This window comes from Bufo bufo, chromosome 8 (assembly GCF_905171765.1).
Source record: "Bufo bufo chromosome 8, aBufBuf1.1, whole genome shotgun sequence".
NCBI classification, from domain to species: Eukaryota; Metazoa; Chordata; class Amphibia; order Anura; family Bufonidae; genus Bufo; species Bufo bufo.
In genome coordinates, this window is record NC_053396.1 from 52,773,335 (window position 1) to 52,877,983 (window position 104,649).

General features: G+C 44.8%; 1 protein-coding gene across 3 annotated transcripts; it reads left to right on the forward strand.

The window, feature by feature from the left end:
- Positions 1-3,304: 3,304 nt before the first annotated feature.
- On the forward strand, positions 3,305-96,042 carry HDAC8 (histone deacetylase 8). Of its 3 annotated transcripts, XM_040405597.1 has the most exons (11): positions 3,305-3,457; positions 6,481-6,533; positions 25,485-25,615; positions 49,916-50,057; positions 50,254-50,366; positions 54,813-54,890; positions 56,445-56,553; positions 64,170-64,342; positions 76,796-76,890; positions 89,873-89,978; positions 95,845-96,042. In XM_040405597.1, the coding sequence occupies exons 1-11, from the start codon at positions 3,371-3,373 to the stop codon at positions 95,865-95,867; spliced, it is 1,110 nt and encodes a 369-aa protein (XP_040261531.1). In that variant the 5' UTR covers positions 3,305-3,370; the 3' UTR covers positions 95,868-96,042. The 3 variants fall into 3 exon arrangements, 2 of the variants coding, with proteins under 2 accessions (XP_040261531.1, XP_040261532.1); XR_005773928.1 differs by lacking the exons at positions 54,813-54,890; positions 56,445-56,553; positions 64,170-64,342; ... (1 more) ...; positions 89,873-89,978; positions 95,845-96,042 and having other exon boundaries at positions 49,916-50,170; positions 50,254-50,360; XM_040405598.1 differs by lacking the exons at positions 54,813-54,890; positions 56,445-56,553; positions 64,170-64,342; ... (1 more) ...; positions 89,873-89,978; positions 95,845-96,042 and having other exon boundaries at positions 49,916-50,079; positions 50,254-50,341.
- The last annotated feature ends 8,607 nt before the right edge of the window (positions 96,043-104,649 follow it).

A 104,649-nucleotide genomic window follows, 5' to 3' on the forward strand; every position in this document is an offset into this window, starting at 1 on the left:
ATATGAGACTTTGTATGAAAAAAAAAAAAAATCATCATTTTCCACTAACTTGTGACAAAAAAAAAAAATTCTAGGAACTCACTATGCCCCTCACAAAATACCTTGGGGTGTCTTCTTTCCAAAATGGGGTCACTTGTGGGGTAGTTATACTGCCCTGGCATTCTAGGGGCCCAAATGTGTGGTAAGGAGTTTGAAATCAAATTCTGTAAAAAATGACGAGTGAAATCCGAAAGGTGCTCTTTGGAATATGGGCCCCTTTGCCCACCTAGGCTGCAAAAAAGTGTCACACATCTGGTATCTCCGTATTCAGTAGAAGTTGGGGAATGTGTTTTGGGGTGTCATTTTACATATACCCATGCTGGGTGAGAGAAATATCTTGGCAAAAGACAACTTTTCCCATTTTTTTATACAAAGTTGGCATTTGACCAAGATATTTATCTCACCCAGCATGGGTATATGTAAAAAGACACCCCAAAACACATTCCCCAACTTCTACTGAATACGGAGATACCAGATGTGTGACACTTTTTTGCAGCCTAGGTGGGCAAAGGGGCCCATATTCCAAAGAGCACCTTTCGGATTTCACTCGTCATTTTTTACAGAATTTGATTTCAAACTCCTTACCACACATTTGGGCCCCTAGAATGCCAGGGCAGTATAACTACCCCACAAGTGACCCCATTTTGGAAAGAAGAGACCCCAAGGTATTCGCTGATGGGCATAGTGAGTTCATAGAACTTTTTATTTTTTGTCACAAGTTAGTGGAATATGAGACTTTGTAAGAAAAAAAAAAAAAAAATCATCATTTTCCGCTAACTTGTGACAAAAAATAAAAAGTTCTATGAACTCACTATGCCCATCAGCGAATACCTTAGGGTGTGTACTTTCCGAAATGGGGTCATTTGTGGGGTATTTGTACTGTCTGGGCATTGTAGAACCTCAGGAAACATGACAGGTGCTCAGAAAGTCAGAGCTGCTTCAAAAAGCGGAAATTCACATTTTTGTACCATAGTTTGTAAACGCTATAACTTTTACCCAAACCATTTTTTTTTTACCCAAACATTTTTTTTTATCAAAGACATGTAGAACAATAAATTTAGAGCAAAATTTATATATGGATGTAGTTTTTTTTGCTAAATTTTACAACTGAAAGTGAAAAATGTCATTATTTTGCAAAAAAATCGTTAAATTTCGATTAATAACAAAAAAAGTAAAAATGTCAGCAGCAATGAAATACCACCAAATGAAAGCTCTATTAGTGAGAAGAAAAGGAGGTAAAATTCATTTGGGTGGTAAGTTGCATGACCGAGCAATAAACGGTGAAAGTAGTGTAGGTCAGAAGTGTAAAAAGTGGCCTGGTCTTTCAGGGTGTTTAAGCTATGGGGGCTGAAGTGGTTAAAGGGTTTCTGTCACCCCACAAAACTCATTATTTTTTTTTTGGATAGTTACATTCCTTATAGCACGATATAGGAGAATATAATCTTATCACTTACTTTCATGCGGCCGTTTCTTTAGAAAACGAAGTTTTATAATATGTAAATCAGGTCTCTACCAGCAAGTAGGGCGTCTACTTGCTGGTAGCCGCAGCAGAAATCCGCCCCCTCGCCGTGTTGATTGACAGGGCCAGCCGTGATCTCCTCCTCCGGCTGGCCCTGTCAGTATTTCAAAAATTCGCGCGCCTCTGTTCATTCGGCGCAGGCGCTCTAAGATGAGGAGGCTCGTCTCCTCAGAACTCCCTCAGTGCGCCTGCGCCGATGGCATCACTGAAAGAGAAGACGTCATCGGCGCAGGCGCACTGAGGGAGTTCTGAGGAGACGAGCCTCCTCATCTGAGCGCCTGCGCCGAATGACCAGAGGCTCGCGATTTTTGAAATACTGACAGGGCCGGCCGGAGGAGGAGATCCCGGCTGGCCCTGTCAATCAACACGGCGAGGGGGCGGTTTTCTGCTGCGGCTACCAGCAAGTAGACGCCCTACTTGCTGGTAGAGCCCTGATTTACATATTATAAAACTTCGTTTTCTAAAGAAACGGCCGCATGAAAGTAAGTAAGACTATTATATTCTCCTATATCGCGCTATAAGGAATATAACTATCCAAAAAAAAAATAATGACTTTTGTGGGGTGACAGAAGCCCTTTAAGGGGTTAATATTCTGATAATGCAGTTTACAGAAACACCCCATATGTGGTTGTAAATTCCTCTATGGGTACACTGCAGAGCTCAAGTGCCACATGAATGGGGGCATATTTTGCTGGAAGGGTCTTTGGGCGCCATGTTGCATTTGAAGAGACCCTGAGGTACCCCTACAGTGAAAACTCCCAAAAAGTGACAACATTTTTGAAACTACACCGCCCAAGGAGGCACTTCGGCCAAACTGGTATTTCATAAAATTTACAACACTTGGCTGTGAAGATGAAAAATATATATTTTTGTTACAAGAAAATGGTGCACCATTTTGGGGTACATTTGGCTTTCGGAAAAAAAATTGAAATTCTGTCAGTGTTTATAGTTAATGGGTGGTTGGGAAGTGGTTAAAGGAGTTATCCGACCCCTGAAATGTCCCCCCATATGCCTGGGCCCTCGCACACAATGAACGTACCTCTCTCCCCGGCACCAGCGTCGCTTCTGAAGCTCGCACGGCCACCACTGCATTTCTCTGTCGCGCTGATGAAATCATCCGGCCAATAGCAGGCCGTGACGAGGACGAGCCTACCTATCATCGCAAGTGACGTTAGGGAGGCTCGTCCCCGTCACTGCCTGCTATTGGTTGCCCCTCCTGACGCCGGATGTTTTCATCCGCGAGACGGGGAGATGCAGCGGCGGCCGTGCGGGCTTCAGAAGCGACATGGGTGCCAGAGAGCGAGTGAAGTACATTATGTGTGAGGGACCTGGGCATATAGGGGGCATTTCAGGGGTCGGATAACCCCTTTAATATTAAAAAACAAAAATAATTGTTTTATTTTTAAAGATGGCACAAAGCTCAAATTATGATCAAACCATTGGTCAAATAACAGCTGGTGTTAAGCCACGCCCCAAACCACACCCCCAGTAAACGTGGGGGGTATTTTTTGTTGGGAAAGGTGAATAATCAGAGGAGGCCATAGGCACTCCACTGCTGAACAAGCTAGAACGTATGGGCCGCAGGGAGAAACTCTGCCACGTCTGTGCAAGGTAGTCTGAGCCGTGAGGGGGTCCTACCTAACCTCACGTACCAGGTCACGTGACGGCGGCGTTGTTTACACACAATCCTCGTACCATACTGTGCTAAACAGGGAGAGCGGAACCTTTGTGTTCTGCAATGTTGTGCAGGGAAGGGCTAGGTAAACGGACATCGCGGGAGCGGTTGCAAAGAACACTAGGGGGCTGGACGGCATGGAGGAAGCACTGCTGCCGGTCTATATCTACAGCCCTGAATACGTTCAGCTGTGCGACAATGTCAACAGCAAAGTGCCGCGCCGGGTGAGCAGTACTCCGTGGCCCCAGGCAGGGGATGAAGAATGGGGGCCACTGATTGCGATAGGAATCTAGCAGAAGAAGAGTGGTCGCCAGCAGTCAGTGCTGCCCCGCGCTCCCTCTGTATACAGGAGTGCTGCCCCGCGCTCCCTCTGTATGCAGGAGTGCTGCCCCGCGCTCCCTCTGTATGCAGGAGTGCTGCCCCGCGCTCCCTCTGTATGCAGGAGTGCTGCCCCGCGCTCCCTCTGTATGCAGGAGTGCTGCCCCGCGCTCCCTCTGTATGCAGGAGTGCTGCCCCGCGCTCCCTCTGTATGCAGGAGTGCTGCCCCGCGCTCCCTCTGTATGCAGGAGTGCTGCCCCGCGCTCCCTCTGTATGCAGGAGTGCTGCCCCGCGCTCCCTCTGTATGCAGGAGTGCTGCCCCGCGCTCCCTCTGTATGCAGGAGTGCTGCCCCGCGCTCCCTCTGTATGCAGGAGTGCTGCCCCGCGCTCCCTCTGTATGCAGGAGTGCCGCCCCGCGCTCCCTCTGTATGCAGGAGTGCCGCCCCGCGCTCCCTCTGTATGCAGGAGTGCCGCCCCGCGCTCCCTCTGTATGCAGGAGTGCCGCCCCGCGCTCCCTCTGTATGCAGGAGTGCCGCCCCGCGCTCCCTCTGTATGCAGGAGTGCCGCCCCGCGCTCCCTCTGTATGCAGGAGTGCCGCCCCGCGCTCCCTCTGTATGCAGGAGTGCCGCCCCGCGCTCCCTCTGTATGCAGGAGTGCCGCCCCGCGCTCCCTCTGTATGCAGGAGTGCCGCCCCGCGCTCCCTCTGTATGCAGGAGTGCCGCCCCGCGCTCCCTCTGTATGCAGGAGTGCCGCCCCGCGCTCCCTCTGTATGCAGGAGTGCCGCCCCGCGCTCCCTCTGTATGCAGGAGTGCCGCCCCGCGCTCCCTCTGTATGCAGGAGTGCCGCCCCGCGCTCCCTCCCTAATTTAGATAGTAAATTACTGCTAGATCAGTTGGGATTTAACTGCTAGGACCTCCACTATTTGCTATAACTGAGAACCACAAGGCCTTGGCTTGGAGGTCAACTCAAAATATTTGGCACTGATGGAAAAAATGAGTGGTCCGACCCGCAACTCAGTTGTATGAAGCGAAGGACCGCACGTGTCATCTCCTGTCTCTCTTCCTGCTCGCCTCTGCTATATCAACAGCGAGCAGGAAAAGAGACAACGCGTGCTTTCCCTTCATACAGCTGATTGGCTGGGGTGCCAGATGCCACCAATCTGATATTGATGACCTATCCTGAGGATAAGTCATCAATATTAAAAGCCTGGAAAACCCCTTTAAGAAAATTGCTTTGCGGTTGGTCCACATGGTCCATAGACACAGTGGTCAGGAGTAGTGTTGAGCCAACTTTGTGTTTCAAGTTCAGCGTACAAGGTTCGGGTTATCTAAGAATTCGGTAATGGATTCCGCTACCACGGACCATAACTTATATGGTCCGTGATTACAGAATCCATAATAGAATTTTTAGATAACGCGAACCTTGTACGCCGAACTTGGAACACAAAGTTGGCTCATCCCTAGTAATGAGGAGACACTATTGTTTTCTATAGGAGAGTTTTCTAGGCGTGCATGTAAAACGGTATCCACATACCATGGATCTGTGATGTACGGGCACGTACCATGTGCAACAGTATCCACATATCAGGGATCTGTGATGTACGGGCACGTACCATGTACAACGGTATCCACATATGGATCTGTGAAGTACGGACACGTACCATGTACAACGGTATCCACATACCATGGATCTGTGATGTACGGGCACGTACCATGTACAACGGTATCCACATACCATGGATCTGTGATGTACGGACACGTACCATGTACAACGGTATCCACATACCATGGATCTGTGATGTACGGACACGTACCATGTACAACGGTATCCACATACCATGGATCTGTGATGTACGGGCATGTACCATGTACAACGGTATCCACATACCATGGATCTGTGATGTACGGACATGTACCATGTACAACGGTATCCACATACCATAGATCTGTGATGTACGGGCACGTACCATGTACAACGGTATCCACATACCATGGATCTGTGATGTACGGGCACGTACCATGTACAACGGTATCCACATACCATGGATCTGTGATGTACGGGCACGTACCATGTACAACGGTATCCACATACCATGGATCTGTGATGTACGGGCATGTACCATGTACAACGGTATCCACATACCATGGATCTGTGATGTACGGACATGTACCATGTACAACGGTATCCACATACCATGGATCTGTGATGTACGGGCACGTACCATGTACAACGGTATCCACATACCATGGATCTGTGATGTACGGGCACGTACCATGTACAACGGTATCCACATACCATGGATCTGTGATGTACGGGCACGTACCATGTACAACGGTATCCACATACCATGGATCTGTGATGTACGGACACGTACCATGTACAACGGTATCCACATACCATGGATCTGTGATGTACGGGCACGTACCATGTACAACGGTATCCACATACCATAGATCTGTGATGTACGGGCACGTACCATGTACAACGGTATCCACATACCATGGATCTGTGATGTACGGGCACGTACCATGTACAACGGTATCCACATACCATGGATCTGTGATGTACGGACACGTACCATGTACAACGGTATCCACATACCATGGATCTGTGGGGGCATGACAAGTCCTCTTTAAAGGGGTTCTCCAGGAATACTGAGCTTTTAGCATTTGTGCCGGATCAGATGCGAATGTACCCTAAGTTTGAATCTTTATTTACGGAGGCAGACTGCATGCACTTGGTAAAAACTCAGAGAACCCCTTTAAGACTGGCGTTTTGTTCTTAGGTATTCCAGGCGCACCTCTTTGATATGTTTTTTCTGGCAGGAAAGCCATACATTTTAATGCATTTAGGCTAGACGTCTTCATTGATCCGTACAGTACATGATGGATGTGACTTGCTGTAATAATTAGTGTCTGGTCATTTTTAGGCCAGCATGGTGCACTCCTTGATAGAAGCCTATGGACTGCTCAGGGAAATGAGGTGAGATGTGTGTCATGTCAGTGTGACTTCTGTATGTACAGTAAAGGTGACCATACATGTCCGTATTTAACCACCTCTATACCAGTGTACAACTGTATATGTCAGCGGTAGGGTCTTTAGAAATGTCGCCCCCCAGTCCATTTACACAGAAGATACCCAGTGCTGATGTCTGTGATTGGTGATAACGTTGATTGCAGACATTTAACCCCTCAGATACCATGGTCAAATGTGACCACCATGGTATCTGACAGGCAAAATACTCAGAAGCACGCTCTTCCTGGGTAGGGATGCCTTCCACCTGCTGAGTTGGGGAAAGGCATTCCTGAGCAGTAATAGGCCAGAGCCTTATACAGTGCTCCTAGGCCTATTAGGGTCCATTCACACGTCCGTAATTTGGGTCCGCATTCATTCCGCAATTTGCGGACCTATTCACTTTCAATGGGGCTGGAACGGACGCAAATCCACATTTCCTGGATCCGCATTTTCGGGATCGGGATCCGTTTTTTCGGGATCCGCAATTTCGTTCTTGGAAAAAATAGAACATGTCCTATTCTTGTCCGCAATTGCGGACCAGAAAAGGCATTTTCTATTAGTGTCTGTGATGTGCGGATCCGCAAATTGCGGATCGCACATTGCAGGTATCCGTGTTTTGCGGATCCGCAAAACACTTACGGACGTGTGAATGGACCCTAACTGGTATATTTCAATGCAGGCCTGCACGTGGCAGCACTGCATTGGAACATACTGATTTTTGTATTCCGTAATGGATAAAATTCCATTAAAGGGCTTCTGTCAGCCCACTAAACCGTTTTTTTTTTTTGTTTTTGTTTACTAATAATCCCCACACTGCGAGCTCTGCATACATAAGTTAAATAATCATTTTGGTTCAGTAGAATTTGATAAAAAGCTATTTTTAAAATATGCAAATTACCTTGCTACCAGCAAGTAGGACGGCTACTTGCTGGTAGCAGCCGCATCCTCCGATCCTAATGACGCCCGCTCCGCATTGTGATTGACAGGGCCAGGGAACGGAATCGTTCTCTGCTGGCCCTGCCTGTTAGCATTTAAAATCTGGCGCCTGCGCCGCGGCCGTACGTATCTTCAATCTGCGCAGGCGCACAGAGCCGCTCGCTCCTCAATGCGCCTGCTCCGGGTGTAGATGTGACGTCATCGGCGCAGGCGCATTGAGGATGGAGCGGCCGAGCGAGTGGCCGCCTCACAGTGCGCCTGCGCAGATTGAAGATAGGTGCGGCGCAGGCGCCAGATTTTGAATGCTAACAGGCAGGGCCAGCAGAGAACGATTCCGTTCCCTGGCCCTGTCAATCACAATGCGGAGGGGGCGTCATTAGGATCGGAGGATGCGGCTGCTACCAGCAAGTAGCCGCCCTACTTGCTGGTAGCAAGGTAATTTACATATTTTAAAAATAGCTTTTTATCAAATTCTACTGAACCAAAATGATTATTTAACTTAGGGCTCTTTCACACTTGCGTAATTGTCTTCCGGCATAGAGTTCCGTCGTCGGGGCTCTATGCCGGAAGAATACTGATCAGGATTATCCTAATGCATTCTGAATGGAGAGTAATCCGTTCAGGATGCATCAGGATGTCTTCAGTTCCGGTACGGAACGTTTTTTGGCCGGAGAAAATACCGCAGCATGCTGCGCTTTTTGCTCCGGCCAAAAATCCTGAAGACTTGCCGCAAGGCCGGATCCGGGATCAATGCCCATTGAAAGGCATTGATCCGGATCCGGCCTTAAGCTAAACGTCGTTTCGGCGCATTGCCGGACCCGACGTTTAGCTTTTTCTGAATAGTTACCATGGCTGCCGGGACGCTAAAGTCCTGACAGCCATGGTAAGTGTAGCGGGGAGCGGGGGAGCAGTGTACTTACCGTCCGTGCGGCTCCCCGGGCGCTCCAGAGTGACGTCAGGGCGCCCCAAGCGCATGGATCACGTGATCACATGGATCACGTCATCCATGCGCATGGGGCGCTCTGACGTCATTCTGGAGCGCCCCCGGGAGCCGCACGGACTGTAAGTATACCGCTCCCCCGCTCCCCGCTCCTACTATGGCAACCAGGACTTTAATAGCGTCCTGGGTGCCATAGTAACACTGAAAGCATTTGGAAGACGGTTCCGTCTTCAAATGCTTTCAGTACACTTGCGTTGTTACGGATCCGGCAGGCACCTCCGGCAACGGAAGTGCATGCCGGATCCCAACAACGCAAGTGTGAAAGAGGCCTTATGTATGCAGAGCTCGCAGTGTGGGGATTATTAGTAAACAAAAACAAAACAAAAAAACAGTTTAGTGGGCTGACAGAAGCCCTTTAATGAGTACAAATGGCAATCTGATGATTGCATGTTGGGGTCCTCTTGGGGGCTTAAAAAAAAGTTAAAAAAATTCTAATTACCCACTTTCCCTAAAATTAAAATAAAAGTAAACATAAAAAATCATAGGCATCGAAGGCTGAAAATGTCCGTACTATTAAAATATGAAAATATTTATCCCATATGGTGAATGGTGTAATGGAAAAAAATGACAATGGATGACTTGCTGTTTTTTGTTGCTTCACCTCCCCAAACAATGTAATAAAAAGTGATTAAAAGTCATATGTAAAATGGTATCAACAGGGGCGGATTGTCCCATAGACCTTACAGGGAAATTTCCCGGGGGGCCGATACCTAGGGCCACTCGATGCCGCCAGCTGGGTACATAATGATCTGATTCTCTCCTATGCACCTGGCCAGCAGCTGTAGGTACCCTCCTGAACATCTTCAGGGCAGCAGAACAGTACAATACTGTGGCAGTATTTTGTGCTGCATTGTGGTATTTGGTTCAGCTGGGGCGGTATATTGCCCTGCACTATGATATTGCTGGTTCCCAATCCACCCCTGGGTATCCATAAATACTACAGATTGTCCCACAAAAAATGAGACCTCATCACCAGAATAGGGTAATGAAAAGAAAAAGTTAATTTTTTTCCAGTTTTTTTTTTTTTTTGTATTAAAACACAAGAAAAACGATATAAATGACGTATTGTTATAATTGTACTGATCCAGAGAATGAAGGATGTGGATTTTGCTGCATTGTGAATGCTGTAAAAATAATACCCATAATTTTCCCATTTCCACCACATTTGGAATGTTTTTTTCCAGCTTCCCACTGCATCATGTACAAAATTAAATGGCGCCATTATAAAGTACAACTTGTCCAGCAAGACACAAGAAGCCCTCCTGTGGCTATGTACACGTAAAAATAAAAAAGTTATGACTCAGGAAAGACAGGGAGTGAAAAAAGTAAATGCAAAAATGGAAAATTGCCCGGTAATCAAGCGATGAAGCCAATTGACCAGTAATATTTTGTAAGAACACAAGTCCTGTGACGAGGTCCAGCACAGAGCTGCCGTAGATTTCAGTCATTATTCACTCCAGCTTCTGGCAGAGATAATAAATATACCGCCTCGTCCTCTTTTGGAAACTGGCAAGGGTGGGGTTAAAATTAGGGGACATTTGCAACTTTTTATTGCTAGAAAACTGGTCTAAGGGAACGGTAAACTCCCCCCTAAGATACTTGGACCTGTTTTGATCCCTTCAGGAAATGGAATCCATCACTGTGTTGCCAGATGGTTATTATAGCTGTATTTCTCATTGGTGCCATTTTGATTCTCTTATTCAATTTTTTTAGACATGTGCGATGGACAAGATGTCCCTTTTTGTATTTTATTATTTTTTTCTCCATCATGTTTACTGTGCAGGATAAATAATTTTTTTATAATAGTGAGGCGGACCAGCAATACGGCTTCGGAACGGATAACCTTTTCTGATATGCATATTGGAGAAATATTGCTGCACAGCCACTTGCCGGAGGGCGGCTATGATTGATAGCTGCCCTCTAGCATTAATGGCCAGAAACCGAGACAATTTTGATACCGTCCATTTAACCTTTTCTGCACCAGTGCAGCTTGCGTTGCTGACGAAGGGAAGGGACTCACTGCCAGCACCAGCATTATGATTGTTGTCCAGCACAAGCTCCTGTTGGGTTGTACTTTAGGTATGCTTTAACACACCTGTCCATTTTATGTGCACAGACTGTAGTGGATTGTTATAAATATAGATTTTTTTTTTTACTATTAACCCCTTCCTGCAAATGGACAGCAGGCACCTTGCTGAGATGGGTGCAGGCACAGATCTGTCCTTTCACACCTTAGATGCTGTGGTCAGAGCAACAGCGGCATCTAAGGATTTTTCAGAGGGAGGGAGCTCTCCCTCCTCCATCCAGCCTCCACAACATGATCACAAGGTGCTATCGCAGCTAAAGGCCTTCAAAGTCCTCCCAGCCTGCCATGTACTGAAGCCTGTCTAATGAGTCCAACTGTCAGTGTAAAACTAAGTACAATACACTGCAAAAGACTCTTGCAGTCTCTCTCCCTCCCTCCCCCCTCCTCCTGCTGTAAGATCTCGCGCATACAGGGGTTGAGCGAAGTGCCGGCGCATGCGCACTTCGCTGTAAGAAGCCAAATGGAGAAGTCAGCACGGGCGCATCAGGCAGAGCCTGAGATCTTACAGCAGAAGGAGGGGGGAGGGAGGGAGAGCGAGAGGCGGCACAGAGGATTAGGAGGCGGCGCAGAAGTCTGGAAAGGCGGCGCTGGGCACGAACGCCGGCGGGTGCGGCCGGCACCTTGCATCCATTAACATCCCCCTGGGCACCTTATTTGTTTGACTGACAGGTTAGTAATAGCTGTTTTTTAGCTAAATAAGCCCACAGATGACATTTATAAGCCCACATTAGGAATCGTGAAGACGCCCTGAACATCAGCATATGTTTAGCTGACAGGGGTGAAACCTGGTGACAGAATCCCTTTAACTCCCAAAAAAAGGTATAAAAATTGTATTTCAAAATAGTACCAATAAAAACTACAGCTTGTCCTGCAAAAAATTAGCCTTCACTAAGCTCAGTTAACAAAATAATGAAAAAAAGTTAAGGCTCTTAAAAACTATCTCAGCATATTCTGTTAGAAAATCCAAATGCCGCTCCTCACTTCTGAACACTGCGGTATGCCTATACAGCAGTTTACAACCACATATGGGATGTTGCCGTTTTCATGAGCCAAAGCATAGCAAATTCTGGAGTGCTTTTTCTATTAACACCAAAAAAAGCCATGCAATATGTAAATAGTTTAATTTTTTTTCTTTATTAAATCCAATACAATAAAAATAAATATCATAAAGTGATTGCATCAAAGCGGTTAAAAAAGGATCCTATGTAGCAGCACGTAGTAGGTTACACCCACTAATAGTGGTCCGCAAATACCAGAAATATAGCAACAAGTTCAGATACCTGGGGCCCATAGACCACTGTGCAAAAAAGCAAAGATGAGGCAAAATCACATCAATGACTAAGGTCAGTGTGAAAAACTTTGAAGAGGGAGCCAGAAAAAGTTCCCGACAATCCTAAAAATCCATCAGACTCACTCTATAATGCCTTATGCACAGGGGTATGGGAACCCATGTAGATGTATGTACAGCAGTGTGCCACCATATCAAACAGGAATGCAAATACTGAATACTGTATAACAAACTGCAAGTGGAACAAGTATAACATTAGAAACATGGTACAGACCGAAGACTCCCCAGCGGCTTCTTCCAGGGGGCGTGCTTTTTCTACTGTTACCTCTTGGTAAAAATGAAAAATTTGGGGCTAAAACAACATTTTACTGAAAAAAAATACATTTTTGATTTGCAAAGCTAAGTGTTTCACTTGGAGATGTAGTTTCCAAAATGGGGTCAGTTTTTTTTTTTTTTTTTCTAGGGGTACCTTGTGGTCTCTTCAGGTAATAATCTCTCTCTCTCTCTCTCTGTGTATGTGTGTGTGTGTGTGTGTGTATATATATATAGCCATCTTTTCATTTTATATACACTGCTCAAAAAAATAAAGGGAACACAAAAATAACACATCCTAGATCAGAATTAATTAAATATTCTTCTGAAATACTTTGTTCTTTACATAGTTGAATGTGCTGACAACAAAATCACACAAAAATGGAAATCAAATTTTTCAACCCATGGAGGTCTGGATTTGGAGTCACACTCAAAATTAAAGTGGAAAAACACACTACAGGCTGATCCAACTTTGATCTAATGTCCTTAAAACAAGTCAAAATGAGGCTCAGTAGTGTGTGTGGCCTCCACGTGCCTGTATGACCTCCCTACAACGCCTGTGCATGCTCCTGATGAGGTGGCGGACGGTCTCCTGAGGGATCTCCTCCCAGAACTGGACTAAAGCATCTGCCAACTCCTGGACAGTCTGTGGTGCAACGTGACGTTGGTGGATAGAGCGAGACATGATGTCCCAGATGTGCTCAATTGGATTCAGGTCTGGGGAACGGGCGGGCCAGTCCATAGCATCAATGCCTTCATCTTTCAGGAACTGCTGATACACTCCAGCCACATGAGGTCTAGCATTGTCTTGCATTAGGAGGAACCCAGGGCCAACCGCACCAGCATATGGTCTCACAAGGGGTCTGAGGATCTCATCTCGGTACCTAATGGCAGTCAGGCTACCTCTGGCGAGCACATGGAGGGCTGTGCGGCCCTCCAAAGAAATTCCACCCCACACCATTACTGACCCAATGCCAAACCGGTCATGCTGGAGGATGTTGCAGGCAGCAGAACGTTCTCCACGGCGTCTCCAGACTCTGTCACGTCTGTCACATGTGCTCAGTGTGAACCTGCTTTCATCTGTGAAGAGCACAGGGCGCCAGTGGCGAATTTGCCAATCTTGGTGTTCTCTGGCAAATGCCAAACGTCCTGCACGGTGTTGGGCTGTAAGCACAACCCCCACCTGTGGACGTCGGGCCCTCATATCACCCTCATGGAGTCTGTTTCTGACCATTTGAGCAGACACATGCACATTTGTGGCCTGCTGGAGGTCATTTTGCAGGGCTCTGGCAGTGCTCCTCCTGTTCCTCCTTGCACAAAGGCGGAGGTAGCGGTCCTGCTGCTGTGTTGTTGCCCTCCTACGGCCTCCTCCACGTCTCCTGATGTACTGGCCTGTCTCCTGGTAGCGCCTCCATGCTCTGGACACTACGCTGACAGACACAGCAAACCTTCTTGCCACAGCTCACATTGATGTGCCATCCTGGATAAGCTGCACTACCTGAGCCACTTGTGTGGGTTGTGGACTACGTCTCATGCTACCACTAGAGTGAAAGCACCGCCAGCATTCAAAAGTGACAAACATCAGCCAGAAAGCATAGGAACTGAGAAGGGGTCTGTGGTCACCACCTGCAGAACCACTCCTTTATTGGGGGTGTCTTGCTAATTGCCTATCATTTCCACCTGTTGTCTATCCCATTTGCACAACAGCATGTGAAATTGATTGTCACTCAGTGTTGCTTCCTAAGTGGACAGTTTGATTTCACAGAAGTGTGATTGACTTGGAGTTACATTGTGTTGTTTAAGTGTTCCCTTTATTTTTTTGAGCAGTAAAAATATATATACATTAGGGCTGCACGATATATCGCAAAAATAATCAAATCTCGATAATCGGCAAATGCGATTATTAATGCTGCGATTATATATGAAGGGGCCCCTATTGATAAAATGGCACTGCAGCGAGCGAGGCGGCCAGCCGGCCGGCGAGTGACTGACGTCACTTAGTCACGCTCCTGCTTCCTGAATTAAGTGAGAGGAGCGTAACAGTGACGTCGGTCACGTGCCGGCCGGCTCGCTCGCTGCCGCTCTCTGCAGTGTGACTGCATTCATAGTGAAAGTACAGAGGCTGGCCATTTTATGAATAGGAGAGTTATGTGCGCAGTTTAGGACACATGAGGGGACACATAGGGCCATGAGGGGGACCAGCATAAGATGCTATATGTGTATTTTATGCTGGCCCCCCTCATGGCCCTATGTGTCATAGCACACATCCCCTATAACAGTGCCATCCACAGGTCCCCCATAAGTGTCCCCTGCAGATCCCCCATAACAGTGTCCTCCACAGATCCCCCATAACAGTGTCCTCCACAGATCCCCCATAACAGTGTCCTCCACAGATCCCCCATAACAGTGTCCTCCACAGATCCCCCATAACAGTGTCCTCCACAGATCCCCCATAACAGCGTCCTCCACAGATCCCCCATAACAGCGTCCTCCACAGATCCCCCATAACAGTGTCCTCCACAGATCCCCCACATAAGTGTCCTCCACAGATCCCCCACATAACAGCGTCCTCCACAGATCCCCCACATAACAGCGTCCTCCACAGATCCCCCACATAACAGCGTCCTCCACAGATCCCCCACATAACAGCGTCCTCCACAGATCCCCCACATAACAGCGCCATCCACAGATCCCCCACATAACAGCGTCCTCCACAGATCCCCCACATAACAGCGTCCTCCACAGATCCCCCACATAACAGTGTCCTCCACAGATCAGGTAAAGGTCCTGCCAGTCTCAGAAATTATTGTATACAAACCCTTTTAAAGAGTTAATTTTTTTAAGGGGGTTTCAAACCAATATTCTTCTATATGTGACACAGAATGGGTTAAAATAAACTCTCCCCACTGCACTCCTTAAAAGGCCACTTGAGAGGCGCCACTGCAATCAGTGACCACATTAGCAGGCATCTACACAGAGCGCTCTCCTTACATCCCTATCTACACAGAGCGCTCTCCTTACATCCTCATCTACACAGAGCGCTCTCCTTACATCCTTATCTACACAGAGCGCTCTCCTTACATCCTCAACTACACAGAGCGCTCTCCTTACATCCTCAACTACACAGAGCGCTCTCCTTACATCCTTATCTACACAGAGCGCTCTCCTTACATCCTCAACTACACAGAGCGCTCTCCTTACATCCTTATCTACACAGAGCGCTCTCCTTACATCCTCAACTACACAGAGCGCTCTCCTTACATCCTTATCTACACAGAGCGCTCTCCTTACATCCTTATCTACACAGAGCGCTCTCCTTACATCCTTATCTACACAGAGCGCTCTCCTTACATCCTTATCTACACAGAGCGCTCTCCTTACATCCTCATCTACACAGAGCGCTCTCCTTACATCCCTATCTACACAGAGCGCTCTCCTTACATCCCTATCTACACAGAGCGCTCTCCTTACATCCCTATCTACACAGAGCGCTCTCCTTACATCCTTATCTACACAGAGCGCTCTCCTTACATCCTTATCTACACAGAGCGCTCTCCTTACATCCTTATCTACACAGAGCGCTCTCCTTACATCCTTATCTACACAGAGCGCTCTCCTTACATCCTTATCTACACAGAGCGCTCTCCTTACATCCTTATCTACACAGAGCGCTCTCCTTACATCCTTATCTACACAGAGCGCTCTCCTTACATCCTTATCTACACAGAGCGCTCTCCTTACATCCTTATCTACACAGAGCGCTCTCCTTACATCCTTATCTACACAGAGCGCTCTCCTTACATCCTTATCTACACAGAGCGCTCTCCTTACATCCTTATCTACACAGAGCGCTCTCCTTACATCCTTATCTACACAGAGCGCTCTCCTTACATCCTTATCTACACAGAGCGCTCTCCTTACATCCTCATCTACACAGAGCGCTCTCCTTACATCCTCATCTACACAGAGCGCTCTCCTTACATCCTCATCTACACAGACCTCTTTCCATGAATCACCCTCTATACAGACCCCTCTCTATCCAACCCCCCTCTACAGAGACCACTGTTGTCCATCCCTCTCTACACAGACCGCTCTCTGTGCATCCCCCCTCTACACAGACCGCTCTCTGTGCATCCCCCCTCTACACAGACCGCTCTCTGTGCATCCCCCCTCTACACAGACCGCTCTCTGTGCATCCCCCCTCTACACAGACCGCTCTCTGTGCATCCCCCCTCTACAAAGACCACTCTCTATGCATCCCCCTCTCTACACTGACCGCTCTCTATACATCCCCCCCCCTCTACACTGACCGCTCTCTATACATCCCCCCTCTACACAGACCGCTCTCCGTGCATCCCCCTTCTACACAGACCGCTCTCCATACATCCCCATCTCTTCACAGACCGTTCTCCGTGCACCACCCCTCACAATCTGCTTCCTGGGATATTTTAACCCTGGGCCAGTTTTCATTTTCCTGCCCGGGCCAGTTTTCATTTTCCTGCCCGGGCCAGTTTTCATTTTCCTGCCCGGGCCAGTTTTCATTTTCCTGCCCAGGCCATTTTTTTGGAAATCTGACATGTCATTTTATGTGGTAATAACTTTAAAACGCTTTTACTTATACAGGCCAATCTGAGCTTGTTTTTTGTCACATATTGTACTTAATGACAGTAGTAAAAATGAGTCAAAATATTTATTTTTTATTTATAAAAGAATACCAAATTTACCCAAAATTTTGAAAAATTTGTTACCGTATTTTTAGCTTTATAACACGCACTTTTCCCCCCTCAAAAGTGGGGGGACAATGCAGTGCGTCTTATAAAGCGAATGGTGTGCTGACACTGATACATCGCCGGCCGCTATGCTGCACAGCGTGGCCTGCGATGTATCAGCGGGGAGGGAGGAGGGGCTGGAGGACGGCAGTTGCACTTGCGGCGGGGCCCGGTGCAGTCACTACTCTTACACTGGGCCCTGCTCACAGCAGTCTTCATATCTAAACTGTAGTCATGTACTCCTTAACCTCTTGGTTATTTTTGTTAAAGAAGCGCAATCCTCTGTAGTAGTACTCACTCAATCAAACTACCATAGCAGGCCGGCAGCATAATGTCACTCACTCCGTCTCACGCCTGCTCCGCCTGCTTCATTAATAAAGGGGGAGGAGCAGAGGCGTGACGGAGTGAGTGACGTTACGCGGCCGGCTGGCCTGCCTGCTACGGTAGTGTGAGTGAGTACTACTACAGAGGATTGTGCTTTAGTGAAACTGCATGCAGCTGAGATGCAGCTTTTGGTGTATCATGCTGTAGGGACTGCACAGTGTCCTGCTCAGACTGCCCAAAGAGCCCGCTATCTACCTTGCCCAGCTGCAATTTTTTGACTGCAGTGACAGTCACAGAAATTAAATGCACATGGCGGGAGCAGAATGAGGAGCTCCTGATCCTCATACGGTATAATGTGCAGGTGGCAAGAGGATAAGGATTACATGACTACAGTTTAGATATGCAGACTGCTGTGAGCGAGGCACTGCTGTGAGTGTGGAGGGTCACTATTTACACAGGGACACTGTTATGGGGGGGAATCTGTGGATGACACATGTATAGCATAAGATGCTATATATGTGTCATCCACAGATGCCCCCATAACAGTGCGTCATCCACAGATGCCCCCATAACAGTGCGTCATCCACAGATGCCCCCATAACAGTGTCATCCACAGACCACCATTAGTTTAAAACCCACCAAAAGCACACCTTTTGGTTCAAAATATTTTTTTTCTAATTTTCCTCCTCAAAAACCTAGGTGCGTCTTATAAAGCGAAAAATACGGTATTACTCTACATTCCCCATATGTCTACTTCATGTTTGGATCATTTTGAAAATGACGTTAGAAGGCTTAGAAGTTTAGAAGCAAATCTTACAATTTTTAAGAACATTTCCAAAACCAAATTTTTTCAGGACCAGCTCAGTTATGAAGTCACTTTCTGGGGCTTACATATTAGAAACCACCCATAAATCACCCCATTTTAGAAACTACACCCCTCAAGCTATTCAAAATTGAGTTTACAAACTTTGTTAACCCTTTAGGTGCCCCACGAGAATTAAATGAAAATGGGAATGAAATTTCAAAATTTCACTTTTTTTAGCAGATTTTAAATTTTAATCTTTAATTTTTACTGCAACACATCAAGGGTTAACAGCCAAACAAAACTCAAAATCTATTACCTTGAATCTGGAGTTTACAGAAACACCCCATGTGTGCTCAAAAACTGATGTATGGGCGCACAGCAGGCTTCAGAGTGGAAGGAGCACCATATGGCTTTAGGAGAGCGGATTTAGCTGGAATGGTAATTGGGAGCTATGTCGCATATGAAGACACCCTGAGGTAGCCCTACAGTGGAAACCCCCAAAAAGTGACCCCATTCCGTAAACTATACCCCTCAAGAAATATTTCAAGGTGTGTAGTGAGCACTTTGACCCATCAGGCGTTTCACAGAATTAGGAAACGCTTGGCTGTGAAAATGAAAAACAATTTTTTTTCCCCCGCAAAAAGTTTTTACACCCACATTTTTCATTTTCACAAGGGGTAACAGGACAAAATGCACCCCACATTTTGTTACCCATTGCCCCCCGAATACGCCAACACCACATATGTGCTCAAAAAATGATGTATGGGCGCACAGCAGGGCTCTAGGGTCAAACAGCTAAATATGGAATTTGCTGACCTGAATTGGCAGACATTGATTTTAGGTGCCATGTCGCATCTAAAAGATTCCTGAGGTCCCCAGAAATTAAATACCTCAACAAGTGACCCCATTTTGGAAAGAGCACCCCCGTTTGAACATTTTTTAAGGGGTGGAAAGGGCACTTTTGACCTAACTGTTGTCTCACAGAAAAAAATATGTAGTGGTTGTTAAAAAGTGGACTAAATCAGAGATATAAAGTGGAAATATTACAGGGAGCATAAAGGATGAAATTAAATTAATACTCCATGGATGTGTGGTATATTTTAAAACACTCCTTAATGCACAGGCCAGGCTTTTAAGGGAAGGTTTCGCAGTGGTAAATAATGTTCTTTCTAATACCCCTTTTTGAACACACTCTTCATCAGTTATGGTCAGTTCGCAGTGTTCGCCAGCGAACACATGTGGGCTGCCATCTTGACTCACCTGTCCGGCGATGCACAGGTAAGCCCTTACCTGTGCCTGTGACGGGAGCCGGTCTGAAATCAAATGCGGTCACTGGGAGCGGCTGTTCTCGGAACTGCCTGCTCCCGGTGACTGCATTTGATTTCAGACCGGGTCCCGGCACAGGTAAGGGCTTACCTGTGCATCGCCGGATGGGTGAGTCAAGATGGCAGCCCGCATGTGTTCGCTGGCGAACACTGCGAACTGACCATCACTGCTCTTCATCTTTTTTGGGTCCTTCCCTTTCTTGCTGTCTGGGGGACTTCAGCTGGGAAATGTTTTCCTGGTACAACACGGCCACTGTGACTTACAGAAGTACTGGGGCCCTCTTCTTCTTGGTTTGGAAGAATTAGGGCCTTGATCACTCTTGAAAGTGAAGAAATATTCCTGTGTATCCACTAGACTTAAATAGCATGTACGCATTGTACATTGCCGACTGTACAATGTGTACAGCCAGCTTTTTGTACCACACTTTTGTTTTTCGTGTGGCACTGTAGTTATCCACATAGAGGGGGTAACCCTTATCCTGCAGTGGGTGCAGTAAGTCCCACACTAGTTTCCTACTAACTCATAGGACAGGGGGGCATTCTGGGGGTTAAATCTGGGAGTCTTTTCCTTCATAAACCCCAAACCGGAGTTACTCTCACAGAGTTTATACATTTTTATGCTATACCTTGCTCACTTGCTGGGCAGGTACTGGCGGACTCTTACCCTCCCCTTGAAATGTACCAGGGACTCATCTATACAGATATTTTGTTCTGGGGTGTACACTTCAGCAAACTCGGTGCTGAAGTAGGGTTGGGCGATATCAAAAATATTCCCACGATAACGATATTAAGAAATTTATCGCGATAACGATATATATCACGATAAATACCCATTTAGCAGAAAAAAACACTTGGGGCCAAAAGGAGACGTTTTAATGTATGGAGCAGCCACAAGGAGACGTTACACTGTATGGGGCAGCCACAAGGAGACGTTACACTGTATGGGGCAGCCACAAGGAGACATTATACTGTATGGGGCAGCCACAAGGAGACATTATACTGTATGGGGCAGCCACAAGGAGACGTTATACTGTATGGGGCGGTGGGTCACAAGGAGACGTTATACTGTATGGGGCGGTGGGCCACAAGGAGACTTTATACTGTATGGGGCGGTGGGCCACAAGGAGACGTTATACTGTATGGGGCGGTGGGCCACAAGGAGACGTTATACTGTATGGGGCGGTGTGTGGTAGTGTAGGGACGCCTCTTACGATCCATCTAACTGGGGTAAAATCCTATTAGGATAATTTGTGGAGAAAGTCTTCTTTGGGAGATTTTAAAGAAGAGGACAGGGCTCCACATGGGCTTGAAGTGACAACTGGTATTGGGGGGGTCATTCTGTGGTGATGTCACTCTCCACCCCCAAAATAGCAGTACATGAGGAAGCTGACTTCAAATATGAAGTTCTCCTACCCCTATAAATCACCCCAATGGACAGTGACTGCAGTCATTACCTGAAGGAGTAGTGACATAGCCAGCAGTCCGTAGTGGGCTGTCGGTCACAAAGGGCGACGCAGCTGAAAACCCCATCAATGTAAACCATCAGTCTACCGGAGCCCAGTACACACGATATATATAGATATACACGTCATATATGTACACAGTGACATCTCTATTTATATGCGTATCACATCACAGGTGGACACTGGAGTGAAGACACATGCGTTGGTGACACATATTAAAGAGGACCTTTCATGGGTCCAAAGAATATGAACTTAGTAGCAGCCTACATAGAGCGGCGCCCAGGGATCTAAGTGCACCTACTATTATTCCTGGGCGCCGCTCCATTCGTCCGCTGTGGCCCCCAGTATTTTCTCAACATTCAGTGCAAGTAGGAGGAGACACCAGTGTCTCTCCTTCTCCCAGGGAGGTTTTTTTTCTCCCTGGCTCTGAGCTCTGCACTGTGATTGGACAGCGCTGCTGTCAGGGAGAAGGAGAGACACTGGCGTCTCCTCCTACTTGCACTGAATGTTGAGAAAATACTGGGGGCCACAGCGGACGAACGGAGCAGCGCCCAGGAATATAGTAAGTGCACTTAGATCCCTGGGCGCCGCTCTATGCAGCCTGCTACTAAGTTCATATTCTTTGGACACATGAAAGGTTCTCTTTAATGTTTGTACAAAGTCTTGGTAAAGTTGCCATCACAGGTTTATATAAAGTGAAGAAAAAAAAAAAAAAAAAGCCTGCTCGTTTCTGCAGCCAGGTTTAGCCCTCCGCGTGCTAGTAGTAATGCAGGAGGCAGAGGCCAGTGACCGGGGAACATAAGCAGGTGGAAACGGTCATTTTAGAAGTAGGTCAGTACACATGCGACCACTCCTATGACGTCATTAAATATCGCCATATCGCCGTGTTTTAATACCGCGGTATATCGTGGATACCGGTATATCTCTAAACCTTATGCTGAAGTGGTCAAGGACGTGCCTAATTTTAAAAAGCCGATCAAATGTTGGGTCATTTTGAGGCTGACACTGTGCATTATCGTTGTAATGCAAAAACTTCAGAATCGAATCTATTCTGGGCCATGGAATTACTGAATATTGGAGTGGTACAAGACATCCACACTCCAATACTGTCTAACTTTTTTTTATTTTTTTAACAAGCCCCATATGCATCAGAAGCCCCCAAAAGATTTTCATTTCTGCTGCTGTAACTGTGGTCCACCAAGGGGTCTTGCTAATAGCGATGTGGGGTTCTGGGTAATAAACTGCTGGGCATATAAATTTGTTTGGGTCACAATAAAATGTACTAAATCTTCACTGAAAAAGATTTTGAAAAAATCTATTTCTGTGAAGCCCATGCAGTAAATTTGGATTCCAGAGTTTCCCACAAACTCTGGAATTTGGGGCTGATAATAATCATGGGGTGGGGTCCTCCAAATGGGGTCACTCTGGGGGGCTGCCTCCGCTGCTACCCTGGGGGGCCTTCTAGAGGGTCCCTCATCAGCAAAGAAAAGTGGCATCCTCTTCTCCCTCGCTGGAAGTCTCCGTATCGGAGGCAAGCATGGCGTATGCCTCTTCAGCTCGTCATAGTCGTTGGGATGTAGCTGCAAGTAGCTGCAATCTGACAAGTAGCTGCAATCTGCGGTAGTTAACCCCTCAGGTGCGGCACCTGAGGGGTTAACTGCTGCGGATCGCAGCTACCGCTCATAGAGGTCGGGAGCCGGCTATGTGATTCTGCAGCCAGCTCCCGTCTCCTGTATATGAAATAATGAGAGAGTTGTCTTCATTGATGGCACAGTGCACCCCCACCACAGTATTAATCATTGGTGGCGCAGTGGCCACAGCCCCTCATGTCCTCCCTCCTCTCATTGGTGGCAGCGCCAGCAGCAGTAGCACAGGGGGGAGGGAGACACTGCTTCCTTCTCCCCTGTGCTGCTGAGGGAACATGGAGAGCGCTGACAGCAGCGCGATCCGTGTTCCCGATTCGTTATCGGAATATCGGCAAAATAGATCCTGATACCGATAACATTTAAAATCCTGAATATCGGCAGATAATATCGGTAAAACCGATAATCGGTCGATCCCTAGTGTGTAGTGTTTTCACATGTGAAGGGGCTTGTAATAATATAGAAATTAAATTTAGAAGAAAAGTTGTAAAACAAATAAATCAAAAAATTTTTTGCACAAAAGTCTTCTGCACAAAAAGTGCAGATATTACTGAGCACACTACTGATTGGTGCTCTGCAGCACGCACGCACAAAGATCGTGCGTGAAAAAATTGTAGTATAAAAATTCACTACAGTGCTCTGCAAAATGCACGCACACAGATGGTGCGTTTGTGCAAAAACCTAAACTGACACAGATAGATTATATTTATATATATATATATATATATATAATCTAACTACTACTAACTGCAGTTCTTTTTTTCATACCCAAAATTTTTTAAAAAACAACAACAAAACCTCAAAAATGTGCAGATGCTACTGAGCACACTACTGATCAGGGACGGAGGGTGGTTTAGGGATCAAGAACAGCTGCAAATAAAAATAAATAAATCTGAGCAGCTATTCCAGATGTTCTTCTTCTTTTCTTCTTTCTTCTTTTCAGCAGGAAAGTGGCTAAAATTGCAGTGGTGTGCACCACAAGTCCCAGCAAGTCACAAGCAGCACAGAACCTCTCTGCATGCAGTCACTAGTTCGAATGGCTGCATGCAGGGAAATTCAGCCTCTTCCTGTGCAGCTATAGCACTGCCATAGCAGCGCTGGCATGGGACCCAAAACACTGGTGTCCCCTGCCTGACCTAGGAGGAGACAGGTGCTCTATTAGGGTGAATAGGACCTCACACTCTCCCTGCTGCCCTGTGCATAGTGCACACAGCAGCAGGGAGCTGACTATGGCAGCCAGGGCTTCAGTAGTGTCCTGGCTGCCATGGTACCTGATCGGAGCCCCGCGACTTCACTGCTGGGACTGTGATCAGAACTACCACTGCCACCAATGAGGAGGAGGTGAGGGGACCCTGTGGCCACTGCTTATAATAGTTATAATACTGGGGGGGTTGGGGGCGCGCCACCAATGATTATACTTTACAATTCTGCGGTTGGGGGGCAGCACTGCGCCACCAATGAATATAATTAACACATTAATTTGTGTAGGCAGCGGGTGCCGGCAGCGGTATCACATACCCGGCACCCGCCCTCTATGACATGTTGCTGCGATCCCCGGCAATTAACCCCTCAGGATTGCAGCGCCATGTCATAGAGGGCAGGTGCTGGGTATGTGATACCGCTGCCTACACTTAAATTAATGTGATAATTATATTCATTGGTGGCGCAGTGGACACAGTCCCTCCCCTCCTCTGCAGTGCTATTGTTACCTCTCCGATTTACACGCCACCAGACAGCCACAGATTTCTCCTTCCCCCATTGGTCTACATTAGGAGTAAGCCCCTCCCAGGCCAGTCACGTGGCCTCTCCACTCTCTCTCCTACTATTTCCTGTGTCCGGAGGATGTTCTTCCCCCGCAGCAGAGGCAGACCAAATAGACCTCAGGCCTGTAGCTTAGGCCAGGGATTGGCAAACTGCGGCTCTCCAGCTGTTGTAAAACTACAAATCCCATCATGCTCTGCTGTAGGCTAATAGCTGTAGGCAGACTGGGCATACTGGGAGTTGTAGTTTTGCAACAGCTGGAGAGCCGCAGTTTTCCCATCCCTGGCTTAGGTGATCGGCGGCGGGGCAAGGAATTATTGGCTCCCATGCTCTGCCGTAATATTCAGCTACATTGCGGCAGCCCTGACTCAAATGGCAACAAGGCTAAATCGTTTTGTCGCCATCTGAAAATTTTAAGGTGCATTGGCGACCATTTTGGTCGCCATCTGGAGTGCTGAAATTTTTGATGGAACAGGTTCAGTGGAATGATGATGAAGTGTGGGGGGAGGCTGAATAGAAAAGAGTTAGATTAGGGGATGTGAAAGGCCAACCCAAAAAGATGTGTTTTTAGGGAGCAGCTAAAACTGTGGATATTGTGAATTGCTTGGTGTAGGGGCAATCCAGAGAACTGGTGCCGCTTGGGAAAAGAGAGACTGGAGTGAGAGGTTTGGATTACGGTGAATGTTAGTTGTAAGTCATTGGCTGAACAGAGAGCACAGGTAGGGTGGTAGACGGAGATGAGGGAGGAGATGTAGGGGGTGCAGCACTGTGGAGGGCTTTGTGGGTGAGAATGAGCAGTTTAAATTGAATCCTGTATTGTATGTGCAACCAGTGCAATGACCGCTACAGGGCGGAGGCTTTCATAGCACCATACATGTATGGCGCATTGCGCAAGCATTATTTCACTGTGACGTATGTGTATGGCACATGTCCTCAAGGGGTTAAGGACCAGGCCAATTTTGGACTTTATGGAGTATTCCAGGATTTTTTTGTATTGGTTCTAGGTAGCGGGATCCAATACCAGGCACTCTGCTAATCAGCTATTTGAGTGGAGCTCAGTTGCTCTGTCCATTGTGTAGTGGAAGGAGCAGGTCCAATAGCGCCATCAATGCTTTTTGCTGTACACCCCTCGTGGTGTCTTCGGTCCGTGTGATTTGTTTTGTGATTTATTAAAAAAATTTTAATCATCTGACTTCTTTTCATAAGGGTTGTCAAGCCTAAAGTTGCTACCATGGAAGAGATGGCAGCATTTCACACTGACGCTTACTTACAGCACCTCCGAAAGGTGAGCGAAGAAGGGGACAATGATGACCCTGAAACTGTGGAGTATGGACTAGGTGAGTAGGAAGCTTTGTCTCAATATTGTTTACAGGGGCGACACATACGAATGCTGTGTGCATATTAATAGTAGTGAGTTTGTACACTTGTAAGGGCCAGTTCACATGACTGATTTTGAAAAATACACTTAAAGCGCGGAATCCACATGTCTTTTTTCAGAGCGAAAGCTATTTTTTTCTTTTTTTTTTTTAAATGCACTTCTTATACATTTTTCTTTTAACCTGTAGGTTCAATACAAAGGTGAATTTTTAGCTTGAAGTTTTTGAAGCATATCTGCCTGGAAAATGCACGGGCTTACATGGAGCTGTTTTTTTTCTGCTTCCCATTCATTTCAATGGAAGCCCTGATTCTGCCCCAAGATAGAGCATGCTGCTTCATTTTTCGACGTGTAAAAAAAAGTGCTGCTTCCCATTGAAATCAGTGGGTTGCTGTTTTGAGCCATTTTTGGAGCTGATTTTGAGGCAGAAACATTCCAACATAAAAAAAACCTAAAAACTGTGAATTGGCCCTACCAGTGTGGTATATGAGCAGAGGAAGCAGATTTTACACATCATCAGTCTCTGCAGATATCCACAAAGCACTGACACAGGTCTTCCCTTGGCTTCCAATTGCCTCTGCTGTCCCAGCCACTCTCCTGTATTTTGTCCTTAACCCCTTTCCACCCGCCTCACATAAACTTAAAAATGGTCCTACCTAAATTGAGAACTGAGTGGGCCAAAGTGGTGGCTGGAGGACTTAGGTCCGGCCACCACCAAGCACTCTCCCCACAGAAGTGAATGGAAGCACACCACGCATGACGGGCCACTGCTCCCATTCACTTCTATGGGCCCGTGCTCTATTTTCGGCAGCCCCATAGAATTGAATTGAGGGTGGCTGTACATGTGCAGCGCGCCCTCCTAGTGATATGCCACCATTGTCGCAGATAAGACAACCCCTTTAACACCTCTAGGAGGTAAAAGACCTGTGCTCCGGCCCCGCAACCCCCCGCCCCCATCCCCCCATGCAATGTGCGACAGCCTTTGTACAGCCTTTGTTCCCAGTGAGAGCCTGCCTGAGGGCTCCATAGGGACATATTGTAATTGTCATAAACTCTAATACTAATGCATTGGATCCTGAGAAAAGCAATCTAATGAATGCTTGCTATAGTTCCCTAAGAGAACTATTAAAACGTGTAAAAAGTAAAAAAAATATTTAAAAATTCAATTCGCCCCCCTTTCCCAAAAATAAAAATACATAAATAATTTAAAAAATTAACATAATTGGCATGGCCATGTGCAAAAAGGCCAGTACTATTAAAATATAAAATGGTGAAACGGGAAAAAAAAAATGTCTAAATGGCAGTTTTTTGGTCACTTCACTGCCCTCAGAAAATTTAATAAAAAGTGATCAAAAATGTGATCAAAAAACAGATCGTCCCACAAATAATGAGCCCTCGCACAGCTCTGTACACATAAAAATAATAGTTATTGGAGTCAGAATATGGCAGTGCAAAGAAAAAATTAGTTTTTTCAAAGTTTTAATTTTTTTTCAGTATTAAAACGCAATAAAACTATACATATGTGGTTTTCTGGTGATGATGACTGAACAGGAAATCATGACTTATTATTAGGCCTAGCGGCCAGTGTGAAAGTTGCAGGGATTATATACATATTTAAAATATAGGTAGTGACATGGAAAAAAAAAAAGAAAAAAAATCTAAGAATTTTAAGTAAATACAGGTAAAACTCGAAAAATTTGAATATCGTGCAAAGTTCATTAATTTCAGTAATGCAACTTAAAAGGTGACTAACATATGAGATAGACTCATTACATCCAAAGTGAGATAATTCAAGCCTTTATTTGTTATAATTTGGATGATTATGGCTTACAGCATATGAAACCCCAAAGTCACAATTTTGAGGTCCCCTTTGCTCAGGGGGTATGGATTAATTAGCTGACTAGACTGTGACACTTTGAGCCTAGAATATTGGACCTTTTCACAAAATTCTAATTTTAAGCTGCATTAATGCAATTCCTTTTAAGTTGCATTACAGAAAAAAAAGGACTTTTGCACGATATTCGAATTTTTCGAGTTTCACCTGTACGTTTAACATGAAAACATGATTTAAACAATAGGTTGTTTTCAGATGACACATTCCCTTTATCTCAGGTCTCGCTCTTCTCAGCTCTCTTAGGCCCCTTTTACACCAGCAAGTTTTCCACGCGGGTGCGATGCGTGACGTGAATGCATAGCACCCGCACTGAATCCTGACCCATTCATTTCAGTGGGTCTGTGTACACATCAGTTCTGCGTTGCGTGACAAATGCAGCATGTTCTATATTCTGAGTTTTTCACGCGGCCCTGGCCCTATAGAAGTGAATGGGGCTTCAGTGAAAAACGCATTGTATCCGCATGCAAATGCGGATGCAATGTGTTTTTCATTCATGGTTGCTAGGAGATGATGTTTGTAGACCTTTCGTTTTTTATCACACGCAGGAAAAACGCATCAAAACGCATTGCACTCGCGCGGAAAAAACTGAACATAATTGCAGACAAAACTGATTGAACTTGCTTGCAAAATGGTGCGACTTTGATTTTGGGTCCAGACTCTCCTCTCGTAAGCCCTCCAGAACACATCCTCAAAGCCCTACTCTGGATCAGCACCGAGCTCTGCCCCTTTCTTTCTAGCACTTTCTACAGTGTTTGATACTGGGGAATTATCAATGTTCAGTATATTCAGGGATAAAACCCAATGCATTTGTGTTAGATTTTCAATCCAATCCGCCAGCCCCAGTGCTAAAGGCATTCAGAACTATCATACATCCAGGAGAATACAGCACCACATACCTATTACATCCAGTGACTTATTCTTCGATTATACAGATTCAGTGGCGGATTGGCTATATACCCAGTTGGTAAGTGCCGCTCATTCCCTACTAATGGCCACCAGCCGGGTACATAACTGTCTGATGCTCTAAGCATTATTTAATGCTAGGAGCATCAGGCACTTATGCACTTGGCCAACTGCCACAGGTGTCCTCCTGAACACAACTGTACCGCTGTCCTCAAGATGGTGATACAGTTGAATACTGTGGTGAAGGCTGCAGTATTTTGTGTTGCACTGTGGTATTTGGTTCTGCTGGGGCGGTATTTAGTGCTGCACTACAGTATTGCTTGCTCCATCTAGTTCTGTTGTCCCTGCCTACTTGTGTTGCTCCGACTTCTGTCATTCTGGACCTGCCTACAACATGGGGCCACTTTTATTTCCACTTTAAGCTCCCCTGTATACATTCTCTTTCCTCATCTTCCCCTTTAACCTAGACAACATGTGAGAACTTCTTTTAGTCTTGTCTCCGCAGAGTTTGCCACAAAGACATCTTGGCTTTCTCACTTTTCTATCATCGTCCCTCTCCTGCTGCTATCCCCAGTACTGTGCCAACTGTGCTCCCCAATGCCCCCAAATACGTAGTAACATAGTTTAGAAGGCTGAAAAAAGACATCTGTCCATCCAGTTCGGCCTGTTATCCTGCAAGTTGATCCAGAGGAAGGCAAAAAAAAATAAGTGAGGTAGTAGCCAATTTTCCCCACTTTAAGGGAAAAAAATTCCTTCCCGACTCCAATCAGGCAATCAGAATAACTCCCTGGATCAACGACCCCTCTCTAGTAGCTATAGCCTGTAATATTATTACACTCCAGAAATACATCCAGGCCCCTCTTGAATTCCTTTATTGTACTCACCATCACCACCTCCTCAGGCAGAGAGTTCCATAGTCTCACTGCTCTTACCGTAAAGAATCCTCTTCTATGTTTGTGTACAAACCTTCTTTCCTCCAGATGCAGAGGATGTCCCCTCGTCACAGTCACAGTCCTGGGGATAAATAGATGATGGGAGAGATCTCTGTACTGACCCCTGATATATTTATACATAGTAATTAGTTCTCCCCTCAGTCGTCTTTTTTCTAAAGTGAATAACCCTAATTTTGATAATCTTTATGGGTACTGTAGTCCATCCATTCCAGTTATTACTTTAGTTGCCCTCCTCTGGACCCTCTCCAGCTCTGCTATGTCTGCCTTGTTCACAGGAGCCCAGAACTGTACACAGTACTCCATGTGTGGTCTGACTAATGATTTGTAAAGTGGCAGGACTATGTTCTCATCACGGGCATTTATGCCCTTTTTGATGGCACCCATTATCTTATATTGGCCTTGGCCGCAACTGCCGGACACTGATTTGTACAGCTTTGTTTGTGATTCACCAAAATTCCTAGGTCCTTTTCCATGTCAGTGTTACCCAGTGTTTTACCATTTAGTATGTACGGGTGAATTGCATTATTCCTACCCATGTGCATAACCTTACATTTGTCAGTGTTAAAGGGGTTATCCGAGTTATTTTTTTGTTCTTTCTATGTTTCTAACTAGGCAAATGTAACAACTTTCCAATTAATTTACTTTATCTCCAGTGGCTGGTTTCTCAGATTTCACTGAGGGTCACATGACCTGTGATGTCAGCTTCTCTCCCTGCTTTGATAAAGGTCGTTTACAAGCCTGTAAATGAGACGTCATTGTGCTGGCCACGCCCCCCTTCACTGCCGTCTACTCTCTGCTAGGATTCTTAACCCCTTCAGCTGCACATACTGGCTAGCTCTGCAGGCAGTGAGGAGACAATTCTGGGCACATGATCTGACATACTAGAGAGCATTGCACAAGAAGGTAGGGGGAAGATCCTGTGTGTATTAGCAGTGTCATTATACAGCTGGGACTTGTAGTCCTACACATACAACATGCTGCAGAGTCTCCCAGCACTCAGGGCAGCTCTTGTATTCACTCCCTTAGCAGTGTCTTTATACAGCTGGGACTTGTAGTTCTACACATACAACATGCTTCTGAGTCTCCCAGCAGGCAGACATGTCACTCAGGGCAGCACTTGTATCCACTTCCTTAGAAGTGTCATTATACAGCTGGGACTTGTAGTTCTACACATACAACATGCTGCAGAGTCTCCCAGCAGGCAGACATGTCACTCAGGGCAGCTCTTGTATCCACTCCCTTAGCAGAGCAGGGGAAGGGGCAGAGATTGTTTTTATTGCAGGTAAACAAAGGGCCAGAAGAGAACCAGGGAAATTAGGAAAAATAATTTTTTTTTTTTGCATAAAACTTGCTTAGCTCAGTTATATATCAGATTTTCAGTGCTATATTATTTTTTTTCATAACTCGGACAACCCCTTTAAATCTCATCTGCCACTTATCTGCCCAAGCCTCCAATCTATCCAGTAGAGTTGTTGCGATACCAAATTTTTGATTCGGTTTCGATACCATGAAAAAGTATTGCGATACTCGATACCATTCGATACCACGCGAAAAAAATAAACAAAAAAAGCCACGTGCATTCCTCATTTTTAAAAATGGCGAATCGCGCAGTTTTTATTTTATTTTTTCTGTTCCGGCATTCACCACCTAGATTTTTTTTTTATATTTTAATAGTTTGGACTTTTCTGACGTGGCGATGTAATATGTTTATTTATATATTTTATATGTGAAATTGGGAAAAGGGGGGTGATTTATACTTCATATTTTAGTGTTTTTTTTTTTTTCACTTTTTATTTAATAACTATTTCCCCCCTTAGGGGCTAGAACCTGGGATCTTTCATCCCTTTTCCTATTCACCCTGATAGATCTCTATCAGGGTGAATAGGACTCCACACTGTCCCTGCTGCTCTGTGCTTTGTGCACACAGCATCAGGGATGTTACCATGGCAACCAGGGCTTCCTGGCTGCCATGGTAACCGATCGGAGCCCCAGGCTTACACAGCTGGGGCTCCGATCAGAAGCTGCCACTGCACCACCAATGAGGGGGAGTGGAGAGGTCCCTGTGGCCACTGCCACCAATGATTTTAATACTGGAGGGTTGAGAGGGGCCGGCGCACTGTGCCACCAATGATTTTAATGGGATGGGGGGATTGAGGGGGGGGGGGGGCACACTGCACCACCAATGATTTTACCCCTTTATACAGGAGGCGGGTACTAGCAGATCAGCGGCAGTTAACTGCCGCTGATCGCAGCTCCCTGTCAGGGGCAGGGTGCCGGCAATGCGATACCGGGCAATGGCTCAATCTTCAAGCGGATCCGTCCCTCATTGACTTTACATTGAAAGTCTGAACGGATCCGCTCAGGCTACTTTCGCAGTCGCACTTAGAAATTTTTCTAAGTTATTAATGCAGACGGATCCGTACTGAACGGAGCCTCCGTCTGCATTAATATGATCGGATCCGTTCAAACGCAAGTGTGAAAGTAGCCTTAGATGGTACTTTGGGGGTCACTTACTCTTAATGTGAGGCACATGGGGTCCATTCCAAAGACTCCAAAAGCATGCGCCCAGCCTGACATTAAAAATAAGTGACCCCCCATCATGTTTAAAACATGGGTAGTGGCAAGATTGGGGTTAATGAGTCACATTAACCCCAAATCTTGCTGGCTGTCTTCCTTATAGATATGGTTTTTGCCTGCCTTTATTTTGAGGCAGGCTAATCATCACTCTTGCACTGGGTCTGGCTGTGGGCTAGGCTAGGTACCTGCTATGCTGGGCTGGCTGCTTTTCAGTCTCACTGACTCTGGGGCTCGGGCTGACGCTCACTCGTCTCAGTCAGACGGCGCAGCACACGAGACAAACGTGAGTAACTCAGTTAGGAGTCAGGACGGAGGAGGAGGCTGCTCTGCTGCCGCTGGTGCCGTTCGCTGAGCTCAGCGCTCACTCGTCTCAGTTAGACGGCGCAGCACACAAGACAAGTGTGAGTGACTCAGGACGGAGGAGGAGGCTGCTCCGCTGCCGCCGGTGTCATTCGCTGAACTCAGCGCTCACTAGTCTCAGAGTCAGACGGCACAGCAGTTTATTACCTCCCCCGTCCCTCCTCCTCCTTTAATTAAACGCACAGTCATTGGTGGCAGTGATGCAGGCATCTTCAGAGCCCGCTTACTCCATTGGGCTCAGCGGCGGCAGCGTCATAGGAGGGAGGGAATCCCTCCCTCCTTCTCCCTCCCTCTCTCTCTCCCGCCTTCTCTCTCCCGCCTTCTCCACTGTCTTTCTGGCGGAGCGCCATGTTGTGCCATAGGAGATAATGGGCTGCGCAGCCCAGTATCGAAAAAGTGCAAATCACAGTACCGAATCGATACTTGTAAAAAAGTATCGATTGGGTATCGATTTTTCGATACCCGCAACAACCCTACTATCCAGATCCCTCTGTAGTAGTATACTGTCCTCTTCAGTGTTAATTACTTTACACAGTTTAGTGTCATCTGCGAAAATTGATATTTTACTATGCAAGCCTTCTACAAGATCATTAATAAATATATTGAAGAGAATAGGGCCCAATACTGACCCCTGAGGTACCCCACTAGTGACCGTGACCCAATCTGAGTGTGTACCGTTAATAACCACCCTCTGTTTTCTATCCCTCAGCCAGTTACTTACCCACATACAGATGTTTTCTCCCAGTCCAAGCATTCTTATTTTATATACTAACCTTTTATGTGGTACAGTGTCAAATGCTTTGGAGAAGTCCAGATATACGACATCCATTGATTCGCTGCGGTCAAGTCTAGAACTTACCTCCTCATAGAAACTGATTAAATTAGTTTGACATGACCGATCCCTCATGAAGCCATGCTGATATGATGTTATTTGCTTATTTTTATTGAGGTACTCCAAGATAGCATCTCTTAGAAAACCTTCAAACAGTTTTCCCATGACAGATGTTAAAACTTACCGGCCTATAGTTTCCGGGCTCTGTTTTTGGACCCTTTTTGAATATTGGCACCACATTTGCTATGCGCCAATCCTGTGGGACACTCCCTGTCAGTATAGAGTCCGCAAATATCAGAAATAAGGGTCTGGCTATGACATTACTTAATTCTCTTAGGATACGGGGGGTGTATGCCATCTGGTCCTGGCGATTTTTCTTTTACTCTTTTTAAGTCACTGTTGTACTTCTTCTTGGGTCAGACAGGACACTTTTAATGGGGAATTTATTTTTACATTTTGCATTTCATCTGACAGTTTATTTTCTTCAGTGAATACAGTGGAGAAAAAAATATTTACTTGCTTTGCTGTCTCATCGCTCTCTGCAACTCCCCCCTCATTACTCTGTAAAGGGGCGACATCTTCAGATTTAGGATCCATTTACACGTCCTTATGTGTTTTGCAGATCCGCAAAACATGGACACCGGCAATGTGCGTTCCGCATTTTGCGGACCGCACATCGCCGGCACTCTCATAGAAAATGCCTTTTCTTGTTCGCAATTGCGGACAAGAATAAGACGTGTTCTATTTTTTTGCGGAACGGAAGTGTGGATCTACGGATGCAGACAGCACATTCCAGCCCCATTGAAAATGAATGAGTCTGAACCTGTTCGGCAAAATTGCGGAACGGATGCGGTCCCATTTTGCGGACGTGTAAATGGACCCTTATACTTTTTACCATTTATATAATTGAAGAACATTTTAGGGTTAGTTTACCTTCTTTGGCAATTAAAGGGCTTCTTTCACCCCACTAAACCTTTTTTTTTTTGCTTACTTATAATCCCCACACTGCGATTTATGCCTACATAATCTAATTCATCATTTTGGTCGTGTAGATTTTGTTTAAAACATGCTTTTAAAATATGCAAATTACCTTGCTACCAGCAAGTAGGGCGGCTACTTGCTGGTAGCAGCCGCATCCTCCGATCCTAAAGACGCCTTCTCCCATTGTCATTGACAGGGCCAGGGAACGGAATCGTTCTCTGCTGGCCCTGCCTGTTTGCATTCAAAATCTGGCGCCAGCGCCGCGGCCATACCTGTCTTCAATCGGCGCAGGCGCACTGAGGATGGAGCGGCCGAGCGAGGCGCCAGATTTTGAATGCAAACAGGCAGGGCCAGCGGAGAACGATTCCGTTTCCTGGCCCTGTCAATCACAATGGGAGGGGGCGTCTTTAGGATCGGAGGATGCGGCTGCTACCAGCAAGTAGCCGCCCTACTTGCTGGTAGCAAGGTAATTGGCATATTTTAAAAGCATGTTTTAAACAAAATCTACACGACCAAAATGATTAATTAGATTATGTAGGCATAAATCGCAGTGTGGGGATTATAAGTAAGCAAAAAAAAAAAGGTTTAGTGGGGTGACAGAAGCCCTTTAATCTCTCGGTCTCTAGTTTGGCTGCTTTTATTTGTTTTTTACATGTTCTATTTTTTTTCTTATAGTTTTTCAGTGCTTCCTCGCGGCCCTCCTGTTTTAGTGATTTGATGCTTTCTTTTTGTTGTGTATTGCTTTCTTTACATTTATATTTATCCACATTGGTTTTTTTCTTGTTCCGTAACCTTTTATTCCCATAAGATATGTACCTCTCACAATTAGATTTTAGGATGGTTTTAAAAATATCCCATTTTATGGCTGTATTTTTTATTTTTGAGGACTTTGTCCCAGTTAGTTAGGCCAATGGCTAATTTTAGCTTTTTTAAAGTTTCATATCTTTGTTCCTCCCTGAAGAAACACACTTTTAAAATGACAATTGGAAGGTTATTACCGTATTTATCACTTTATAAGACGCACCCGATGATGAGACGCACCCCAGATTTTAGAGTAGAAAAATAAGAAAAAAATATTTTTCATCAGACCTCATATCAGCCCACTCAGAGCCTTATAAGACCTCAGATTAGCCCATCAGTACCCCCAATCAGACCTGAGATTAGCCCTTCAGTACCCCCAGACCTGAGATTAGCCCTTCAGTACCCCCAGACCTGAGATTAGCCCATCAGTACCCCCAGACCTCAGAATAGCCCATCAGTACCCCCAGACCTCAGAATAGCCCATCAGTACCCCCAGACCTCAGAATAGCCCATCAGTGCCCCCAGACCTCAGAATAGCCCATCAGTGCCCCCAGACCTGAGATTAGCCCATCAGTGCCCCCAGACCTGAGATTAGCCCATCAGTGCCCCCAGACCTGAGATTAGCCCATCAGTGCCCCCAGACCTGAGATTAGCCCATCAGTGCCCCCAGACCTGAGATTAGCCCATCAGTGCCCCCAGACCTGAGATTAGCCCATCAGTGCCCCCAGACCTGAGATTAGCCCATCAGTGCCCCCAGACCTGAGATTAGCCCATCAGTGCCCCCAGACCTGAGATTAGCCCATCAGTGCCCCCAGACCTGAGATTAGCCCATCAGTGCCCCCAGACCTGAGATTAGCCCATCAGTGCCCCCAGACCTGAGATTAGCCCATCAGTGCCCCCAGACCTGAGATTAGCCCATCAGTGCCCCCAGACCTGAGATTAGCCCATCAGTGCCCCCAGACCTGAGATTAGCCCATCAGTGCCCCCAGACCTGAGATTAGCCCATCAGTGCCCCCAGACCTGAGATTAGCCCATCAGTGCCCCCAGACCTGAGATTAGCCCATCAGTGCCCCCAGACCTGAGATTAGCCCATCAGTGCCCCCAGACCTGAGATTAGCCCATCAGTGCCCCCAGACCTGAGATTAGCCCATCAGTGCCCCCAGACCTGAGATTAGCCCATCAGTGCCCCCAGACCTGAGATTAGCCCATCAGTGCCCCCAGACCTGAGATTAGCCCATCAGTGCCCCCAGACCTGAGATTAGCCCATCAGTGCCCCCAGACCTGAGATTAGCCCATCAGTGCCCCCAGACCTGAGATTAGCCCATCAGTGCCCCCAGACCTGAGATTAGCCCATCAGTGCCCCCAGACCTGAGATTAGCCCATCAGTGCCCCCAGACCTGAGATTAGCCCATCAGTGCCCCCAGACCTGAGATTAGCCCATCAGTGCCCCCAGACCTGAGATTAGCCCATCAGTGCCCCCAGACCTGAGATTAGCCCATCAGTGCCCCCAGACCTGAGATTAGCCCATCAGTGCCCCCAGACCTGAGATTAGCCCATCAGTGCCCCCAGACCTGAGATTAGCCCATCAGTGCCCCCAGACCTGAGATTAGCCCATCAGTGCCCCCAGACCTGAGATTAGCCCATCAGTGCCCCCAGACCTGAGATTAGCCCATCAGTGCCCCCAGACCTGAGATTAGCCCATCAGTGCCCCCAGACCTGAGATTAGCCCATCAGTGCCCCCAGACCTGAGATTAGCCCATCAGTGCCCCCAGACCTGAGATTAGCCCATCAGTGCCCCCAGACCTGAGATTAGCCCATCAGTGCCCCCAGACCTGAGATTAGCCCATCAGTGCCCCCAGACCTGAGATTAGCCCATCAGTGCCCCCAGACCTGAGATTAGCCCATCAGTGCCCCCAGACCTGAGATTAGCCCATCAGTGCCCCCAGACCTGAGATTAGCCCATCAGTGCCCCCAGACCTGAGATTAGCCCATCAGTGCCCCCAGACCTGAGATTAGCCCATCAGTGCCCCCAGACCTGAGATTAGCCCATCAGTGCCCCCAGACCTGAGATTAGCCCATCAGTGCCCCCAGACCTGAGATTAGCCCATCAGTGCCCCCAGACCTGAGATTAGCCCATCAGTGCCCCCAGACCTGAGATTAGCCCATCAGTGCCCCCAGACCTGAGATTAGCCCATCAGTGCCCCCAGACCTGAGATTAGCCCATCAGTGCCCCCAGACCTGAGATTAGCCCATCAGTGCCCCCAGACCTGAGATTAGCCCATCAGTGCCCCCAGACCTGAGATTAGCCCATCAGTGCCCCCAGACCTGAGATTAGCCCATCAGTGCCCCCAGACCTGAGATTAGCCCATCAGTGCCCCCAGACCTGAGATTAGCCCATCAGTGCCCCCAGACCTGAGATTAGCCCATCAGTGCCCCCAGACCTGAGATTAGCCCATCAGTGCCCCCAGACCTGAGATTAGCCCATCAGTGCCCCCAGACCTGAGATTAGCCCATCAGTGCCCCCAGACCTGAGATTAGCCCATCAGTGCCCCCAGACCTGAGATTAGCCCATCAGTGCCCCCAGACCTGAGATTAGCCCATCAGTGCCCCCAGACCTGAGATTAGCCCATCAGTGCCCCCAGACCTGAGATTAGCCCATCAGTGCCCCCAGACCTGAGATTAGCCCATCAGTGCCCCCAGACCTGAGATTAGCCCATCAGTGCCCCCAGACCTGAGATTAGCCCATCAGTGCCCCCAGACCTGAGATTAGCCCATCAGTGCCCCCAGACCTGAGATTAGCCCATCAGTGCCCCCAGACCTGAGATTAGCCCATCAGTGCCCCCAGACCTGAGATTAGCCCATCAGTGCCCCCAGACCTGAGATTAGCCCATCAGTGCCCCCAGACCTGAGATTAGCCCATCAGTGCCCCCAGACCTGAGATTAGCCCATCAGTGCCCCCAGACCTGAGATTAGCCCATCAGTGCCCCCAGACCTGAGATTAGCCCATCAGTGCCCCCAGACCTGAGATTAGCCCATCAGTGCCCCCAGACCTGAGATTAGCCCATCAGTGCCCCCAGACCTGAGATTAGCCCATCAGTGCCCCCAGACCTGAGATTAGCCCATCAGTGCCCCCAGACCTGAGATTAGCCCATCAGTGCCCCCAGACCTGAGATTAGCCCATCAGTGCCCCCAGACCTGAGATTAGCCCATCAGTGCCCCCAGACCTGAGATTAGCCCATCAGTGCCCCCAGACCTGAGATTAGCCCATCAGTGCCCCCAGACCTGAGATTAGCCCATCAGTGCCCCCAGACCTGAGATTAGCCCATCAGTGCCCCCAGACCTGAGATTAGCCCATCAGTGCCCCCAGACCTGAGATTAGCCCATCAGTGCCCCCAGACCTGAGATTAGCCCATCAGTGCCCCCAGACCTGAGATTAGCCCATCAGTGCCCCCAGACCTCAGAATAGCCCATCAGACCTCAGATCAGACTAAAATAAAAAATCATCTTACCTGTCCTGCTCTGCGGCTCCTCTTCAGCTGTTGCGCTCCCATCTTCCCGGCCTGCGCTGCACTGTCGCATGACTGCGTGCAGCGTCAGGTCATAGTGTGCGCACTACGTCCTGACGCTGTACGGGGTCAGGACAGTGCAGCGCAGGCCAGAAAGATGGGAGAGCGACAGCAGACCTGGGAGGGTAAATATTACCTGCGCTTGCGGCGCTTCGCTCCCCGCTCCCTATACATACTAGTGAGCGCTTCCATAATGGAAGCGCTCACTAGTATTCGTTTTATAAGACGCACAGACATTTCCCCCCCACTTTTGGGGGGGGGGGGGGGAGTGCGTCTTATAAAGCGAAAGTTACGGTACTTTATGCAGGGCTCCAGATGGCAACCAAAATGGTCGCAAATGCGACCTAGAATTGCTAAATGTCGACAAGACTTTGTAGTCTTGTCGCCATTTGCGCCTAGACCTCTGCCGCTTTTTACATTACTGATATGGCACGCTCTGCTGTCAGCGCATGCCATGTTCTTCTCAACAGCACAGGGGAGAAGGAGGCAGTTCCTCCCCCCTGTACTGCTGCTGCCACCAATGGGCTGATAGCAAGGAGGAGGAGGGGAGGGCCTATGGCCACTGCGCCACCAATGAATATCGTTTATGCTGAGGACCTTTCATTACAATAAAAAATCTAAACTAAGTATGCTGACATGGAGAGCGGCGCCCAGGGATCTCCCTGCACTTACTATTATCCCTGGGCGCTGCTGCGTTCTCACGGTATAGGCGCCGGTATCTTCAGATTTTCGGCTCATCTGGGAGAAGCCTGCTCTTGTTCTCCTGGGCGTCTTCTTCACCCATTCTGTAGCGCTGGCCAATGGCAGCGCTCAGCTTATAGCCTGAGACACCCAGGAGAACAAGAGCAGGCTCCTCCCAGTTGAGCCGAAAATCAGAAGATACCGTGAGAACGGAGCGGCGCCCAGGGATAATAGTAAGTGCAGGGAGATCCCTGGGCGCCGCACTCCATGTCTGTATACTTAGTTTAGATTTTTTATTGTAATGAAAGGTCCTCTTTAATACAAACGCAGGCTGCAGTTGCCAGACATTTCCCATACCCGGCACCCAGCCTCTATGACTGCGCGCTGCTATCCGCCGATATTAATCCCCCAGGTGCAGCATCTGAGGGGTTAATAGCGGCGGATCGCAGCGTGCAGTCATAGAGGCTGGGTGCCGGGTATGGGATATGTCCGGCACCCGCAGCCTGCGTTTGTATTAAGCATAATCGATATTCATTGGTAGTGCACTGAACAATCCGAAATTGATTTATACTGTAAAAAAACATTTCCCGAACTCTGGTTCAGTTCCTAAGTGGTTTACAGTATAAATGAATTTCTGAAGTTATTACTCAGTCTCGCGAGACTTCACGAAGTAATAACTTCGGCTCAACAGAGCCAATACATTCTAATACTGTACGGAGCGCTCGCTCTGTACAGTATTGAAACAAAGTTTTATGCGATTTGCTCATCCCTAGTCTGCATGTATTAGTGCAGCTCCCAAATAGCTTCAAACCAGGCTGCTTTTTTTCCTCTGGATTCAAAGGACTGAGCTGCACTCAAGACTGGCTATTTAAAGGGAACCTGTCACCGGGATTTTGTGTATAGAGCTGAGGACATGGGTTGCTAGATGGCCGATAGCACATCCGCAATATCCACTCCCCATAGCTCTGTGTGCATCAAATGTTTTTTTTAACACAATAAAAGCACACAGAGCTATGGGGACTGGGTATTGCGGATGTGCTAGCGGCCATCTAGCAACCCATGTCCTCAGCTCTATACATAAAATCCCGGTGATAGGTTCCCTTTAACTTCTCCTAATTAGAAAGCCACATCCTAATTACTCACATGTGCAACACCCTGGAGAGGGAAGAGAAAAAAAAAAGGAATGACAGTATACTCTCAGCTGCTATGCAATAAACCTGGCATCCAAAGCAAGTCAGTGTATAACTAGACTACACTGCTCTGACAATAAAGTCAGGCACAGCCACTCAGCAATGCACACAAATAATTTAGCTCTCACAGATACTCCCTCATGTAATCTAAAGTCACACACTTAATACAAACACACACTTGAAATCAAACACGCGAAAGCTCACAAACTCACGTTGTTTGTCTGCTTGTATAAATGCAGCTTCCAAACAGCTTCAAACCAGACTGCTTTTTTTCCTCTGGATTCAGACTGTACTTAAAAAAAAAATAAAAAAAAATAATGGCATACACATAGTCCCCAAAATGTTCCCAAAAGTCCCATCAATAGTATTAATTTTCTGCAAGAGTGCCCTCATTAGTTATAGTCCCCCTACAGTGGTAATGCTCCTCAGGAGTGTCGCTGTTAGAAGTAGTGCCCTCCATAATGTGCCCAATAATAGTAATGCCCCCACAGAAGTCCCAGAAGTAATAATGCCCCATAGTGCCTCCAGTAGTAATTAGGTCCCCTAATAATAATAGAAAAGGCTGCAGTGTATACTACAGGCACATTTACACCCTGATGCAATAATTGGACTGTTACAGGTGTATAATAACCACACCACTTCATCTCACAAGCATTTGTGGATGTAAACCTTGTCTGATCACATACAAACGCAAAAACACAAATGCAATAGCACTCTGCAACCTGCATTCCCTGGACTTTGTGTGGCTATCATGGCCCATAAACAGGTAGGAACTAGTGTTAGGGACCACTCATAGAGGCGACCTTGACGTGGTGAGTGGCTTATTACGCTTTGGCCAAAATGTACACCAATGCCTCATTCAACCTCCAGCATAGAGGCAGGGCAGAGTGCTGGTTGCAGAGTACTATTGCATTTGTGTTTTTGCGTTTGTATGTGTATTTCGCCATAGCGATGTGTACCTGCATACAGGGTTGTGCTGACTGAATCCCCCACATTTTTTCCTTGTCTGATCACAACTTGCGTACACAGACATTCAAATAAGAATAATTCTTGTATGAAAATGTCGGGGATGGTGCTTAAGGAATGTATAGTGGTTGTCTATCGAGGGAAGCTTGTTAGATAAGGCTCAGTGTGTGAGATAAATAAAAGAAGGAATACTTGCCCTCACTGATCCTTTGCCGCCTGTGTTCCTTACTGGCTCCCCACTGGTTTTGTCTTCCTGGTCTGGTTTCAGCCAGTCAGTTGGTGGCAGATAACTAGAATAAGCGTGGATCTGTTCAGTGTGCCTCGCAGAGAGGAGAAATTGAGTTCTATTCAATCAGCAGAGGTCACAAATCTGCTAACTGTCCTCCGTCAGTACCCCAGCGATATCCTGTTAATGTCTATTCAACAGTCTTTCTTTTCAGCTCATCATCACAGTTTAGATTACAATGTCAGATAATACAAGATCACGCCATTCACAACAGGTGCTATCACAGCTCCCCCCCCCATGATCTCTGCACAAATCACTTTAATATTTGGTTTAACCCCTTCCAGACCTCCGCCATACATGTATAGCAGAAGTCCGGTATTAAAAGATGGCGCCTTCTCGCGAGCCATAACAGCTGGGTTTCTGCTGCTTTGAACAGCAGAGGCCTGGGGCTAATGACATTTAACCCCTCAGATACTGTGGTCAAATACACTATGGCATCTGAGAGCGCTAAGACTGGAAGCCTCTCACTTCCTTCCCCTGGCTGAGATCGGGAATGATGATCCCTACTTGTAATAGACCTGAGCCATTACAAAGTTTCGAGGCCAGTTACCAATATATTCCAATGCTGGCCTGCAGGTGGCAGCACTGCATTAAATATACCGTACTGAGTCCTGTATTCTGTAAAGGATAGATATTCATTACAGAATACAAGTGGTAATCTAATATTTGCTTGTTATAGTCATCTACTGTTACTTAAAAAAACTTAAAATAAAATAAAAAACTAATTTTCAAGTTATTCCCTTGAATAAAAAATAAATAAACAACATAATAGTACACACTTGTACTATTAAAATGTAAAGATATTTATCCCATACGGTGAACAGCATAAGGGGAAAAAATTGAAATGTCTGATTTGGCTTTTTTTTACGGAAAGTGGGTGGAACTTTGTGGGAAGTTGGTGGGACCTAAGGTGCTCAATTTTGGGCCAAAATGTTGGCGCAATTCAGCCATAAGCCAGCCAATATCAAATCCAACCAGTAATTGAAATGGTCAGTGAAGTGTGTCTATCCCTGCACCAGATTTATCCACCAACCAGAACCACTGTGATAAGTCTGGTGCAGGTCTTCACCGTCTAAGCTGCCTACACCATCTTTACGATTAGGAAATCTGGGCCTGAATTTATTGTTGTCAATAGATCATTTTCAGGTGACACATTACCTTTAAAGGGGTTCTCCGGGAAAGATAAAAATGAAAATACTGAAAAAACATCTTATTATAAATAAACCCCTGAATGTGTTTATTTAGAATGGCTCATTTCTTTCTTTAGGTGAAGGAAGTAAAATGGCTGCTGTCAGATCCCCTGCCCTGGAATCCATCCTTCTAATGACACTGCAGGACGCCCTGTGTGAGAGTCCTATGTAAACTCCAGTCTTCAGCACCCAATGATGTGCAGATGACAGCTGAGTTCACCTCACCTTATGCTCATGAGCTGAAGTGTAGGAATGAGGACCAGACACGTTCTGCAAGGAAACACTTCAGCTTGTGTGTTTGAGGTGAGGGGACTTCAGACAAGTGCTTATCTCAGTTATGTATCTGCATAGTTCATAGTTCTTCTGTATCTCAGGCAACCGCATTACCCCTCGGTGGTGTAATGGTAAAGTGTCTTGGTATACAAACCTGATGTTGCCACATTTCTACCTTACACAAGTATAGTAACGGTGCTGGAACTAGCCGCTGTCTGACATGGCTTCACAATCGTTATGGCAGGGTCTTCATCCTGAACTAGGTGCTAGATATGGCATGTCTACAGTAGTCTTAAGGTGTGCTCATGTGAGCTGCATTGTCACCTTCAGTTGACTGAGTAATGGCAGCATTCCTTATGTCATCTTTTTGCTCAGACATCAATGCCTTACTGTTACATTCACCAGACCAGTACTTTACCCCTTTCATGGTATAGGCACTGCTACCATGCCATCCTTGTATATGCCATTACAAAGTGAGGGCTAGAGTTTTCCTGTGATTGCTACTCTTCTTTTTCTTGCTCAGCAGTACACTATTACTACCGTACCTTTGCCATATTACTACCTTCTACGACAGAGTGATTATGTTGTTGCGGACTATACTCATTTGCTTCATCCTGTTTGATCCTTTTCCACTGCATTTCAACAATGCCATTCAAGCTTCCGCCTGCTCCCCTTTCCCTCCTTAGAAGGTCCATGCACTGTCAGTGTCTTTGGCTGGGTCTACTTACCCTTCACCACACATCATGGACAATCTATCTGACTGATACCACCCTGGAGGCTACCTCGGGTGCCTTTTTATATAGAGACTCTTCTTGCAACTTCCACACCCCATCTACTCAGGGTGAGACTTTGTCAACAAGTGAGAAAGACCAAGTTCACACTTAAGTTATTTGGTCAGTTATTTCCATCAATTGTGAGCCAAAACTAGAAGTGAAGCCTACTGAGAGTTAAATGGGTTTTTTATTAAAGTTTTTCGGATAAGTACATTTATAAATCCAGCATGTGTACATTTAAGTAAACAAGTACATACCCAATTTTGGAGCATTAATAAGCAATCTTTGAACATACAAGAATGAAGAACCCTAGGGAAGCCATGCTCATGCCATAGAGGACATCACCCAGCTAGTTCTCTTAGAGCAGTTCTTTGCCACACCCCTCCGATAGTACGGGATTGGGTGCGAGATAAGCGGCCACAGACGGTACAGCAAGCAGCGACTTTGGCCGATGAATATCTGGACTCTCGGAGATCCATTGGAGGCCAGCGCTATCCACTACCGCGTCCCAGTGTACCGACCTCGAGCCCAACTCCAGTATCTCAGTGGGCTGCCTCTAGACCCTTAGCCCGATCAAAACCTTCTACCGGGCCTAAGTGCTATACATGTAATCAGACTGGTCATCTGCAGCGTTATTGCCCTAACCGATCCCAGAGGTACCAAGAGACCAGTTATCCAGGTCGGCTACTTATTGCCTCCAGAACGAGGCCAACCCTCTAGATGTTCAGGAAGAGATTGGTGAGCTGTTCGAGGCTGATCCCGTCCAGGCCGCAGCTGAAGATAATCGGCAGCACCATCGTCAGGCGGTATGGGTAATGGGCAGCCGGCCCAGGGACATCGTAATTCCAGGGCTACGATTACCCTTATTCAGCCTCACATGGTTCCTCAGTCGGCCCGAACCAGCCAGACTGTGGCAGTCAGGGTAGCAAGGGGCAAGGTGCTGCGTTTATCCACTGCCAGAGTTCACCTGGATTGGGGCTCAGGGAAGTGACAAGTGCGAGTAGGGATACTCCGTGAGTTACCCGCGAAAGTACTTTTGGGGAACGACTTGGGGCATTTGACTTCTTCATTTGCACCAGAGACCGCCATGGCCGTGACCACCCGACAACAAAGCCCTCCCTACAAGGCAACTCCACTCCTATGGGGACCCAGGTAAGACCAAATCCTCCCACGTTACCCCGACTTGACAACCCCATGTCCTGGGATTCTCCTACCGATGTTAGGCAAGAAACCCGGAGAGACCCTACTTTAGCGTGCTATCGGGACAGGGCGGGCAAGGATCCAGGGGGGTTAGGGGAAGACAGAATAGAGTGGGAGGGAGGGCTTCTTTATCGTTACACTGAAGGGGTGGGCATCGGGAAGCGCGAGGGCCCCCACAAACAGCTAGTCGTACCCCAGAAGTACAGACAGGAGCTATTGAGGCTGGCTCACGATATCCCCTTGGCCGGACATTTAGGGATGGCTAAGACCCGGAGTTGGTTGTCTCGTGCTTTCTTCTGGCCTAGGTTACATGCAGAGGTACGAGAATACTGCCGGACCTGTGAGACATGCCAGAGGGTAGGAAAGATGGGGGATCATCCAAAAGCCTCTCTGCACCCCATGCCGATAATTAGGGAAGCCTTTAGCCGGATAGCAGTAGACATTATTGGCCCACTGGCCCGCCCCAGTGCCACTGGGAAGAAGTATATTCTTACAGTGGTGGATTACGCCACCCGCTTCCCAGAAGCTATTCCCCTATCCAATATCCAGGCTGACACGGTAGCTGATGCCTTACTGCGGGTGTTTACTAGGGTAGGATTTCTGCAGGAGATATTGTCTGATCAAGGAAATCAGTTCAACGCAGAGCTGACCCAGCAGCTCTGGCGCCTCTGTGGTATTAAAACCCTCCAGAGTGCACCCTACCACCCCCAAACGAACGGGCTGTGCGAGAGATTTAACGGGACCCTAAAACAGCTACTTCGGGCCTTCGTGGAGAGTAGGAAGGATTGGGAAAAATATCTTCCCCACCTACTGTTAGCCTACAGGGAGGTACCTCAAGAGTCCACAGGGTTTTCACCATTTGAGCTGTTGTATGGGCGAAGGGTTAGGGGACCCTTAGACTTAGTGAGGGTCCAGTGGGAAGGGGGAGAGGGTCCGGAAGGCCTCCCCATCCTTAGTTACGCCTTGGAACTCAGGGATCGACTGCGGGAACTTACCGAGCTAGTCCATGAGAATATGCAATCAGCCCAGAGTCAGCAGAAGGTTTGGTATGATCGATCTGCTCGGAATCACACTTTTTGTGTCGGACAGAAGGTCCTAGTACTCAAACCCTTGAAGCTAAATAAATTACAGGCCTCCTGGCAAGGCCCCTATCAGGTGGTAAAACAGCTGTGCAACACCACCTACGTGGTCGCCAGCTGTGCAGACACAAGAATTAAGAGGACATTCCACATCAATATGATGAAGGCCTATCACGAGAGGGCATATGCGCTCCTGCCACCGGGGACTCTGAATACCTGCCGATGCTGGAGCTTCCTGCAATCAGTAACCGTTCTGGGGGGGTGGAAGATGTTCAGTTAGGAGATGGGTTAGGACCCCAGGAACAAGAACAGGTCAGGGAATTACTCCAGGACCGGAAAGAGATGTTCTCAACACTCCCTGGATACACTCACTTGGCAGTGCACAAGGTGGAGACCCTCGGGCAGAAGCCCCTGAGACAATCAGCCTATAGGATTCCCGGAGCTGTGCAAGGGATGAGAGCAGAGATTAGGGAGATGCTTGAGTTAGGGGTGATCGAACCATCAGCAAGCCTCTGGGCTTCCCCTGTAGTATTAGTCCCAAAACGGGATGGCACGACCGGATTTTGTGTGGACTATAGGGGACTAAATGACTGTACTGTGACAGGCGCCTACCCCATGCCCCGAGTGGACGAATTGTTGGACAAAATAGCTCAGGGACATTATCTGACGACTATTGACCTGTGTAAGGGCTACTGGCAGATTCCCCTGGAGGCGGATGCCATTCCAAAGTCGGCCTTCATCACCCCGTTTGGCCTTTACCAGTTCTGGGTAATGCCATTCAGGATGAAAAATGCTCCGGCTACCTTCCAACGAATGATAGATCAACTCCTCGGTGGTCTGCAGGATTTTGCATGCGCATATCTTGATGACATCGCAATCTATAGCCAGACATGGGAGGAGCATCTCAGACACCTGGGCATAGTGCTAGACAGAATCAGAGTTGCAGGCCTGACCCTGAAGCCAGACAAGTGTAATATCGGGATGTCTGAGGTACAATATTTGGGACATAGAGTGGGATGTGGGAAGCAGAGGCAGGAGCCTGCAAAAATCGAGGCCACCCTAAACTGGCTGGTTCCCAGAACCAAGGCCCAGGTAGTTGCATTTTTAGGGACAGCCGGGTACTACAGAAAGTTTGTACGCCACTATAGTGACATAGCCAAACCACTGACGGACCTGACCAAAAATAATCTCCCTAGACAGGTCCTGTGGTCCCCGGAGTGCGAAACAGCATTTCAACAGTTGAAAATCACCCTAACACAAGCTCCCATACTCGCGGCACCCGATCCTAACAAACGCTTTGTCGTACATACAGACGCCTCCAAGTTCGGACTGGGAGTTGTACTAAGTCAAGTTGGCGACGACTGGAAGGAGCACCCGGTGGCGTATCTCAGCCGCAACTTGTTACCTCGTGAAGTTGGATATGCTGCCATGGAAAAAGAATGTTTGGCTTTAGTCTGGGCTTTAAAGAAATTGCAGCCCTACGTGTATGGACGCTCTTTTACCGTCATGACGGACCACAATCCCTTGATATGGCTAAACTGGGTGGCGGGAGAGAATGCCCGATTACTAAGGTGGAGCCTGGCTTTGCAACCCTACAATTTCACCATACAATATCGGCCAGGGCCTCAAAACGGGAATGCGGATGGATTATCCCGGCAAACGGACCTGGAATCTTAAGACTACTTTTCCAACATCCTCGAGTTGACCCGGTGAGGGTCCCACTGTGGCTGTTGGTCTGTTTCCCGGGAGGGGGGTAATGTCATGGTTTGAATCTCTCTGTGACAATGTCCACACCCATCTGCCTCCCAGCCAAGCTCTTGAACTAATCCCTGCTTACCTCATTTGCATAGCCAATCAGAAGGGGTTTTACAATTTACCAATTGAAAGAGATGTTCCAACTGTCAATATAAATATGTGATGCATTCAATAAAGAATTGGTCAGTTTGAACTCACATACAGCCTGACTGGTGTTAGTTCTGTGAGAATTAAAAACGACACGAGCGGTTGTTTGAGGCCGAATCATCAACGGCGGAACCAGCAGATATTGTGGTCACATCAGGGAGGGCCGTGAGAGCAGAATAGAGCGAGCAGGGGCTCGTTACAGTCTTCATTTATCATGCTCCTGTGGCTTAATTGGCAACACTCCTATCTGCCTATCTGAGGTGGTTCCCTTGGTATCTATCCCATACATCTTCAGTGGGCACTCTGTTTTTCTGTGGGTTTTCTCCATTCTAGTGTTTATCTTTTTCCTTATTTTCCTCCAGTGTGACCTACATTCAGTCCTGAGCTTCTAGAATTTCCTGAGTGGTTTTGCTCAGTAGAGCAGGGCTAATCCTTGACTTGCTTTGACTAGGGCGCCATGATGCTTCCGATTGACAGGTTTGTCAAGTCACATAAGATCCTATATTTCAGATCCTGTAGAAATCCTTGAAGGATGTTACTACCTGTTAACCCCTTCACGCATTATGACGTACCTGTACGTTACGTCATAATGTGTGAAGGGATGTATGGAGCGGGCCCGCTCCATACACGGCGGGTGCTGACTGTATTATACAGCCGGTACCCGTCCGCACTGACGGGAAGCGGCGATTGCACCACCTCTGTCATTTAACCCCTCAGGTGCTGCGATCAATGCTGATCGCGGCACCTGTGAGTGAAGGCAGAGGGATGCGGCTCCCTCTGCCTTCCGATCGGAGCTCCCGCAGTGAAATCGCAGGGCTCCGATCGGATGCCATGGCGTCCTGGATGCTGCTGAAGCGCTCCAGGCCTGCCATTGGATTCTCCATACTGAGCTATGCCCGAGGACAGTGTGAGCATCCAATTCACTCTAATAGAGATTTATTAGGAAGAATAGGAGAGGGGCTAAAAAGATCCCATGTATTATGCCCCTATGGGAGCTAATGGTTAAATAAAAGTAAAAAAAAGTTCTTAAAAAATGTAAAGACACCAGTATATTAAAAGTTTAAATCACCCCCTTTTTCCACTTTTACATATAAAAATATATAAACAATAAAAAAATAAACATATTAGGTAACCCCACATCCAAAAATGTCTGAACTATTAAAATATTTTTTAAAATTCCTGTATGGTGAACAATGAAAACCACGCGATTCACAATTTTTTTTTGTCATTTTGTCCCCCCAAAAAAAATAAGTGATCATAAATACGTACATGCCACAAAAATTGTACCAATAAAAAATACAGTTCGTTACGCAATAAACAAGCCCTCATACAGCTCTGTAGACTGAAATATAAAAAAGTTATGGCTGTCAGAATGGCAATGCAAAGAAAATTTTGATTTTTTTTTTCTCAAAGGCTTTTATTTTTTTTAAAGTAGTAAAAAAAAAAAAAACGATGCAAGCTTGGTATCGCTGCATTCATATTCCGCTGCAGAATAAGGATGTCAGGTCATTTTTAGCACATAGTGAACGCTGTGATGTCAAAACCCCAAAAACCTTGGCAGGATTCTTTTTTTCTTTTTTTCCTGTTTTCCAGTACGAGATATGGTAAATTAAATAGTAGTAATAAAAATGCATCTTGGCCTGCAAAACAAAGGCCTCATATAGCTATGTGAACAGAAAAATAAAAAAAAGGTATGGTTATTGGAACGTGAGGAGGAAAGATCCAAAATGCAAAAATGAAAATGGACCTTGACCTTAAGGGGTTAAAGTTTTACTAACCATTAAAGGTGTAGTGGGAGGGCTGTTTACGTAAACTTGAAGCTACCATGTTATCATTTTTTTATGTAATGTTTCAGGCTACGATTGTCCCATCACTGAAGGTATCTACGACTATGCTGCTGCCATAGGAGGAGCAACACTCACTGCTGCTGAACACTTAATGGAAGACAAAGCCCACATTGCCATTAACTGGCCAGGTGGTTGGCATCATGCTAAGAAGTAGGCATTGTGGGAGCCCTTGGTAAATTCAATTTGAATAAGTCAAATGTGTTTTGTCACATCATTAAACTTTTCACATCGGGAACATTGATGTCATATTTTCTCTATTTGGGGTAAGGGGGCAGTTTTTTGCTTTTTCTAATTATACTGTGGCAACCAAACAAGATTTCATATGTGTGTTTTTCTTACTTCTTAGAGATGAAGCCTCTGGATTTTGTTACCTTAATGATGCTGTTTTAGGCATTTTGAAACTGCGGCAAAAATATGACCGAGTACTCTATATTGATCTTGATTTACATCATGGAGACGGTAAGAAGTATTACAGTTCTTTCAGTGGGTCTAAACTAATCATTTTGTATTTTCACATTCATATAGCATTAAAGGGGTTTTCCAACATTTTTTCTTTACTGATGATCCTTCCTCTGGATAGGTCATCAGCATCTGATCAGTGGGGGTCCGACACCGAGGATGATTAGCTGTTTGAAAAGGCAGCGGCGCTCTCTGTAGTGCTGTGGCCTTCTCCAGCTTTCTCTGGGCTATCTGACGTCCCGTTCATTGGTCACATGGCCTAGACGCAGCTCAGCTCCAAGTGAATGGAGCTGAGCTGCTGTACCAAGCACAGCCACTGTTCAATGTAGGGCACTGTGCCTAGTAAGATGAGAGAAGGGTGCGGTGCTAGTGCCGGGTGTCGGACCCCAACTGATCAGATACACATGACCTATCCAGGGAATAGGTCATCAGTAAAAAAAAACAAAATTGCCGGAAAACCCCTTAAAGACTTTGGATGAGAATGCTCATCCTAAATTGCCGGTACTTGGCACTCCAGGATGAGCATTCTTGTCCTGCGGTCCTTCACCTGTCCCACACACTCTGTCTTCATTAGCAGCATGGGCCCAGCTGTTACTGACATTCAGACCCCTGCTGCATCCACCAGCATCGGTGACAACATCGATACTGGTGGTTTAACCCCTAATGTGCTGTGGTCAGAGCTGACCATACGGGAGGTTTGCGCTCCCTCTCCTTATCCATCAGGTTCTTGCCCTGCGATGACGGGCACCCGATGGTTGCCTTGGCAGCCCCAAGCCCGCAGCTACGGGCCCAGCACAGATATATTGTACTGCATTGAAACAGGGATGAGACCCTGAAATGTTGAAGTCCCATAGTGGGACAAAAATTAAACAAAGTAAAAAAAAATTCCCCTTTCCCAAAAAAAAATAGGAAAAAAACCAGACATTATGTATCGCCACGTCTGTAACAACTGGCTATAAAAAAAATAGCACATGATCCACCCCGTCGGATGAACACAGTAGAAAAATAAAAATTAAAAACTGTGCCAAAAAAGCCATTTTTAGTCACCTTACATCACAAGAAGTGTAATACTAAGTGATCAAAAAAGTCATATGTATTCCAAAATAGTACCAATCTGTCACCTCAAACGGCAAATTTTTAGTAAATGGAGACACAAAAAACATGATTTTGTTTTTTCAAAAAAATGCTTTTATTGTGTAAAACCAAAATATATAAAAAAAATTGTGGGACATTTTGGGGTACATTTGGCTTTTTTATAGTTTTTTTTTTATCCAATTTTTTGGGAAGTAAGGTGGGCAAAAATTGCGATTCAGTATTTATTATGGGGTTCACCATGTGATATATATTATGTAATAACTTAATTCTGCAGATTGATAAGATTGACAACACCAAAAGTATATATATTTTTTTTAATGTTAAACTACTTTTATATAAAAAAAAAGAACTTTTTATAAAAAAAATTGTTATACTTTGCATCGCCATGTATTCCGTAACATTTTTATTTTTCTGCCGAAATAGGTCTCTGAGGACTTGCCTTTTGCAGGACAGACTGTAGATTTTATTGGTACCATTTTGGTGTAAATGATCGCTATGTTTTTTGGGAGACGAGGAAATTTTTTTTTATTTTTTCATGGTGTATACCATGTGATATTTTAGAGCAGGTCATTAATGACGCGGCATTAACAAATATTTATATTTTAATATTTTTTTTAGTATTGCACAATAAAAGTATTCTTGGAAAAAATATTATGTTTTTGTATCTCCATTTTCTGAGATGTATTATATATTTTTTTTCTGGAAATGATCTTTGTGAGGGCTCTTTTTGTGTAGGATGGGGTGACTTTTTCATTGTCTTCATTTTGGGGTACATAGTAGTTTTTGATTGCTTGCTATTACGCTTTTTGTGAGGCAAGGTGACCAAAAAAATTGCTTTTTTGGCACCTTTTATATTTTTTTACAGCGTTCATCTTACTGTGTAGATTATGTAAAATTTTTATAGAGCTGATTTTTATGGATGCAACAAATACCAAATGTTTTTTTTTTTTTTTAATCTATTTTTTACAATACTAAATGGCTTGCTGAGGGGAACAGGGCTTTTTTACACTTGAAACTTTTATTGTTTTTATTTTTTATAAAAAACTATTTATTTATTTTTATTTATTTTTTTATACACTTTGTGCCGCCCCATAAGATCATACGAGACCTTTTGGGGGACATTTAACACTACATTTTATTTTATTTTTTTAACTGATTATTTCTTCTGAAGCATGAGCTGGTCACAGTAGCCCCAGTTACAGGGGAATACTGCCCCTGTATACTGTAGAGCTGAATGAGGTCTAATGAAGATCCCGCAGACTTCTGTGCCACAAGAAGTTGCTTAGCGCTTGTTCAGTGCTGTGTATACAGCGATCTGGAAGGCAGGAACACTGAGGAACCATCCCTGCCTTGTCTATAAGGCTAGTTTCACACGAGCGTGATGGATTAGGTCCGGATGCGTTCAGGGTGCGTTCAGTGAAACTCGCACTATTTTGCAAGCAAGTTCAGTCAGTTTTGTCTGCGGTTGCGTTTAGTTGTTCAGTTTTTTCCGCACGGGTGCAATGCGTTTTGATGCGTTTTTCACGCGCGTGATAAAAAACAGAATGTTTACAAACAACATCTCTTAGCAACCATCAGTGAAAAACGCTTGCTTGCTTGCGGATGCAATGCGTTTTTCACGCAGCCCCATTCACTTCTACGGGGCCAGGGCTGCGTGAAAAACGCAGAATATAGAACATGCTGCGATTTTCACGCAACGCAGAACTGATGCATGAAAAACAACGCTCATGTACACAGACCCATTGAAATGAATGGGTCAGGATTCAGTGCGGGTGCTATGCGTTCACGTCACGCATTGCACCCGCGCGGAAAACTCACTCGTGTGAAAGGGGCCTAAGGAGTTCTGCTGTCACTGACAGTGGCCCACCGCTCAGCAGATACATGATTAGCGCGCAGCTGCGATCTCTGAACGGATGTTCTAAAACGTCCAGGATGTTTATAGTCTATGGGTGGTCGGGAACTGGTTAAATAATGATCATACATTTATTATACCCATATCCTATGATATACCGGTACATAACCAAATATAAACCATGTTGTATACATATCATATATTTTAGCATCAGCAAGTCATGACATATGGCATATTTCTTGGGCACTTACAGGGGTTTTCCACCACAAGCCTTTTTCTTATAATGTCCTCTTGTTTGTGTAGGAGACATGACTGAGTGATTGTGTTTGGCTGTTGCTATATCCCATTATATTCGCATGACAGAGATGACAAAATACAGTTCTGGAGGACACGCATCCAGCCTAGTTTGTGTACTGCAGGTCAGGACAGGTCCTCCAGAGCAAGAGATGCTCAGACATTCTCCTCAGTAGGGGTAGATCCTTAACCCCCAAAATATAAAATTGCAATTATTGCTACTTTTCTTTAGATTTTTCATCCATTCCTCATTTTGACTTAATTGCTTGTGGGTTGAGCAGGGAGCCAGTTGTCAGTGCCCACCGGACTTCCCATAGAGAAGGCAGAGACTTGTTTATTCACCTCCCTAACTTTCTAATCACTGCATACATGGCAAGTAGTCATGATACTCCTGCCATGGTGGTCGCCTGTAACTGCAGGAGTTGCTGGGTCTTAAAGTGGTATTCCAGCCCCATAAAAACTATTAACTATTTCCAGTCCCATGGTCTGGAAATAGTAAAAAAAATAAGAAAAAGAGCTTATACACACTGATCGCCCACTGCTGCTACTTCAACAGTGCCCATATTCCTGCTGTGCTCTACTTCCAGCTGACATCTTGCCCATATTCCTGCGGTGCTGAGAGGGGAGCAGTGAGGTGAATATCAGCTAGTTTTTTTTCCAGTGCTGCAGTGAGCCCATGGAGACTGCACTAGCCAAGTTACAGGGGAAATCAGCAATCAAAAATAGAATAATATAATGCCCTCCTTTAGAGGGAATTTTTCAGTTCTGAAACACCCCCCTTCCTAATTATAGTAAGCAGTGTATAGTGTAAGTTTTGCCGAGTCTAGATATGTAATTTTTATCTTCATAACTCATTTGCATTCTGACACTGTGCTCCAACAAACCAGAATTAAAATGCACTGTGAGAGGACTATTGTACTCACATAATGGAGAGTAGTCCTCTCAATGTATTTTACTGCTGGTTTGTGGGCGCACAGCGTCAGAATGCAAGTGATTTTGAAGATAAAAAGGACATAACCGGACTCGGCGTCACTTCCAATATACACCTCTTACTTCAGTTTGGGGTCTGACAGATTCCCTTTAATGCCCCTCTGCTCTCCCCACCAGTTGAGGTGTGTTGTCAAATCATACTATCATTTCTCGTAACAGAGGGTGTATTATTAGTATTGATGTTAAAGAGCTGATGATATTTTGTTTTGTTTCAGGAGTAGAAGATGCATTTAGTTTTACGTCTAAGGTTATGACTGTTTCTTTGCACAAATTTTCTCCTGGCTTTTTTCCAGGTATGTAGTTTAAAAATGAAATCCCAATTTTTCTTTTCTATAGTTTATTTATTGTCTTCCTATCTTCCTTACTGTTAATGCAATTTTCCACTGCGCATGTGCTTGCACGTACACTTTTGTATTTATACTTTTATGAATTTTATATGTATTTACTTGTATTCTGTGACTCATTGCTACTCATTGCTACATTGCAAGCACTGGCTATTTCCAATAGATTCCAATAGAAATAGCCAACTGCAGGCGCTCTGCTTTTTCAGAACTCCCATAGAAAGTAATGGAGTGCACTCTGCGCGGTGCACTCTCCTTAACTTTCTGGGGCCCGTTTTGGAGATAGGTGTAGGTCCCACCTCTGAGACCCACACCTATCTGACTTTGATGGCATATCGCTGGTAAACCAGGTGACATGACCCCTTTTTTTTTTTTTTTTTATCCTGCTCAATAGATATCACTGTTATATCACTTTTCCCAAATATCACAGTTTATAAAAACTGCCTTTTTCAAACTGTATTAGCCGACCCTTACACCCTGTGGAAAATCAGTTTTGATTTTGAGTTGTTGGTTACAACCTGTATTGGAGCCTTATAATGTAGGACATAGGAACCCTCATTGGTATGAACAAAGGGCATGGTTAGTGTCACATGATCTGCTGATGTCAGGACACATCTCACTGCCCTAAGGCATGAAGGGACAGCAGTCACGTGACAAACCAGGAAGTAGGATTCAAGCATGGCAGATAAGAGAAAACTGCAATTAAGGTAAATAAAAAAAAAACAAGGAGGAACGGGAGCTAGAGCACTTGATGAACGTAAACTTTAGAGTGAAAAGTAGTTTAAATATTTGCTTAAAGGGGATGTCCGTGTTCAGAGCTGAACCCGGACATACCCATAATTTCACCCAGGCAGGCCCCCCCCCCCCAACATGCGCATCGGAGCAGTTCATGCTCCGATGCTCTCCCTTGCCCTGCGCAAGATCGCACAGGGCAAGGGCTCTTTTATTTACTATAACACACTGCCAGGTGTCGGCTTCCGTCACTGGGCTCACTGCTGGGCGGAAATCTCAGCCTGGCAGCCCGAAGAAGATCCTGATTAGTCACCGGAGCTCCACAAAACGCCCTGCTGAATTGCATGAACTGCTCCGATGCTCTTGTCAGGGGGGCTGCCGGGGGAAAATTCTGGGTATGTCCAGGTTTTTCTCTGAACCCGGACAACCCCTTTAATTTGTCCTCAGCAGCCTCTCTGTTTTACTGTACATAGCAGCTTCAGATTGCCATTCAGTGATAACTGTCAGACTTTGAACAATCTGCTTAGCTCATTTATTGCCAAGTCACAGTACAACCGTGATTTGGTCATAACTTAGGTTAGAGTATCGTCCACAGCCAGTTATGTTTACCTGTGTGCAGACAGGTCCACCCCAGTGTCACGATAAGAAATGGAAGAATATATAGACCGGTTTTGTTGTTAAACTGAAAGCTGCCCAGGGGTAGGGTTGTAAAGTGTGCCAACCAGTGCATTATTTCTCTCTGAAAAATCTATAACTCAGTTTATTGTTTTCTAGGGACAGGTGATGTAAATGACATTGGCCTAGGGAAGGGACGCTACTACAGTGTAAATGTTCCCTTAGAGGATGGAATCACAGATGACAAATATTACCAGATCTGTGAAGGGTAAGAAATCTCACTTGACTGGGATTGCTTTGTGATTAAGTTTTGCATAACACAGAACATTTTCTATATTACACACAGGAGGGGGCACACAGTATGCAGGATTTGCTCCTCCTCTACTGTACTTATGTATTGACCATACGTTACAAACTAGTAATTCAAGTGTATATAAACTTTTACTTTCACTTTATTAAATCCTAAAGTACATGTGATAAAACATATTTGTAATATACCCTAGTCCAGCAAGTAGATATACAGTCTAGATCAGGGTTAATAGACATAAATCCAACTCCAGCAATTAGTATAACCCTTGAAATTAATAAACTTTAATTAAATATCAGTTAAAATAAATGGATTATTAGACACACGGAACAAAAATCACTGAGAATAAACTCAGATAGTTCCACAGCAGGCAGCTATAAAGATATCCTGAAGGGTGGGGAGAACTGTCCCTATAGTCTCGCCCTAGTCTAGTGCTCAGCCCAGGGATGACCCCTGATGGTGGGGACTCCCTGTCCTCGAACCTGGACTAATAAGATCCTACAACAGCCCTAACACAGTGGTAGGGGTTGAATGGGTGCCTGTAAGTGGAGGATAAGAAGTGAAGAAAGAAATACTATACATATACTCTCCCCTATTAAAATAGGGTAAGTTGATGGACTATGTATACAGCCCTAGTACTGTGTTTATGACAGTCAACAAGGTACACAGTGCATCAAGGTATATGTAGTAAATTACACCCTATAAGTAGACATGAAAAAAATACCCCAACGCGTTTCCCCCACTATGTGGGATCATCAGGGGGTTAGTAAACTCAATTGATATCATAGATATCGGATACCAATATTGATGTAGTGATATCCGCAATTTGGGTGCGGACCACCAATAATGATATATTAGTGTCCCTTATACATCAATATCGATGATGAGGGGGCCATTTGATAATGGTAGTAGGAGATCAATCTCATTTGGACACAATGCAGACCATAGCATAAAGAAGTTGATCTCCCATGCGGTTACAATTCCATAGAGGCATCTGTGGAGGAGAAAGAAATATGGTATAGAACACAGCAAGCTCCAAAGCTTCACCTCCACCAGTGACCACCATTATTAGGAACAGAACTCACAGTCTCTACAAACATCAGAGAAGTCCAATGAATAGTTAGATGGCATCAACACACTTAGATGTCCTAAGTCATAAAAAATATAAACTCAGTATCACCAGATATAGTCAGAATAATGAAGACACCTAGGATGAGTCTGTGTTCCATCGGCCGGAAATGACCCATTTCATAGACCGGAAGTGACGGCAATTGGTAGGCGACGCGGACGCGTTGTAGTGTATTGTTTGTGGGCGGGAACTCTGACTATTAGGAGTGCATTTAAAAAGGGGGACATGGGGCTCATACGGTAGCGGGCCTCAGGAGGAGCTGGGATGCTCTACCTTAGAGATGGACGACTGATCGTAAGTAGGGACACACATCCCCCAGGAGTCTTCATTATTCTGACTATATCTGGTGATACTGAGTTTATATTTTTTATGACTTAGGACATCTAAGTGTGTTGATGCCATCTAACTATTCATTGGACTTCTCTGATGTTTGTAGAGACTGTGAGTTCTGTTCCTAATAATGGTGGTCACTGGTGGAGGTGAAGCTTTGGAGCTTGCTGTGTTCTATACCATATTTCTTTCTCCTCCACAGATGCCTCTATGGAATTGTAACCGCATGGGAGATCAACTTCTTTATGCTATGGTCTGCATTGTGTCCAAATGAGATTGATCTCCTACTACCATTATCAAATGGCCCCCTCATCATCGATATTGATGTATAAGGGACACTAATATATCATTATTGGTGGTCCGCACCCAAATTGCGGATATCACTACATCAATATTGGTATCCGATATCTATGATATCAATTGAGTTTACTAACCCCCTGATGATCCCACATAGTGGGGGAAACGTGTTGGAGTATTTTTTTCACGTCTACTTATAGGGTGTAATTTACTACATATACCTTGATGCACTGTGTACCTTGTTGACTGTCATAAACACAGTACTAGGGCTGTATACATAGTCCATCAACTTACCCTATTTTAATAGGGGAGAGTATATGTATAGTATTTCTTTCTTCACTTCTTATCCTCCACTTACAGGCACCCATTCAACCCCTACCACTGTGTTAGGGCTGTTGTAGGATCTTATTAGTCCAGGTTCGAGGACAGGGAGTCCCCACCATCAGGGGTCATCCCTGGGCTGAGCACTAGACTAGGGCGAGACTATAGGGACAGTTCTCCCCACCCTTCAGGATATCTTTATAGCTGCCTGCTGTGGAACTATCTGAGTTTATTCTCAGTGATTTTTGTTCCGTGTGTCTAATAATCCATTTATTTTAACTGATATTTAATTAAAGTTTATTAATTTCAAGGGTTATACTAATTGCTGGAGTTGGATATTTGTAATATACTTTAACTACTGTATAAGACGCACATGTTTTGACAACAGAAAATGTAAAAAAAAAAATCTCTACTACATGCACACTCAGGTCTGCCAAATGCTGAAGGAGACACAGCAATTCTACATGCACCCAACAAACAGCTCAGCCACGTGCACCCAACAAACACAGCTCAGCCACGTGCACCCAACAAACACAGCTCAGCCACGTGCACCCAACAAACACAGCTCAGCCACGTGCACCCAACAAACACAGCTCAGCCACGTGCACCCAACAAACACAGCTCAGCCACGTGCACCCAACAAACACAGCTCAGCCACGTGCACCCAACAAACACAGCTCAGCCACGTGCACCCAACAAACACAGCTCAGCCACGTGCACTCAACAAACACAGCTCAGCCACGTGCACCCAACAAACACAGCTCAGCCACGTGCACCCAACAAACACAGCTCAGCCACGTGCACCCAACAAACACAGCTCAGCCACGTGCACCCAACAAACACAGCTCAGCCACGTGCACCCAACAAACACAGCTCAGCCACGTGCACCCAACAAACACAGCTCAGCCACGTGCACCCAACAAACACAGCTCAGCCACGTGCACCCAACAAACACAGCTCAGCCACGTGCACCCAACAAACACAGCTCAGCCACGTGCACCCAACAAACACAGCTCAGCCACGTGCACCCAACAAACACAGCTCAGCCACGTGCACCCAACAAACACAGCTCAGCCACGTGCACCCAACAAACACAGCTCTGCTTCATGCACTCACACACGCAGACACAGCTCTGCAACACACGCAAGACAACACATAGACATAGGGTACATCTTTAATAAAAAAAACACATTTTCTGGCACTTTCTGTCAGACACACACCTCTCTCATTGATCCAGCAGAGCACTGTATGTGCGCTCTGCCAGATCATTTAAGAAAGCAGTCAGGGGGTCTGGCACTGCTGGATCACCCATACTGCGGATTATAAAAAGCCGATTTTTTTTCTTGCTAAAAATTGCATCTTAGGCTGGTTTTCACCCTGGCGTTGCGGATTGGGGCCGGATGCGTTCAGAATGCATTCAGTGAAACTCTGACTATTTTGCAAGCAAGTTTAGTCAGTTTTGTCTGCGGTTGCGTTTAGTTGTTCAGTTTTTTCCACGCAGGTGCAACGCGTTTTGATGCGTTTTTCACGAGCGTGATAAAAAACGGAAGGTTTACAAACAACATCTCTTAGCAACCATCAGTGAAAAACGCATCGCACCCGCACTTGCTTGCGGATGCAATGCGTTTTTCACGCAGCCCCATTCACTTTTATGGGACCAGGGATGCGTGAAAAACACAGAATATAGAACATGCTGCGATTTTCACGCAACGCAGAAGTGATGCGTGAAAAACAACACTCATGTACACAGACCCATTGAAATGAATGGGTCAGGATTCAGTGCGGGTGCTATGCGTTCACGTCACGCATTGCACCCGCACAGAAAACTCGCTCGTGTGAAAGGGGCCTTATAGTCCGAAAAATCTGTCCTTTTTTTTTTTTTACCTCTGGTAGCAAAATAAGCACCTCACGTTTCCTATTGCACTTTAGGCCGCTTTCACACGAGCGTGATGGATTGGCTCCAGGTGCGTTCAGGGTGCATTCAGTGAAACTCAAACCAAACCAAGCAAGTTTTGTCTGCGATTGCATTAAGTTTTTTTTCCACGCGGGTTCCATGTGTTTTGATGCGTTTTTCATGCGCATCATAAAAAACGGAAGGTTTACAAACAACATCTCTTAGCAACCTTCAATGAAAAACGCTTTGCATCCGCACTTGCTTGCGTTTTTCACTGAAGCCCCATTCACTTCTATGGGGCCAGGGCTGCGTGAAAAAGGCGGAATATAGAACATGCTGCGTTTTTCACGCAACACAGAACTGATGCGTGAAAAAAAAACGCTCATGTACACAGACCCATTGAAATGAATGGGTCAGGATTCAGTGAGGGTGCTATGCGTTCACATCACGCATTGCACCTGCGCGGAAAACTCGCTCATGTGAAAGGGGCCTTAGAATATGTATTGTTGTACACCTGTATGTATTGGAGTACGGATTCCCTTGCAGCTGCACTGAGCTCTGTACAGGCCAGAGCTTCGCTGATCCTGCCTGTGCCAGCGGTGCTCTCCTAAATCCTGGCATATATGGTGTATGTCAGGCTTCAGCAGAGCAGGCACACACAGAGGAACCTGCATTGCGCTTGCTCCGCTTCCCTTTGCTTACAGCCTTAACTGATGTGGTATACAGGCTATTAGTAGAGGGGAGCGGAGCATGTACTGGGCAGGAGCTCACATACGACTTCACTCCTCTGCCTGTGTCCGCACTGCTAAAGCCTGGCATAGCCCATCCATGCCAGGCTTTAGGAAACAAGCGTTTGTACAGGCAGGAGCAGTCGTGTGGCTGCAGGGATATCCATTCTCAGTATACAGTGGTGTATGGGAGTGCGGACTCTAAGGCCTCTTTCACACGAGCGAGTTTTTGCGCAGGTGCAGTGCGTGATGTGAACGCATAGCACCCGCACTGACTCCTGACCCATTCATTTCAATGGGTCTGTGTACATGAGCGTTTTTTTTTTTCACGCATCAGTTCTGTGTTGCGTCAAAAACGCAGCATGTTCTATATTCTGCATTTTTCACGCAGCCCTGGCCCTATAGAAGTGAATGGGGCTTCAGTGAAAAAACGCATTGCATCCACAAGCAATTGCGGATGCAATGCGTTTTTCACTGATGGTTGCTAGGAGATGTAAATCTTCAGCTTTTTTATCACGCACGTGAAAAACACATCAAAACGCATTGCACTCAGGTGGAAAAAACTGAACGCAATCGCAGACAAAACTGACTGAACTTGCTTGCAAAATGGTTCAGGTTTCACTGAATGCACCCTGAACGCATCCGGACCTAATCCGTCACGCTCGTGTGAAAGAGGCCTAAAGAGCAATAGTCACTCGAAGTTCAGATGCCTATTTCGCTAGGAAAAAATTTTTAAAAAGTATTTTACAAATATCCTTTTTAACACTTGTACTTTAGGTTTTAATAAGGTACACTTTAAATATTGGCTGACTAGACACTGTCACTAAACTATTGCATTGTTCTATATTATACACTGAAGTGGTATACTGTGCACAATATTTTTTTCCTGCTAATCCTTAAAGTTGTTTTCGGTTTGGATCAACATCCTATAACCCGAGGAGGAGCAGCGCCGTACATGATCAGCGGCACGCATCTGTGAAAACACAGATGTCGGCATATTAACCCCTTGTATGCCGCAGTCAAAGCTGACTGCAGCATGCAGAGGGTTTGGGAAGGGTATTGGTGCCCTCCACATCTCAATCGGGTCCCGACGCTGCAGTGACAGGGACCCGATGGCAGAGAAGTCAGCCCGATACCTTCCATAGGCATTGGGGCTTGCCTTCTACGGAAGCCTGTGAGATCCAGCCCCTTAGGCAGGGTCTCACAGGCAGACTGACGGCATAAAAGCTGACATGCAATGTATTGCCTGCAGGATGTATTGTAATGCATTGCAGAGGGGATCAGACCTTGGGGATCAGAAGTTGAAGTCCAAGAGTGGGACAAAAAAAAAAGGGGGTTTTCATAATAAAAAATAAAGTTTCAAGTAAAAACACCCAAAATTTCCCAAAATAACACATAAAATTGTAAGAAAAAGAAAAACGTACATATTGGCGTGTCTGTAACGACTGGCTCTATAAAAATATCAAATGATCCACCCCCTTACCTGAACGCTGTAGAAAAAAATAAAAATAAACTGTGCTAAAACAACCATTTTTTTTTGTCACATTACATCACAAAAAGTACACCACCAAGCGTTCAAAAAGGTATATGCCCCCCAAAATAGTACCAATCAAACCGTCACCTCATCCCGCAAAAAATGAGCCCCGTACATAAAACAATCGGGGGGAAAAAACTATGGCTCTCAGAATATGGAGACAATAAAACATGATTTTTTTTTTTGTTTCAAAAATGCTTTTATTGTGTTAAAAGTGTAAAAAAAAAAAAAAACATATTAGGTATCACCGTGTCCGTAATAACCAGGTCTGTTAAAATATCACATGACCTAACCCCTCAGATGAACTGCGTAAAAAAAAAAAAGCTATAAACTAGATGGACGTTGTTAGAGATGGTGGCACGGAAAGGAGAAGTGCATCATGGGTTTGGTTTTGCTTTTCTACGCTACTACTGTTTTTGCGGATCCACAATTTGCAAAACACTTACGGACGTGTGAATGGACCCTAATTCTGCTGCCTATTCTCACAACAGATTGCCAGGTATAATATGCTGCTGCAGTTAAAGGGGGCACATTACACATACAGGCCTTAAGGGGTTTTTCACCCCCAACCCCAATTTTAATTAGGCCCCGGACAGTGTTATGCATGAAAACTCCACTCATCTGTTTCCTGCTGCTGCATTTCAGTGCCGAGGCCTTGGTCCCCACTTCTAGTCTCTAGTGTGTAAACATGTGCAGTGGTGCAGCCATTCTCTGGCCTCATAGGTGACATTTCTGCAAGCGCCACATGACTCGGCTGCGGCGGTGCACGTGACACTTTCTGGAAGTTTATATGTCGGGGATTAGAGCCTCACTGCTGGAGTTTAGGGAGTAGCTGAGTGTATTTTTTACTTTATGTGCAGTACTGCCTGGGGCCTAATTAAAATTGGGTTTGGGTCTGGAAAACCCCTTTAATGAATCATTGTATTTTATCAAGTCCAGTTCATTTTACTGATGAGAGCATTGACTTACTATCATAGAACTTGTTTATCACTAATAACTGCTGTCTCTTTAAAGGGGTTGTGCAGTGTCATGATACTGATGACCTGTCCTCAGGATAGGTCATCGATATCAGATCTGTTTGGGTCAGACTTCCGGCAGCCACTCTGGTCAGCTGCTTGAAATATCGATTGTAGCTAGAATGGCAGAAGAAGCTGGAGTTACAGAGGGCCACCACTACAAAGTAGGCAGCGTGCAGGTAAACATCACAGGCTCTGATCAGCAGGGGTGCTGGGAGTCGGACCCCCATCAGTACATCAATGAGCTATCATAAGGATATACACTGTACAACCTTAATAAGCAATCAGTTAGTCAGGTTTCTTGTATGAAATATCCTTTGTCTTCCAGTGTGCTGAAGGAAGTATTTACAACATTTAACCCAGAAGCAGTTGTCCTGCAGTTGGGGGCGGATACGATTGCAGGAGACCCTATGTGCTCATTTAACATGACACCTGAGGGCATTGGGAAATGCTTAAAGTACATCTTACAGTGGCAGCTGCCAATTCTGATCCTAGGAGGAGGTAAAGTCTGTATATTCTTATGTTGCTATTGTTGTAAACCTTTATTACCAGCATGGCATTCACATTTCCTCCTATTCCCCTTTTGGGTGTCAAGCCTCATGCACACGTCCATGGAACACGGTCCGTGTGATACCGGCCTGGATTTCTTCTGAGTGCAGGAACGCACGGCGTCATTGGTTGCAATGACGCCGTGCGCTCCTGCACTCAGAAGAAATCCAGGCCGGTATTACATGGACGTGTGCATGAGGCTTAAGGCTTGTTTCACATTTGCGTTTCTCGATCATTAGCCTTCCGGATCTAGAATTGCCGGATGCTATCAGAATGCTGTCCTGCCCCGTTAACTATAAGTCGGAAACAAGCCTTAGGCTATTTTCACACTTGCGGCAGCATGGTCCGGCAAGCTGTGCTGTTGGGGGAACAGCCTGCCGGATCCGTGCTAACGCTAGCCCACCGTGCCACCAGAAGTCTGCTCTGGCCCCATTCACTGCTGGACCCTGCTTCTGCAAGTGTGAAAGTAGCCTTAGCCATTTGTAATAAAATAGATCTGTCTGTAATAGGCTATTATTTTACTACACATCAGCAGTTCACATTGTTGGAGGTCTGGGACATGAAATATCTGGCAATTGTTTATAGCAGAGAGAGAAGACTTTACAGTCTTCTTGAAATTCACATCGTAATCACAAGGAAATTTGTTTTGTGGTTCACAAGTTTCTAGCAGCAATATACAGGATCACATACGTAATAGAGCATGCATAATGAAAACAAAATACATACCTACCATAATATACTAAATAATTACCCCCAAACCCCCCACCATTTAACACATGATCCTACAATCCAATACCAAGCCTAAAAATTGTACACGTAAACAGCAATAACCAGATATTCTTTATCACTAATCCCATTAAAGTGTCAGCGGGCTAGCCGTAATAGCTGAAACAAAAGCCCTAGGGAACAAACTGTTGAGACGATTGTTGTGTAAATTATCGTTAAATCGCGCAAAACTGCACTATTATCGAGCAGTGTAAAACCAATGAACGATAGAGCGACAATCGTTCGATTTCTCGTTGGTTCGATAGTTTGTGTGGGCACAAAACTCATTGTTTGACATTTGATTTCATACATGTAAACAGGAATTTCCATTTTCACTGCACGCATGATTATAGACCATTAGTTTGTCCACAACACAATGCAACAGTCTGCTTTACAAACAGTGCGATATGTGATCGAAATAATCAGTTCGTTTAAAAGGTTATTATTGAACCGTTCACTACACCAAGAAACAACTAGTTTGTCGCTCAATCGCACTGATCATCGCCTCGTGTAAAACTACCTTTAAGGGTCCTGTATCTTTTGCTGGTCAAAGAGATCATGCCCCGGGAGCGAGTTGGATCTCGACTTATATTGCCTGCCCCTTTTGTGAAGGTGATCAGCATACACCATATCCAAACTTGGGAGCTCGACCACCCACAATCTTCTGTGCAGTCTTGACTATCCTACCTACACTCACCTAAAGAATTATTAGGAACACCATACTAATACGGTGTTGGACCCCCTTTTGCCTTCAGAACTGCCTTAATTCTACATGGCATTGATTCAACAAGGTGCTGATAGCATTCTTTAGAAATGTTGGCCCATATTGATAGGATAGCATCTTGCAGTTGATGGAGATTTGAGGGATGCACATCCAGGGCACGAAGCTCCCGTTCCACCACATCCCAAAGATGCTCTATTGGGTTGAGATCTGGTGACTGTGGGGGCCATTTTAGTACAGTGAACTCATTGTCATGTTCAAGAAACCAATTTGAAATGATTTGAGCTTTGTGACATGGTGCATTATCCTGCTGGAAGTAGCCATCAGAGGATGGATACATGTTCTCATTCTGTTTACGCCAAATTCGGACTCTACCATTTGAATGTCTCAACAGAAATCGAGACTCATCACACCAGGCAACATTTTTCCAGTCTTCAACAGTCCAATTTTGGTGAGCTCGTGCAAATTGTAGCCTCTTTTTCTTATTTGTAGTGGAGATGAGTGGTACCCGGTGGGGTCTTCTGCTGTTGTAGCCCATCCGCCTCAAGGTTGTGCGTGTTGTGGCTTCACAAATGCTTTGCTGCATACCTCGGTTGTAACGAGTGGTTATTTCAGTCAACGTTGCTCTTCTATCAGCTTGAATCAGTCGGCCCATTCTCCTCTGACCTCTAGCATCCACAAGGCATTTTTGCCCACAGGACTGCCGCATACTGGATGTTTTTCCTTTTTCACACCATTCTTTGTAAACCCTAGAAATGGTTGTGCGTGAAAATCCCAGTAACTGAGCAGATTGTGAAATACTCAGACCGGCCAGTCTGGCACCAACAACCATGCCACGCTCAAAATTGCTTAAATCACCTTTCTTTCCCATTCTGACATTCAGTTTGGAGTTCAGGAGATTGTCTTGACCAGGACCACCCCCCTAAATGCATAGAAGCAACTGCCATGTGATTGGTTGACTAGATAATTGCATTAATGAGAAATAGAACAGGTGTTCCTAATAATTCTTTAGGTGAGTGTATATCTCTTCTATTTTCCATAGTACCGTACGAAACCGTAATACAATTAGATAGGATATTCTCTATCACACATTAAAACATGATTTTCTCAGAAACAGCCTTTGTTGGGCCTTCCCTACCAGATATGATGTATTAACACTCAATGTCAGGTCTTTGTTAGATATAAAGCCTCAAAAACCTCAAGTCAGTCACTCTTTGTACTTCCTCTCCATTTATATAGAGAGGAGAAGGAGCCTTCCTCCTTAAATCAACTCTCTCAACACTACCTAACTACTGTAGATTCTGGACTTCCTCCCTGTAACAACTCTCATCATTCCCTGATATCTATCCTATAACTGTAGTGTTGTCGGCAAATTTCACTATGGTGTTAGATGAGTAAGTAGATACACGGTCGTAAATGAACAATGTAAAGAGAGCCGGACTGAGGACACATGCTTGTGGAGCACCTGCATTTAGTATTAAAGTAGCCGACTCACACCCTCCCCTCTTTCCTTTCTTTGGTCTATTTGTGAGGAAATTCCAAATCCCAAAACATAGACTAGCAGAGTTTCCCAGGCTTCTCAATGAACTTCTTGGTTAATATAGCATAGAAAGCAGAACTAAAATCAATAACATCCTTGCATGCATATTTGGTTTTTCCACATGAGACAGGACAGAATGGAATGCTATTGAAATTGCATCTTCTGTTGATCTATTGCGCTCTTATAGGCAATCTGGTAACTAACCAATTCACCTGGAATACTGGCCTTCGTATGGGACAGGACAAGTCTCAAAGCATTTCATAGGCCACTGGTCTATAATCATTCAAGCACCCAATAACCTGCTTTGTGGGCACAGGGATGGTTAAACATTCAGGGACTACCGTATTTCCAACTGAAGTGAAAGATTTAATATACTAGAAAAACTCCCGCCAATTGATCAGCGCAAGATTTAAAAATGCGCTCCTGGACTCTGTCTGGCACTGCTGCCTACATGCTCCATAAGCAGCAGGTGCCATATGTTTAATACATGTTATTCTGTATTTTTTTTTATGTTTTCAATTTGCATCATAAATCACTTTTCCATTACGCCTCGTGACAGCACCTGTGAGAGATCCTCCCCCTTCCAGACAGGAAACAGGAACTTCCCAGATCTTTAAAAGGATCCTCCTCTCTACACTCCTCAGTTTCTTCCTGTTTCCTGTCCATAGGACAGGTGTATGGATCTTTCCCGGATCGAATTTTCTGCAGGCTACGGGACCTCTAGGGTTGAATTATATACCTAGTGGAGGGTACCTGACGGCGTAAAACTCCACTAGGAGCCACTGTGAAGCCCGGGTTGTCTCCTTTCGGTGCCATGGGGGGATTCCTGTTGGCTTTCTCGTGTCCCGTCTTCCTGCGGCTGGGCTATGTTCCAGGGGGTAGGGGAATCTGTCCTGTCCCTGCACGTCGGAGCGGCGCATACTAGCAGACCCTGTTTCCGACGCGCGGAGAGCTGGCTCGTAGGATGTGACGCGTGCTTTCCACGCTGGTGCAGTGAAGGGGAGGAGCCAGAAACATGGGTGGTGCACGCCCTTCGAAAGGAGACGCCGGCCAGCCATCATGGAAGGGAGCAGCAGCAGTGTGGCAGGTTGCTGTACGGTGGTGACCACTGCCCTTCCAGAGTCCCACTGTAATTCCACTGATGATGTTGCAGGAAGAGGGGAGTGGACCACAGCGCACCGAAGGCAGGAGCAGCACTCCGAATCTGGCATGGTACTCCTGTGGGGTAAGAGGGGTTGTACCCCACTATCTCCTGGTTAGGAGATTATTGTTTCTTATGTTATTCACTGTGGGCTATGTGTTAATGCTGGTTAAGGAGCCCCCAAAGAAGGTCACCCACAAGACAAAAGGCAGAGAGCGTGGGATTTGCAAAAAGAAGTTAAGCCCATCTTAACCCAAAGCCTGTTGTCAAGCATGTTTGGATGAGTGGTAGCGGAAGAATCTCCATCTCTCTTCCAGAACATTCAAAACCTGGTCAAAATGGAAGTCCATTCTTCGGTAGAACAGCTTAATAAATCACTTCCTAGCTCTTCTAGGCAGAGAAAAATTCAGGTTGTAGTATCATACTCTACTGAGTCCAATTGGGTGGAAGAAAGCTTAATAGTAAATTCAGATTCTTCCTCTGAGGACCTTGCCGGGAGGCCATTATTTAAAGTAGAGGATACAAACCGTTTTATTAAGAGCAGAAAGGTTTACTATGGAAATGGAAGACGAAAAAGAATCCAGGTCAAAAGAGGATTTAATGTTTAAAAGTCTGAGACCAATGAAAGCGAGTGTTTCCCATACAGGACTGTGTTAAGGAATTGAGAAAAAAAAAGGGGAACAAGCCTGATAAAAAGTTTTTTCCCTAAATCATGTAAAAGGAAGGAAATAGCGGCATGTCAAGATGTACCGCGGGTGGATGCCCCTGTGGCCAAAGTCCATAAAAAAATCGGCCCTCCCGTTTGAGGATTTGGGTTCTCTTGACCCAATGGATAAAAGAGCTAACACCTATCTTAGAAAAAATTGGGAGGCATCCACTTTTTCCTTTAAACCTAATATTGAATTCGTGGCTAGGTCACTTAAAGGGGTTGTCCGAGTTATTTTTTTATTCTTTCTATGTTTCTAACTAGGCAAATGTAGCTTTCCAATTAATTTACTTTATCTCCAGTGGCTGGTTTCTCATATTTCACTGAGGGTCACATGACCTGTGATGTCAGCTTCTCTCCCTCCTCTAATAATGTTTGTGCACAAGCCTGAGAGATCTGTACAGCAGATCACTGTGCTGGCCACGCCCCCTGCACTGCCATCTGCTGCTTATTGCTCTCTCCCAGGATTCTTAACCCCTTCAGCTGCACAGACTCAAGGCTGAAGTGTTTACTGTGTAGCTGCAGGCAGTGAGGAAACAAATGCTGGGCAGAGGAGCTGAAAGAGAAGTTCTGCAGAGCATTGCAGGTAGGGGGAAGATCCTGTGTGTATTAGCAGTGTCATTGTACAGCTAGGACTTGTAGTTCTACACATACAACATGCTGCAGAGTCTCCCAGCAGGCAGATATGTCACTCAGGGCAGCTCTTGTATTCACTCCCTTAGCAGTGTCATTGTACAGCTAGGACTTGTAGTTCTACACATACAACATGCTGCTGAGTCTCCCAGCAGGCAGACATGTCACTCAGGGCAGCTCTTGTATTCACTCCCTTAGCAGTGTCATTATACAGCTGGGACTTGTAGTTCTACACATACAACATGCTGCAGAGTCTCCCAGCAGGCAGACATGTCACTCAGGGCAGCTCTTGTATTCACTCCCTTAGCAGTGTCATTATACAGCTGGGACTTGCAGTTCTACACATACAACATGCTGCAGAGTCTCCCAGCAGGCAGACATGTCACTCAGGGCAGCTCTTGTATCCACTCCCTTAGCAGTGTCATTATACAGCTGGGACTTGTAGTTCTACACATACAACATGCTGCAGAGTCTCCCAGCAGGCAGACATGTCACTCAGGGAAGCACTTGTATTCACTCCCTTAGCAGTGTTATTATACAGCTGGGACTTGTAGTTCTACACATACAACATGCTGCAGAGTCTCCCAGCAGGCAGATATGTCACTCAGGGCAGCTCTTGTATTCACTCCCTTAGCAGTGTCATTGTACAGCTAGGACTTGTAGTTCTACACATACAACATGCTGCTGAGTCTCCCAGTAGGCAGACATGTCACTCAGGGCAGCACTTGTATTCACTCCCTTAGCAGTGTCATTGTACAGCTGGGACTTGTAGTCCTACACATACAACATGCTGCTGAGTCTCCCAGCAGGCAGACATGTCACTCAGGGCAGCACTTGTATTCACTCCCTTAGCAGTGTCATTGTACAGCTAGGACTTGTAGTCCTACACATACAACATGCTGCTGAGTCTCCCAGTAGGCAGACATGTCACTCAGGGCAGCTCTTGTATCCACTCCCTTAGCAGTGTCATTATACAGCTGGGACTTGTAGTCCTACACATACAACATGCTGCAGAGTCTCCCAGCAGGCAGACATGTCACTCAGGGCAGCTCTTGTATCCACTCCCTTAGCAGTGTCATTATACAGCTGGGACTTGTAGTTCTACACATACAACATGCTGCAGAGTCTCCCAGCAGGCAGACATGTCACTCAGGGAAGCACTTGTATTCACTCCCTTAGCAGTGTTATTATACAGCTGGGACTTGTAGTTCTACACATACAACATGCTGCAGAGTCTCCCAGCAGGCAGATATGTCACTCAGGGCAGCTCTTGTATTCACTCCCTTAGCAGTGTCATTGTACAGCTAGGACTTGTAGTTCTACACATACAACATGCTGCTGAGTCTCCCAGTAGGCAGACATGTCACTCAGGGCAGCACTTGTATTCACTCCCTTAGCAGTGTCATTGTACAGCTGGGACTTGTAGTCCTACACATACAACATGCTGCTGAGTCTCCCAGCAGGCAGACATGTCACTCAGGGCAGCACTTGTATTCACTCCCTTAGCAGTGTCATTGTACAGCTAGGACTTGTAGTCCTACACATACAACATGCTGCTGAGTCTCCCAGTAGGCAGACATGTCACTCAGGGCAGCTCTTGTATTCACTCCCTTAGCAGTGTTATTATACAGCTGGGACTTGTAGTTCTACACATACAACATGCTGCAGAGTCTCCCAGCAGGCAGATATGTCACTCAGGGCAGCTCTTGTATTCACTCCCTTAGCAGTGTCATTGTACAGCTAGGACTTGTAGTTCTACACATACAACATGCTGCTGAGTCTCCCAGTAGGCAGACATGTCACTCAGGGCAGCTCTTGTATCCACTCCCTTAGCAGTGTCATTATACAGCTGGGACTTGTAGTTCTACACATACAACATGCTGCTGAGTCTCCCAGTAGGCAGACATGTCACTCAGGGCAGCACTTGTATTCACTCCCTTAGCAGTGTCATTGTACAGCTGGGACTTGTAGTCCTACACATACAACATGCTGCTGAGTCTCCCAGTAGGCAGACATGTCACTCAGGGCAGCTCTTGTATTCACTCCCTTAGCAGTGTCATTATACAGCTGGGACTTGTAGTTCTACACATACAACATGCTGCTGAGTCTCCCAGCAGGCAGACATGTCACTCAGGGCAGCTCTTGTATCCACTCCCTTAGCAGTGCAGGGGGAGGGGCAGAGATTGTTTTTATTGCAAGTAAACAAAGGGCCAGAAGAGAACCAGGGAAATGAGGAAATAGATTTTTTTATTTTTTTTTTGCCTAAAACTTGCTTAGCTTTGTTATATGTATAGATTTACAGTGCTATATCTTTTTTTTTTCCATAACTCGGACAACCCCTTGAGGCTGGGTTCACACTTGAGCGTTTTACAGCGCGTTCAAACGCGCTGTAAAACGCTCAACACATGAAAACCAATGCTTCCCTATGGCCCTGGTTCTCACTTGAGCGTTTTACAGCGCTGAAAAACGCGCTGTAAAACGCCCTACGCTCAAACAAGTACTTGAGCTTCTTTGGGGCGTTTTGACGCGCGTTTGTGGCCATAGGACATTGCAGTCAATCACACAAACGCGCGTCAAACGCGCGTTTACTATTGCAAAAAACGCTCGTCAAAAACGCGCGTTAAACGCGCATATCAAAGACGCTCAGGTCTGAACCCAGCCTTAAGGTTTGGTTGGGGGAGTTAGAATCGCATATAGCTAGTAAAACCCTGAGAGAACAACTGCTGGAAGCAATCCCAACTATGCTGAAGGCAGTTGATTTTATTTCAGACACATCGGCTGACGCATTTAAGACTGTCAGCCAGAGCAGCGGCATTTCGAATTCTGCCAGAAGATCCCTATGGTCAAAGGGGTGGAAAGGGGACATTGCATCAAAATCCAAATTAGGTGTCCTTTCTTGTCAGGGTAATTTTCTATCTGGTCCCGCACTGGATGATATATGGGTCAAAACCTCTCACAAGAAAAAGGTGTTTCCAATACCATCTATTTCCAAACAAAGAAAGCCGTTTCATTTTAGAGAGAAAACGGCGGAGGCTAGGGACCAAAGGAAAAGCTCGGATTGGAGAAGAAATAAATCAAAAGGTCTGTGTGTATATGTATATATGTGTGTGTGTATAGAGGGAAGAAAAAATATGAAAATAAAATAATATGGTTGCATAAGTGTGTACACCCTTAAGCTAATACTTTGTAGAAGCACCTTTTGATTTTATTACAGCACTCAGTCTTTTTTGGTTATGAGTATCAGCATGGCACATTTTGATTTGGCAAGATTTGCCCACTCTTCTGTGCAAAAACACTCAAAATCTGTCAGATTGCGAGGGCATCTCCTGTGCACAGCCCTCTTCAGATAACCCCACAGATTTTCGGATTTAGGTCTGGGCTCTGGCTGGGCCATTCCAAAACTTTAATCTTCTTCTGGTGAAGCCATTCCTTTGTTGATTTGGATGTATGCTTTGGGTCGTTGTCATGCTGAAAGATGAAGTTCCTCTTCATGTTCAGCTTTCTAGCAGAAGCCTGAAGGTTTTGTGCCAATATTGACTGGTATTTGGAACTGTTCATAATTCCCTCTAGCTTAACTAAGGCCCCAGTTCCAGCTGAAGATCAACAGCCCCAAAGCATGATGCTGCCACCACCATGCTTCACTGTGGGTATGGTGTTCTTTTGGTGATGTGCAGTGTTTTTGCGCCAAACATATCTTTTGGAATTATGGCCAAAAAGTTCAACCTTAGTTTCATCAGACCATAACACCTTTTCCCACATGCTTTTGGGAGACTTCAGATGTGTTTTTGCAAAATGTAGCCTGGCTTGGATGTTTTTCTTCATAAGAAAAGGCTTTAGTCTTGCCACTCTACCCTATAGCCCAGACATATGAAGAATACAGGAGATTGTTGTCACATGTACCACACAGCCAGTACTTGCCAGATATTCCTGCGGCTCCTTTAATGTTGCTGTAGGCCTCTTGGTAGCCTCCCAGACTAGTTTTCTTCTGGTCTTTTCATCAATTTTGGAGGGACGTCCAGTACTTGGTAATGTCACTGTCGTGCCATATTTTCTCAACTTGATGATGACTGTCTTCACTGTGTTCCATGGTATATCTAATGCCTTGGAAATTCTTTTGTACCCTTCTCCTGACTGATACCTTTTAACAATGAGATCCCTCTGATGTTTTGGAAGCTCTCTGTGGACCATGGCTTTTGCTGTGGGATACGACTAAGAACATTTCAGGAAAGACCAACTAGAGCAGCAGAACTTTATTTGGGGTTAATCAGAGGCACTTTAAATGATGGCAGGTGTATGCTGACTCCTATTTAACAGGATTTTGAATGTGATTGCTTAATTCTGAACACGGCTACATTCCCAGTTATAAGAGGGTGTGCACACTTATGCAACCACTTTATTTAATTTTTTTTTTTTTTTTTTCCCTCCACCAAAAATATTTCAGTTTGTATTTCATTAAAGGTGGAACAAGTTCTGAAATGATCTATCTTTGTCTCATTTTTTTACAGCACAGAAACCTGATATTCTAACAGGGGTGTGTAGACTTTTTATATCCACTGTATATATAAAGCGTGTAGATATAGGCGCACATATGTATGTAATAGCAGTGAAGGTTTCACTGTATATAGAATTATTTCAGTCCTATGGATCTTGTCACAAACTGAGGAGTGGAGAGAGGAGGATCCTTTTTAAAGATCTGGGAAGTTCCTGTTTCCTGTCTGAAAGGGGGAGGATCTCTTACAGGTGCTGTCATGGGCTCATGGAAAACGGATTACCGGTAAGTGTAATCTATGTATTTTTAACATAAAAAATCAGTGTGGTTTTGCATTGCAATATTTAAAAATCCAGGGTAGGGCATAATAGTCTTCCACTTTGTAAGGCCTCAAGCTTCCATAACGGTCATTGGGTCCCTGCATTCTCATCAGGAGGGGCCCAATGGTGTAGAGAAGGAGCCCCTCCCTCTGTAAATCCCCAGTTATGTGCCGTGGACACTGTTGACCATGGTATCTAAGGGGTTAAATGGCTAGAGGAAAAGCAAAACCAATACGTTTTCTTATTGAGCCACAAAATAAAGTTAGAGGTTGTGCAGCAATTTATATTGATGGCCTACCCTCAGGATAGGTCATAAATATCTGATCGGCAGGGGTCCGCCATACTCGCCGATCAGCTGTTTTAAGATGCGGCGCTTCATGCGAGCGCCGCTTCCTGTTCATTACAAGTATTGAAAAAATGCCAATCCCCGGCATAACATCGAACCGGGTATCAGAGTATCGAAAAAGTATCGAGACTTCAATACCCAGTGCAACCCTGCTGGAGAAGGGTACAAAATAATTTCTACTGCACTTAACAGAACCGTGGCCTCCATAATTCTTAAATGGAATAAGTTTGAAACAACCTCTTCATAGAGCTCTCCACTCCATCAAATTAAATAATCTGGGGGGAAGGACCTTTGTAAGACCAAGAACCCAATGGTAAACTCCAACGATCCCGTGTGTAGAAGGGAGAAACATGACCCTTAGGACTGATGCACACGACGTATGTATTTTGTCGTCCGCAAAAAAGGGATCCACAAAAATATGAATGATGTTCGTGTGCATTCCGTATTTTGCATAACGGAACAGCTGGCCCCTTATAGAACAGTACTATCCTTGTCCATAATGCAGATAATAATAGGACATGTTCTATTTTTTTGCAGAACGGAGATACGGATACGGAATGCACACGGAGTAGTTCCTTTTTTTTTTGCGGAACTATTGAAATTAATGGTTCCGCATACGGACCACAAAAAAAACGGAATGCACACGGAACGAAAATACGATGTGTATGATCCCTTATGGTAGCACTCCACTAATCTGGGCATTATGGCAGCGTGGCCAGAAAGTAGACTCACCCCAGTAAAAGACACATGAAAGCCAACCTGGAGTGTGAAAATAGCACCTAAAGGACTACCAGACTGTGAGAAACAAAATTCTCTGCTCTGATGAAACCAAGATTGAACTTTGTGGCCTCAATGTCATGTCTGGAGGAAACCATGCTCATAAGCTGCCCTATACCATCCCTACAATGGAGCATGGCAGCTGTAGCATTGTGCTGTGGGAGTGTTTTTCTACAGCTTGGACAGTGAGACCGGTCACCTGGGTTTGAAGAGACCCAGCGTATCAGAGCTGTAGTTCCTATAGAGGCCGGCAAGTGGCAGGGCTCCATAGGATAGAAACAAATGAAGCTTAGATTGTTTTTATCTAAGCCAGAAGCAGTCTGAAGATCACATATTCTAGCCTTCTAGCAGGGCTAAAAAAAAAAAGTAAAAATAAAAAATTCCTTTCCCCAGAATTAAAATAAAAAACAATACAAAAAACATAACTATCATGGGCATCACTGCGCCCCATGATGCTTGAACTATTAAAATATAAAAATATTTAGCCTATACAGCAAATGGAGTAATGGAAAAAAAATAAAAATGGCTCATTCAACAAATTTAATAAAATATGATCAAAAAGTCACACTCCATACAGCTCTGTAGACAAAACTGTAAGAAAGTTATTGTGAGTCAGAATATGAAAAGATCGTACCAACCCACAGAATGAAGGGCACAAGTCAGTTTTAGCGCATAAAGAACACCATAAAGACCAAACTGTGGTGGAATTGCATTTATTTTTTTTCAATTCCACAACTTGTCCCACAAAAAAGATTTATATAATTATGTGAAAAATAAAAAAGATATGGCTCCTGGAAGGCCAGGAGGGAAAATGAAACGCAAACATGAAAAATCCTTTGGGACTCTAGGAGTTAATAGTTTAGAAAATCTTTATTTGGTTTAATGCTTGAATTCTTTGTCATATGTTTATTAATTAGATCACCTATGTCTTAGCACCTACTAGATTAACTATTATTCTGCATTTTAGGGGGATACCATCTTCCCAATACAGCTCGCTGCTGGACATACTTGACTGCAGTAATCCTAGGCCGTACCTTATCTTCTGAAATCCCAGACCATGAGGTACTGTACACGGTATTTGTAGGCCAACTTTCAAACATTTGGGGTGGGAGAGACCTGAATGATCAACATTTAATCTTGAATTACTTTAGCCCTTCGAAGCCTGTGAATGCTTGTTTTGTTAGTAGACACTATAAAACAAAGACTCCTCTGTATGTGACTTACATACTGACTTCTTGTTCTCCTGGCTTGGTAATCTACCTCTTCATCATATCTGCTGGCTGCCTTCCTTGCATTTTACATTTTTTACAAAGTCTTTCTTAAGCTAATAAACCTGTGGATTCTTTCTTAATTGCAAACTGGTATTAGTTTCGCCTCTCTATTGAAAGAGGCTTGTAAAACTGCAGTATGGCTTCCTTCACACAATTTTTTAGCCATTATTTTTTAGATTCTAAAAACTGCATGCTTCTTCTAGCTTTTTTTGTTTGCTGTGTTTCTATCATCAAGAATACAGTAAGAACACTCAAATGCAATACAAAAGCGTTCCCTAACAATGTTTTTATTTTACAATTTTATACAACTTTAAATCAACATCTCTTCAACAAATGCCTCTAAAAACAGCAAATTTGTGTGACACCATCCAATTGTGTGCAAAGTTGTGTGGCCAAGTAAGAAGCTACACATGTGGACACAATTGTTGGTACCCTTCTGTTAGGCCTCTTGCACACGACCGTATGTATTTTGCGGTTCGCAAAAAATATGGATGACATCTGTGTGCATTCCGTATTTTGCAGAACGGAACAGCTGGCCCCCAATAGAACAGTACTATCCTTGTCCATAATGTGGACAATAATAAGACATGTACTATTTTTGTGCGGAACGGAAATACGGAAACTGACCAATTGAAATGAATGGCTCCACATACAGTCTGCAAAAAAAACAAAAAACGGAACGGACACGGAAAGAAAATACGTTCGTGTGCAAGAGCCCTTAAAGAAAAAAAAAAACCACCGTGGTCATCGAAATAACTTGAAACTGACAAAATTAATAATAAATAAAAAATTTATCGGCTAATGAAAATCAGACATCAATTTAGAATTGTGGTTCAACAGAATAATTTAAAAAACACACTAATGAAACTGGCGTGGACAAAAATGATAGTACCCTGAACTTAATATTTTGTGGCCAACCTTTTGGAGGCGATCACTGCCATTAAGCAATCTCTGTAACTCTGAATGAGAATTCTGCACCTGTCCACAGGTATCTTGAGAGTAAAGTACTCCAGTTGTTTCAGGTTTGAAGGGTGCCTTCTCCAGGCTGCATGTTTCAGCTCCTTCCACAGGTGATCGATAGGATTTATATCATGGTTCATAGAAGGCCACTTCAGAATAGTCCAATTATTTGCTCTTAGCCATTCTTGTGTACTTTAGCTATGTGTTTTGAGTTGTTATCCTGTTAGAGGACCCATGACCTGCGACTGAGACCAAGCTTTCTTACACTAGGCAGAACATTTTGCTCCAGGGTGCATTGGTAGTCTTGAGATTTCATTGTATCATGCAGAGATTCAAGACGCCCAGTGCTAGATGCAGCAAAGCAGCCCCAAAACATAACCAAACCTCCTTCATGTTTCACAGTAGGTACAATGTTCTTTTTCCCTACGCCTCCACAACGGCAGTAAACATGGAGATTATCCCGCCTTCTCAGGGACAGGAAAACAGCTTTGTGGACCAGCCCATATAAGGCCCCCTCCCTCTTACCTCTCCAGTTGTTTTCCTGTCCCTCAGAAGGTCAGGACTTGCCGGAATGGATCAGTCACGCGCCCAGCCTTTTCGGTTTGTATCCCGGCTCTGGCCGGAGGGCTGAGGCAGGGGATAGGGTCGCGGAACTCTATAAAAGTTCCTCCTTCCCTGAGGTTTAAGCCCAGCGTTGCTGGCCACCCCGGGCTTTGGACCCGCGTCCAGTGCGGACCGGCCCTGTTCTGCGAGCCGGGGGAGCGTTCCTGGGCCTGGGATCGCTCCCCACTTCTTCCCCTATGCGCGCGCGCCGGCAGTTGGATTCTATGTGACGTCGGAAGGCCGGCGCGTGACGCGAGGGGGGGGGCGGGGCATATGTCGTCATCAGTGGGAACCAGGAAGTAAAAGAGCGCGGCTGCCGGCGTCCAGATGCAGCTCCTGCGCTCTTCTCCTGAGAAAGATGTCCCAGCAAGCTGACGATTCGCCCAGGCGGCCCACAGATACCTCCAGGCCCTCTAGCCCGGTAAGCCTCCTCCCATTACTAAAATAACAGGGTGCTTATCCTGTATGGGGGTCTCCTTGGTGGTGGTTCTTTACCCTTCTCTTTTAGAGACTAAGGATAAAACTTTCCTCTCTAACTTTGTGTCTCTCAGGGTAAAGAATCCTCAAAAAAGGATCCGCCTTTGAAGAAAAAATGCGTAATGTGCAAGAAATCGCTGTCTGGTACATACAAGAAATCATTGTGCCAAAAGTGTTGTGACAAGGTTGTGTCAGAGGAGACCCCATCCTTAATTGAAAGTCTGAAAACCATAATCAGAGAAGAAGTGGGTGCAGCTGTAGAAGCTAAGTTATCTACATTGCCTCCCAGACCATCTACCTCAGGAGCCATAGTCTCTAATATGCAGGACTCTGACCTGGATGAAGGTGAAATTTCCTCTGGGTCTGACTCTGATACTTCAGATCAAGCAGGCGGTAAACCTCTCTGTTCAGTTGAGGAGACGGATTCCCTTCTGAAAACTATTAGGGCTACAATAAACCTGGAAGAGCCCAGAGAACCCCTTTCAGTACAGGACCAATTGTTTGCTGGATTAGGGGACAGGAAAAAACGAGTTTTTCCCGTCCACCCTAACATCCGAGCGTTAATACACTCAGAATGGAGAGACCCTGAGAAAAAACAATCCGCCTCTAAATGGTTAAAGAGAAAATACCCTTTCGCGGAAGATGATTCTGTGGCCTGGGATAAGACCCCTAAAGTAGATGCCCCAGTAGCAAGAATCTCCAAAAAAACTGCCCTTCCATTTGAAGACCTCGGCCTTCTGAAAGATCCGATGGACAAAAGATGTGAAAGCCTCCTTAAAAAGATGTGGGAATCCTCTACGGCCACTCTAAGACCAGGGATCTCTGCAACTTATACAGCTAGAACCCTGGGCCTTTGGTTGGGACAGTTGGAGGAACATCTAGAGTCAGGCACTCCACGAGAAGACATCCTAGCTTCTATACCTATGCTAAAACAAGCCGCTAATTTTATGGCAGACGCGTCAGCAGACATAGTGAAGCTTTCAGCCAGATCTGCTGCCCTCTCTAACTCTGCTAGAAGAGCAGTATGGTTACGCACCTGGTCTGGTGACACAGCCTCTAAAAACAAGCTGTGCACTCTGCCATGTGAGGGAGATAGGGTGTTTGGTACGGCCTTGGACGACATTCTAGAGAAAGCTTCAGATAGAAAGAAGGGCTTTCCTACAGAATCAAAATTTTTTCAACAAAGACGGTCCTTTCGGTCCCAGAAACGAGGTAGGCCGGACCAAAAAAGAAAGGACACTAGACCAACCTGGCAGTCCAATAGGGGTAAAGGCAGAGGGTTCCTGTTTAACCCTGACAAATCGGCCCACACCTCTACTCAATGACGCCAAAAGCGTAGTGGGAGGAAGACTGTCCCAGTTCTATCCAGCCTGGGTAAATATCCAGGCCTCTCCATGGGTGCTGTCAGTCATAAAAAATGGGTACAGTCTAGAGTTAAAAACCTGCCCACCAGACAGATATATGGAGAACCCTCGTCCAGGGGAGATAAGCCAACTAACTATGGATCATCAGTTGAGACTTCTGCTGGAGAAAGGGGCCATCATCCCAGTCCCAAAGCAAGAACAGAAGAAAGGGTTTTACTCCCCGATCTTCTTGATAAAGAAACCAAACGGATCGTTCAGATTAATAATAAACCTGAAGATGTTAAACAAATACATCATATACAAAAGGTTCAAGATGGAAACCATAAAAACAGTCATCAGCCTGATCCCAAAAAACGGCGCCATGGTAACATTAGATTTGGCAGATGCCTACTACCATATACCCATCAAGAAGGAGGATCAGAAATTTCTCAGACTGGCAACATGGTTCAAGGGAGAGCTGTGCCACTTCCAGTTCCGGGTACTTCCGTTTGGTCTCAGCTCAGCCCCAAGGCTTTTCACGAAGGTCATAACAGAAGTATCCAAGTTCTTTCACCTAAAGGAAATTCTATTTTTTCCGTACCTAGACGATTTCCTAATAGCAGCCCCATCATCCTATCTGTTACTCCTGCAGCTCCAGACAATCCGGACCACACTTACCAACCTGGGGTGGATAATCAATACGGAAAAATCCTGTCTCATACCCTCAACCCAGATAAACTTTCTAGGAGTACTGTTGGACTCGGAGAAAATGATCTCTTTTCTTCCTCTACAGAAACAAGATGGCCTGATCACGACAGTGAGAAGATTTCAGAAACAACACTTGGTCTCTTTCAGAGAGATGATGGTCATCCTGGGTCTAATGACATCCACTATCCCTTCAGTAAAATGGGCACAGTTCCACTCAAGAACCCTCCAATCATTTCTCTTAAGAACCTGGGACAAAAAACAAACATCCTTAAACAAGAAGGTAAAAATCCCTCATGCAGTAAAAACATCCTTGAATTGGTGGGCAGATCGGAAAAATCTTTTGAAAGGAGTACCCTGGAGACCATCGGATCAGGTAGTTATTACTACAGACGCCAGCCAACAAGGGTGGGGAGCCCACATGGAAGGGAAACTAGCTCAAGGCCAGTGGGGTCTCGTTCTGCAAAAAGCCTCCTCCAACAAGAGAGAATTGTCCGCGGTTTGGGAAGCCCTGAAGACATTTGCACCCTCCCTCCTACAGAGGAATGTAAAGATCTTGTCGGACAACTCTACAACAGTGGCATACCTGAACAAACAGGGCGGCACAAGAAGCCTGTCGCTAGCCCTGGTGGTGACAAAAATCTTCAGTTGGGCAGAAAAGAATATTCAGTCCCTTTCAGCAGCACATGTGAGAGGAAAAGAGAATCAGGTGGCGGACTTCCTCAGCCGGGACCAGCTAAACGCAGGAGAGTGGATGCTAAACCCTCAGGTATTCAAGCAGATCTGTTCCAGGTGGGGAACGCCGAAGATCGACCTGTTCGCCAGGAGAAAAAACAGACAGGTTCCGAATTTCTACTCTCTGGCGGTAGAAGATCAACCCTTAAAGGTGGATGCGCTCTCGGTACCCTGGCCGCCAATCCTGTTATATGCATTCCCACCATTCTCCCTCATACAGCGGGTCATAGCAAAGATTTTAGAAGAAAGAGTACGAATCATCCTGATCACTCCATTTTGGCCCCGCAGATCATGGTTTCCGATCCTGAAGATTCTGGCAGGAGAAGAATTCTGGATCCTCCCTCCTCGCCCAGACCTTCTACTTCAGGGTCCGGTCTCTCATCCTCAAGTCGCCCAACTCCGTCTGACGGCCTGGAGGCTGAAAGAAACATCCTGAGGAACAAAGGTTTCTCTAGGAAAGTGATCTCCACCTTACTTCTTAGTAGGAAACCAGTCACCTCGAAAATATATCTGAGGGCCTGGAAATCCTTTCTACTCTTCGGGGAGGATAAATACGACCCATCAGGAGAACCTCAGATGTCCCTCATACTGGACTTTCTCCAAGCAGGGTTGGATAAAGGCCTCGCAGTAAGTACTTTGAAGGTTCAGATAGCAGCCTTGAGTGTATTTATGGACTGTAAACTGGCTAACATGGAAATAATAAAAAGGTTTTTTAAGGCGGCCATCAGGATTCGTCCTAGGTTAAGATCCCTAGTGCCTCCCTGGGACTTAAGCTTGGTACTGTCCAAGCTTATGTACCCTCCATTTGAGCCTATTACAGATATACCCTTAAGAATTCTTACTCTTAAGACATCATTCCTGCTAGCCATCACTACGGCCAGAAGGGTAGGCGAAATACAAGCCTTTTCTATCCTGCCTCCATACCTTTCCGTTTCTGACGACAGGATCACACTAAAACATGCTCCTGAATTCCTCCCAAAAGTAGTCTCTAAATTCCACTGCCAACAGGAAATTATCCTTCCCTCCTTTTGTTCTCAGGCAAAGAACGAAAAAGAGAGACTTTTTCATAACCTGGACGTCAGGAGATGTGTCCTCCAATACCTGGAAGCCACTAAGGAGATTAGGAAGACTAATCAACTTCTAATTCAATACCTGGGCATGTTGAAGGGGAAAGCTGCCAGCAAAACTTCAATATCAAGATGGATCAAGTCCTGTATCTATCTAGCCTACCAGACAGAGGGTGTTCCTCCTCCACCGTTTCTCAAAGCTCACTCTACCAGGGCCCTAGCCACATCCTGGGCCGAGGGTGCTTCAGCTTCCTTAGAGGACATCTGCCGTGCAGCCACATGGTCCAATCCATGTACATTTTTTAGACATTACAAGTTAGATGTTTCTGCAAATAGGGATTTAGCCTTTGGGCGGAGAGTCCTATCTGCAGTTGTCCCACCCTAGGCTATTATCCTATGTTACTTCCTCCATGTTTACTGCCGTTGTGGAGGCGTAGGGAAAAGACTTACATTACTCTTACCGGTAATCGTTTTTTCCCTTTAGCCTCCACAACGGCAGGAGGAATTCCCCCCCCCAAAAAAAAAAAAAAAAAAAAAATAAAAATCTACTATATTTAGATATACATTATTTAATACGTATTCATACTTATATATTCTATTGATGAAATATATATGTTCTTCTAAGTTAGAGCAGACTGGCTCTGATATTTGTTACTTTTGTTCTTTATTAATCCTTGCATTTATCTCTGAGTACTAGGTTACTAACTGGAGAGGTAAGAGGGAGGGGGCCTTATATGGGCTGGTCCACAAAGCTGTTTTCCTGTCCCTGAGAAGGCGGGATAATCTCCATGTTTACTGCCGTTGTGGAGGCTAAAGGGAAAAAACGATTACCGGTAAGAGTAATGTAAGTCTTTCTTTGTATGCTTCATTTTTGCATCTGTGAACATAGAGCTGATGTGACTTGCCAAAAAGGTCCACTTTTGTTTCATTCTCCCAGAAGCTTTGTGGCTTGTCAATATGCATTTTGTCAAATTCCAGTCTCTATTTTTTATGATTTGGTCAGTCTTCTTCCGTTAAGTCCACTTTGGCTAAGACAGTGAAGGATGGTGGGATCGGACACTGATGTACCTTGACTTTGGAGTTCATCCCTAATCTCTTTGGAAGTTGTTCTGGGCTCTTTGGTTACCATTCCTATTATCTGTCTCTTCAATTTGTCATCAATTTTCCTCTTGCGGCCACGTGCAGGGAGTTTGGCTACAGTCCCGTAGACCTTTAACTTGTCAGGGATATAAAGCAAATGCTTTATATAAAAGAAAGGATCAAAGGAAAAATTTCAATGAGAATTGATCCTAGAGGTGGACATATAAAACACCTCAAAAAGAGTTTGTCGTTAATTTAATTATATTGTGCAATCAGTAAAACATGGTACAAGCAGTACTTGTGCAAAAATATTAATGATTTATTATACAATAACTTAGAATACAATCAAAGCTTAATTAATATAAAATTCAATAATATGCAATAACACACAGTAATATAGCTCTAACACAAATACCAGCGTTCCTTATTACCTCTCAAACATAAAATGTAATATAACCGTCTCGACCACAATTATGAGATATACTATCAGTTGACAGTAAACAGTAAACTCAATAGTGATTAGGGTAGATACGAACCCTTGCTCTGCTCAAACTGACCAATCTCGGATATCGTGTAGTATTGTGACACAACTTATAAATTATCAGGCCTGATATTGACTATGGAATGTGAATATTCCAATCAGAGTTTCTCAGATATCAATATTAGATCTTTTATTCAGTAATATGCATCTTTACTGAATAGTTATAATATTGATGTAGCACTTTTAACATTATGCATCCGCACTAAAGTGTGGAGTTACTAAATATCAGGCCAATTAGTTCAATCAATTCTACACATAATAAAGTTATACGTTACCTGAGAATGCAGATGATATGCAGAGTCTAAGGGAAGTCAGCTCTAAAGTCCGTTCTGATCATTGGGATTTTTCTCCTGGGGTCTTTCTTTCTTTCTTTCTTTCTTTCTTTTTTTGACTCCCTTGTGTGTGGTTTATTATCAAAAACTTATCAGTTACACACACCTTCCCAACTTGGAGTTTTCCAATCATTGTCGGTTAGGCGTGTACATATGATAATGACTGTGATGTAACTGTATTAACCAGAATGCATTTCTGCTGTTGATGTAATGTTACTTATTTATACCTAGGTGGCACTATTGCATAAGCTATTAGCATCATTACCAGTAAGGGTTAAATGTCCAGGTCTGACTTCATCTTACATTCCATACCCATAACATATGGAGTCCTAAATCAGAGCTACAGGGATTAACTTTGACATATGTACCAATTAAAGCATAGACATTAAGGTACCAGTTTAGACATCTCCCAAACTATCAGATTTATGGTTTTGATAAGAATATAATAGACCTTGTACTTTCACAGACATGTGTGTCTCCTCTGTCAATTCAACGGGTGATTGTTAGTTAAAATAACACCGCCTTCCTTGAACGGAGACTCATTAACAAAGTCTATACTTAAAATTCTTCTCATCATATTTTAGGAGTACATGCGTTCCTAGTGAGAAATATATAAGATAATAGATGCATTGACGTCCTTCGTAATATTTAACAATATAAAACAATACATATGTCCTATTGATTATCTTATGCTAAAAAAAAACTAAGGTTCATTATATCTGTATACAGACACCACAGATTTTCTGCTTCACCAATAGATATCAACTGTAGGGGTAATTAGTACCAGATACGTCTAGAGACTATCCTTATCTCGGTCATAAATCTATAAGGAGACAAGAATGACTCCTCTCAGAATGGTACATCTATAGAGAAGAAACCTTATGAACAGTGTTCTTTCCAACCTATTTCCGGCAACTTTAAAAATACATACAAAAATGGTAAATATATCACAATATGGCCATATACACTGCTCAAAAAAATAAAGGGAACACAAAAATAACACATCCTAGATCTGAATGAATTAAATATTCTTCTGAAATACTTTGTTCTTTACATAGTTCAATGTGCTGACAACAAAATCACCCAAAAAAAAAAAATGGAAATCAAATTTTTTAACCCATGGAGGTCTGGATTTGGAGTCACCCTCAAAATTAAAGTGGAAAAACACACTACAGGCTGATCCAACTTTGATGTAATGTCCTTTAAACAAGTCAAAATGAGGCTCAGTAGTGTGTGTGGCCTCCACGTGCCTGTATGACCTCCCTACAACGCCTGTGCATGCTCCTGATGAGGTGGCGGACGGTCTCCTGAGGAATGTCTCCTCCCAGACCTGGACTAAAGCATCTGCCAACTCCTGGACAGTCTGTGGTGCAACGTGACGGTGGATAGAGCGAGACGTGATGTCCCAGATGTGCTCAATTGGATTCAGGTCTGGGGAACGGGCGGGCCAGTCCATAGCATCAATGCCATCGTCTTGCAGGAACTGCTGACACACTCCAGCCACATGAGGTCTAGCATTGTCTTGCATTAGGAGGAACCCAGGGCCAACCGCACCAGCATTTGGTCTCACAAGGGGTCTGAGGATCTCATCTCGGTACCTAATGGCAGTCAGGCTACCTCTGGCGAGCACATGGAGGGCTGTGCGGCCCTCCAAAGAAATGCCACCCCACACCATTACTGACCCAATGCCAAACCGGTCATGCTGGAGGATGTTGCAGGCAGCAGAACGTTCTCCACGGCGTCTCCAGACTCTGTCACGTCTGTCACATGTGCTCAGTGTGAACCTGCTTTCATCTGTGAAGAGCACAGGGTGCCAGTGGCGAATTTGCCAATCTTGGTGTTTTCTGGCAAATGCCAAACGTCCTGCACGGTGTTGGGCTGTAAGCACAACCCCCACCTGTGGACGTCAGTCCCTCATATCACCCTCATAGAGTCTGTTTCTGACCGTTTGAGCAGACACATGCACATTTGTGGCCTGCTGGAGGTCATTTTGCAGGGCTCTGGCAGTGCTCCTCCTGTTCCTCCTTGCACAAAGGCGGAGGTAGCGGTCCTGCTGCTGGGTTGTTGCCCTCCTACAGCCTCCTCCTCGTCTCCTTATGTACTGGCCTGTCTCCTGGTAGCGCCTCCATGCTCTGGACACTACGCTGACAGACACAGCAAACCTTCTTGCCACAGCTCGCATTGATGTGCCATCCTGTATAAGCTGCACTACCTGAGCCACTTGTGTGGGTTGTAGACTCCGTCTCATGCTACCACTAGAGTGAAAGCATCGGCAGCATTCGAAAGTGACCAAAACATCAGCCAGGAAGCATAGGATCTGAGAAGTGGTCAGGTCACCACCTGCAGAACCACTCCTTTATTGGGGGTGTCTTGCTAATTGCCTATAATTTCCACCTGTTGTCTATCCCATTTGCACAACAGCATGTGAATTTGATTGTCACTCAGTGTTGCTTCCTAAGTGGACAGTTTGATTTCACAGAAGTGTGATTGACTTGGAGTTACATTGTGTTGTTTAAGTGTTCCCTTTATTTTTTTGAGCAGTGTATATATATATATATATATATATATATATATATATATATATATATACACAAAATTAAATCCACTATAATTATGATATTTAGATATAAATGTTATATACCTATGAAAAAGCACAACAAACTTGGGAATAATATTTGCAACTGTAGTACAAGCAATATCAAGCTGTTTGGTGATGGTCTTATAGCCTTCACAAGTTTGGCTATAATTTTCTTTCTAGTCTCCTGAGACAACTCCTTAAAGGGAACCTGTCACCTGGATTTTGTGTATAGAGCTGAGGACATGGGTTGCTAGATGGCCGCTAGCACATCCTCAATACCCAGGCCCCATAGCTCTGTGTGCTTTTATTGTATAAAAAAAATGATTTGATACATATGCAAATTAACCTGAGATGAGTCAGAGCTTGAAAATATGACTCTGCTCTGGTCACACAAGTAAGATATGACTCTGTTATGGTAATTTGCATAAAAGGCGGGAAGTACAAAAATGCATAATACTTATTGAATTCGTCTGCAAATGAAATGAAAAGTGTAATTTATATGTTTAGGGTAACACAATGAACATTTAGAAATGCTCAGTTAGGGTAGCATAGTAGAGGTGACAGGTTCCCTTTAACTTTCTTTGGTCCATGTTCAGTGTAGTACACACCATGATACCGAACAGCACAGAGACTACTTTCAGCCTTTAAAAGTATTTTGTTGAAACACAATTCAAAAGCAATGTTTGATTTTCAGTAAAATTTTTATTTATTATTACTTTTCTCATTCAAATGTTTATTAAAACAAATGAAGCAGATACAAAGACATAAAATTTAAGCCACTCAATAAAAAATAGTACCTAAAATACAAATGATTTGCAAATCAAGTCTCTGATCTATAGATACTGTAATATGGCAACGGCCTGCAGGCCAAGTATTTATTATAACTTTTGACAGTGTCAAGCTATTACAGTGACCATTGTGCGTTTTTCTATTTTTAACAGACGGGTACCAACAATTTTGAAAACCCTTTTAGCATTTTCTGTTCTGTAATACACAACTACTGATCATCTTCTCCTCCTGTTAATTTTACAACTCTGCCATTAATATTGGACAGCATGGTAGCTCAGTGGTATACTTTGCTGCTTTGCAGCACTTAGTCCTGGATTTTAAAGGGCTTGGCTCACTTCAGCAAATTGCATTTATCAAATAGAGAAAGTTAATACAAAGCACCAGTATCAATGTATTGTGATTGTCCATATTGTTTCCTTTGCTGGCTTTATTCATTTTACCATCACATTATACACGTCTTGTTTCCATGGTTATGACCACTCTGCAATCCAGCAGCGGTCGTCGTGCTTGCGCACTGTAGGGAAAAAGTGCTGGCTTTTCTGTTTGCCAGTGTTCTGTCAGAAAACCTTTAACTCGTCAGATTTCCTTACCCTACGTGACTGCCGGGGGTGTGCGCCTCTGCGCAAGCGCAGTACCACTGCACGGCGCCTCCACGCAAGTGCAGTTCCAGGGCATGGGTAAGGTAAAATTACAGTGAGCGTTGACTCATGGACGCGCGCACGGACACCGCGCGTGCGCTCTTAGGGGTAAGGAGATCTGATGGTCTTTTGTCTTGTTAAATCTCCTTCCCCTCACACTGCGCACGCGCGGATTGTAAAATCTCCTTGCCCTCAATCGCGCGGAGGTGCCGTGGTACTGCGCTTGCGCGGCGGTGCACACCCTCGGAAGTCACGTGGGGTAAGGGAATCTGAAGAGTTAAGGTTTTCTGACAGAACATTGGGACTGTGTATAGGCACACATATGGGGCAGCTCACGTCCCAGCCACCTTGCACCTGCTCTACAACGGTGGTAGTAACCCCTGGATACAAGTAGAGTATAATGTGATGGAAAAAGAAATGAAGCAAGCAAAGGAGGCTATATGGGCAATGTCATGTTTTCCCCCTCAGTTTAGGCTACATTCACACTACAGTGAAAATAATGGGACATGCATTTTTGTACAATTTTTGCATTTATTGTCTGGCCATCCAGACGTTAAAAATTGATGGATTTCATAGTTTTTTGTTTTTTTTTAAATAAAATTCCGACCCCAGTATACATAATGTCCCCCATAGTGGCCACCAGCTTTAATAATGTCCCCCATAGTGGCAAAAACATGGTGTGAAACCAGCCTTAGTGCCTTGTATTAACTTTGTCTACAGGGTAAATACCATTTGCTGAAGAGAGGAAACGCCTTTAAATTCTGCCAGGGCAACTTTCACCTGGAGCTTGTATGTTCTTCCCATATTTGTTCAAATTTCTTGTGGGTGCCTTTGTTTTCCAAAAGCATTTACATAGGTTATTTGGCTTTCTATGATAAACAGTATGAGAGGTTGCAGTGGGCCTGATTCGATTTTTTTTCTTTAGTTCTTCACAGAGTATGGGCCAGATTATGTGCTGGAGATTACGCCTAGCTGTCGGCCTGACCGAAATGATGCTCCAAGAGTACAAGAGATTTTGGAATCAATCAAAGGTAACAGTTAGGAAAACCATGCAATTTGGTTGACTTGGGCAACACCTCCACTTTTAATTTGCGCTAATATATATATATATATATACACACACTACTCAAAGTTAGGAATATTTGGCTTTTGGGTGAAATTTATGGAAAACATTAAAAGTTCACACTACACTGATATTATATCATGAAAGTAGGGCATTTAAGTAGAAGCATGCAGTGTTGATTTCCTCTTCTTAAACCGTTTATTGAAACAAAAGCCAACAACAGTGGTGGTTATACCCCTACAAAAAAATATTAATGTCTCAATAACTTGTCATGTGGCCTTAAACATCAATTACAGCTTGACAACGACATCATGTTGTTCACAAGTCGACTTATTGTCTGCTGAGGCATGGCATCCCACTCTTCCTGAAGGGTGGCCCTTAGGTCATTGAGGTTCTGGGGTACAGAGTTAAGAGCCTCTACACGGCGACTCAGCTGATCCCATAGGTTTTCAATCGGATTCAGGTCTGAAGAAAGTGCAGGCAACTCCAATTGAGGTACCCCAGTCTCCAGCAGCAGTTCCCTAAGGATGCAACCTCGATGAGCTCGCACATTGTCATGCATGATGATGAAATTAGGCCTGCATGCAGAGGCACAATGACTGGATTAATGATGTTATTCAAGTAGTTGGGCTTTTCACTGTACCATTCACAAAGTGTAGGACAGTTTTGTATTGACTAGACATACCTGCCCACACTAACATCACCGCCACCAAATGCTCATCTGGGGACAACAGTGGCTTATGCATAGTGATCTCCCTGATGTCTCCAACATCCTTGGCGGCCATCATTTCTGCTCAGCGTGAATTGACTTTCATCAGTGAACAGCACTGAGGCCCACTGGTGCCTCATCCAGCGTAGATGCTCCCTGGCCAATGCAAGACTTTGACGTCTGTGGTCGGGTACCCTTGCAGGCGATCTGGCACATAAACTACGCTAATGTAAACATTTTCAAATGGTCTGAGGTGACACTTGGGTGCCTCTCACCTCCCTTAAGTGTGCCTAGAGTTGTGTGGCATTCATCATCCGATTCCACAGGGCATTGTTCACAATGAAGAGGTCATCAGTGTGGTATGTGGCCAAAGGACGTCCACTTCTAAGTCTTTCTTTGACTCTTACAATCTCTCTGTATCTTTGTTGCAAACTGCTGATGACACTCTGTGGCACTCGTGTCCACTTCCGTCTGAAAACAATCCTACTAGAAGCCTCGCAATGGTGAAGTACTGTTGATCGATTTTAGGTGTCATCTTGGTTTCATGATGTAGAAATGTGAACAATATGATGAGGAACACTGTTTACATACCAATTCTAATTGAACCAGAAAATTTATTAGGCGATTCATGGATCAAACACCTGTTGTGAATTTTGCTGTTAAGCTCCTTGTTAGAGAACAGCAAGTACTGAAACATTGAGCAGTTGGACATGTGCATTCAAAAGTTTAGAGAAAGTCACATTAAGTTCACCTGTAAAGATTAGAGTGCTGTTTAGGTTCATCCTGAAATTTCACCCACAAGCCAAATATCTCTAACTTTTTGTGAGTAGTGTATGTTAAATTAGAAAAATGGTGCTTTGGCATTTGATCCAAACTGGCCTCTTCCAGAAGGGGCTAAGAGAGTTATGTTTGGAGAAATAATAGCAAAGGCAGTTTGCTATCTATCATTGATGGAACAATGAATTCTGAAGTATACCAGCAAATTCTAAAGGAAAATGTCAGAACATCTGTCTATGAGCTAAATCTCAAGAGAATGTGGGCCATGCAGCAAGACAACGGCTCTAAGCACACAAGTCATTCTGCCAAAGAATGGTTAAGCTACAAAAACCTACAAATAATTGCCAGACCGCTTATAAACAAATGTCACTTTATTACATGATTACATATGACTTACAAACATGATTAAAAGACATAGATGCAGGGAAAAGCAGGCGGCATCAACTGGAGGACAAACACAGCGGATAACACGTTCACGAATCGCCCATCAATATAAACATGATTCCATTAAAGTGCAAGTGCAAAACCAAATTAATTTACAATCAAAAGGACATAGAAAGTTTACCCATGCTGTGTCTCCTCCAGGATGGCGTCAACACTGACATGCATTTCGGCGGACCTTCGTCTGGGGGTCTTTCACACTAGCGTTAGTTTGCCTGGCAGCATTCTGTGGTATTTGTCCGGCCCCTTCTTGGCATGTTTGCCGCTCTGCGGCCGCATCTCCCACCCGTCCCCATTATAGTGAATGGGGCCGGACTTCCGGCAACACACGTGTGCAAGCGTTAGTTTGTCCGGCAGGCTGCCAGATTCATACTAATGTTAGTGTGATAGTAGCCTTAAAGTAAAAGTTTTGGAATGACCTAGTCAAAGTCCTGACCTTAATCCAATAGAAATTTTGTGGAAAGACTGGAAGCAAGCAGTTAATGGGAGGAAACCCATCAGCATAACAGAGCTGAAGCTGTTAGGTACAGAGGAATGTGCAGGACTAGTTGATAATTACAGGAAATGCTTAGTTGCAGTTATTGTTGAACAAGGGGGGTTCACACCAGATACTGAAAGCAAAGGTTCACATACTTTTGCCACTCAGAGATGTGATATTGGATCATAATTGACCAAGTCTAATATTTCTGACTCGTGCGTTTAATTAGGTTATCATTCTCTACTTTTAGGAATTGTGTCAAAATCTGATGTGGCTTTAGGTCAAATCTATGAATAAATATAAAAAATTCTGTAGGGTTCACAAACTTTCATGCACCACTGTAGCTTATTGGTGGGGATCTGACTGCTGGGATTCACACCAATACTTAGAATGGGGTCTCATTACCCCATCTTGATGAAGCGGCGTTTCACACATGCACCCTATTTTTTCTCTATGGGACCGCTGGAAATAACAGAGCGCTGTACTGGGTCATTTCCATCAGGATGGGGGAACGGGACCCTCTTCTAGGGATTGGTGGGGTTCCCAGCTGTGGGGCCCCCATTGGTCACTTGGCTATTGCTATTCCCTATCCTGGGAATAACTTGAAAACTTAGCATAACCCCTTTAAGGTCCCCCTTATAATGTCCCTACTGTGCTGTCAGTTCAGGTCATTATTCCAGGGCTCAGGCATGGACTTGCAGCTGTAATAGAGGCACACAAATGCGCCCTGATTACTTTTGTTAAAACTGGCCTTAAAGAGGCTCTGTCACCCGGATCAACCCTACCCTACCAAGCATATAGCAGAGGGGCTTCATTATGGAGCCCCAGGAGCGGTGCTCCAACCACATAAGCCTGTCTCCTGGTGCTCGAATACTTAATTTGCATATTTTTACAAGTAACATTTTTTCCTCTACAGGGCCACTGATAGCAGAAAGAAAGGTATCGTTTTTGTCAGCGTCCTCAACCCCACCAGGCTATATGCCTGATAGGGTAGCATTGATCCGGGTGACAGAGCCTCTTTAAAGGGTTGTCCACTCTCAGGACTAAATCGGGTGACGCAGAGGGATCCGCCTGCCACCAATGAAGAGTAGGGGAGGTGACCCTGTGGCCACTGCCACCAATGAATATAACAATAGGGGGGGTTATGCGCCTGTAGCCACTGCACCACCAATTATACTAATACTGGGGAGGGAGGGCGCACGACACCGCCAATGATTACAATTTATAATACTGGGGGGGGGGGGGGCGCCACCAATAATTGTAATTAACACATTAATTCAAGTATAGGAGGTGGCGGGTGCTGGCGGCGGTATCACATACCTGGCACCCGGCCTCAATAACAGGGCATGCGATCTGCTGAACCATGGCAATTAACCCCTCAAGTGTGGCACATAAGGGGTTAATTGCCGCAGTTCGGAGGATCGCATGCCCTGTTATTCTGGCCGGGTCTGTGATACTGCCGCCTGCACCCGCTGCCTATACTTGAATTAATGTGTTTTACATTCATTGGCACAGTGCCACAGTCCCTCCCCTCCTCCTGCCTGCTATCTCTTCACTAGTGGCAGCGGCAGCCGCATCAAGGCGAGGAGGGAGGGACTTCCACTGTGCTAGTGAAGAGAACGTGGCGCACGCTGAGAGCGGCACATGCCATGTTCTCTAACTGATACTAGGCTGCGCAGCAGCACAGCCTAGTATCGTTAAATAGTAAGACCCAGTATCGTATCCATCTGGGTCTAAAAGTATCGATACTTCGATATCTGGTGTAACCCTAAGATATATATACACATGCAATAAGTGATCATTACCTACCTGGCAGATCCTGCGCTGCTGATCAGATTCTCCCAGCCATGATCTGTTTACTGGCTGAAGGCGACGTCATGTCGGGAACATGTGAGTACTGCAGGCAATTGCCTCAGCAGTGCACTGAAGAGGCCAGTGATTGGCTGTAGCGGTTACATGTTGTCCATGTGACATTATTGCTACATCATGATAAACAGAGCTTGAGTGGGGGAACTGAAGTAGTAGGTAATGACCACTTCTTTATTGCATGCAGATCCTCAGTTTTGTTTGTTTTCCTCCTGAAACTGGACAACCCCTTAGTGACCACCCATACGCCTTAAGCTGGGCCACCGCTTTTTTACGGCGGCCTAGTCTAAGTACTGCACAGGTTCCCGCCGGGAGCGGGGGCCCGGCTCTCACATGAGAGCAGCGGCCCTGCTCTAACAGCCCGAACCGGCAGGAGTGCTGATCCGTGCTGTTGAACACTTTACGTGCCGCGGGCAATGGCGCCCGCTGCATGTAAAGTGCTGACAAAGGGAGCGGACTACCTCTGTCTCCCATTGGCACCCCGCAAATGCGATCGCGAGGTGCCGATGTCTGTGAAGGCTGGCAGGGGTCTGATGTAGGCCCCTGACCAGCCTTGAGTAACTTCCAACAGGCTGCTCCTCTCTGGCTCAGCCTGCTGGTCAATGTCAGAATAGCACTGACATTAAAATGCAATGCTGCACTATAGGGATGATGCATTGCATTTTAAAATCAATCAAAAAGATTTCTATATTAAGTGGTAAAAAAAAAAAAAAACATTCAATAAACAAAATCCCATAAAAAAATGAATTATTTTTTTTCATTGAAAATACGCTTTTCAATGGAAAAAAATTCCAAAATAAAAAATCTCCTTCATATGTTTCGTATTGCCGCATCTGTAACGACCTGGATTACATGAATATAATGTAAATTATCCCCTACAGTAAACGGCATAAAAAAAAATATACGGAATTGCTAGTTTCTTCGTTGCCACCAAAAAAAGGTAATAAGCAATCAAAAAGCGCCATTTAATCCAAAATGATACCAATGAAAAATACAAGTCGTCCCGCAAAAATCAAGCCCTTTCAAAACTCCATAGAAGGAAAAATAAAAAAGTTATGGGTCTTGGGAAGCAGCAATGCTGTTTTTCCATCTCCCTCCCAGAAAGAGTTAACAAAAGTTAATCAGAAAGTTATGTGTACCCAAAAATGGCGCAATTAAAAACTACAATTTGTCCTGCAAAAAGAAGCCCTCATAAAGCTATATAGACAGAAAAAAAAAAGTTATAGGTCTTGGAATGCAACGATGAAAAAAGGAAGAAAAACGCTAGGTCAGTAAGGCCCAAAACAGGCTGGTCACTAAGGGGTTAAGATCTCTGCTGCTCTCTTGGTCATGTGATGAGCACCTGTCTGACCATCACCTGACTACGGGAAGTAAACAAAGAGTGATCTCATACAATGATGGCAAGCAGTGATTTTAAAAACCTGAAAATCCATACAGTTCTATGATTTTTATTTTTTAATTCTTTTTCATTATTCAATAAATACGTTGTATTTGCTAAAACCAAAATACCCTTTTAAAGCAACTAGAACATTGTAGTTTTTACTTGTTTCCCCCCTTGTACAGGTAACCTGAAGCGTATGGTTTAACGTGTCCCTGACAGATGCATTTCCTGCTGCCATATTTCCATCTGTGGTCGAGTTCCTTGTACAGTGTGCAGTATTAAGGCGCAGGATTGTGGTGTCATCCCATATGTTGAATATACAGTTTTTTACATGCTTTCTTTGAATGATTTTTTATATTGTGCATATTAAACTTTGTTTACAAAATATTTTCATGTTATTTTGCATCTTCATTTCTTTTTTATACTGTATAAGGGAGTTTCATTATAACCATCTTTCTAATCCAATGTAATTAGAAATGTTTGCTTTACAGGACCCAGTGTAAGACCTTAAAGGGGTTCTCTAACCTCAAACATTGGGGACATATTGCTAGCCAGCTCAGCTATATTTGCCGCTCCCTTAAGAATGAATGTAGGGCAGCCGTGCATGTGCAATGCGCCCTCCTTCACTTTGTGGGCTTCGTTCTAAAGATTGGTGCGGGTCCCAGAGGTGGGACTTGCACCTATCAGACGTTGGGGGCATATCCTAGTGATATTCCCCAATGTCTGAGGTGAGACAACCTTTTGGCTCTGTTCATATCACATTTATGCCCTCCATTCTAATGTACAGTCGTGGCCAAAAGTTTTGAGAATTAGATAAATATTGGAAATTGGAAAAGTTGCTGCTTAAGTTTTTATAATAGCAATTTGCATATACTCCAGAATGTTATGAAGAGTGATCAGATGAATTGCATAGTCCTTCTTTGCCATGAAAATTAACTTAATCCCCCAAAAAACTTTCCACTGCATTTCATTGCTGCCATTAAAGGACCTGCTGAGATCATTTCAGTAATCGTCTTGTTAACTCAGGTGAGAATGTTGATGAGCACAAGGCTGGAGATCATTATGTCAGGCTGATTGGGTTAAAATGGCAGACTTGACATGTTAAAAAGAGGGTGATGCTTGAAATCATTGTTCTTCCATTGTTAACCATGGTGACATGCAAAGAAACGCGTGCAGCCATCATTGCGTTGCATAAAAATGGCTTCACAGGCAATGATATTGTGGCTACTAAGATTGTACCTCAATCAACAATTTATAGGATCATCAAGAACTTAAATGAAAGAGGTTCAATTCTTGTTAAGAAGGCTTCAGGGCGTCCAAGAAAGTCCAGCAAGCGCCAGGATCGTCTCCTAAAGAGGATTCAGCTGCGGGATCGGAGTGCCACCAGTGCAGAGCTTGCTCAGGAATGGCAGCAGGCAGGTGTGAGCGCATCTGCACGCACAGTGAGGCAAAGACTTTTGGAAGATGGCCTGGTGTCAAGAAGGCCAGCAAAGAAGCCACTTCTCTCCAAAAAAAACATCAGGGACAGATTGATCTTCTGCAGAAAGTATGGTGAATGGACTGCTGAGGACTGGGGCAAAGTCATATTCTCTGATGAAGCCTCTTTCCGATTGTTTGGGGCATCTGGAAAAAGGCTTGTCCGGAGAAGAAAGGGTGAGCGCTACCATCAGTCCTGTGTCATGCCAACAGTAAAGCATCCTGAGACCATTCATGTGTGGGGTTGCTTCTCATCCAAGGGAGTGGGCTCACTCACAATTTTGCCCAAAAACACAGCCATGAATAAAGAATGGTACCAAAACACCCTCCAACAGCAACTTCTTCCAACAACAGTTTGGTGAAGAACAATGCATTTTCCAGCACGATGGAGCACCGTGCCATAAGGCAAAAGTGATAACTAAGTGGCTCGTGGACCAAAAAGTTGACATTTTGGGTCCATGACCTGGAAACTCCCCAGATCTTAATCCCATTGAGAACTTGTGGTCAATCCTCAAGAGACGGGTGGACAAACAAAAATCCACTAATTCTGACAAACTCCAAGAAGTGATTATGAAAGAATGGGTTGCTATCCGTCAGGAATTGGCCCAGAAGTTGATTGAGAGCATGCCCAGTCGAATTGCAGAGGTCCTGAAAAAGAAGGGCAAACACTGCAAATACTGACTCTTTGCATAAATGTCATGTAATTGTCGATAAAAGCCTTTGAAACGTATGAAGTGCGTGTAATTATATTTCACTACATCACAGAAACAACTGAAACAAAGATCTTAAAGCAGTTTAGCAGCAAACTTTGTGAAAACTAATATTTGTGTCATTCTCAAAACTTTTGGCCACGACTGTATATGCTGGGAGATATAAATTAAATGGGTACCATACAATATATATTTTAGGGTATGCTTGAGATGAAGTCATAGCTCTTGCCTAGTACTGGAGTGGTCCAAAACAAAGTTAACCACTTCATGGTTACCACCCTTCCTTACCACGCCAATTTTTTGTTTCAGTTTAGCAGTGGGTCTTTCTAAATGCAAATAATTAATTTCTGCGGCAATCTATCTGTGTTTGTTAGTATTTTTCACTGGACACCTTAGAACTTTTTTGTGTCTTTAGATGACAAATATATTTAAAAATAAAATATTTAAAGAAAAACTATGAAAAGTTTCTATTTTTCCTTTCTTGTCATTTTTTTTTCTGTTACAAAAGGTTTCAATAACAATTACCGTATGTTTGTACTGTGAAAATGGACGCTATTGGTGTAATCTATATACTGGATGGGCCCAACACAACTGGAGAGCTTTTTGGATTTTCTTTGGCACTGTACTTACAGAACAGATGTTGTACAGCGCTAAAACATTACAAGCCAATGAAAAGATGTGTGCATTTGTATATTTTTATGAAAAAAGTGCATTAACGCCTTTCTGCCACAATCAGGACAGGAAGGGGTTAATTCAGAGAATGCTGTTTAACAATTTTACAGCCAGCAGGGGGGCGTTCTCACATCAAGAAGAGTTCTCCTCGGCAGGCTTTTACTATTTACACTGTGATGGATTGTTGTAGCAGGGTGCTGGTCCACTTCTGGTCTCAGGCAGACTTAGTGTGATCATAACTGTTACAACGATGCTTTTAGGCCCCTTTCACACGGGCGAGTATTCCGCGCGGATGCGATGCGTGAGTTGAACGCATTGCACCCGCACTGAATCCCGACCCATTCATTTCTATGGGGCTGTTCACATGAGGAGCATGCTCTATATTCTGCGTTTTTCACGCAACACAGGCCCCATAGAAGTGAATGAGGTTGCATGAAAATCGCAAGCAAGTGCGGATGCGGTGTGATTTTCACGCACGGTTGCTAGGAGACGATCGGGATGGAGACCCGATCATTATTATTTTCCCTTATAACATAGTTATAAGGGAAAATAATAGCATTCTGAATACAGAATGCATAGTAAAATAGCGCTGGAGGGGTTAAAAGAAAAAAAAAAACGAATTTAACTCACCTTAATCCACTTGCTCGTGCTGCCGGCATCTCGTCTGTCTCCTTCTTTGCTGAACAGGACCTGTGGTGAGCATTCATTGCAGGAACAGGACCTGTGGTGACGTCACTCCGGTCATCACATGATCCATCACATGATCTTTTACCATGGTGATGGATCATGTGATGACCGGAGTGACGTCACCACAGGTCCTGTTCCTGCAATGAATGCTCACCACAGGTCCTGTTCAGCAAAGAAGGAGACAGACAAGAAGCCGGCTGCGCGATCAAGTGGACTAAGGTGAGTAAATTATTATTATTATTTTTTAACCCCTACAGCGCTATTTTACTATGCATTCTGTATTCAGAATGCTATTATTTTCCCTTATAACCATGTTATAAGGGAAAATAATACAATCTACACAACCCCGATCCCGAGCCTGAACTTCTGTGAAGAAGTTCGGGTTTGGATACCAAACATGCGCGATTTTTCTCACGCGAGTGCAAAACGCATTACAATGTTCCCGCAATGCACCCGCACATTTTCCTGCAACGCCTGTCTGAAAGAGGCCTTATACTTCAGGTTTTACTGCCAGCGCTGTACATTATCAATGATAAATTGTGATCACGGCATCGTGCCCTTCAGGTGAAAAACCCTGAAGGCACGAGTGCAGCGATTAGGAACGCTGGTATTTAATTCTAATAGGCTGGGTTTTTCTGGAGAGAAAGAAATCTCTGAGCTAGAAGCCAATTTTCCCCACTTTGGAGTTGGGAAGGAATTTCTTTTTTCCCCCTAATCAGGCAATCTGAATAACTCCCTGGATCAATGACTCAACTCTAGTAGTAATAGCCTGTAATATTATTACACTCCATTAATTCATCCAGCCCCTCTTGAACTCCTTTAGTGAACTCGCTATCACCACCTCCTCAGGCAGAGAGTTCCATAGTCTCTAGTCTAGTCTCATTGCTCTTACAGTAGAGATCTCTGTACTGACCCCTGATATATTTATACATGGTAATTAGATCTCCCCTCAGTCATCTTTTTTCTAAAGTGAATAACCCTAATTTTTATAATTTTTCTGGGTACTGTAGTCCACCCATTCCAGGTATTACTTTAGTTGCCCTCCTCTGAACCGTTTCCATCTGTACTATGTCTGCCTTGTTCACAGAAGCCCAGAACTGTACACAATACTCCATGTGTGGTCTGACTAGTGATTTGTAAAGTGGCAGGATTATGTTCTCATCACGGGTAGCTATGCCCCTTTTGATGCAACCCATTATCTAATTGGTTTTGGCAGCAGCAGCTTGACACTGGTTTCTATAGTTTAGTTTGCTGTTCAATGAAATTCCTAGGTCCTTTTCCATGTCAGGGTTACCCAGTGTTTTACCATTTAGTATGTACAGGTGACTTGTATTATTCCTTCCAATGTGCATAACCTTACATTTGTCAGTGTTAAACCTCATCTGCCACTTCTCTGCCCAGGCCTCCAATATATCCAGATCCCTCTGTAGTAGTATACTGTCCTCTTCCGTGTCAATTACTTTACACAGTTTAGTGTCATCTGCAAAAAGTGATATTTTACTGTGCAAGCCTTTTACAAGATAGTATATGGAAGAGAATAGGGCCCAATACTGACCCCTTTGGTACCCCACTAGTGACAGTGACCCAATCTGAATGTGTATTATTAATCACCACCCTCTGTTTTCTATCTCTGAGCCAGTTACTTACCCACATACAGACATTTTCCCTCAGTGCAAGCGTTCTCATTTTATATACTAACCTTTTATGTGGTACAGCATCAAATGCTTTGGAAAAGTCCATATATGCAACATAAATTGATTTTGCCGCGGTCATATCTAGAACTTACCTCCTCATAGAAACTGATCAATTAGTTTGACATGACCGATCTTTCATGAAGCCATGCTGATACAGCGTTATTTGCTTATTTTCATTGAGGTACTCCAAGATAGCATTTCTTAGAAAACCTTCAAACAGTTTACCCACGACAGATGTTAAACCTACCAGCCTATAGTTTCCGGGCTCAGTTTTTTTTTACCCTTTTTTTTACCCTTTTTGAATATTGGCACCACATTTGCTATGCGGCAATCCTGTGGAACACTCCGTCAGTATAGAGTCCTTAAATATCAGAAATAAGGGTCTGTCTATGACATTACTTAATTCTCTTAGGATACGGGGGTGTATGCCATCTGGTCCCGCCGATTTGTCTGTTTGGTAGATAATTTATTTTAGGGGTCTGTGCTTTGATTTAATGCCATGCCTTGTGATATAGTTAGGTCCATAAATATTGGGACATCAACATTTTTGGCTCTATACACCACCACAATGGATTTGAAATAAAACTAACAAGATGTGCCTAAACTGCAGACGGTCAGCTTTAATTTGATGGTATTTACATCCAAATCAGATTAACGGTGTAGGAATTACAACAGTTTGCATATGTGCCTCCCACTTGTTAAGGGACCAAAAGGCATGGCACATAATAATAATCATAAATCAAACCTTCACTTTTTAATACTTTGTTGCAAATCCTTTGCAGTCAATTACAGCCTGAAGTTTGGAACGCATAGACATCACCAGATGCTGGGTTTCATCCCTGGTGATGCTCTGCCAGACCTCTACTGCAACTGTCTTCAGTACCTGCTTGTTCTTGGGGCATTTTCCCTTCAGTTTTGTCTTCAGCAAGTGAAATGCATGCTCAATCAGATTCAGGTCAGGTGATTGACTTGGCCATTGCATAAAATTCCACTTCTTTCTCTTAAAAAAAACTCTTTGGTTGTTTCTGCAGTATGCTTTGGGTCATTGTCCATTTGCACTGTGAAGCGCCGTCCAATGAGTTCTGAAGCATTTGGCTAAATGTGAGCAGATAATATTGCCCGAAACACTTCAGAATTCATCCTGCTGTTTTTATCAGCAGTCACATCATCAATAAATACAAGAGAACCAGTTCCATTGGCAGCCATACTTGCCCACGCCATGACACTACCACCACCATGCGTCACTGATGAGGTTGGTATGCTTAGGATCAGGAGCAGTTCCTTTCCTTCTCCATACTCTTCTCTTCCCATCACTCTGGTACAAGTTGATCTTGGTCTCATCTGTCCATAGAATGTTGTTCCAGAACTGTGAAGGCTTTTTTAGATGTCGTTTGGCAAACTCTAATCTGGCCTTCCTGTTTTTGAGGCTCACCAATGGTTTACATCTTGTGGTGAACCCTCTGTATTCACTCTGGTGAAGTCTTCTCTTGATTGTTGACTTTGACACACATACACCTACCTCCTGGAGAGTGTTCTTGATCTGGCCAACTGTTGTGAAGAGTGTTTTCTTCATCAGGGAAAGAATTCTTCGGTCCACCACAGTGGTTTTCCATGGTCTTCCGGGTCTTTTGGTGTTGCTGAGCTCACCGGTGCGTTCCTTCTTTTTAAGAATGCTCCAAACAGTTGTTTTGGCTACGCCTAATGTTTTTGCTATCTCTCTGATGGGTTTGTTCTGTTTTTTCAGCCTAATGATGGCTTGCTTCACTGATAGTGACAGCTCTTTGGATCTCATCTTGAGAGTTGACAGAAACAGATTCCTAATGCAAATAGCACACTTGAAATGAACTCTGGACCTTTTATCTGCTCATTGTAATTGGGATAATGAGGGAATAAAACACACCTGGCCATGGAACAGCTGAGAAGCTAATTGTCCCATTACTTTTGGTCCCTTAACAAGTGGGAGGCACATATGCAAAATGTTGTAATTCCTACACCGTTCACCTGATTGGATGCAAATACCCTCAAATTAAAGCTGACAGTCTGCAGTTAAACACATCTTGTTCGTTTCATTTCAAATCCATTGTGGTGGTGTATAGAGCCAAAAATGTTAGAATTGTGTCTGTGTCCCAATATCTATGGACCTGACTGTATGTATAGTAAATGGTTCATTAGGATATCACTGAAAAAATGCATAGTGTCAATAATATGGTGAAATCTAGCCAATCAATGGATAATTCTCGACATCTGTAAAGTATGGTCTGTAGAGAATTATAGATAGATACAGATAAATTATATACTGTATAATATATTATACAGTTATGTGCAAAAGAATAGTTTAACATCATTAATGTGTTTACTTGTCAGAAAAGATAATACTTGGGCAACCAACAGAATCAACAGTCATGACATACACACTGCTAATTGGGTGTACTTGGCTCATTTAATGAAAGGTGGTGGTCAAATTAATAGCAGCGTGGAGTTCAATTAGTGAGGTAATTCTGTGAAGAAACGTGTCTATTATGGTCCTTATTTAAAGGTATTCTGTCACCAGATTTAACCCTATTAAGCGTCTTTCCCTCACCGCGCCTGTGCCGAATGCTCAATGGCGCGAGATTTCACCAGAGCACAGGGCTGGCAGACAGATGCGAGCGCTGCCTGGCCCTGTCAATCAGGACTTGGAGGGAGGCGACAAAGGTGGTAGAACAGAGCCTCTAGGAGCAGGATCAAGGCCCCCTTCCCCCCCACCCGGCAAATTAGCACATGGTGACAGAAACCCTTTAAAGAAGTAGGGCAGCAAATGTTGGACCTGCTGGTTTTAGCCCTTGCTCAGTGAGTAAAATGGGTCGTTCAAGACACTGTACCGAAGAAGTAGGAACTTTGATCAAGAAGTTGATTGGAGAGGGGAAAACATGTAAAGAAGTGCAGAAATGGCTAAAATGATCACCAGTGCTTTGAAATGGCAAACAAAACCCGAAACACGTGGTAGGAAAAGAAATACTACCCTCCGTGTAGATCATGGAATAAGAAGAATGGCAAAGAAGATCTTCAGTTACCTGGGATTACTATAACAATCAGAAGACGCTTACGCTAAACTGTTTGCAAGAAACCCTCGTAAAAAGAAAACATGAGAGCAAGATTGTTCTTATTAGGGGTAAAGGCCGCAGACAGTTTGTGAAACGACCCACAAACACTGAATTCAAGTTGCCTTATGCTGAAGAAGAAATGACCTGGGTGTTTCAGCAGGAGAACGACCCCAAATACCCCAGCAAGCAGGCAATGTCCTAGTTCCAGACCAACAAGATTGATTTTATGAAGTAGCCAGCACAATCCCTAGACCTCAATCCGATTGTGGAGTGACATCAAAAATGCAATTTTTAATGCCAAACCCAAGAATGCAGAAGAACTGTGGAACGTAGTCCAGTCAGCGTGGTATGGAATATCTGTTCGCAGGTGTCAGGTGTTAGTTGACTCCATGCCACACAGATGTAAAGCAGTTCTCAGAAATAAAGGTTATACAGCTAAATATTAGTTCAGTGATTAACAGAAAATTTAAATCTGGAATCCATTTCAGTTTATCCACCTAAGGGCTCATGCACACGACAGTATTTTGCGTTCAGTATACTGGCCGTTTTTTGAGTTCAGTATGCGGTACATATACTGAACCATTCATTTAAATGGTTCAGCAAAAAAAACTGAAGTGTTTCCGTGTGCATTCCTTTTCAGTATTTCCGTACCGTGAAAAGATAGA

Coding starts and splice junctions, on each gene's coding strand:
- HDAC8 (XM_040405597.1), top strand. CDS start 3,371: ATGGAGGAAGCACTGCTGCCGGTCTATATCTACAGCCCTGAATACGTT. Junction 54,891..56,444: donor TTCTCCTGGCTTTTTTCCAG/GTATGTAGTTTA, acceptor ATTGTTTTCTAG/GGACAGGTGATGTAAATGAC. Junction 56,554..64,169: donor TATTACCAGATCTGTGAAGG/GTAAGAAATCTC, acceptor TTTGTCTTCCAG/TGTGCTGAAGGAAGTATTTA.